Below are 144,179 nucleotides of genomic sequence, written 5' to 3' on the forward strand. Positions count from 1 at the left end.
AACCCACTTTGCTATTAACTCTATGTCAGGCTTCATGAGATTTCCTCCTTTTGTTAGTGAGATTTCCTCCTTTTGTTAGTCGGGCTTGACCAGATGACATCCATTTATGCCACATCCTTTGCACACTGTGTTTAAAAGGCTTATTCAAAGATACAAGTAATAGGATAGCTCTGATTGGTTAGATGTGAGTAAACAAACATTCAAAGCCCTGCAGTGTCAGTGGGGCTTTGAATGAACAGCGGAGAAATGGCAATCACCTGCGAGATAGCGGGTGCTCCTCCAGTTACCTCAGGGGACCCCAGGGAGATTTTACACCTCGCTGGGGTACCACTGACCCATGTATAAGCCAAACCCCAGTTTTTCAGCACATTTTTTGTGCTGAAAAACCTGGCTTATACACAAGTATATATGGTTATTTAAAAGGGAGTTTAAAGTTAGTAGATTTTTATATATTCAAATGAGTAAAGTCAACAATAAACACTTTAAGATCAGGATGGTAGATAAGAGGAGATAATATTGTAAAACAACTAAGCACATATTCTAGATAATAAAACACTGAAGTACTAAAGTTAAATGTAATAAATGTTCTCTGCAAGGGTTGACAGATTGGGTCTTATTGGAGAGTGAATATATTCATTGGGAGATGGCAGCAAACTCATGTGGGCAGAATTAAAAGGCAAAGCAAAGATACATTGGGAAATCTGTGGGACAGAGTCTGGATTTTTTCAAAGAACAAAGAAAACGCAGGGAGTGATTGCAGAGCTAGTCTGCAATTTTTCCTGGAAAAAGGGTCTGATGATTTGAAAAATCTAACAGAACTTCTACAAATACTTCACCAACAATAACTGATGGGGGAATAATTATTTTATAATTATAGATTTTCTTAAATAAATTTCAGAAATTATTTAATGGTCACATATTTGTATAGTAGTCCCTTCCTTACAGGTAGTAATGAAAAGTTAATCTTATATTCTAATAAGAACTAGACTTCCAGGCATAATGAGAATTGATATATTCGTTTAGCTACTGATTTCAAAGGGGTTCTCTAGTATGTCACCAATGGCATTATTTCTTAATATAATTTAACTTTTATTATTTTAAGGTGGTTCAATTCTTAGTTTATATGGAGTTTCTATTTATTAGGAATATGCAGACTTGTATCAAAAACTTTCATGTCTAGTAAGATGATCAGTTTGTTTTCTTCTTTACCTCATTGATAAAATTATTATTGATAGTTACTTATTAGCAGACAGATTTATTATTATTTTGCAATATTGTTCAACAATCTTTAGGGTTACTGACTCTATGCAATTTGATAAGTAAGTTAATTCTACAGATTTCTTGAAAACTGTATATTAACTTGAAAAGTTATTATATCAAATGCACTTATAGCTCAATCAAGGGTGTAGATAGATTTTTTTCATAGGACATGTTATTTTTAGGACTATATTGCGCACAGGGGAAAAAACTCAATAAATATATTACTAATAAATAATGAATCATTGAGTTCAGTTCTAATCCTCTTTAAACTACATTTTTTGCATTCTTCCTTAAGGGAAAGAGTCAAATATATGTTCTCCTGCAGAAATCACACTACCTTCCTAAGTACTGTGCCTTAAGAAAACCCTTGAGGAAGGACCCCCTCAAGGGGTCATGCTATTTTTATAATTATTAAAGGAAATGCAATGTGCAAAATTATTCCTTATACATTTTATTTGCTTTTCCAGTTGTAAAGAACGAGGTATCTAATATTTTATGTATAACATTTTATTCTGAGCCATTGTCTGGATTCCATGAAGCACTTAGAGAGAGTAAGTCAGCATTTTTCTCAGATGATTTGTTAAGTGACAAAAAATGAGATAAGAGATAGAAATAGGCCCTTACATTGGGTTTTCTAATTGTAAAGCGCTGAATGGTAGAAGTAGGTGTACTGACTATTGTACAGCCTATTCCATAGGATCGGGAAGGATATAATTAGACACTAATTCCCTCCCATTTACATGGTTGTGTTTTGCTTTAAAAATTCTCTTTCTTTTGTTCTTTAATTTTTGGTAAAAAGTAATGCATAACTTATAATTTGTAATTATAGCAATTATAGTAATTTTTACCTAGAGTAATTATGAAAATACCATTATTAATTTTTACCACTCTTCTTGTTCTTACTTAGAAATTACCACTGTTGTGCTTCAGCTTCTGTGTGCATAGCAGATGGCTGGTGGATCAGCTGTGTACTTGTCCTTCTGGTGGTGAATTGGCTTTGCAATACGAGGGAGGCCTTTGGCAGCACATTTTCCCAGTGCAATTGACCACTTTATCTTGACTGCTGCTTCCATGGGCCTAGGTTGTGGATCCAAATAAAATGACATGACCTTCTTGACAGCTTCAATCTTTACTCCATATATCATGATGTTGTGTATTGGTTTAGGGTGGATATTATATTATTTTGAGATGTAACCCATTACTAAAGGATGAACGTAAGTGTTTTAGCTCTTCTTCAATTTTAGCACGTTTTCCCCTGAAATAATTACAAGAACTCATAATGTTGTCAGTCATGTATATGATTGCCTATTTATTGTATCTACACTAATATTTAAAGTACCTGATAATTAAAATTTTTATTTTAAAATGAGCAATTTATATATTCCTTGTAACTGTTCTGGCTGAACAAATTTGATGAGTTATTTTGATTTTTTTTTATTTTTCTTTTTTCTATTGACTAATCCGTCTCTTTCTTTTTGGAGTGTATGATTTCTTTGGAGCCTGATGGTGTAGTGGTTACCCGCTAGGCTGTGATGCACACGGTTCAGCAAGGCAAAGACCATGGGTCTCTCTGGGTCGCTTTGTGCGTTCATATACATGGGTCTCTCAGAGCCAGCAGTGACTAAATGGCATTAGACACATCTTTGCGTGAATATGTCAGTGACTATCTGTAGATATACTATAATGTCAATGCTTATTCTTGGTCTGCTGTACTTAATCCTTATCCTTGGTCACATAAAGAGTTATTTTAAATTTCAAGATTTTATTATTTTTTACTTTTTTATTGATATGAAATCTGTCTTTCTGCTTCTATGAATTCAGAATTCCAAAAAACTTTCTTAAGAAGCTCTTTCTTAACATAAGGAAACAGTCATGTATGTTTTATGTTCAAAGTTTTATCTTTCTTAGTATATTGTTCCTTAATCCATTTTAGTAGAGTATTTAAATATGGCTAAATTTGGGTATCTAATTTATCGATTTACCCATGATTCACTAAGGATGTATTGTATGTCTGGCACTGTTCTAAAAGAGTAAGCAACGCTAAATCCTCCCTTTAGCAATGAATATATGCTAGTAGCAAAAAAAGAGACACTAAAGAAATGAAAATGTAAGAAAATATATTTAGAATGTGATGAGAGTTCACTAGTGTATTAAGTACTCCACTGTGATTTGGAGAATAGAGCCTACATATTTTTTGTCAAGGTAGATTTTCTCCAAAGTGATGATAATTATCCATCAAAATATGTAAAATATCCATTCTTTTCCTATTAAATTAAGGAAATAAAATCTCCAATTTCATTTTTATTCAATTGCTACATGTCCTTCTTTTTTATTTTTTTTTACTATATCAGTGGTTTTAATTGCATCTAGTTTTAACTAATTTTTCTTTGTTTTAAGCTTCTTGCTGTACCTATTGGTATTTTTTTAATGTATATCAACTATAGAAGTAGCCAGTTTATATAGATACTAAAAATGCATTAGGATTAGCATATTCATGAATTTGGAAGACATTGATTGCTATATATCTATAATATGGAGTCTTTCTAATGAGAAATAGCTATTAAGGTTATTCATCAAAGTTTTTCTTAGTAATGAAATGTTTTATGTTTTAGAACACCTGTGTAGGTATATAAAAATATGCTTCAAATTGATTGCCACTTTAATTGTGCGATTTTCGTGTTAATTCATTCATTTCTTGTATTAGTTGTGATAAGTCTTGATTGATTGTTTATAATTTTCTATGTAAATGTATTATCAATGAGTGATTGTTTCAGATCTTTTTGTAGTTGTAATGCTCATTTGTTTTCTTAGGTAGCTAAGGGGTTAAGCATGTTGCTGCTAACAAAAGGACTGACTTCTCCCAGCAGGAAGATGGCACAATCTTGTTTCCATAAGAATTACAGTCTTACTGATGTAGCATTGACTGCAGGGATGGTTGTAAGATTCTTAGTACAATTGACCTATTGAGATGTATGCTAAGTGAACTGTCATTGTTGGTAGGTGTCATTGAGTAGGTTTGACCTTGGTTGTAACCATGCACAACAAAATGAAACAGTGCTCAGTCCTGCTCCAGCCTCACACTTGGCCGCATGCTGGAGCCATGGTTACAACCACTGTGTCGATCCATCTCATGGAGGGACTTCCTGCCCATCTCTTTACCAAACATGCTGTCCTTCTCCAGGGATTAGTCTCTCCTGACAACATGTCCAAAGAACTTAAGAAAAATTTTCCTACTGGCTATACTTCTTCCAGGACAAATCTGTTTATCCTTTTACCCATGTCTGGTACTTTCAATGTGCTTCTCCAGCACCACGATTCAAATGTATCAATTCTTCGTTTGCCTTCTTTGGTCAATGTTCAACATTCAAAGGCATAGGAGGCCACTTAAAACACTATGGCTTGCGTCAGGTGCACCTCAGTGTGCAAAATGACATCTTTTTTCTTCAATATTCTAAAGAGAACGTGTGTAGCAGATTTTACTAATGAATTTTCCTTTTGGTCTCTTGATGGCTGATTCCAATAACATAGATTATGGCTCCAGGCAAGACAAAACCCTTGGCAACGTCAACCTTTTTCTCCATTGGCCATGATGTGACCTATTGATCTAGTTGTGAGGGTTTGGTGCTTTACACTGAGTGCAATCTTTATTGAAGGCTGCAAGTTTTGATCTTCAGCTGAAGGTGCTCAAGTGCGTCTCTATATCAGCACACATGGTTGGGTCATCTGCCTATCACAGCTTGTGAATAAGCCTTCCTCCAATCCTAATGCCACATTCTTCTTCATATAATCCAGCTTCTCTGATCATTTACTCAGCATAGAGATTTAATAAGGGGGGCACGACTACACAACCTTGCCACACACTTTTCCTGATTTTAAATCATGTAGTTTCCCCTGTTCCATTCTCACAACTGCCTCTTGAGGCAGGTCCAAGTTCCATATGAGAGCAATGAAGTGTTTCTGGAATTCCCGTTCTTCTCAAGGTGATCTATAGTTTTTTAGGATCCACACTGTCAAATGCCTTGGCATAGTCAATAAAATACAACCGTCTTTCTGGTATTCTCTTTCAGTCAAAAGTCATCTAATATCAGCAGTGATATCCCTTGTCTCATGTCGTCTTCTGAATCCAGCCTGAATCTTCTGAATCCAGTTCCCCCATCTATGTACTATTGGAATCATTTTTGGGTGATCTTCAGTGAAATTTTCTTGCACATGATATCAATGATATTGCTCTATAATTTGAGCATTCTTTGGGGTCACTTTTCTTTAGAATGGATATCAATATGGTTCTCTTCCAGTCAATTGGCCAAATAGCTGTCCTCCAAATTTCTTAGCATAGACTGAGTGCTTCCAGTGCTTCATCTGTTTATAGGAATATTTCAACGGATATTCAACCAATTCCTGGAGTCTTGCTTTGGGGTAACGCTTTCAGTGCAGCTTGAACTTCTTTCTGCACCATTGGTTCTTGCTCACTGTTACCTCCTTTTTCAGACAGGAGGCCTGACTTTTTCATTGATTTCTTTCTCTTTAAGGGACACGGAGTGTGTTCTTCACTTCTGGTTTTCTACTTCTTGGTCCTTGTACATTCCATTAAATCTATTTGGCTTTGGCTTCTTGAAATACCCTTTGATGTTTTCTAGTCGGCTCTGGGACTTCATCATTTCTTCTATTTGCTTTAGCTACTCGACGGTTAAGAGCCCTTTGCAGAATGTCTTCTGTGATCCACTTAGATCTTTTCTTTCCTTAATGTGATTTTAATGGCCTTTTGCTTTCTCCATAAATGATATTGGTGAGGTTCTTGACAGTTTTAGAACCGACTCTACAATATTATGAGAAAGTTCACATAGAACTTTTTCCTCAATCATAATTTGGTGGGAAGTATGCTATAGCATTAAATGCTTATTCAAGCCATCATTTATGAAATAGTAATTTCCTCATTTCATCTTCATAACAACATAGTGATGGTGGCTATTTAATGTATTCATACTTCATATGAAGAAATTAAGGATTGGAGTAAATAAACAACTTGTCAATGGAACATAATTTGCAGATCACAAAATCCAGGATTTGGCGTGCTTGATGCCAGAGTATACTAGCACCTGGAGGAAATTCTTTTCTGATTAAGAAAATGTTCTCCTTTTAGCTGATTTATTGAGAGTGTTATCAAGTATGAATGCTGAGTTTTATCAGAATTCTACTGAGATAATCATATGCTTATTCACCTTTAATCTTTTAATATACTGAATTACATTAATAGATTCCCTGATGTTAAGCCATTCATGCATTACATTTCTGGGATACACCCTACTTGGTAATGACATATTACTTTATTAGCACACTCATACATTTGATGTACTAATATTTTGTCTAAGATAATCATCTAGAGCTTTAAGTTAAACTGACATATTATTTTATTTCATTTTACAAGCCAACATGAATATTAGAATTGTGGTAAACTATTAGAATGAAGCATAGAAATTCCATTGCTCTCTTCTACTAAAAAATTAACTTCATAATGAATGAATACATGGCTGAATTTTTGAGAATAAGTTAAAATATTTGCATGCATAACCCCACTAAATACTCAGAGTAAACGCATGACATAATAATTGTGCATTTATGTACATACGGAAATAAGATCATCATAAATCAAAATTAATTCAATAGCAGTAGGCTGTCTGGCTGCTTGGATGGTGAGAATCTGAGGTAACTGGGAAAGAGTCACTCAGTTGGAATGTGGCATATCAGATTTAGGAAAAAAAAACATTATGCTTAATTTTAGTAAGAGTTCTTTAATAAATAAATTAGTTATATGTTATAAATTAATTGCATCTGATAATATTATGTGAAAAATCAACAACAATTCTTATAGTTGCTCTGTGATTTGTTGTCTGTGAAGTTTTGGTAACTTTTAATCAAAATTTTTAGAATGAAAAATTCAGAAAATTTTACTATTTTCTCTGAATGAACAGTGAAATTTATATAGATTTTCACTTGCATTTTCTTTAGACCTTTTGTTTCCCTGTTATCTTCATTTTAACCCTCTACTTGCAAATTATAGTTAATTTTCATTAAAGAATTTAAACTTGAAAGTTTTTCCCTTAGCACTTTCAAAATAATATTTTTAGGCATTTGTTATTTTTTTAAATTGGGAGTTAATGCATATATCAGATCATTCCATAGTCCAATCATATCAAGCACTATTGTGAAATTGCTTTAGTTTCTAAGCATTCTTTTCTTTCCTGGACTTTTTGACATCGGCTCCTTTTCACTCCCCACCCCACCGCCACCGCTGTACTCCTGCCCCTGAAACCCATATTCTATTTGCTGTTCCATAGGTCTGTCGATCCTGGATTTCATATACTGAAAAACATTAAAAGAAAACCCCAAGCTCAAGAGGGGGACCCCCAATGTCATTATGCATCTGAGATAAACCCTAATCTGAACAAAACAAACAAAAAGCTACAGTAATGTCCAGAACCAGGTAAGGCCAAGTATTCATAACAGGGGTTCAACTGACAAGGTCTTAGCCATTTAAGTCAGGTTTACCCCTTGGGTCTTCTAGAGTCATCTTTAGTAACCACTTTCCTCCATCCATCAATTATGTTTAGAATGACATCACCAAAGGCTTCTTTCCTATAGTTCCCACAAATATATCTTGGGCATCCAGTGTCATCCACAGCCTTCTGCAAATCAAATTCTCACAACTTAGACTCACTCTGATATGATTCCTTCCTTCAATTTCAGACTATCTGATTTGTAGTCCTCCGGTGACAGATGGTGATGTGCTTCTTCCATGTGGACTTTGTTGACATCTCAGATGATTGCTTGTTTGGAGACAAGACCTTCAGGCAATATTGATTTTTGGTAGTATAGCAATTTGCACAATGGACTGCTAACCATGAGTTTGGTGCTTCCAATCCACTAGAATCCCTGAAGAAGAAAGATGAGGCTTTCTGGTCCTGTAGAGATTTCTATCACCGGAGATGCACAAGATGGGTTCTACTGTGTCCTTTTGGATCATCATAAGTTAGAATCAATTAGAAGTAGTAAATTTTTAGTGTTTATGTGTAGCTTAGGAGGGAGAGGTAGATGATTTAATGAGATTTATATAGTTAACTCATTCATTTATTCACCTGAAATATGTTTATTATACACCTGTTATGCTCCAGAGGGGCCTGATGCTTTGTGGTTATGTGGCTCACTGTAAGTAAGGTAAGTAGTTCAAAACCATGACCCACTTCACAGAGAGTAAAATGGTTTTTAATCCCATCAAGATTTTCAGTCTTGAAAACCCACACAGGTACAATTCTACCTGCCCTATAGGGACTCTTATGAATCAGAATCTACTCAGTGGAACTGTGGCAGGGTGTTTGGTTTTGAATTTTGTTTGTTCTGGGTAGTGTTTTAGGAATAGAGTATCTTCCAGTGAATAAAAAAAAGGAAAATTACTATTCTCAAAAAATTTATAGCCTAAAACCAAACAAATAAGCAAATTCTATTGCAGGTTATACAGTGCTCAATCTCTGGAGAAAAATAAAGCAAGGCAAGTTCTATTAAATGCAGGGTTTTAAATGAGAACTTTCGTAAATTCAGGCAGAAAGCATTTACTGGGGAGATACTATTTGAACAAAGGACTGAAGAAGAGAAGAGAGAAAGTACTATACACTTAAAGGAAGAACAAATTCATAAGCAGTGCGGTAGGAGTCTCCCGGACATGTTTGAATAGCAAGGAGTAGTCCTCTAAGATGGTTGAGAATTGACCCAGTAAAATAGAAACACTTAGAGGTACAGTCAGAAAAAGGGTTGGAATGCTAACAAAAAGTTTGGTAGTTTGAACCAATCCAAAAGGACATTGGAAATAAAGCCTGGTCATTTAAGTAACCCTGAAAACTCTAAAGAACTCAGGTCTACTCTGCTCATTTGGGCATCTGGAAGGAGGGATGATTACAACAACAACTAATAACAACACTAGAAATGTTGTGAGGAACTCTAGATTATTGTCTGAGACGACCAACAAAAAAGAGTTCTTAATGGGAATTATTTTTTCACAAGTTGAGCCCTGTAAATTCATTGTAAATAAGCTTAAAAAATGCAAGAGCAGACAGAGGGAGGTGCACCGGAAAGATGTTGAAATGTTTTAAATCAAAGACAATGGTAGAGCCCATGGTTACAGTGGTAAAAAAGTAGTGGTCAGATTCTGAACATATTTTTAAGATAGAATGGAAATATCTAAAATTTTATTAGATGTGGGATATTCCTCCCCCCCAAAAAGACACCCCACTCTCACAGAGGAATTCTTGATACATAACCCTATATAGGGCTTCAGAGATTGTCTTTACCCATTGACTATTCAGTGGATTTAACTGAGAAAGTTGAGGAGACAAGATAGGTGGAAAATCAGAAGAATCTGGTTTATGGGAAATTAACTGAAAATGTTTCAAAATAAGAGTTCAGATGTCAGAAAGCTTGGTGTCATTCTGAGGAGGTCTCATTGCAATTGGTTTAAGAGAGAATAGAAAGGCAGTATTTGGAGATGGTAAAATAGACAGACCCAACTCTTCCAAGCATCTTTCCTGAAAATGAGATAAAATGAAAATAAAGTGATAACTGCAGTTGGGATTGAAGACAATGATGTTTTGTTTCCAGATGTTGTTGCTGTTCGTGTCATCCATGTAGCTCTGACTCTGAGATGCCACATGTACAGCAGACAAAATACTGCCTGATCCTGTGTCATCCTGACACATTTTTTTAAATGTTTGACCCCATTGTTGAAGCGACTCTCCCAATCTGTATCACAGAGGGGCTTCCTCTTTTCCATTTCTCTTCTGCTTCTTAGATCTCCCTTCATCAATGGCAGCTTTTACATGCATACGAGGCAAAGAGAAAAGCCGCTTCTTGGGTTAGGCACGCGAGTCCTCCAGGTGACATCTGTTCGCATCTACCCCTTGCTGGTCTTGTGCAGGAGACTGACTCGATGCAATGCCTTGTTTGATTGCTCTGCCACTGCTTCCATGACTATTGGTTGTAAACACCAGCAAGATGAAAATCTTGACCACTGCAAGCTCTTCTCCATTTATCAGAATGCAACCTATTGGTCCAGCAGTGGATTTTCTTTCTCTTAATTCCTATTGAAGGCCGCAAGTCCTGATCATCAGCAGCAAGTTTGTCAAACACATTATTAGAGAGTTGACATAACATTTTCATCCATGGGGGGCAACAATCCAGCAGATAAAGGAAAACTCTTAAGCTAAAAAAGATAGAAGTAAATTGGGATTATAACATTCTTGATTGGGACAGAGATTGGGAGCTAGCATACAAGACGGAGGTTTGAGTAGAAAAAGTTCATCTGTAGAAACAGGTTAACAGGAGAGAAGACAGAGCGTATGGTTATAGATATTTGTTGATAGGTGAATAATATGGTAAATGTTGACAGAATTATTCAAATAGCTTCAGGTATTTATAAAATCATGAGTAAGAACATTGAGTAAAAGCGAGGATGCCGAAACAGATATTACAGGCTTGAAAAAAAGAGGAACATTTTTAAAGCCATCCACAAGAATTGGAGAGTGAATTACCCAGAGAATGCCTTATTATTGTCATTATTCATGCATAAAGAGCTCTTCCAGATGAAAAAGAAGCAGGTAACAGCAAAAACAAGGAACATCACTCACCCAGGCATGCATACAGCAACAGGCAGAAGCAATCGTTGTTAACCCCATTACCAATCTCCTAAAGGACAACCCCGTAGCTGATATTGCTGGGAGACCATGGATCCTGGCAACCCACGTGTGAGAGACATCTCTAGATTAATAATATGTCCATGTTTTCGTGTACCTGGAAAAGTATTTTCCCCAAAGAACTAACTGACTAAGGTTGAAGCCATTTCATGAAATCTGTTTTTCTCAACTGTTTCTGAACATGAGACAAAAAGTAAATGTTGAAAGAGGACACCAGAAAAATTGCTGTGAAAGGCAATGAAATTATATTTGACTGTTAAAATTTCATTAATTATAGAGTAAATTTATTTTAGCATACTTTGCACATAAATAAATTCAGGATGCTAATTATGGAGATGCTATGTTTATAAGATACCATTTATAGGTTTGATAGATACATATATCATGAACAAATGGAGATTTGCTGTCCATGTTCTTTGATCTCTTTGCATCCCTTAGGTAAAGGGTTCTTCGTTCACTGATTCTTATTCCTCCTTCCTGAGCAATTGAGGCTTCTGAGGGGCAGTGGAATGTGCGGTCTGTTTATGATAGGGCCATCTTTCTGGGCAACTCTGCTCACTGGATGTTTCTTCCCGGAACTGTGAATTGACCTTATTTCCATTTTAGAGTGTTCACATTTACTCTTATCCCCAAAAGGGGGTGATTTGGACAGAGATAAATTTGGAAAGGGAAAGCCAAACAGAACCCCTGTATTGATGAGAGAGGGAAGGGGATGCCAGTGATCTGAACAGTGGAAATAGAGAACAGGGATCAATGTAGAACTTCCAGCGGAGGCACAGGTAGGCAAATCCTCTGTATTCACAGAAGTACACCAGTAACCATCACAGGGAGCCAGTTGCTTTCAAATCTGTGCTGACTCATGGAGATCCCATTGTGTCAGTGAATAATGACATTCCATAAGGAATTTAATCATTGATATACATGTTTATAATGTCAATCATCACCTTCTTCAAAGGTGCCTCTGGGTGGACTCGATCCTCCGACTTTACCATTGGAAGCCAGGCATGTTCATTTTGCCTACCACCACACAACTCTGGTATTCACATGAACACGTACATACACACATACACACACATATACATGCTTGCACAAACAGGCACGCACATCCACATACACACATAAGCACACACATACATACACAGATACACACACATATACAAACACACACATACATACACACACACCAAAAAGAACATTCAGAAATAGAACCAATTCCCCAGCAGCCCCTACCACCACCCCAAATTCCCAACTGTGCTGAGACAGCAGCTTCATCATGACAATTTGAAATTATAGGATTATTTCTGTCCTTAGTCACTTTGCCTGTGTTTAATTATATACCAATCTGATGCTAGGAAAACAGCAGCTATTTTGAGGATACTGTAGCGTTCTGGGCTCTGTAAGCCCTCTCCATGTGACAGTGGGTTAAAAAGGGGATGTGAAACAGAAGAGGCACAGGTGGTTATGTTTATGGGCTTAAGGGAGATATGATTACCTCACATGGCTGATTGCTACGTGAAGGGAGTCAGATTACAATTAAGACTGGCAGGTAAAGCACACAATTAAAGTTTATTGCAAATGGTGTTGACAAACAGTATTAGACGGGCGACGTGCTCTGCCAAGCAGATGTACCCTGGAAAAATAGAAAGGGGATGTTTCCCACTAGAACAAATCGACTTTATCAAATCTGACAACTTCCACTTGAGCCCTGTGTCCTGCGCTAGAAAGCTTCTTATTTGATTTAAAGAATTGGCACATCACACGCAGTTTGAAAATGAGTTGACTCATTAACTTATTTTGCTTAGCGGAGAAGGTAGGGTGGGAGAGAACACCGATTACCTCAACATATTTTTTCGGTTGCTTTCCAGATTTGTTTAAAAGCTAGAAATAATGTGTTCTACTATGTTTTATAAGGGGGAGGAGTGTGGCCCTAGAATTGAAATATTCATATTTTATAATATATATTTTTACAAGGTCATACACCTCTGTTGTTAAAACAGGGTGTTTGGAACTGATCCATTCAGTTCACCTCCCTGGATTTTCAACCCAGGTATACTGAATCAGAATGTATGGTGGAACTGAAGTGGACTGATTTTCAGCCCAACTTAAAATCGCCTTTTAGCCGCTCACATGGTGCGGCTCGATGGCCTGCCTGTGCGCCATCAATCTCTTTACACATTTACTTGTATTTATATGACACTAATAAGAAAGAGTTCCCAGAGACAAACAGCAATTCTGCTGTTTGATTTCACTCCATAAGTAACTGTATATATCATTTCCTCTTAATAAAGTGGCGTATTCCCTCAGCTCAGGCAGATCACAGCCACATTACCGCTAATGGAAGTAATGCATGGGGATTCAGGAGAAAGTACACCTCCTAGTCCCAAGCCTCCACTCTGTGGGTTCCTGTACTAATGATATTTCTCATCCAGTCAGTAATGGAGGCAGCGGTGCTGGGGATGACTGTCACATAAAAATTCCAATCCAAAGGGGGGGGGGATTTTAAAAAAAAAACCACCACATATTTGCTTGTCTCTAATGCGAAAGATAGACAGTCTATAGCAGACTTGTTTCTATAAGAGAAGTTTCTTCTGATCATGATCAGCAGCACAGACAAATGCCCAGGTCAGCAAAATAGAAACTAAGCCCACTGTATCTTCGCCTGTGATAAGGGCTCTTCTCTTTGGTTCCTCACAGTGCGTTAGTCCTTTGGGAAAATTAACCCCCACTGAATACATGTCAGGTGCTCCATCTGTAATGAAGTTCAGATTACATGAGGTGACACCTAGGAAGTAGTTTATAAACCCTTAAATAACGGCAACTCTCTTTGTACCTAAGAATCTTTGATGTCCAAAGTGTATAACCCCGGCCCCATGCCCGCTTGGTGATATTAACTCACTCCCCACACAGTCACCTATCAGTTGATAGTGTTGGTCCCGCAGTAGGACAAGCACTGTTTTCACAACATCCAGGACAGGATCCATGGTGGCACCAGGGCTGGAGCCCCAACCTGCGACCTGATAGACAGCAAGTTTGAATCCAGCAGCTGATCCGCAGAAGAAAGACATGGCCATCTGCTTCCAGGATGCAACAGCTTGGATTTCCCAGCCCATTGCAATACATTGTTGTTTAACCGAGGTTCAGTGACACCAAAAAAAGGTGGTGCAAATTACCAAAAGTTTTAGTGAATGGCTTGATAAACTTTTACTTATGTGAATGTATTTAGAGCATAACAATCACCCCAACAAACATTATTCATTTTTGTTACTCTTAGTTTTACTTAGAGTACCCCGACTTCCCCTTTATTCAGTGTGTGTTACAAAAATTTGCATCCCAGAATGCTCCCTTAAAGGTGTTGTGATGATCATATTTGTGCTTCCTAATCAGGATGTCCCAAGTGATTGGGCCTCTATGGCATACGGAACCTCAGTAACGGAAATGCAACAAACCCCCTTCAGATACTACGTATTTGTTTATCTGTCACCTTCAGAGATGATGGGGATGACGTCATAGTGCAATGGATAGGCAGTAGTCGACAATAGAGTCCTGCAAGGAAACTAACACTTCCCACCCCTGGTGGGCTATTGTTCTGGATCACCTGTAAGGGGTATTCTTTAAACCTTCCAGGCCCAGGCTGTGTAAAGTCACACCTGATATGCTCCAGCTCTCTCTCGTTTCCCACACCCCCTTCTAGACACCTTCGTGTCATTGGCTCCCTCTCACAATTGTTTCTCTGCATTGCCTTGCCTCTCTCTCGCCCCAACGTTTAATCTCCTCAGGGCAAGTCTTCTCTCCGGTCCTTTCCTTCCACCTCTCCCTCCCTTTCCCTAGGACTTAAATTCTTCTGATTATGGAGCATCCTGTCTCCTCTTCCCTGTCTCATTTCTTTCTTCTCGAATACACCCAAATTTATCAAAATTTTCAGCTTAATCAATAGTTGCTAGCCCCAAACTTTAAGTTCTTTAGAGGTTTGCCACCTCATAGATGGTCTGGATTTTTTGTTTCTCACTGGCAAAAGGACACTGAGATTCCAAAAGCCGAGAGCTGGCTTGTGGAGAGAGCACATATTTCTTTAAAAACATGACCACAGTCATTTGCTGAGATAGATAACCTTTATTGTGCCAACCTGGCCAATGAACGCATGTGGGACTAATTGAAGGGTGGTGAGATAAATGGCTTGGCGGGCCTCGCCTTTCTTGTCTCTCCCTCTCTGATCATTGGACCAGTGTGCGGCTGCCTTGCTTGTTCTGTGCTGCAATTTGCAAGCTACACAACCTGGGGGACACCTAACCGATGGACGATGTCACTATAATTTGAGGTTCCTTCAAGACCTGCTTCACCACACTATTGAAATATACATCTCTTGAGCTGGGGACTGTCAGATCCTGTCCTCTGGCTGACTGTTGGTGACCTGCCTTGCCTCTGGCCGGATAGCCTGAGTTTCACTACAGAGGATTACACGGCGACCCTCCAGACTTGAAGGACTACCAGTGTCTCACGGCTGTCTCATGGGAGTGAGTTGCACTGAACCATTTGCACTGCTTTATAGGTTAATTAACTGTTAAATTATTTTGCTTTATATATATAATATATGTATAATTATTAGCATTCTGGTTTTATTTCTCTAGAGAACCCTGTGTAACATATTGGCCAACTCATTTCTCACACTTTTGAATGACCGATTTTTCTACTTAATTCCACAATTCTCCTCTTGAACAGCTGCTGGTGGTTTTTATCATCCAGAGCCAATCACTACCTTCATCTTTCTATGTAAATTATCAAACTTCTATAATACACTGTTCAAAGTAATTTAAAACAGAGGAACATATTATTTGGGGAAAAAGTTATAGATTTTCCTGAACTTTACAATTTGATTCTCACCCTACATTGTGATTTGGGCAAAGAGGCCATTACTATCTTGATGTTTAAGAAAATTGAGGAAAGAGATCCAGTAAAGCAAAATGGCTTGTCACGGGCCACTTATACCTACTAGCATAGATGAGAGATGATAGATAGATAGATAGGTGATAGATGATGATTTGATTTATGTCTTTTCTACTAATAGGATATACACTTTAAGAGAATCAGCACTAATTATATGTGGCTCACTTTTGAAATCTTCAGCTCTAAACACATACCAAAGGGCGGTTTATCATCATGCAATTGGCCTCATCATGGAGACCACATGTGAGTCAGCAGATTGAATCTACACACTAAGGTTTTCAAGGTGTTTTCATGATCTTCTCTGTAAGACTTTGGGATACACATGTCCAGGAAGTCCGTCTGAGGCATCTCTGGGTAGGTAGAAACCAACTCTCTTCACTAACCTGTTTACTTAGTAAGCAAGTGCGCTAACCACTTGCAACACCCAGCCTTGCTTTAGTCACTGCCATCGAGTCAATGCTGACTAGCAGCGACCCTGCAGCTCCAGGTAGAACTGTCCCCGTGGGCTTGGGAGACTGTAACTTGACAGGAGCAGAAAGCCTCCTCTTCCCACCCACCCCCAAAGAGGCCGCTGGAGGATGCTAACTGAGGACCTTGTGTGTTGTAACACAACGCATGACCCATTAAGCCACTGGGCTCAAAATCAAGCCACTGTCCACACTCATTGCCACAGAGTCAGTGGTGGAGCAGAGCTACCCCGTGGGTATCAGAGATTGTTAACGGTTTACCGGAGGAGAAAGCCCAGTCAAGCTACCAGCCATGTGGACCACAGCCGAACGCGTAACCTCTCTACTCCCACACCACCCATCACCAGGGCTCATGCCCATATGAATCAACACTGACATGTAATTTGAACCTGTTACATTACCCTCCTCTGTTCCTGTGCAGCTACCGCTAATCTCTGAAGCCTCTGTCTCGTGACAAAACTTCATTTGGAATGCCAGTTCTCCATGTTGGCATTTCTAACTTTTCTTCAATCATGCTGCCAACTTAACCTGTTGGTCCTTTGCCTGTCTTGGCGCTCGGTGTTTGTAAACACTGTGTCCCTAAAGGAATCCTGGGTGGTGGGGTGGTTATGCCCTGGGCTGTGATCCGCATGGGTTGGCAGTTGGAAACTTCCAGCAGCTCAGCCAGAGGAAGACTGGCGTTTCTGCTCCTCTAAACAGTTACAGTCTTGGAAACCCACGGGTGTCTCTAGGAATCAGCATTGACTTCATGGGAGTGAGTGAGTATTCCTAACATCAGCATGAGACAGGAGAAGCCAACATTGTAGCCTAGATGTGGTCCCTGGGATCCCTCTTCCCTAGTTCCCAGCAGCTTTGACTCCTGGGCTGGCAGAGGCTTCTGAGCACAGTCCCCAGGTCTTCAGAATGCTCCCAGAGAGCTCTGTTTACATCCTTTAATTCATGCTCACCTTGCCACCTCTATGATCCTATTCTGGCAGGATGCATAGGTCGGAATTCTCCAGGGCTGCCAATCCCTTTCCCATAAGTAATCCATGCAGAAACAATACTGGAAACAATGCCCCCAAAGAAATAACAACTTTGACATCATTTATTAAGTTTTCAGATTATAATGTGTGCCAAGAAATAGTCCTGAATCAATTCCTTTCTGAACACGTCTGTAAAGGTGGCTTATTTTGCTCTTATCACCCATTTCCCCAGTCTCTCATTTGTGATGAATCAAATTAATTTGACATCAGATTAAATTTGACTTTGATGTCAGTAGTTTTGTTTTACTCTAGAATTTCCAAAGTCTCTCATTTTCAGGCAATGAATAAAACATTATTTTGAAGAGTCCCACTTTTAAATGGTCTCCTGCTAACAAATAAGCCAAGAATGACCTTTGGCTTCAGGTTAAAGCTCAGTCTTCCCATCAGGGTGGATTTGCAGGGCATTTTACCTCATTCCAAGGAAGCACTGATTCTCGATGCTTTGGGGAATTGTCACCCAGTGAAAGTTAACTTCTCCTGACAGCACATACTCCATAGTCCCCTTGCCCCTGCTCAGGAGTATCCAAAAATCAGGACCCCTGCACAGGGTGGTCAATGGGAATTTTAGGAGGAATGTTGTCTCATGAAGACAGCTGGTGGTAGAGTGAGTTGTGTACCACTGCTAAGCACACATTCAGCAGTTCGAAACTGCTGGCCACTCATAGCAGAAAGATGAGGCTTTCTGCCAGGTACAGAGTTATAAACTAGGAAACCCTGAGTTATTCTCCTCTGTCCTAAAAGGTTACTGTGAGTTGGAATCAACTTAATGATAGGTCATGACCTTGTTAACCAAACTCAGGTAATCACATGGTGGTGAGAAAAACAAACTAGGAAGTCAAAGATTTTAGAAATGTTTTCTTAATACAGTAGCTTTGTGGATTGGAGTGAACATAAAGACACTTCCTAATTCAAGGATGTAAATCATATCCCTGCTTCTCACTTGTCCATCGTTTCTAAAACCAGCCAGTCAGTCACCCACATGGCTCCCTCGCTCTCTTGCCTTCTGCCTCTCTCACTGACTCTAGACACCAGAAGGAAGTTATCCGGAGGCTGTCATGCCACTCTATGGCACTGTGGCCCCCAGGGCTCCGATGAAGCGCGAGCTCAAGATTCAACTCAAACTCCCCGCTATCAAGTTGGTTCCAACTCACAGGGACCCTGCAGGACAGCGTAGACCTGTCCCGATGGGTTTCCACGACTTTAACTCTTTAAAGGAGGAGAGAACCTCGTCTTTTTCCCGATGAAATAGCGTAGGCATGCTTACGTTATAATCCTGCCCTAAAAATTAAGTCCTTGCTCCAACTGAAGAATAATTGGTTCTTACATCATGGCCCTTCTTGATACTGCTCACCCCCAGGAAGGAGACACAGAGGATATGGTTGCTATAGACAAATATGGAATTAGAGGATACCTAGGTATTAGATAAAATTGCACTTGGGCTTTGACAGGCTTGTTTCCAAACAAGCAGCCATCTAAGTGAGATGCCAACTATGTCCACCTGGAAGAAGCACACCAAGGACCGTAAATCATACAAGCTGAAGTCAAAGAAGCAAGTATCACCTGAGCCAAAATGATGAGATTATGGTTTGTAGAAGGCTATGGATGAGAGTGGGAGTCCAAGATACATTTGTGGGAACTACATAGGAAATAAACCTCTGGTGATTTTTCTCTATCCATAATTGAGGGATGAGAGGAAGGTGGTTATGAAACATTGCTCATTGGAGTGATGACTACAGAAAATCGAAAAGGTAAACCTGACTTGAATGGTTACAGCCGTGTCAGTTGATAATCCCGGTGGATACACATTAGGCCAGATCTGGGTTTCAACATTGTCTTTATCTTGGTTGGTTGTTCATATTAGGGCTTTTTTCAGATTTGTTATGTCCTTGGGGGTCACCCTCTTAAATTCTTGTGTTTTTCTGTGTCTTATGTAAGAAACCAAGGATTGATGAACCTGTAGAAACAGCAAGTAGAATAGGGATTTCAGGGCGGACGGTGATGGGGGTAGGGCAGGGGAAAAGAGAACTAAAGTTCAGGGGGAAAATTTACTCTTTTTAATATTGATTGTGGTAGCAGTTGTACCATACTGCTTGATGAGCTTGAACTATGGAATGATATGATTTCTGTATTAACTCCCAGTAAAATTGTTTTGAAAAAAATAAAACTAAATGAAAGAACATATTTGTAGTGTATAACACAAGACTGGACCAGAGCAGCTCACAGTAAATACAATAGTCAATTTCGTTGGTGGTATTACTACTACTGCCGCTTTATTTATTGCTAGGTTCATGCAAAAACGTTTGTTTGCCTAAGTGCTTTTCAAGGGGCTTTGGATTTCAATACAAATAACACCAACTCCTTATTCTAGCAGGAAACATGAATAAGTTAGTCCTGAAAACATAAATTGACTAAGTGTCAGAATACAGGTGGTGAGCAGATAGCTTAACCAGGTAAAGTCTGAACAAGCATTGTAGAAGAACAGCGAAAATCGTGGTGACAACATCTATTACAGCATGCCTATATTTCTGAGTACATGAGGAACAGGAATTGTATTCCACGCACTGTTCTCAGGGTACTCATCCACTTGAACCTGAGCACAACCATGGCTTAGATCACTGTATTTGGTGAACAGATTAACAGGTATGGCAAGTAGTTGTCCGAGATCACACACTAACAAGGGCTGTTGTAAGCAACCTGCCTGATGTTCTTACTATCTTTTGACACTGCACATGCCTCCACATCACTTTCTGATGATTGCTCTAGGCTCAGACTCACCGGGATTATACACAACACAGTGGCTTCAGATAACAGGGCCTGATCACCACTAGATGATATCAAGCTAGGAGGGAATTACACAGAAAGTCAGAACAGGGCTCATAAAGTCAGAGATTATAAAAACTGGTCTTAAAAGCATCATTCATTCTGTCTAAAGTAGGGAAAAGACTAGGAACCTTGATTGGCGATCTGCCTAGACGGTGCTTGCTTTCGCTCCTCTCAAGTAGCCACTCAATGGATATTTGAGTGTATCTTGTGACATAGACATTCAATGTTTCCTCCTAAAGACCTAGGAAATAGACATTGTTTAATGAATACAAATGGAGAAGAACTAATGTATTCTGGAAAATGAATACAGCTGTCTCCTCCAGGATGTATAGGGGGTTTGCGCTCCCAAACACGGGCCATACTGACTTCAGTATCTCTAGCCTGCTTATTGTTTGCTTCTTCCTGCAATACTTATTTTTCTAGAAAATCCACATGCATCCTGAAAGGCCTAACTAAAATGTTCCTAAGTACCATTCCTAACATTTAGGGCAATAATAGTTAGCCATCATCTCTCTATTATCATAGTACTTTCTAGCTACAGATGTTCTATAATTTATTGTGTTGTGTTATAGTAATACAATGACAGCCTCCTTCTACATTCCTAGCTAGAACCATGTGCTGGCATAACTGTAACTCCCATAACCCAAATTGGGCTTAAAAAAATTGAGTGACTGTGTTTTATTCATTTTTTCCTGCCATCTCCTAGCTCTCTCTTATTCTAAGTATTCTATTTTTGCCTCCTTGGTCCCAGCTGAAGGTTTCTTGATGGCTACATCAGTGGATGCACATTCTCATGCTTCCCTGATGACGTGCTGAGTCACGTTCTGAGATTCTCGCTCTCATGATCTATGTATGAGAGGTACGCAGGGATGACATATCTTTTCAAGTTCCCTCTCAGACCCTTGAGTCTTTATAAAGTAATCAGTAATACCATGGGCCATCTTAGTTCATGGCAGTAACTATAATGATTCAATGGCCCATCATTACAAAGAAGGTGCTGAGAAGTATTCTAGACTGCGTTTCTGTAGCTCTTGGATTACCTTCATAGGCCACTTCATTCCTGAAGGTGTACTGACATCTGTTTCACTGAAATCTCTCTAGGTGAGTCTTTGCTAAAATAACCATGCTATATCTCAAGGATGCAAAATTAATCCAATATTTTGATTGCTGTATATGAGATATTTACTGAGTATTTAGGAAGGGGATGGTCCTATCTTGGGGTATTTCAATAAATACATGGACAAATGCAGCAACGAAAAGTATACCACCCATAGAGAGTGTACATTTCAGTGAGGAGAAACAATATCAACAAAATGTATAATAAACACAACATTTATATAAGGTATGTCAGTATATAAAGCATATCAGCAGTAGAGAGAGAAAGAGCTCAGGGTAGCTGGCAAGGAAGGTCTGATGACAATCTTCAATTGAGTGTTCAGGAGAGTTTGGTCTCCTTGTAAGGGGTACATTTGAACCAAGAGCGAAAGAAGTGGGGAGTTAGTCCTGTGGATCTCTGGAGGAAGAATATTCCAGGAGGGGAAATCAGGAAAGGCTCTGAAATCTATGTGTGGGTACACACATCCATACAGGAGGATGCTATACAGCTTATGGGAAATTATTTTGAATTCCATATCCCCATGACTTATTAGATAACCCTTTGTGTATATCTACATGTTTTACACACACACACACACATATATATATACACATTCATATATTTTATCTACTAGCATAGTTACTGTAATTGTGTGCCCTGTCCCATCTCTCCCTCCCCGATTTCCTCGGCACTTTGAAACCTGAGCTAACTGAACAGGGCTGACACAGCGGAGGCTGCCATGATGGATATTAGCACCGACAAGGACGGGCTCTGTAGCCGGTGGCAGTTAAGAGGCTCCGTCCACTTGATGGTCACAGATTTGAACACGGCAGAACTCAGATACTGTCACAGTTACTAACATGCGACAGCCTTTGGGGAAAAGGTGTCTGGGCTGAGAGTTGCTCAGGCCTGCCTACCTCCAATTGTTCCATTCAGAAGCCCTTCAGACCCCAATGCGTAAAGATTCGGGGAAGGTAAATGACAAGTACCTCTAAGAGTGGGTCCCTGAGCCTGATTTATTTCTTTTCACATCCCCGCAGGGAGCCTAATCTTGGTCTGGAGGAAAGAGTTTTACAGTGAGATATGCTGCAGGGGGTTCCCAAGATGATGCATCACCATGTACTGTGTTTGCTTTGTTTCTTTCTATACTGCACACCAAATGCTATGAGCTTTCAGTAATGTGGTTGTAGGTTGGGGCAGGGGGCCTTGGGAATGCAGCAATTAATAGATCGTTTCACAAAGAGATAAGAAACAACCTTAAAAAGTAATCTAACACAATCTTTATAAGCCAATGGTCAAGGACTGAAAGAGCAGAGTCCCCAGAACTTGCAACATCTATAAGGCGGTCTTGAAGAAGAAGGGAGCCTGATAGGAGACTGAGAAGCATGTATCTGGAAGTGGAAAATCCTTCCAGGTTAACTACAGTAACCACTAGGGAAAGCACCTGGATAAAAGTTAAGGTGGTCAAAAGGAGACACTATAAACTCCAAAGTCCCTAATAGGATTTCGGATTCTAACAGGTTTGAAATAGTGGATTCTCTCATGAACATATTAACGCTCTCCAAGGATGGACACTGTAACCTGCGACAGTTATGGGAGCATCCACTTGATCATAAGAGATTGGAACAAACCAGAACTCAGAATGTCACAGCTATTAACAATCTATTAGAATTCCATTCCTGCCATGATTTGGACTGTTGTCAGAAAGCTCATTATCAACAAAAACAGTGTGGTATAATCTGATCGACGAGACTGGGATTTGTATTTGAGAAACTGGTCAGCACCAACAAAACCCAAACCGTCCACTGTAGACTTAAGAAAAACAATAACCACTGAAAACATAGTTGCTATTTTTGCCAATACATCAGATCCAATAAGAAGCAGAATGACATCAATAACAAACAGAATTCGGAGGGAATGTTGAGATAATGGTTTTGAAGTGTCAGAGGCTTCAAGAGGAGCGCCAAATGTACAGACAGGTGTTGCTACCTACGTTTCTGCCGTGGGACTTCATCACCAGCAGGGTGGCTTCCTGGGGCCATCTGGGGCCACAACGGAGGAATGATTTGGACATATCCCAAGGTTAGATGATAACCAAATATCTCTCTGTTGCTTCTTCACAACAGTTAACATGTTGCTGTGCCCATGGTAACATCTGATTATCGTCTCTGCTTGAAAGATCTTGTCAGTTAACATCATTGAATTTTAGGTTTTAATTCTTGTGTGCACAGTGTACTTCCTTGTCATCTAAACTTCCCGTGAATTTACTTTTTTTTTTTAAAGCTGACTGTCCATCCGCTTCATGGGATCATTGTCAAAGATAAGAAAGGAAAGTCCACTTTTACCAATGTACCAGTTTACATAGGATACAGGATTGTATTCTCAATGTGACTTTCAAAGTCCACGTCCTTTTGAAAGACATCCTCATTTATAGATCTAGCTATTTTAATCGTGCATCCGTTATACATTGAGTAAAACCTCTTTTGACACTCCATGCTTTTTTTTGTTTTTTATTCAAAATTCAGAATTATCTGGATTGTGAACCTCTTACAGGCAGAGATCATCTGTAAAATACATCTATACAGCTGTATTCTGCAGTTTTGAAAAGAAATAGATGTTGGTATTCACTTTGGCGGGGGTTGCTTTAATCTCCTTCCTAAAATACTTAGAGAGCTCTTTAGCGAGAAGGAACTGCATTGCTAAATATCACGAGGACCTTTGCGCAGAGCAAGAGATTTTGATATAGAGAGAAATACTTGCCAAAGGTTGATCCTGGTATTGCACTGAAAATGAATAAAAATGCATAAAAGTAGATGGATTTGTTAGGTAGCAGGATAGGGACAGAGGTATCCCTCTCCATGCCTGGAGGACCCCTACAGGAGATTGGTGCTGAGAACTGCGGGAGCCTCAGCCAGCCACAAAGACTACTGGGCATGCGCCAATTCAAGCTGAGCCAGGTGGGCAGTGCACCTAGGTGGCCCAAACTAGGCCCAGGTGGGTTGCATTCAGCCAAAGGGTTCAACCAATACCTTTGGCCACACCTCCCAGAAAAAGGCCTCAACTACCTGACTGAGACTACAGCTCCCTTTCCTTTTTCACCCTTCTGCTTGGCCCTGCTGTGGTCCCTCCGACCCGGGGCTACCTCACGTGGGTGCACAGTCCCGTGAGGTTGTCCGGGTTCAGTGACTGTAAAAACTGAAACTTCTTCTGTCCTTTATAAAACCCACTTGGATCACAAACCAGGTTTCAGTGTGAATTCTTTCTCATGTGAAGCCAAGAACCGAGGTATTTCCCACCTGAAAAACCTAACATATTGTTAGATTTTTATGTTGTAATGCTAAAAGTAGTAGAAAACCCCACTACTTAAAAACTTTGTCTTTCTCCCTCAAAGCAGCTAATGGATTTGAATCATCAATCTTGTGCTTGTATGTGTATATTATATTATGGTCATTTTAATTGCATGGTGATATAAACCAGTCCTCTTTTACCTACTCTCCTCTGGATAGCAGGTGAACCTGAGGATTCTCTATTGTTTGTACGTAGTAAAGTGAATAAAATCTTACCCACATGAAGAGTAATATCTGAAAGCATTATCTCATAGACCCAAAAACAGACTTCTATAATCATATCAATACGTGACTGATTCTCTGATTCATTGTCAAATCATGAACACATCCGTGATTCAGAGAATGGAAGCCACTTGGATGAGGCCGAGAGCTCCAGCGAGTTGGCCCAGCAAGGATGAGGAAAGGCAGGACAGGGGTAGAAGTCATCTCCCCACCCAGGTGTCATCATCATTAGTAGAAAATGATATAATTATAGCCCAACTCACACACAAAAAGTTAGAGATGAGGACTCTCATGCAGGAAATATATAATGATATAATAAACCTATTCCTACAGGAGAGCTAAGTAAATACCCTTTAGCAATCACCTCGGCAAGGCCATGACATGAATACTGAGAGTCAAAACTCATGGTAGAGATCTTGAGTACTTGCTGACTAGGATAAAATGTGTGGAAGTATTTCTATTGTTAATTTCTGGAAATCTCATTATTAAAAGTAACAGGAAAAAAAGGGAAATGATTAGGGCAAAGAATGTACAGATGTGCTTTATACAATTGATGTATGTATATGTATGCATTGTGATGGGAGTTGTATGAGCCCCTAATAAAATGCTTAAAAAAAAAAAGAGTCAACCAAAAATAATCACAGTGTGCCATGGTAAAATGCTAACAATACAACCATACAAAGGCAGAATATAAATTATACTAAAATATTCTTCTAACTACAAAATAGAAAAATGGAAATGTGCATTCTTATAAACATGTATGCTTGTATAGCTAATAAATAAGATAATGTTATAGCTTTGGAAAAAAAAGTAACAGCAATGACTTGATTCATTTTATAAAATGTCATTGTGGTTAACTGAAAGTTTACAAAACAGAAATCATAAGACACGAGGAGTATGTGATTAAAAGATGTATATTAATAATAAAAATAATATGTATTATCATTATATATTCTGATGATAGCCCCTATAATAGATGTCATGGAATCACTTGCATTATCGCCTTTCCTTTCTAAGCCCTCTAGAGTTAAATGAAAGAAATGTACAAATAAGTGTGACACCAGCAAGGCAGCGTGAATGAACGGGAATGCCACACAAGGAGCAATGTTCTGCAGTTTGTTTTGTCAATGATGGAAGGAGGATGGAGCGTGAGACTGACTTAGGAAAAAGGAAAAAGGTTACAGTCTGAGTGCCTGTCCTACTTCAGGAATCTCTGCAGGAAAATGTTTTCCTACAAGATTCTTTTTTGCTTTAAGCCCAGAGTTAAATTATGCATTTCACCCTTTAATTTATTGTTACAACATGCCCCACACTGCCCCTTATTTCCATTAGCACTTTCTTCATCCCATTACTGGCCTCGAGCACATGCATTGAGTGTTCTCTAAAGGAATTTCTTATTATTATTATACCCCCCCCCCCCCAATCTAATGCATCCTAAACTCTCTGTCAGGTTGAGAATCCTTATATTCATGGTACCCATTCACTCAAAAACACTCATTGCCAAAAAGCAAAGTCGAATTCAAAGTGACCTGTTCTTAGAAACGTATACTCTATCCCTACTCCTGCTGTGGGAGAACCTCAGGGACATCATTCATGAAGAGAGCATGAGACCTTTAAGAAGACAAGAAAGGAAAGAATCAAAGTGGATGCCAGAAGAAATTCTGATACTTGCCCTCGACCACGGAGCAGTTAAAAGAAATGGGGAAAATGATGAATCGAAAAGCTGAAAGGAAAATATCACAGGGTAGTTCAGGAAGACAAAGAAAAATATTATAATGAAATGTGAAAAGACCTAAAGTTAGAAAGCCAAAAAGGAAGAACATACACAGAATTTCATAAACTGAAAGAACTCCAGAAAAAATTGAGTTGCAATATTTAAAGATGCAAGAAGCATTGAAAGATGTTAAGAATACACAGTCAAATACAGTCATTGTTTTAAAAAGAATTAGTTGGTATCCCATTATTTTAGGAGGTATCAGATAAGCAAGAACCAATGGTATTCAACACACTCCACTGTTTATGTGGAACTTGTACACGGATTAAGAGTCAGTTGCACAAAAAGAATAAGGGAATATAGTCCATGCTTTAGAATCAGGAAAGGTATGAATCAGGGTTGTATCCTTTCCCCATACTTATTTAATCTGTATGCTGGGCAAATCATCAGAGAAACCGGATATATGAAGAAGAATCTGGCATCAGGATTGGAAGAAGGCATATTAACCACCTTTGCTATGCAGATGACACACATTTGCTTGCTGAAGTGAAGAGGATTTAAGCACTTGCGGATAAAGATCAAGGATTGCATCTTCCATAAGGATTCCAACTCACTGTGAAGAATACCAAAGTCCTCACAAAGGAACCAAGAGACAACATGATAAATGGAGATGACTGAACTTGTCGATAGTTTTTTCTTCTTTGAATCTATAATCAATGCTCACGGAAACAGTAGTCAAAAGATTAAATGATGCATTGTATTGTATTGTATTGAATAAATCTGCTATCTCTTTAGAGTATTGAGAAGTGGGAAGGTTACTTTGAGGACCTAAGTGCACTTGACCCAAGCCATGGTATTTTCAACTGCCTCAGAGGTATTTGAAAGTTGGACATTGAATTAAAAAATAAAACAAAACTGAAGGAAAACCAAGGCTGGAAGGACCTTGGACTTCCCAAAGAACAGCAAGTCTGTCTCAGAAGTACTGACAGGATGTTCCTTAGAAGCAAGCGTGGTGAGACTTCATCTCAGTGACTTTATACATGTATCGGGGGGACCACTCCATGGAGACGGATCTAAGCCTTGGTGAAGTAGCAGAGCAATGACAAAGAGGACGACTCTCAACCAGATGCCTGGACGCAGTGGTTGCAGCAATGGGCTAAGCATGGGAAAGATACTGGGGGCGATGCAGGGCTGGCCAGTGTTACATTGTGTTGTGCTTGGGGTCACTCTAGATCACAGCCAACCGGGTGGCATCTAATCACAACCACAGCTTTGATGTAACAGTGGGCTATACTCTGAGTTACTACGAGATCAGTGATTCAAATATACCACTTGTGTCCAGAGAGAAAGATGAGCCTGAACCCTCTCATGAAGATACAAAGTCTCAGAACCCTACAGAGGCAGATCCGCTCTGTGTTATAGGGTTGCCATGAGTTAGAATCCACCAGGCGGCGTTATTTATTTATTTTCCTTTAAAATAGAAGTTAAGAGATTCCTGGTATGTCTTGAGCAACTGACAACTTCATTCTTCATAGTCACTGCTAATTGACTTTATTTCTCCCCTTCCCTTTCTTTTATTTTCTCTATCTATACCACACATGACCAGTTGTGACAGAGCATCGATAGAATATGCTGATAACTCTACTCCTGAGTTCATGCTGCCAACTCTGGTGGAACCCTTCCTCTCTTTGCCAGTGCTAGGGGAACGTCTTTATCTCTTTTCAGCTTCTGCTCCTCAGCAAGTCCCATGTCACTTGGAATCTATCTTCTTCCCTCTGTGTTTCCTACTTCTATGCCTGGTCTAGTCTTCTAAGATAGCAAAATTGTTTGGCTTAAACCATTCTACTGTAATATGGCCTCTTTAAAATAACAAAAATACTTCCAAATATGGTTATACACACAAACACAAGGTTTACTACACATATTATTGGGGGAGGGGAAACAATTCATCATACTGGAGAATCTGAATTCATGTAATGCCCTCTCAGGTTCTGTCTCTCTCTATTGCTTTCTCTCTCTCTCTCTCTCTCTCTCTCTCTCTCTCTCTCTCTCTCTCTCTCTCTCTCATCTTCTTCTTTCTGTTCACTCACATTGGCAGGACACACAACCCCTATGCCCCCATGCCTATATGTTTTCAGGTTGGCACAAAGGCAGTAAACAGGTGGGTGTGTGAAATAAGATGAGCCCAAAGATTCATCCCTTTATTTTTCTTAACCACTTCAGCCTTCATAAAATCCAGCCATATAGGTTATTGATTTCCACAAAAAGAAGAAAAATGAGTGGGAGTGGAGAATTATGATGTTTTGTCCTAAATGAATTTTTCACTGAAAAAGAAAGAGAAAAAACAAACGAACAACTCTTCTCTGTCTTGGGCATTTGGTCAGAAATTAGGTTTGGGGTATTGATGGGAAAGGCAGGAGTATGTCTGTCCTGGGGACCAGCACGCATCGATCTCTTGGGTGATTGCCCTGACTTCTTCTGGAGCTGAGAATTAGGTTCAATATGTTAGTGCTAACACTTATGTCCTTTTGAATCTACCGTGGCAGGATCTGCTTTCACTTTCTCATTTATGGTGAGGTGAAAACGAACTCAACTTTTTGTTTCTAGTGTTTGCACTGAAAATGGTGCATAAAAACTTAGGCCTCCAAGAATATACAGAAGCTTTGATGAAATGTTTAAGCTATATTTTACAAGCATTCTGTATGGAATGATATGAAGGAAGCCAAGCCTTTTCTCTTATGAGAATTTATTTTATGTCTACTATATTGATAATATACCTATTTTCCACTGGTTATCTCTGAGGAGCACCCATTTCAATAGAATGGAATTGTAAACATTAGACATGAAGTGAGCTACTTAGGGAGATTGTTTTCTTTAATGTGCATTTACAGATGTACCTTCAGACTTGGAATCAGAATCACCTATGGTGGGTCCTGGAGACCTGTATTCCTTTTTAATTTTTTGATAGTTTATATTAATCACCAGATTTATTGTAACATTTCTAATGATAACATAATTAAGTATGATCTACCAAACACCTTGAATCTCCCTCCCCATCCCCAAAAGCAGATTTCTAACAGTTCCTGCAAGTTTTCCCCGAAAGCATGTATAATGAGCTATTGATTAGCAGTATGAAATCTAGGGCAAGAGAAGGGGCAAAGAGGAGAGAGAAAAATGCCACAGGAAAGAATGCCAACATCTCTCTCTCAGTGGCAGCGGAAAGGAAGCCGAAAGGAAAAGCATGCCTTGCAGCAATTCCCCTCATCTAAAATATAGTCCGTTTCATTGAGGAGACAATCTCGTGAGGAAGCAGAAGGAGCACGCGGATTGTGTGGGCAAAGTGACTTGACTTGAGCCACACAGAGCTACTGAATATCAAAAAATGGGGTAACGTGTACTCATGAGGCTAAAGATAAATTAAATTGGGCCTGAGGGATTTTTCAAACATCAAGGTCATGTGAAGGCTGGGAACATGGAAAAACTGCGCATCTCCAGCCTGCTGCACTAGATGTTCCAGCTGCAGCTAAGAGTTTCAAATGGGAAATAGTTGGAATTGTGCCAAAACATTAACTATGAATTAAAAATATCAAACCTCATTTTGTTCAGTTAATAACAGAGAGCAGCTAGTAAAACACATGACTAAAAACAACAAGAAAAAAAAGTTTTAGAATCACAAGGACCTGGTTTCAAAAACACTTTGGAATGTCTAAACCACTTGCCATCTTGACTGAATTTACCTCTTTGTGACAATTCCTTCTCCAAACAACGTGAAATGTGAATGAATAAATTAAAATGTTGTGATGATGGAGAGAAGGAGCATATGCTATTGAATATTATCCGGAATAGAGTTAACAATTTGTAAATATTTGTTGGATGAAAATATGGCAGCATGGAAGATTTTAACAGAGAAGATGAATAACAAACTAGAAATATTTACCCTTAAAAGGGGAATGAAAATATAAAGAAATAATCAAATATATTATTTAATTAAATTTATACATATATGTATGTATAAGTATTTATTTTCTATTGTATTTTATCCCCTTGGGGACTACAATTGTTAAATACCTGGCAACTAATCAAAAGATCAAATTTTCAATTCAATCCAGGGAACCTGAGAAAAACAGTCCGATAATCTATTTTAAAAAATCACAGCTACTCACATGTACATTTATTCTTTCAAGCATATTAGGTTGCTATGGATCCGAATGAAATTGATAAAAACTGGCTTTTGTTTGCAATATATGTGTGCATGTTTTTATGGGTATCTATATGTGATTATCAACTTTCAACCATTTACTGAGGTATTATAGGATCAATAACCATCGGCAGGAAGAACTTCACACTATACTGAAGTCATTGGTGAAAACAAGGCTCCAGGAATTGATTTAGTTAACCAATGAAAGTGTTTCAATAAATCGATGCAGCATGTGGTGTTGGAAGCACTCACTAGTCTGTTACAAGAAATTTGGAAAACAGCAACCTGGCCAGCGGACTGAAGAGATCCATCCATACCTAGGGCCCTTCCAGCTAAAGGCGAAACACAAAGAGTGAAAAAATAAAACTGATCAATATCATTAATATATTCTAGTCAAATTGTGCTAAAGATATTAAAATATAGTTGCAGAATATATTGACAGAAAACGGTTAAAAGATCAGGCTAGATTAAGAAGAGAATGTAGAATGAGGAATATAGTTGCTGATATCCTATTGATCCTTCTTGAAATCAGAAACTAGCAGAAAGAATTTTGCAAGACCATTGATGCTTGAGCTTATGATATCCCTTGCAATACTGGAATGGCAAAGTTCAACCATTTCTCCAGGGTGCAATGGCCTTGTCTATTTCTTCCATCTTTTCTGATGTTTGCTGAATCACTTACTCATTTGCACATAGAATCCTTCAATATTCCACACTGATGCTTGGAATTCTTCTGCAGTTCTTTCAGTTTGAGGTATGCTGAGAATGCTCTGCCTTTGGGCTTTGTGTTTCCAGGTCTTTGCAGCTATTATGGTGCTTCCCTTTGTCTTTGGGAGCTGCCCTCTTAAATGTTCTATTCAGTTCTGCAAACTATCTTCCATTTAACTCTTCTATGTCCAGCAACTCACCCCTTGTGTCTGTCGGTTTGTCATACTCTGCATGATGTTTTGCTCTTTTTCTGGAAGCTATGTCCTTGGTATTTCAAATACCGTCAGGGTCACTCAAATGAGTAAGTTTCATCAGAGCTTCTAGACGAAGCACAGAAGACAACAAAGGGTAAAGCCATATGCTTCTGCGGAATTCACCACTGAAGACATTATGAATGGCGGTGGGACACTCTCACATACGGAAATCCCCATGAACTGCAGTTGAACATTTTTAGAGACTGAAAACCTCTTGAATCACAGTGAAGCATTGTAGATATCGTGCCAGAACATGAGTTTCTCATGTTTGCAAACATTCAAGATAGGACAGAGAATGAGCTGCCTCATGAAAGAAGAATAGCTCATCATGACAGGCATACAAGAAAACCTTTGAGACCTTCATTTACTGGTGGAGCGGGACATAAAGTGAAAAGAAACAGCTACAAACGTCTATGATCAATCTGAACTTGGAACAGATGAAGTATGCATCTAAGAAAATTGGAAGTCCTTACAAATGAAATGGAACACACCACAAGCAATAGCAGCTATCAGCAGCATTAATGAGCTAAAGGCAAGTGGCTTGGGGTCATTTTGGATGCAACACGCATAGGGGTTACTATACTGAGAATAACTAATTTAAGAAGCCTCACACTGGATTCATTAAAAAAAAAGACAATTGAAGATCTATCTTGAAGTACAGTGCTATGTATGATAGGATAATAGCTATATGCATACAAGGAAATCCAACAATATAAGGATTATTCTAAATTTTGCATCAGCCACTAAAGTTAGTGACGAAGAAATTAAAGAATACTACCAACTTCCATCTTCAGCCTGAAAGTAATCTAATGTGGATAATTATTGTTAATTGGAATGTAAAAGTTGGAAACAACGAGGGAGAAACAGCCTTTGGAAAATATGACCTTGGTGATTGAAATGAAAATGGAGATCTGATGATAGAATTTTGCAAAACTCACGACTTCTTGACTGCAGATACATTTCTTTCAGCAACACAAATGACAACTACACTCAAGCACTTCTCTGATGAGACAAACAGGAACCAGCAGATGACGACCTTTGTGAGAAGGTGGTCAGTATCAGCAGTTAGAGTGAGGCCAGGGGCCGACCATGAAACAGTCTATTGCTCGGCCATATGCAATTCCAGGTGGAAGCTGAGGAAAATGAAAACATGTCCACAAAAGCCCAAAGCAACCTGGAGTTTATCCCACCCGAATTTCTAGAGCATCTCAGTAACATTTTTGACATAGTAAACACTGAAGACAGAAGACCTGCTGAGCTATTGAATGACATCAAGATTTTTCTGTTTTATTTGGAAATTGTTGCTTAGTTCTTTATTGTTTTGTATTTTTTAAAATTTGTTTTTCTGTTTGGGAAGTCAGGATAGGTGAAGATCTTAAGAAAATAACTGGATCAATAATTGACCAGGGGCACAGAAAGGGAGCTTGGGGGAAATGGAAACTCAACAACAATAGGTACGCGTAGGAATAAAATGTCCCAAAATTGTTTGTGGTGGTAAATGCACAACCTTTAAAAAATATGATTGATCTATTTAATTGCATGCTATGTTAATTACAGCTCAATAAAACTCTTTTTAAAGAACATTGTACTTGAAGGAAACAAAATGGCATTAATAAAATAATAAAGGTAGAAAATATAAAAATGGATGTTTGAAGGGACTCTTCAAGTCACTCTTAATAAAACAAGAACTCAGGTCAAAGGAAGAAATTAGGCAAAGAGCTGAAGGTTTCCAAATCCAGTTTGAGAAGACAAAGTAAGGTATTATAATGAAATGTGTAAAGACTTAGAGCTTAAAAACTAAAAGGAAAGAAATGGAGGGGGGAAAGGGGAGTCTAGAGTTGTGATATTGAAAGATTCATTGTGCAAACTATTGAAAAATCCACGAGGAATCCAAAGCAGATGGAAAGAATACATTGAGTAGTCACTGTCCCAGGACTGAATGCTGACTAGTTATTTTTCTATAGGGTCAACTCCATGTATCCTTTCCATCTTCTTTGGATTCTGAACCAAACGAAGAAATTCAAGATGTATCAAAGGCATTCGCCCCAAGGACGTCTCCCCGAATTGATAGAATACCACTTGAAGGGTTCAACAAGCTGATGAAGCACTGGAAGCACTCATTTATCTAAACACTTCTCTTCTCTAGAAGACAGCTACTCAGCCAACAATATAAGAGAGAATCATGTTTGTTCCATTCCAAAGGATGGTGACCCAACAGAATACACAGAGTGTAGAACAATATCATCACATGTAAGTAAAATTGTACCGCAGATCATCCAATGATGGTTCCAGCAGTACACTGCCAGGGGGCTGTCAGAAATCCACACTAGATGAAGAAGATATGGAACCAGGTATATCATTGCTGATGTGGCTCTTGGCTGGAAGCAGAGAATAACAAGAATGATGTAGACTTGTATCTTACTAATTATGCAAAGACATTTGACTGTGTGAAAAATATCTTACTCTGGACAGCATTGTAAAGAATGGGAATTTCACCTTTGTTGTGCTGATGGAGAACTTGTCCGTGAGATCTTGAAGTAGTTGTGTGAACAGAACAAGTGAATATGGTTGTTGTTATGTTGTTAGGTGTCATTTAGTCAGCTTTGATACATAGTGACCCTACGTAAAACTTGTAATTATAATTGAGTCCATGTTACAGCTACAGTGTCAATCCACCTTGTCCAGTGTCTTCCTATTTTTCTGACATAGGAAATCATATAATTGTCCAATTCAAAATGCCCTATGTGGATCCATCTAGGTTTATTAATCCCTGTTGTTGCTGTCAGGTATTACCAAGTCAGTTCTGAGTCACACTGACCTTACAACAGAATGAAACATCTCCCAGTCTGACACTGTCATCACTATTGTTCTTATGTTTGAGCCCATTGCAGCAGTTACTGTGTCAATTCATCTCATCGAAGGCCTAGGTTACTGATTATCAGAGACTCCATGTTATTTTTAATGACCATCATTTTTCTAGATCCATACTTAATATCTTTCACATGATAATTGTTTATGAGTACTTTCAATGTTTCTTCTGATTTTGAGTCTTTCCGATCAATAAATGAAGGTCCTGAATGGTTGGCCCAATTCACATAATTATTTTGAGGGTGTAGTTCTTACTCACTACTGTGAATGCCATGCAACTTCAAGGGCACATCTTCTGGCACAGATCAGATAAGGTTCTACCGCTATTCACACAGTTTTCAAAATGGCAAATCTCTCAGAATGGACAGTCTATTCCTTCTTCTTCATCTCTCCTTAGTTTAAAACCTCTGCTGAAACTTGTTCACATCAGCACATCAGCATCACAACAGCCTTCTAGCCACTATAGTACTAGACCCGGACACATGAGTGGTGAACCGGTGGTCATCAAGCCAAAACCTGCAGGTCAATTGGCAGACTAGAGCTTTTCCTGGCTCACTGGCTTGCAGTGGTTGGTGATTCCTAAATGTACATGTCAGATGTCAGCCAGAGACACCTGCAATTTTACAACCAACAAAACAGAGATCAGATGAGAGCAGCAGTCCTTACAAAATGGAAAATGATCACACAGTGCTTGCAAAGCCACTGAGAATCATAACCAACTTGAAATGTAATATTTATCATCACATCATCTCTATTTCATTCATTATGTATCAACTTATTACTTAAATTACAACGTATTGATAGAGTGTTCCCATTTTCTCCAATTATAGGAATGGAGAATACACTTTTATTATACCCAAGACATAATACAGATTATAAGAAACCCTGGAAAGGAAAAAGGAAGGCATAGAAAAGACTAAAGGAGTCACAAACTAAATAAAAGACTTGAATAAATTATCTTTGGTGAGATAATCTCTTCTTGCGCCCTCTGGACTCTACCCTCCTCGTGTGACAGACAGATTTCTGCAACTGAGTCACAGTCCAAAACAGCCCAGGGCTGCCTAAGCAGTATGACAATCCCCAGTCAACAGTCTTTGAGTTTGGGAACTAAAATAAGTCTAAAGACCGGGGCTATAGGCTTGTAAGATATTTTCAATGACATTTTCAGAAGATAGCCCTCACTTCTTGCAAAGAATGAGCCAGTATGTCTTCTTGATGGAAAACACTTTCTGAGTACAATTTTCTGGCTTTTTCCTCACCAATGCAGTTTTAAATTTTCTTAAAATGTCTTCATAAAAAGGACCCCTTTATTATCCTCTGTCCTTCAAATCTATTATCAAGATTACCTCTTTGGTAATAGCTAATCATAATAATCGTGTCTAGGACTTTCTGAGATGATCTCTTTCCCTTGAAGTTAACGGGCACCCCACATGCCATTGGGAAGCCACGTTTTTGCTAGATCCTTTCTTGTTATAAGGCAAAGCAATAAGCCTAATACAGATGTATTACTGAAATAACTGCAGCCGTCCCCTGATTACACAGATTTGTTTTACCATGTTCTGTAAGGAATAAACCCATTGCATGTTTGAACTGGAACTTTAATAATAATACTTTGTGACTTGACTTTAAAAATAAATCCAAAAACTTAGCCACCAAAGGACAGAAAACCTAGCATTTCAAACACAAAGATCGGAGGAAACTCAGAGATTTTACTCAAGAAGTTATCAAATATGGCGCACTCATAAAATGCATGCACCGTCATCATTTCATTCCTCTCCACTGCCACTCAGCCAATTTTGATTCATCACCACCCTTTAGAAGATTTCAAGACTATAAATGTTTATGGGAGAAGAGAGCTAATCTTTCTCCTTCGGACCTGCTGATATTTGAACTCTGGTCATTGTTGCCAGCAGTCTAATGCCCAGGGCAGTTTGCCACAAGTGTCCCTTTGTATTAGCCATTAGGTAAATGCAAATTAAAAGCACAATGAAATGTCACTTTATCCTGATTAAGGTGACTATGATAAAAACAAACATAAAATCACAGATGTTGGTACTAATGTGGAGATATTTTAACCCATATTTCTTGCTGGTTGAACCATAAAACTTTATGACCTCTAATGACAACGGTTTGGCAGTTGGTCCAAAAGTTAAACATAGATATCATATGGCCCAGACATTTCACTTCTCATTATATACCCAAAATATTTGAAATTAAGAATGCAAAGAGATGTGTGTATACCCATGTTCATTGTATTGGCATTCACAAATAGACTAAATGTGAAAATTAATCCATACAATGGGTTTTTACTCATTCAGAAAAATAAACATAGCTCTGATACATGACACAACATAGCGAGTGCTTGAAAACATTATGCTGAGTAGAACAAGTCTACCACAAAAGGAAAACTATGTGTGATGCCACTTACATAAAATATCTAAAGTAGGCAAATGTAGAGAAAACAAAGATTAACAATGGCCACCAGAAATAGGAAGTATGAGGAAAGAGGACTCATTCTTGAAGAGATAGAGTCTACATTAATGGTGAGAAAATAAACTGTAAATTGATCATTCTGATGGCTGATGAACACAATGTATGCAATTAACATCAATGAATGGAGTGTGAGCAAATGCTGCGATGGAAATGTTTAGTTATGTCTAAACTACAATTAAGACACAAGTGAGGGAGGAAGAAATCCCATGATATGATCTCACAAGTAAAATGAGGCTGTGAGGTCCTTGAAGCAAAGAAGCACTTCATTTGTGGCCGATGTTCCACAGTTATACCTTCAAAAAGTGAGTTTTCTCTCAGCTGATTTATTCCTGACTGAGAAAGGTGAAAATAATAATATATCTAACGATGTCATAAGAAGCAGAAAGATGTAATGGAAATGCAAAAGAGGGGAAAAATCTGGGAATCTCAATATCTATCATCTCCAGGCTTTAAAGGTCTTCGGATGTGTGTTTTCATAGCCCCATAAAGAGGCCTCCTGATGGGACAAAGTAAAATTGGCCCTATGGGTTTTGGAGATGGTAAATCTTTATGGGAGTAGGAAGCCAAATGAAAGCCAAGGATCAACTGGAGGTTTCGAATGGCTCACCTTGAGATTTGCAGCCCAACGTGCTGCCAGGTCTCTTCTATGAGTGGGAATCAACTGGATGCTTGTGAGTTTGATTTTGTTGTGGCGGTGAGGGCTGTTTTGCTTCTGAAGAGGCTTAGAAACATAGCGGCTAAGTACTTGATTCTAACTGGATGGTTAGAAGTTGAGTCCACGAATCACCTCTGGGAGAAAGACGCGGCAATTTCCTTTAGTAAAGAATACGGTCAAGGGACCATTCTCTGTCCCATGGCACCACGATGAATTCCAATAGATTAAATGGCAATGGTTTGTGAGGGAGGGAGGGGGAAAATGGGGAGCTGATGCCAAGGTCTCAAGTAGAAAGTAAATGAATGGAGAATGATGATGGCAGCAAATGTACCAATGTGCTTGACACAATGGACAGACGGATGGATTGTGAGAAGAGGTGTATGAGCCCCCAATAAAATGATTTAAAAGAAAAGAAAATGTATGTCCCAGAAGATGGCTCATGACGGTGTCTGTCATTAAAGTAGAAGCTGACTCGCAACTAGTTTCATCCTACACCTTATCTTTTACATAAGCATGTGCTGTTTGTACGATGATGGTGCCTTTCATGGCTATTTCTCTAAACAATGATACACAATAGTATTATTTTTTATTCCCCTCATGTGAAATACATCCTTCTGTCTCCACCTCATACTCCTTAATAATGCAGACAGCTAAGGTCCCAGCTAGGAGCCAACGGAGTTGGCTATTTAAATCTGGAAACCTCTCCGAAGAAAAGCCTGGCCATCTGAACCTGGTGTCCCAGGGCTTATGCATTGGGCTGCTCACTGTAAAGTCAGCAGTTTGAAACCATCAGCCACTCCATGGGAGAAGAATGAAGCTTTCTACTTCCTTTAAGAATGATGATCTCAGAAACCTGTAGGGCGTTTCGATGAGTCAGGGCTGGATCGGGGGCAGTGAGAGGTCACGAGCTATTTTATAGGTACTGACAATCCTAGGGGGTGCGGTTCTCATCCAACATCGAAGGGGCATCCTGAGTTGGCATTGAGTCTAAGGCAACTCTTTGTCTGCTTGCTTGCTTTTTTGTTTTGTTTTGTTTACCTGCGGAGTTTCAGTGATTTGTCAGAGAATATGGAAAACTTGATTATACTTTAGGATACTGTAAATGATCATTATATAGGAAAACTAAATTTATTAGGACTTAATGCATAGTAGGTAAACCATATTTGAGAAGCCAGCATTTGGGGGAAGGTCAAATTTGAATATTTATAAAGTTTTGAGGTCTTAATTGGAGAGGCTTCAAATTGATTTTTTTAAAGATCAGAACTAATTGAGATCAGGTAAAATTTTCAATATAATAAATGAGAATGGCAGATAGAGAGTAGTAAAGTTTGGGAGTTAGTCTTGATGAGTTCTGTTTTGAATAAGTAAGCTGTTTTCTAGGTAGCTTTGATAAATAGATCTGTTGGAATCTTCTGAAGCAAGCTATGAAATTATTTCTGGGGTTATGGTTTATCTTTTTCTGGGCAAAGCTTTCTTGCAGCAAAACCTGAGTCATGTTGTGATAGTCTTCTCTAATCAAACGAACACAGATGGTCTCAATCCTTAATGATCATGAATTAGTTAAGACAAGAGTAGCGCAAAAAGTACTCGAGAGAGCCGTGAGGTTTGGAGTTATCGCACAACTTGAGGAGGAAGCAGTATCTTTCAGAAAAGGACGACAACAAAAACTGGTGAGCGGATGTAGTTTCAGTTCGAATGTAAAGATCATGTGGAAGAACCTGGTGTGTGGGTGAAAATACTTGTGTGGAATTTCAAGGTCATATATATGTCTGTAGTATACATTGGGGAGTTCTTTTCACCCTTTTGAGACCGAATTTCTTTCTGCTTTGAATTTTTGTTGGCATCAAAATCGTGTGTTTTCAGATAGGAAAGTGTTTTGAACGAGAGGAATGCAGTCTTTGAGGTTATATGGCGCTTTCCACACTATGGAGTCAAGCACATAAGTCGCAAAGGGTCTCTGGCACTGGGAGGCAGAACAAGACGGTTTCTTCATGTTCACGCAGTGTGTGAGACTTCATCCAGATGGCAGCCTGCATGGGAAGTGAAATGGCAGCTGCAGGGGTAGAAAACATGAGAAGGTGCTCTATGAGTCTCAAAAGAATTGAATAAGATGGATTCATAAAACATTATCTCATAGAAGACCCAAAATTTTAGATAGGGTTGTTTGAATGGCTAAGATTTCAAATAAGGAATGGGAAATCAGCTGCTTCCTTTTTTCCTAATTTCATGATTTCGAATCATTCAGAGATGCCTGTTGTGGTAAATTCCATTGAGTCGGTTCCCTGTGCATAACAGGAGACTCTGCACAATCCCCCACCATCCTCACAATTGTCCATATTCCTGAGCCCGTTGTTGCAGTCATGTGTCAATCCATCTGGTTGGCCTTATGCGCCTTCTTCTCCTTCACTGCCCCTCTACCTAGCAGGATGCCCTTCTCCTGGACTGGTCTCCCCTCACAACATGTCCAAAATAGGTAAGATCAAGATTTGTCTTGCCTTGCCTCTAAAGAACACTCTGGCCATATTTCTTCCAAGACAGAATGGATTGTCCTTTTAGAAGTTCATGGTATTTTCTTTTTATCTTTTTAATTAAATACTTGCATTGGGGGCTCTTATATCTCCCATCACAATCCATACATTCACCCATTGTGTCAAGCACATTTGCCTGTATGCTGCCATCATCATTTTTAAAGCATTTTCTTTCTACTTGAGCCCTTGGTATCAGTTTCTTATTTCCCCTCTCTCTTTCCCTCCCTCTCTCCCTCATGAACCCTTGATAAGTAATAAATTATTATTCTCATATTTTACATCGTTCTCTGTCATCCTCCACCCACTTTTCCATTGTCCATCCCCCTGGGAGAGGGTTGTATGTTGATTCTTGTGTTCAACACCCCTTTTCTCCCCACACCTTCCCCTAATCCACCTGGTATCTCTATTCTCATTGTTAGGTTACAGGCTCTTACCTGTAGCAGTGTGCATGCTCTGGTCTAATCTGATTTTCAAGATAGAATTGAGGTCATGATAGAGGGAGGAAGGAAGCATTAAAGAACTAGAAGAAAGTTGTGTGCTCATCTGTGTTACACTGCAGTCTGACGGGCTCATCTCATCCTTGGGGTTGTCCAGTTATCAACAGATGGGCTTTGAGTTTCCACTCCATGGCCCCCAACCTCCCATTCACATTGGGTATGATTTGTTCTGGGTCTTAAATGCCTGATACCTGATCCCATTGACACCTCATGATCACACAGGCTGGTGTGCTTCTTCCTGTGGGCTTTGTTGCTTCTTAGCTAGATAGCCACTTATTTATCTTCAAGCCTTTAAGACCCCCCAGTTGCTATATCTTTTGAGAGCTGAGAACTATCAGCTTTCTTCACCACATTTGCTTATGTACCCATTGCGTCTTCAGCGATCATGTCAGGAAGGTGAACATCATAGAATGCTGGATTATTAGAACAAAGTGTTCTTGTGTTGAGAGAGTAATTGAGTCAGGGGCCAATGTCCACTTGCAACCTTAATTTTTAACATGTAGATATGAGTACATAGATCTGTTCCCCTCTCATTGCTCCATATATTTCTCCAGCACCACAATCAATTCTTCTTTGGTCTTTTTTAACTCAATGTCCAACTTTCACATGCATATCTTTGTGGTAGTTACATAATCTGGGGTCAATGGGACTTGAGAGAGTTATTAGTGAAGGGTGGAGTCTAGTCTGTCAATTGGGTCATAGACAATTAGGCCTAGTGTGGTATGGTCTTCTCCTGAGAATTCTGAGAACTCCTGTATTTCTCTGAGCGGCGAGAGTCAGTCTCAGTCTCTCTCTCTCTATATCTCTCTCTCTTACCCACCTCACTCTCTGGGAGACTCTCTATGACAAAGCTTAAGACTTACTCCATGAGGGAATCTCTACTGACACATGGCAATCCACTGGTAGGCCCCTGTGACCTGGGAACTGGAGAAGTCACATGGGGACCCCTGCCAGTGCTGAGATGCTTCTGCTACTAGACCCACAAGACTTTGCACCCACTGACCTGTGATCTTCCTGTATTTGGTGTCATTGGATGTGATTCCTAAATCTGAAGAAGACTTTATAGATTGGTATCAGACATATGGACTTATAGGACTTATGGACTTGTTCTGGACTGGGATGGGATGTTTTCTCAATATTCAACTGCTCTTGTATTTAAATCTCTTTCCTATATATATGAGAGTGTCCATGAATTTGTTTCTCTAGTCTAACCAGGCTAACACAAGCATTGGCTTGGGTTAGGCAGAATATAGTTCTGAAAGTAACGTCCTTGCTTTTCAATACTCTAAAGAGGTCTTCTGCGGCAGATTTCCCTACCGTGGCATGGCTTTTGATCTCTTGATCCCTGCTTCCATGAACATTGATTGTGGATCCAAGCAAGGTGTTTCCTCCACGACCTCAACATGGTCTATATTAATCATGTTACCTATTAGACCAGTTGTGAGGATTTGGGTCTTCCATACATTGAGGTGTAATCTATACTGAAGGTCGTGTCACTTTCAGCAAGCCAGGTCATGTCATTTGCATGTCTCAGGTTGTTAATAAGCCTTATTTCTTCATATACTCTAGCTTCTCTGATTATTTGCTCAGCATACAAATGGAATAAATACGGTACAAGATAATTCCTTGACACATCTCTCCTGATTTTAAACCATACAATAATTTCTTACAACTTTTGTGTCAGCAAAGTTCTGGACTTCCCTTTCTCCTCAACACTATCCATAGCTTGTTATTATCCACATTATCAAACATTATGATCCACACAGTATAAGGATTGAAAAGCAAACAAAACACTCCCAAACTCAACACTACTGAGTCTTTTCCAATTCATAATGACTCAGAGTAGAACTGCTCCTTTAAATCTTACAGAGCAGATATCCTCGTGTTTCTACCGCAGAGCAGCAGGTGAGCTTGAACTCCTCACCTAGTGGTTAGCAGCTGAATCTATTGTCCACTTCACCACCAGGGCCTGACAAATGGCTTGTGAATGACCTCAGCCTTGAAAGTCCTGTGAAGCTGTTTTACTCTTTACACATGGGGTTACCCGGCGAGTTTGTCAACGGTAACTTGCAATAACATGTTTAAATGATTACCTGGCCATATTGGATTATTATGTCATCAAAAGAACTAACGGGAGAGGGAAAAACGATTAGCAAACCATTAAAAAGGGCAGATATGAGACTGTGATCCTTGCCCTAGAATTGCCCACATGAGATATTCTAATTCTTCACCATTCTTGCTTTAAAATATCCACAATTGTGACTTCCAAGTTAGGTTTTATGCTGTTTGTTTATTTTTTCTTTATTTTTTTGTACAGAGTATTTACTATTTATGAATTACCACTCTTGATAGACATAATGGAAACTTCTAATTAAATCTCCCTTTCAGCAGCCTTAATTAAACATAACTGGCATTTCTGAGGTCCCCAAATCATTTCTCCCCAATCACATATCATAATACAACAAAGTCTGCATTTTAAAGTAAACCATCCAAAACAGGCCTAGACATATCACTGCCTGCATTCTCTTTTATGCACAGAGGACTACCAACATTAGCTAGGTCCTATGTAACCACAAGGAGAGATACGAAGAAACATCCTAGGCAGGGTAAATAAGGATTATCAAACTATGACAGTGCAAACTAGCAAAGAAAACATAGACAAAGGTACAGGAAATAACAAAATGTAAACAAGTAAGTACCACAACACGATAAATTATCCAGTCCATATTTTCTTTGTACCCATACAATATCCATTGTTGAACTTTGGGCCTCACTATACTATACAACAGGAAACAAAGCAGTAGTCACGGTTTCATCTGGGATCTTGATAGAAACGAAACACCTCTGATCCACCCCACACATGGTGAATTAAAATATGCATTTAAATCACTTCCCCAGGTGATTTCTATGACTCTGATTAATGAAGGACCTATTTTCAAATGTAAATGTGACCTCCAAAATTATTTTTCCTTATGGGAAGTCGATTTGCTTCAAGTTTTTGAGCTATTAAAGGCATATGTCCCTAACCCTTGATATTTTTTGAAGCAACTTCAAAGATAATCTCACGTCCTCTTCCTTTCTGCTAACAAGAGCATTTAGAAGACTAATTGCAATTCTCCTTTAATATCCTTCAAAATCTAAAGACCCAATACTCATTTACTAATTTCTGATTCATTTTGTGTCATTGAGGATATTTCCCCTATACAAGGTAGTTGTTTATCTAGGCGTTTCTCTCAAAACTCTCTGATAATTTGATAATATATATGAATTATCTTTGATGAAAAATGCATCTAAATATATGGAAGCAATTTTGTTCTCACAAAATACTGTCTGCCTTGAAAGTGTATTCTTTTCATATATATTATTATACAAAACTTAAAATATATATATTTCTCATTTGTCATGCAAATGTAAATGGCATCATTCTGAGAAGGAGAGGATAATTCCAAACTGTACAAAACACAAAAATAAAAACCTTGTTATTGCTCAGAAGAAAATTTCTATAAGATGCCATTTTTGACATCCAGGGATTCTGACATTTGATTTCAAAATTAACAAGAAAATGAAAGCCAGATTCACTAAAGGATGGTTAAGCAATGAGGAGGTGTGTCCTTAGTGGCTAATATTGTCCAAGAAAGTAGACTTTCTATGAGAAACAAGATAATTTTAAAAACCATTTCCAGTTCAACCTGTACCCACGTGTTTGCTTTGTCTTCTAGTCAGGTAGATCATCTATGGCATGGTCTGTATTGTTCAATTTAAACTCGATTTTGAAATCATCTGAGCAGAACTACCCTCCCACAGAAATCCACAGAAATATTTCAGCTTGTTAAAGAATTTTATTTATAAGTATAAATAATATATAAATGTGTGTGAGTGACTGTGTGTATAAGCCTTGCTTTTCTTAGAGAAACAAGACCAGTGACCTCCATATGTGTACATAAATAAATACATTTAGATCAAGACAGTGGATCAGACACCTGTAGAATTAGGTAAACCCAGTCTGGTGCAAATGTGTGGTTCAAATGTTAAACTGGATACTTTCTCCTGAAGCACGTAGCTTCCAGGATTGACAAACCAGGAGGCAGGGAGTCAAACACAGAAGCAAAAGGTCTCAGGCTGGTGGAGAGAGAGGCCTTTGGATTTAAAGTCAGCAAGTCAGGTTTGAGGCTTCAATGTAAAGGATTCCAAGGTCAGCATGCAATAAGACAGTTTGTGGATAGTGTCTTGATTGGCAGGAAACCTGACGGGCTGTTGGGTTGAATCAGGGAAGTGGACATTGATGAGACGGGTGCAGGATCTGGGACAGCAACAATATGGAAGTCTTCCCACATAGTCTCCTTAAAGAGGAGTAAGTTCCATCCCAAGGGGAATTCCTTCCAGTGGAATCAGGGCTGTCACCCAATTTAAGTAGTAGCGCTGCTCTTTCCACAAGTGTTCCCGGCCATTCCTCATGAAGCCGATCACATTGTGTTAGATCACAGCATGGGTGAACCCTCAACTGCAAAGCTATTAATAATCCTGACCCAGCCGAAAAGACAAAACACACACAGAACACACAAACGCACACAACACCCCCCCCACACGCAAACACACACACACATTTGGCTTTAGCTAATAGAAAAGCATTTCCCAAATACTAGATATTTTTATGGAAGTATGTTCTTTCATTGCAGGTGGAAAGATTAACATTCATATAATTTATTGTGGGTTTTTAAAATTTTCTTTAGTGAATATCACTAAAGGACAGTGTGGATTCACAGTCAATACAGTGAAGTTTTGCTTTATTCATATGGTAAAATAAAGGCAGCAACCACATCCATTTATCATGGGTTTCTTCCCTTTCAACGGCCCTGTAGAATGTATTATTCTCTCTCTTTCCATAAAAACAAAATCATACTTGAGGATGGCACAAATGAAGCAAAGTTTTTAATATCTTCATTTGCCTACGTAACTTGACTCAGGATGAAAAGAAACAACTGCAAGAATCCATTAATGATGATAATGTGGAATGCAGGAAGTATAAATATAAGAAAATCGAGATGTCAGAAATAAAACGCAGCACACAATGATCAGTATTTTAAGTATGAGTGTTCTGAAATGGACTGGTATTGGCCATTTTGAATCCAGCAATTACATTCCTATTTCATTTACTTTTTCAGCAATGTCAAATTTAATGGAAATGGTGCCAAATCTGTTGTCCAAGGAGAGCATTTCCAGATCTATTCTGAAGTATGATGCTACCAGAAATAGGATAATATTTTTATGCCTGCAAGAAAAACAGTCATTACAATTATTCTAATTTATACATCAACCACTAGGGCCAAATATGTAGAAATTGGAGAATTCTGTCCAAGTCTGTATTTGATAAACATGTAGGCAACCTGCATTTAAATTTACTGGTAAATGGAATAATAATGCTGAGGAAAAAAAGGATCGGTAATTGAAACAAATGGTCTTGAAGCTGTGATATGCTTTTCCATTTTTAAGTATATGGAATGCAGAATTGATGATTCTATAGGGACCACAAGTAGAATAAGGGGTTTGGGTGGAGGAAGGGGGTCCAGTGGTGTCAGTAGGGTAAAAGGGAGACAATGTCAAGGTGTCCATGTAGAAAAAGATTGTTTGGAAACTGATTTTGGTAGCAATTGAAAATTCTACTTGATGTGGAGTGATAGGAGATATGTACTAAATCCCTACTAATAAAAAAAAAGATCAAGAAAGCTACAGTAGAAATCAAGAAAAACTTTAGAAGAATTTAGAAAATCACTACAAAACAAAAGTAAAAAACAAATGAAAAACCTAAACCATATAAGCACACACATAGACAGCCAGAAGATTAATAGTAAATGTTCAGAAGGATATAATACATTGAAAGAGGGAAGGAACCAAACTGAATTAATTAAGGCCAAATGGTGAAAATGTGAAGACAAATCATACAAAGCTACTAAAGGGATAATATAAATAAAAGAACAAAGCAATCCACACAAATCCTCAAAATTATGTAAGACACCATAAAAAGACATAACTGACATGTGATGGGAATTCTGAAACAGAAATGAACAACAAAAAGAAGATTGTTGAGTTATTGGAAGAAAACTTCACTAACATCAAGAAAGACAAGAAGATAGGCCTTCAAGATGCTGAATAAACAACAAGCAGAATAGACTCCAAAATAAAAGCATTAGAATATATGATATTCAAACTTTTCCAAACTAAACACAAGGAATCCTGAAAGCAGCTTTGGGAAGTATGAAGTTACCAGAGAGGTTGACCAATATGACTAAGAATCTCCAATTTCTAAGCAATTTTAGGAGATGACAATGGATGAATTGAAACAAAATATGTATGAATTATTGATTGCAAAATTGATGATTTGCTCTGTAAACCTTCACCTAATTCACAATAAAAAGTTTAAAGAGTCTCCACCCTAAAGTTACTAAACCACAAAGCACTCATCATTTTATGTCTGAAACCAGGCACCTCCACGTATCTTGAATCCAGGTGATTCCTTGAAAGGTAATCTTTCACAAGACCTTAAAATCTACAAAGGTCACAGACTGAGGGAAGTGCTTATCTGATGGACAGAGGGACTGCTGATTGTTCCTGCATTTTCTTGCACATAATAATATACAGAACTAATCTATCATGATAAGTTGATTATATCTGATGAACAATGGACTAAGGCCCTTGCCTAACTTGTGCCCAATGATGCTTAAATTACCCATTGCCAAAAGAAGATTAATGCAAACTTGGTGTTTCCAGTGAGTATGAATCTAGTGAGTCCCCTTCATGACATCTTCTTTATATGCCTTTTTTAGCCTCTTTCAAATTATTTCATGGTATTTTTCATCTTAGATAATTTTAATACTTTTTAATGTCATGGAAGCAAACGTGTAGCCTATCATGTTGAGAATCGTCTTTATAAGCACACATAGGTCACCAAACTCTGTCTTTTCCTGAGAACAACTACAGCTGTAACTTGCAAGTTAGAGTTTACTCGGTGGCTTCTTTTTTTGATACAAAGTATTTTCATGTGTACAATGATCATCCCTAATGTACAGTGATAGAAGCCTCTGACAGCTTTTCTTTCAGCTGGTTTGAAGACAGCTCATATTATTTAGGTCCCCCAAATCACTTCTCACAAAGAAAACATCATAATGTGGCAAAGTCTACTCTAAGACAGACCAGATCAAAGGCAGTTTTCAAACGTCATGTCGCTTTGCTCTGCTTGCTTGATACGGCAGAAGACAATAACTGATCATTGTATCTGTAGAAGGACCATGCACTGTCTAGTGATTTCAAGACAGCAATTAGGAAAACTAAAACACTCCTACCTTGCATCCTCAATAAAGCAGTGCAGGCTTGATGTGAGCTTCTGCTCCAGAAGACTGGTTACTCAAATAATACCCTATTACTGCTCAACAAGGCAGAAATCAGTTCTTCTGATAATAATTTTAGAGAAATATTCTGCTTGCTCTGACTGAAACTTATCACCTCATCGATAGAATAAATATGTCATTAGGGGACCATGTCTTCTGACAAATTGAAATAATCCGAGAAAATAAATATAGTGGCTACTTCTTTATTTAGGAACAACCTTGCCCAACAAGGAAATTAGAATAGTACAATTTTCCTGGAGCGTACGTTTGAAAAATCTATTTTCTACCCTAATTTGCCAAAACTTGCCTTGATGAAGAAATGATTAATTTTATTCTAGAGCTTTTCCTGTCAAACATGTTTTACCACTTTATAATTTAATTAATTGCTTCAAAAAATCTCTCATGCCCCATAGGGGAAACACAGCTAGGCTTCTTTCCTGAGATCAGAGACTTCAACACAAATGTTCCTTTCTGTCCACAGAAGAAATGACTAACCTTGGACACTTGGAGCTCCATCCAGGCACTAAGCCTATTTACCAAAGACGGTCATTATTATGTTACTATCTCTGCTGATTCCATAGGGGAACAAAGCCGTTTGGCTTCCTAATGCTAATGAGTTTAGGACATTTCTCTTGTTTCAGGGCCAAGAGAGGGATTTTTTCATATTTTCCTTGCCTGTCACCTTCAGGTGAGCTAATCAGCTCTGAGCAGCCATTGCTTCGGGAGCCTGTGAGAGTCCAGCTCCCCTCTCCTGGCTTCCGTCTTTAACCAGGTCTGTTTCTTTCCAAAGTCGCTGTGGCTCATATATCCTTTGTATTTGGCCTCCTGTGAGGATGCCTGATAGCTTTCCTCCTGGAAACTGCTCTGTGGGGATTTCTTTCTACTTTCTGAACCTGATTTTTAATTACACTTGAATTATTTTCCCATCGGTTGCTATGTAAAGCTTGATGTAGTGCCATCTAACCGCATTTGAATGGGAGATGGCTACTGGGCAAGAAGGTGGCCTTTGCGCCGCACCCAGGAATTGGCTGTCTGTGGGAAACAGCAGCTACTGAATTTACTTACACAGCCAATTTCATTACTGCATTTAAGATTCCCATACACCAGATTTGGTAATGCAAGACTTTATGGAACTTAATGTTATTTGATTCTTTCATTATCCCTCAATACACTCATCCTGAGTTTTAAATCTTGTCATGGAAAATATGGCCGATTCTGAATGTGGTTTGAATAGAAATCCCACAGCTCTATGAGCCAGCAGGCCTTGGCATTCCTGGGTTTCTTGGCTGGCCTGTCTCTGTTCTGTGATTCTTGAAGATCCTTTGAGCCAGGTACCTTTGGTCTTCCCACTGTTTTGCCTCTGGTGCCTACCTTACTATTTTGCATGACAAAGTTTACTGGACTAAAACATACCCATTGTTGGTTTTATTAACATAACAAAGAATACCCTAATCCTTAAGGGTATTAGATCCACTGGTGTAAGGGTTAAGTTATGTAATACATGATTTGGAGAAAACAATTTAATCCATATCACTGCCATAGAGTCCATGCAGACTGACACCAACCCTACACGGCAGGGTAGAATAGTCCCTGTGGGTTTCTGAGGCTGTAACCCAGTATGGGAGTAGAAAGCACCATCTAGTTCCCAATGAGCAGTAGGTGGTTTCAAACTGCTGATCCTGCAGATCACAGCCCAATGTGTAACCACTGCGCCACCAGGGCTCCTAGGAGAGGTCAATGACATCACATATTCTTGAGATGTTTTTTGACTAAAGAAGAAACTGCTACACTGTACTCACTGACTACTCTTCACCCTTCATTTAGCATTTCGATACAGCGTGGCTTTATAACAAATCTCCCTCATTGTCTTTGTGATTTTACTGAACATTTGCAATTAGGCCATGTCCCAATCATCTTGGAAGATCCTGTAATTCTTTGGGGGTATTCCTATGAGTTCACAAATAGGAGAATATTGCCTTGTAATACAATGCAATGATATGTATTTATAATATTATACACTTAGAAAATATCGATTGATTAATCAATACAAAAATACTCCCTGGGAAGAAATGAATAAGGAGGGAGGGGTGTAATAAACTCATGTTTGCTGTATAGGGCCACAGTATTCCAGGATTTTCAAAGAACAATATTTTTAGTCTAGCAACATTGAAACTAGCTCGTTTTACTTTGTTACTTGATAAAACGCAAGAGTACTCTTTTCCTTTAGTAAAGAATTACAAAGATAAATGATCAGACCCAAAACCTGCCATTTCAGGATTACATGGAGCTTTGAAAATTATACTCTAAACAGATTTTTATTTGACAAGACATTTTTTTTTCCTTTTGAAATATCCCTCTCCCACTCCAAGGCAAGTCTTAATACCGTGCACGCTCATTTTTTCAAGCTCGCATTAGAGTCCCAAAGGAGCCCTGGAGGGGCTGCCAACTAAGTGTTGGATTGATCATTGACGAATCAGCTTCAAAGCCCCAGAAGATCCATAGGAGGAAGATGAGGCTGTTTTTTTTTTCCCCTACAGATGACAGCTCCAGAACACCTGGGTAGGATTGCTCTGAACCAGATCAACTCAATGACAGGGATATTGGAATACAGCAGCGTTCAAATGGAGGAAATAGATGCAAATGTGGCCGCATTTTTAAAATTTCTAACCTGTGTTGTTTTAAATGCAATATAAGTGCATACTCAGTGAATTGTAGAACATGGAAAGAGATTCTCTCATTATTTCAAAAGATATTGCAGAGCCCCTTAGGAAATCCTTGCTCATCAAACAAGAGCCATGCGGTGTTGCGATCTCAGGATGGAAAGCACAGGTAACAAGGGGAGACAAAGGCAAATGCATTTCTTTGATTTCCCCCTGGACCTTTCTCATCATGGTATTTAAAAAGAAACAATCCAATAGATAACCTTGTTCTTGCAAAAATCAAATATATAATACTAACATTTACCTGGACCTGAATACACCTTTGGAAGTTGTAACTGACTGATCTTATAAACTAGAAGCGTACCAAGCAAGTCCAAGGTCACATCTGCCTATGCACACATTTTCCTTTCTATCTTTCCAGGTAGTCTGTGGGAAAGACCGTTAGCTATATAATACCAAATATCCAGAGAAACTAGGACGGTTGTCTGCCTTTGCACTAGTATTTTGGATGATACAGGAATGAGTTCCTAGATTAAATTGGCAAATGATGTTCTTAATCGCTGGTGATCACAGAGCAGTACACTACAAGTCAGATTAAACTTGTCATCACAACCCTTTCATAGGCTCTGAGTCAGAATGGCCATGTGATTGGTTCATGGCGTAGACTGTCATTGAGTGCCCACCAGTTGATGAGCTGGTGAGGGAGAAGAAAGTAACACGTGCTCTGCTCTCAAGTGTACACTGTCTTCTCGGGTTAACAACAAAATGAATATCTTAGAAAGCTTGTGAAAAACAAATAGGCACGTGAACATCTGATGTATTGTTAGAGAAGATAGGATAGAGAAAAAGCAGTGAAAACAGCGTCCCATGGTGGTCAGGACTGTCATTTTCATGTCAGAGGGTAAGGAGAAGTATGGCAGGTATGCAGGTTCATGGAGTGGTATACAGATAAACCTGCGGGCCTGTCAATAGAAGAGTTAGCAGTTCAAGTTCACCCAGAGGTGCCTTGGGAGAAAGACTGACAGTTACTTCTGAAAAATTATTATTGGAAACCCTGTGAAGCGCAGTTCTGCTTAGACACGTACAATTGCTACGGTGCAAAAGGACGCTCCAGCCACAGGCAAGTGCACATTGCTTACATGCAGGGAAAAGGGTATGATGAAAGAGAGGAAATCATGGGGAAAGGCTTAAAACCTAAAAAACACATCGAGTGCTTACTAAGAAACAGGTTTGACGTATGGGGGATTAAACTATGGCAAGGTAAGTGCGGAGAGGGGATATGAGCTATCTAGCATGAGAGTTTGGTAAACAACCATAAAAGTTACCCTGAAGAGAATCTAGAGTAATAAAGGTCTTCACTGATGGTACAAAGTAATCCTACATGTATATTAGGAATAAGTCTGTAGCTGTGTGATTTGGTTGTTTTTATGGTCAATCCAGTTAGTCCCAACTCATAGTGAACCTGTGTAGAGCAAAATGAACCACTGCCTGGCCCTGCACCATCTTCACAGTGGTCCTTCTGTGGGAGCCATTGTTGCAGCGACTGTATCACTTCATCTCGCTGAGCATCTCCCTCTTTTCCTCTGCCCTTCTTTTTTTTCCTTAGGGGCTCATACAGCTCTTATCACAATCCATACATACATTAATTGTGTAAAGCACATTTGTACAATCATTGCCCTCATCATTCTCAAAACATTTACTCTCCATTTAAGTCCCTGGCATCAGCTACTCATTTTCCCCTCCCTCCCTGCTCCCCTCTCCCTCATGAACCCTTGATAATTTATAAATTATTATTTTGTCATAACTTATACTGTCAAATGTCTCCCTTCACTGACTTTTCTGTTGAATGTCCCCCAGGGAGGAGGTCACATGTAGATCTTTATAATCAGTTCCCTCTTTCCATCCCACCCTCCCTCTACCCTCCCAGTATTGCCACTCACACCACTGTGTTTCCAGTTCCTATCTGTACCAGAGTACATCCACTAGTCTAGCCAGACTTGCAAGGCAGAATTGGGTTCATGATAGTGGGAGGGGGGGCATTTAGGAACTAGATCCTGACTGGCTCTCTTCACCACATTTGCTTATTCACCCACTTTGTCTTTAGCAGTTGTGTCGGGAAGGTGAGCATCATAGAATGCCAATTGAATAGAAGAATTGCATTGAGGGAATTCTTGAGTGGAGGCCCAATGTTCTTCTACTACCTTAATACTAAGCCTATAAATATATGCACATAGATCTATTTCCCCATCCAAATATATAAATATATTTACATATGTACAAGTCCTTCTCTAAGGAATGCTCTCTCCTGACACATCTAAAATATGTAAGTTGAAGTCCCCCCATCCTTGTTGCTAAAGAGCATTCTGGTTGATTTCTCCCAAGACAGATGTGTTTCTTCTTCCGGCAATCCATGGTACTTCCATTATTCAATAACACTATAATTCAAACATATTGTTTTTTAATTTGGTCTTCCTTAGTCAATGACCAACTTTCACATGCATATGGGGAAAAATATAAATTCACTGCCATGGAGTTGATTTTGGCTCATAGCAAACCTGCAGAGCGGGGTAGAAGAACTGCCTCTGTGAGTTTCTGTGATTATAACTCTTTATGGAAGTAGAAAACCCCTTTTTTTCTCTCTCTGAGAAGCTGGTGATTTCATGCATATGTTCCAATGGAAAATACCATGGCTTGGTCCAGGTGCCCCTTAGTCCTCAAAGTAACATCTTTATTTTTCAACATTTTAAAAATTGCCTGTGTAACAGATACACCCAGTACAATGCAGTGGTTAGAAAGAGAGTGTTTTCTCTGGTAAAGCAAGAGCAGACAAGGTGGGATAATGTACGAGGCACATTGCTGAATGTACATATGATGAAATGATGGACTTAAAAGGAGGGTGGGATAGACAGATGAAGAGAGTAAATTAACAGTGGTCAAAGAATATACAACAACATCTGCAACAAAAATCACACACTGATAAAGGAATAGTTAACAAGTCTAGGAAAAAACAGATTTCAATTAATTATGATATGATTGTTTCTATGAATCAATGTATACACGTATGTACACACATTTGTTTATATTTGTATCCATAGCTTTGCTTACTAGATCTTCCTTCTCTTTCCTTTTACTTTTCTCCTCCCCCTCCATCATGCTCGCCCTTCTCCTGGCTCTTAATAATTCCTCTCAGCTAGATTGCTGCTGTGCCATCACCCCCAGGATTTCTATGTCCCACTAATTGTTGATTTTATTTCCCTAGTTGTTCCCCTATTATGGCACTGTTTGCTCACCTCTCCCTTCCTCTGCCTACTCCTCCCACTAAGTCCCTCTGGAACCATCATTCCAGTTGTTTTCTCCTCTACCTTGCTTCAAATACCTATCTTATATAGATAGGCAAAACCAACAATAACAGAGACAAAACAAAAGATTGACTAACTAGAAAAAAATAATTAGCAAAAAACCCCCAAAGCATACATAATTCCAGGTCTGTTCACTGACATTTATGACTATCTCCCCACCAGTCCTGGAGGGTTCTGGGAACTGTACCTCGTAGCCAGAAGTCTACTTCAAGGGCTACTAAGAGGCTTTGTAGCTTTGTTTTGCTCCTGATGCTAATCTATTATGTTTCCTTCTGGGTTCACCACACTGTGGGGGTTCAGATCAGCCTAATTCCCCACCATGGGTTCCCAGTATTGTCCTCCGTAGCGGGATGCTCTAGCAAGGGGGCATTGTGTCTCCCACTGTTGTCAGCCCTACAGTCCTCTTGCTCCATGCAGGGGTGTTGTCTTCAGAGTTTGGTGTGCTGATATGGGGTCTAGTACCTCACTCTCTTGTTCCTTCTTGGTTTGTTTCCGTGTAGGCATGGCAGGCCAGCCCCTCTCCCCAAACTGTAGGTTTACTGTTGGCCTCTGTAGCACATACATCTAGGGAGGGGCTCAGTTTGCATCTGATTGGCGCTGGCTCTGTAGCACACTCATTTCATGAATTGTTCCACGTGGTTACTTTGCCCTCAACGTTTAGTGTGCTGTTATGGGGTCTGAATGCACACTCCCAATTCTGTGAAGACATAACTAATACTCTCCCCTTGGGTGGGTTAGTGCCCTGTTTCCTCAGTGGTACCATTTCCTTCCCCGCCAATTATTTCGCCCTCCCCCCTTCTTTGTGTTGGAATAACATGTATATACTTGGGTTTGATCGGTCCCTACCTTACTGCCTGTATATCAACCTGTATAGTGTGAGATAAGTTGTCTTTCTTCTGTACCTACAGTGCTGATTATACTTACCTCAGGAGACTGATGTTATACCTGTCCTTTTGGGATTGGAGGTATTGGCCTATGTACATGTATTATATGGTGATACACTGAGATAGTGAATGAACTTCGGGCCTCTGCTAAAGCCCTGCCTCCACGCAAGAACACCTTGCTCTAACAACCTTACATTCTGTGATGCTCTCCCTCCCAGCAAGATTGCTGAAGACAAAATGGGTGCTCAAGCAATTATGGTGAAGAAAGCTGATGGTTCCCTGATATCAAAAGATATAGCATCTGAGATCTTAAAGGCTTGAAGTTCAACAAGCAGCTATCTAGCAGAGAAGCAACAAATCTATACGGAAGAATCACACCAGCCTGTGTGACTATGAGGTATCAATGTAATCAGGTAACAGGCATCCGAAAACTCAAAAGAAACAAACAGAAAACATATTGTTGAGAACCAATGGGGATTGAGTTGAGACCCAAAACCCATCTGTAGAGAATGGGACATACCCTCACAGATGGGTCACAAGGAAGGGATGAGTCAAACAGGATACATTATAGCACCAATGGAACACACAATATCCTTCTAGTTATTTTAAGCTTCCTCACCCCCCACTATCACGACCCCAGTTCTGCCTTTCATAGAGGACTAACCTGGAGCATGTAAACACGTGCAGATAAGAGCTCATAACACGTGGAATCCAGGTCAGATAATCCCCTCAGGAACAGAAATGGTGGTATCAATACCAGGAAGGTAGAGAGAGGGTGGGGAGATGTGGGGAGGAAGATGTGGGGAGTTGATCACAGTGATCAACACATAACTCCCCGAAGGGGGGGTGAACAACAGAAACCATGGTGGGAGACAGTGGTTTGTGTAAGATATGAAGATAATAATAATTTATAATTTATTCAAGGGGGCACAAGGGTGGGAGCCTGGGGCGATGCTGATAACAAAGGTTCAAATAGAAAGTAAATATTTAGAAAATAATGGTGACAACATATGGACAAATATACTTGATGAAACTGATCTATAGAATGTTATAAGATCTGTAACAGCCTCCCATAAAATTATCTTTAAAAACAGCAAAAACAAAAAGATGTTTACAGTTAGGTACCTCATATTTATATCTCTGCCTAAATAACTAGAATGTAGTAGAAGAAAGGTTTTATTGATCATTTGTACAATGCCTTTAACGGTGACTGCTGTGTGAACAGTTGGAGAGAAACTACATAGACAAGTGGGCCTAGCTGAAGTGGAGGATCTTACTCATGGTAAGAGAGGACAGGAATGCGGGTGTTGAGTTAAAACAAAAACTTTGCTGCTGAGTTGACCTTAGGTGTGATGGAATAGAACTGCTCAGTAGGCTTTTCTTCTCTGGAATCTTTACAGATTCAAAACCCCAGTCATTTATTTCACTGAACAACGGAGTGAGTTCATCCCACCCTTTTGGATTAGCAGCTGATCACAAGCCTTTTGTACCACACAGTAGCTTTATGTTGAAAAAAAAAGACGATACAAACCTTTATGTTTTATATGTAATGCCATCCATTGCTATTGATTTTCTATTGACTCAGAGTTGCTGATAGGACAGGTGTCCTAGGGCCACTATAATCTTTGTGGAAACTGACTCTTCATACTTTTATCCTGTGGAGTCGCTGATTGGTTGGAATCACCTGAGTTGGAACCGCTACTCTGCATACGCTGCTGCCTGGCAAAGCAGTGCACTAGCAGAGACTTGTAGGGAATACTGCCATTGATTTACTTTTTCATGACTTTCTTTAGAAGCAAGCAGAAGACATTGGAAGTGCAATTTAGAGTGACTACTCTTATACGGTGTCTAAAAGAAGGAAGGTGGGGTAGACCGACAGGGCGGGAGCAGGCAATGGAGACAAGGAATGCCACTAGAAAGTTACTGTCAAACTACGAACATGAGAGGCAATAGGATGTCAAATACCTAAGCCCTACGCAGGTAGGGGGCTTAGCAAAATAAATATTCCAGTGGAGAATGATGGATAGACATATCGAGTCAATTTATCTAGTTCATTGTATATGTAGGCATATGTGTGCAGTCTTTTTCCTGTAAAATCAAACTGTGGTTTAGTAAAGCTGTGACAAGTTGAGTTATTTTATCTTAAGGACCTTGGCTGAAATGTAGGTTTACTGCATTTTTATAGGAATCATGATTTCTAGTAAAGAGAGGAAATCTAAGTTTCCAAAGTTCTTTAAGGATCATTAAAAAGTATGCATTCTTTGGAAGACTCAGAGTTGACTAAGCCTTTTTCTATACCAATATTAAATTTCTATTTTAACTGTTTTACTTCTAAAAATAATAGTGCAATGCCATGTTTACTTTATTTTTAATGTAATTATACCTGCTATTGTACTTAGGGTGAACATTTGCAGGGTAAATTGGCTTTCCATTCAACCAGTCACATCAATGTTGATGCTTGACAATGATTGCAGTCCAAACTATGTAAGAGAACTCTCCTCCCTTCCTCCCTGCCCTTAGCATTCCCGTGTAAGCATCATTCCTAGCCCTGCCTCCTCCTGAGCTTTATCACGTGGGTCACTACTGCCCTTTTGGTCTCAGATGGTTGATTGGTGTTCTAAGGAGTGATGATCTGCCTCCAATTATTGTTCGCTTTTTAGGCGGTGGGTCTTTTGACTCAGAGTTTAACCATGGGGTTGAGTACAGTCCTTTTCCTGAAAGTTTCCTAAGGGGTATAATCAGGGGCTTCCACCACAACCTATCAGACCAGGAAGCCTGTACCTGCTTACAACTGTGAGTTCTATAAACATGTTTGCCTTCTCTATCCAATTCCTCCTATCAGAGCCCTTTGCATGTCAGCAGTGGTAGTTGGGCATTTTCTAGTTCTTCTGGTCGCATAATCCTGGAGGCTGGGGATCACAGGATCCATTAGCCCTTTAGGTTTCTTTGCATGTTTGATTTATTTCACTCCCCTTTGCTACGGACTAGAAGAGACCAATAGTTGTCCTTACAGGAATTGAAGACCCCACTGCTACTCGCCAAAGTAGGGATTATAATACGTTGTTCAAATCCTGAGGATGCTGTGGGCTAAACATTGTCTTCATGAACTATGCTATGCAAATTGACCTTGACTTCCCTGAGACTATGATCCTGAGCCTCCTAGCCCAGCAACTCATTCCCTCAAGGCGTTTTATTTGGCTATTAGTTCTCTGGAATACAGATAATGGTGAGATTGTTAGATCACTTTGCATTACTATTCCCAAAATGCCACGCTGTTTCCCACAGTGGATGCATGATTTCCCAGCAGTATCCAGGGTCCCACTTCTCCATGCACTCTCCAGTATTTGTGGTTGCTGTTGTTGTTTGCAGTTTGACGATTAAAATCTGAATGATAAGATGCCTCACTGTTATTTTGATTTCCATCTCTCTGTAGCCTAATGAGAGGAGTCCTGGTGATACAGTGGGTATGTGTTGAGCTGAGGTCCCCTTGGCGGGCAGTTCAAAACCCCCAGTAGCTCCAAAGGAGAAAGACTGGGCCTTTTACTCCTGTAAATAATTTCAATCTCAGAATCCCACAGGGGTCGCTAGGAGTCAGCATGATTCCATGGCACTGAGTTTGTTTGTTTGGGTTTGTTTGTTTTTTTTATCAGCTACTAAAGGACTCCTGGAGGCATAGTGGGTTACTTGTTTAGCTGATAACCACAAGGGCAGCAGTTCAAAAGCACCCTACTCCTTAAGAAAGGATCATGCTTTCTAATCCCTCAAAGATATACAGTACCAGACACCCACAGGGGGATTCTACTGTGTCCTAGAGCATTGCTGTGTCCTGGAGCATTGCTGTGTCCCGGAGCATTGCCATGTCCCGGATAATTGCCGTGTCCTAGAGCACCGCTGTGTCCTGGATCATTGCCGTGTCCTAGAGCATTGCCATGTCCTGGAGCATTACCATGTCCCGGAGCATTGCTGTGTCCTGGAGCATTGCTGTGTCCTAGGGCATTGCTGTGTCCCGGAGCATTGCCATGTCCCGGAGCATTGCCGTGTCCTAGAGCATTGCTGTGTCCTGGAGCATTGCCGTGTCCTAGAGCATTGCTGTGTCCTGGAGCATTGCCGTGTCCCGGAGCACTGTTGTGTCCCGGAGCATTGCTGTGTCCCAGAGCACTGTTGTGTCCTAGAGCATTGCTGTGTCTGGGAGCATTGCTGTGTCCTAGGGCATTGCTGTGTCCTGGAGCATTGCTGTGTCCTGGAGCATTGCTGTGTCCCGGAGCATTGCTGTGTCCTAGAGCATTGCTGTGAGTCGCATCAACTCAATGTCAGAGAGTTTATTTGCTTCCTGGGGAGCGGAGAGCAATAACATTTTCACAAAGTCAAGTTTTGCTATCAATATCCACATCCATTGAGTTGATTAAAATTCATGTTGATCCTATAGGACAGAACTGCCCCTTACAGTTTTTGTGACTAAATATTTACATGAATACATACTGATCTTTTTTTCTCAGAGGGTCTTTGAATTTGGACCAATAACTTGCGATTCACAGGCCAAAGTTTAGCCCACAGCATCCTCGGGATTTGAACACGGGATATTCCTCCATGTAGTCCACAGGTCTCGTTTGGTATCTTGTAGTAGCATATATATATATATATATATATATGTGTATACATATTTTGTATCTCTCATTAGCTTTTCCTAAGTACTTCATAATTAGGAGGGTTATGGTAAATATATTGTTTACCTGATTTCCTTTTTTATAGTTCTTTTTGTTGGTATAAAGAAATTTGATGGATTTTTGGATGTTGATCTTGAACCTAGACACTTTTTTTAATCCATTAGTTCTGAAAATTTTCTTATTGAGCATCTGAAAATTTCTAAGTATAAAGTCATATCATCTGCAAAAGAGATCATTTGATTTATTCTTTGCATTTTGGCAGCCTTTTATATTTTTTGTCTTATTTCTCTGGCCAGAACTTCCAATTTAATATTGAATAAGGGTGGTAATAAAGGACATGCTTGTCTGTTTTCTTTCTCAAGAGAAATGTTTTCTGTATCTCTCCATCGAGCATAATGTTGGCACTTAGATTTGTGTGTATGGCCTTAATTAAGATGAAGGATTTCTTTTCTATTCCTATTTTGAGTAGCATTTTTACCATGAGTAGATATTGCGTTTTATCAAATCCCCCTTCTGAACCAATTGACAGCCATCAAGGGGTCTTTTTTCCATTGCCTTATTTATGTGATGTTTTTACAGTGATAGTTTTTTCTAATATTTATCCATCCTTGCATACCTAGTCATAATCACACTTTGTGCATAAATATTCTCGTATGTGATTGGAATTTATTGACTAGGATTCTGTTGAGGTTTCGTGTGTCTATGTGTGTGGAGGAGACCCTACTATTAACTCAGAGTGACATCATGTCGAGGGCAACTGCTCTGTAGGGTTTGTGAGACTGTAATCATTCGGGGGAGTAGTCAGCCTTATCTTCTTCTGTGGAGCCACTGGTAGATTTGAACACAGACAATGTGCTATGTGGCCCGCTGCAGCACTGGGACTTCTCCTAGGTTGGGTATTGGTTTATAATTTTCCTCGATGGTGCTGCTTTTGCTTGCTTTGGTGATCAGGATTAATTTGGGTCCGTAGAAGGAGTTTTGGAGTATCCCACTAACTTCTGTGTTCTGAAATAGTTTGGACAGAATTAGTGCCCACACTTCTCTAGGTGTTAGTAAAATTTTCAAGTTATTCATCTTGACCAGGAAATAAATAAATAAATAGATAAATAAATAAATAAATATAATTTTATTATAAAATCAAACAAAACTTCGGGCCAAAGGGTTGATCTGACTCACAGTGACCTTGTAGGACAGACAGAATAGAATTGTTCCTCTGGGTTTCCAAGACTTAGCTACTTCTTTTTTTAATTTCATGTATAAGAAAGAACTTTCCCATGTGCCCCTGAACCACCGGTCCTGAAGTTTTCTCCTTGAGATTATTTGCCCTGCCTGACTTATATAGATAGACATAGGGTGGTGGTGGTGGGGAAACTAAAACATTATAAAATAAACAAAACAGAACAAAAGGCAGGGGGAAAAAAGAAGCAATAGACAGTTTCAGGTCTGTCTGCTCACCCTTATGTATGTTTTCTGATCAAGTCTGATGAGGTGCTAAGTCCCGTCCAAATCAGAAGTCTATTCTCAGGATTCCTTAGGGGCTTGGTTACCTTGCTCCGTTTGCTGTCCAGTTGCACTCCCTTTGCGTTTCACCCTACAGTGCATGGAGCAGATCAAGTGCACTTTCCGTACAATACCTCTAGCACTGCCCCCCTTAGTGCTATCGGTCAGTGAGGGAGCATCCTGTCTCCTGGTGGGGCCTGCCCTAAGGTACTCTCTATGCACTGGGTGCTCTGAGCAAGGATGTTGTCCCTGGGGTTTGGTGGACCATGATGAGGTTCTCGTTCTCTCCCTCCCTCCCTCCCTCCCTCCCTCTTCGTTCTCTCCCTTGTGGTCTGGACAGAACCACATCTCTCCCCAGGTTATGCCTTCAGTGTTGTCTTCTGCATTGCCTTCTTCTGGGAATCTGGGAAGAGAGTCAACATAACTTGGCTAGGGCCAGGCACCATCATCCACTCTGTTATTTCAGTGCTCCATGCCAATGTATTGCCCTCCAGGCTTGGCGCTCTGGGGCAGGGGTCCTGGTCTCTTTCCCCTGTTCCTGTGGAGACATAAACAATACACTCCCCGTAGGTGCATTAATGCCCTGTTTCCCATCACTCTTATTTTGCTTTCTTTCTTCTCCTTCTCTTTTCCCTTCCTTTATAGTTGGCGCCCCTGGCATCTCTGAGTTGGGTCAGAGCCCTGCCGAAGTGCTGGGACCTCGACCTGGGATTTATGCATGCTGTATGCCCATTGTACTTTTTGAGCGTACCTCAGGGGAATCATGTTGTACTTGTCCCTTTGTGCTTGGCTAACCTCACCTAGCATAATTTCCTCCAATTCTCCCCATGAGGCAGTGAACTTCATACATCCATTGAGGCATTTGAAGGCTGCACAGAACTCCATTGCATGCATATACCATAACGTTTTAATCCATTCATAAGTTGATGGAGATTTATATTGTTTCCATGTCTTTGCAAGTGTATACTGTGCAGCCACAGATGCCTCCTCTTGGTCTGTTTCTTACTTCTGTGTATATGCCCAGGAGGAGGATTGCTGGACCATATGATAGGTCGATCGGCTGCACATGTCTATAGGACCACCATCAGTGGATGAGAGTTCCTATCTCACCAGACCCTCTTCACACTTGTTGCTTTCTGATTTTTTGAACTGGGTTATCTTTGAGGGTGGTAGGTCGTATCTCATATTTGTTTTAATTTGCATGTCCCCGTCGCTAGTGATTGGGAACATTTTCTCATGTTTATTGGCCATTTAGATCTTTACCCATGTGAAATTTCTGTTCAGGTATTTTGGGCACTTCCTCAGTGGACTCTTTGTTTTTTATTGATGTAGGCTAGCAGAGTATTATATAATAAACCCTTTTTCTGTTTTGTCATTGCAAAAGATGCTTTCCCAGTCTCTGGACAATCTTATTTCTCTTTGGGTAAGTCTTTCAATGTGCTCAGGTGCATTATCTTAAGTATATCCCACTGATCAATTTGTGCTGCCTCTATGTTTGTGTCCTTCCCTATTTCTGACACCCGGTGTATTCCCTGTGCTAGAGTTATTAGGTTTATCACCATTCCCTTCTTGATGCCCTGATAGTTTTGGGTTTTACTTTGAGGTCCGTGATTTACCGTGACTTTATTCCTGTGCATGGAGTGAGGTGATGTCTTGTTTCATTTTTCTGCAGGTAGATATCGATTTTTCCAGCACTATTTGTTGAAGAGGGCATCTGATTCCTATTTGATATTTTGGGGACCGTTATCAGATATCTGTTGTCTGGATGCTGGTGTTTTTATTTCTGAATTTTCTGTTTTTCTTCCATTGGTCTGTGTTTGTCATCATGCCAGTACCACGTTGTTTTGACAACTGTGGCTGTATAGTAAGTGTTGAAGTCTGGTAAAGCAAGCCCTCCTACTATGTCCTTCTTCTTGAGGAGTTCTCTGTTAGTTCTGGACTTCTTCCCTCTCCATATGAAGTTTGTAGTCAGTTTTGGCTTCATCAAGAACTGAGAGCTGAATGGAGGGTGAGCATTATAGTGGGATAGGAGGAAGATTATAGGAAACAAAAGGGGAAAAAGGAGGCAAAAACTATTTATAGAGGTATAGCTATAAGCATGTATATATGTAAATATATTACTTTATAATGAAAGTGTTAGAGGCCAATGCACATATATTTATATGATAAGTGTTAAGATAGCAGGCAGACTTTGGGCCTCTACTCAAGGCCTCCCAAAACACAAGAACACTTTTCTCTGATAACCTGACACTCTGACACCTTCCCAACATGATCCCTGAAGACAAAATGGGTACATAAGCAAATGGGGTGAAGATAGAAGATGATGCCTGGCTATCAAAAGATATAACTTCTGGGGTCTTAAAGACTTGATGTCAAACAAGTGGCAATCTATCAGGAAAGCAAATAAGCCACCCTAGAAGAAGCAGACCAGCCTGGGTGATCATGACATATCAACAGGATCAGGCATCAGGTATCAACAGATCCAAAACAAATAACGATGTCAATGAGAAAAAGGGGGATTGGAGTGGAGACCCAAAGTCCATCTGCAGATGATTGGATATCCCCTCCCCCTCCACCATAGAAGTGGTATAAAGAAGGGATGATTCAACCAAGGCGTAGTGTAGCACACATAATTCTTCCAGTTCCTGATATTTACTCCACCCACTATCATGACCCAGTTCTAACTTACAAATCCGGCTAGACCAGAGAACACACATTGGGATAGATTAGAACTCTTGACACATGGAATTCAGGAAAGATGAACCCTTCAGGAACATTAGTGGGGGTAGTGAGACCATGAGGGTAGGGACATGGTCATGGAGGGTCAAGGGTGAGAAAGGGAACCATCACAATTTTGGATATATTGCCACCCTTTCCCCCGCCCCCACCGAAGGGAATGAATAACAGAAATTTGGAGGAAGGGAGACAAAGAAGAGTGGAAGATATGAAATAACAATATATAATTGATCAAGGATACACAAATGTGGGAGGGGAGGAAGAAGAAAAAAGAGGAGCTTATAGCAAGGGCTCAAGTAGAAAATGTTTTAGAAATGATGATAGCAACATATGTACAGATATGCTTTATGCAATTGCAATGTTATAAGAGCTGTAAGAGCCCCCAATAAAATGATTTAATAAAAAGAAAGAAAGAAAGAACTTTTTATATCAAGAAGCAATGTTATATCAGGACGGTATTCCAGCCCAAGCCAACTCAACTCAACTCAAGTGCTGAGTTTAAATCTAACCAGGGCCCACTTCAGAGACATACTTCTGCAGGCTAATGATGTAGGAAGGTGAAGAGGGAAGCAGGGAAATAATAGGCTGATTGGTACAGAGTCACATGGATCCAAAGGCCATGGATATGTTGTGGCAGGGCACTGAGAGTTTGCCAGGTCAGCCTCCCAAATGGGGCTAACTCTGGCGGAACAGACAGAGTGGCAGCAAGAAGGACCAAAGGGCAAGAGGGAGAAAAGATCTCACTGTCTCCCTTATAGAAGGCCATGCCCCAAGGAGGCATCTGCAATCTGTGACCTAATTAATACATAGAACTCCAGTCCTACATTTTCAGACAGGTTAAAATAATCCAAACCAAACTCACTGCCATAGACTCAATTCTGACTTATCACAACCCCATAGGACAGGGGAGAGCTATCTCTGTGAGTTTCCAAGACAGTAGCTATTTATAGGACTAGAAAGCCCCATCTTTTTCTCTCAGATGGGTGCAAGTTAACATAAAAGCTAACTGTCAAAGATGCATATTTTCTCATCTTTCAGGATATAAAGAAGCATTTCTTCAATAACTCTTTACTAATTTTCCCAACACTTTGGCAGGGAGGGTGTTCCTGGAATTCTACTCTTTTGCCCTTTCATTTGTTTTAAATCATTTTATTGGGGGCCCATAAATTCTTATCACAACCCATACATCCATGAATTGTATAAAGAAAGCACATTTGTACATTTGTTCCCCTCATCATTCTCAAAACATTTGCTCTCCATGTAAGTCCTTGACTTCAGCTTCTCATTTTCCCCTCCCTCCACACTCCCCCTTCCTTCATCAACCCTTGATAATTTATACATTTTAATTTTGTCATATTATACACTGTCCAACATCTCCCTTCACCCACTTTTCTGTTGTCCATTCCCCAAGGAGGAGATTATATGTAGATACTTGTAATTGGTCTCCCCTTCCAACCCACCTTCCCTCCACCCTCCTGTATCGCCACTGACCTTTCAATTTGTGTAATCTTAGTGTTGATCTTCTGGATTTCTTTTTAAAAGTGTTTTCTTTGTTTAATTTTTAGCAATTTCCTCTGCATATAATTCTGCATATATTTTAATAGCTTAATCACATTCAGAAGATGTGTGAAACCATGACCATAAGGAAATCCAAACCCAAACAAATCAAACCAAAGCCCCAGCCACCAAGTCAATGCAGATTCAAAGTGAACCCCTCTTGGTTTCTGAGACTAACTTTTTACAGGAGTAGAAACCCTGATTGTTCTCTCCCAGAGCTGCTGGTGGTTTTATATTGCTTACCATGTGGCTCCCAGCCCAACACATAGCCACTAACACATCAGGGCTCCTCCAATCAAATCCAGGACATTTCAATCCAAGATACATCTGCTTTCTACTTGTTACCGCCTCATTTCCTGCCAGCCTTCAGTGCCCTGTTGCATTGAATCAGTTAGTGCAGCTGTTGTCTCCATGGATTTACCTAATCTGGGCTTCATGTATAGAAAAGGATACAAAATCAATGCAAAATCCAAACAGCCCAACAAGAATGATGGAAGGAAACAGAAAAATCTCAACTAAAAAACAAGTCAGAAAATATTTAAAACTGGAGAAATTATATATTGGATCAAGAGAAATCAATGACAAGATGTCACATTTTGACCTAACTACATTGACTGTAATCCACCATACAGTGCACTCTGTCTGATAGCCAAGCTTTCCCCATCTCTGTTCCATAGTCAGAAGGGATGCACGAGAAGTCTATTTCACACACAGGACCTTGCTAATGGATTTTTGGCTTTCGCTACCAACCTTAATTTAAACTCTAAAATCATTCTCTCCCCTACATTGGGATTTTATTATTTACATTTATTATTATTATTATTATTTTTACATGCTGGTGCACTTCATACTTGTGGGATTAGCCTATGTCTCACTTAGATATTTGCTTGTTTTAAGAAGAGACTTTCAGACCCCAGCACTACTCTTCCTGATAGCCTTGCACCATCTAGAGCATCTAGTACTCTTCCTGATAGCCTTGCACCATCTAGAGCATTTAATACTCTTCCTGAAAGCCTTGCACTCCTCTCTTTAATGATCACTTTGGGGGGCAACGGTCTTGAGCAGGATCATCTTATAAAAATTAATTTTTAATAGATTATGGATGTGACTATGTACAAATTGAAGGACAGATTTACAACATTGAATGTGAATAACACAAGATTTGAGGAGCTGTGGGAGGATATCAAGAATAGAGTACACGAGAGACTTTCGGGAAGATGGACATGACAGAGAGGTAAATGCATAAAGAGTTTTGTGGGTGATTGCAGGTTTGGGGATAGGGATCTTGATTGAGGGATATGCTGCTTAGGGTCATACAGGATAAGAGGTAATCAACATAGAAAAATGATGAAAAATAGAGAGGATAGAGTCAGCCCATTGAAGGAAAATATGAGAGGTAAGGGAAAACACAGTCTAAGCAAAGCAAACAGTAAAAGGCTTTGCCACCAGACTGCAGGAGGCAGAGAATCGTATCAGTGACTTCAAAGAAAGGCAATCAGAATTCAACAAATGTTAAAAAAAATCACACAAGGTAATCAAAGAAGCTGAAGAAAACCTGAGAACAATATTCAATGCTATTAAGAGAACAATATTAGAATAGATGGGTTGCCAGAGCATGACATATGAAAAAATCAACAGCCAAGATCGTGCGGGAATTCCTATAAGACAATTTCCCAAAACTAATGAAGAAGTAGAATCACACAATTATCCAGGAAACAGAGACTAAAACCCAATTAGACTGTAATCCAAGAAGAACACGCTAAGCCATATAGCAGTCAAACTGTCCAACTTTGAGGAAAACGAGAAAAGGAGAAAATCATAAGAGCAGCTAGAGAAATAAAAGGCAGTCACATATCAGGATAATCAGATAAGAATATGCTCAGACTTGTCAGCAGAAACCATGAAGAAGAGGAGAGAATGGAATAGTATCTTCCAAAAATGGAAGAAAAATAATGCTAACCCCCAAATTCCATTCCCTGCCAAATTGCCCATTAAAATAGATGGAGAGGTAAGGGTTTTCCAAGATCAGGAAAATTTTAGAGCATACATAAAAAAGAGCAAAACACTACAAAGGTACTCTCCAAACTCACTTTGTAAGAAGACCTGCATCCACAGATCACAAACATGAAACCACTGCTTGTGGTTTCTGGATCCAAAGATCAGAGCACTGAAAGCAATGACCAAGATGTTTTTATCCAAATGGTAAAAGAAGGCATGATTGGATTCCACCATGCTTACATAACACAATGCTAAGAAGAGAGGGAGGAAAAGGGTCCATCACAAAAGGTATGAGATGATAGCAAGAATCCACAGATGGATGCAATAACCCTTGACATCACTGGTTTTAATCCCCTCATTAAAAGACAAAGGGTGGCAGACTGGATTAGAAAACAAAACCCAAGGATGTATTGTCTGAAAGAACACATCTCAAGTTCACAGATAATAACAGGTGAGGACCAAAAGTTGGTGGAAGGTATACCAGGCTAATAGCAATCTTAAAAAAGCAGTTGTTATTCTGATCCCAGACAAAATTGATTTCAAGAGTTAAGTATGGGCATTATATAATGCTTAATGGAGGAGTAGACCAATGAGCATAAAAAACACACACACACCCAAGAGAGACCCCTAAAATTTACCATTCAGATCCTCAAGAAGATGAAAAATAAAATCACAATATTGACAATCATAGTAGGAACTTTGATACACTGGGAAGGATAGATCATAGGGAAAGAAGCTCAACAAGGAGCCTACAGAATTAAATTCTATAATTAGTCAACTCGACCTGATAGACATATTCAGAGCTCTCCACCCAACTGTAAAAAAAATAATCACATTCTTTTCAAGATCACATGGCACATATTTAAAAATAGATGACATGCCCCAGCATGTCAAGTTTGACCAAATTCAAGTATATGGAGCTCACTCAGACTTTCTCTCCAGGCTACCAGGTCCTAAATCTGGAAACCAACAAGAGAGAGATAAAAAAAAAAAACACACGGATAATTACTTGGAGGATGAATAACTTATTTCTCCAAAAGGAGAAGATATTAGACTAATAAGACATAAAATCAGGAAGTTTCTAGAAACCAATGCGAATACAAGTCTATGGGATACAGAAAAGGCAATTATCAGAAGATGCTTGTTAGGGATTAATGTGCGTATGAAGAAGGAAGAGAGATGCATGGTTCATACCCTCTCACAAAAGCTTCAGCAATTAGAACAGGGTCAACAGAATAATTCTTCTAATAGCAAAAGAAAATAATTTATAAAAATTAGGGCATAGATAAATGAATGGGAAAACAAAAGAATGATAGAGAAAATTAAGCAGCAAAATGTTGGTTCTTCAAAAGGATTAACAGAATTTACACACCATTTGCAAAACTAAAAAAGATAAGAAGGAGCAGATGCCAATATCTAGGGATGAAATGTGAAATTTCAATGGACCATATTACATTAAAGGACAAATAAGATAGTAATATAAAGGACTGTATCTAAGGAATACAATAACTTGGAAGACATGGACAAATATCTGGATAAACAAACCCTTCCCAGATTTTCCCACATAGACATCAGGAATTTGAACAGACTTATAACCAAGGAAGAAATAGATAAGGTTATCCAGGAAATACCAACTAAAAGGAGCCCTGGCCCAGGTGACTCACAGGAGACTCTACCAAGCATTCAGGAAAGAGTTGACACTAATTCTACACAAGCTCTTCCAGAACATAGACAAGGATGGTAAAGTACCAAGCACATTTTATGAAGCTAGTATAACGCTGATACCCAAACTGGGCAAGATCTGAAAAGAATAGAGAACCACACACCAATATCTCTAATGAGCATAGATGCAAAAAATCCTTAACAAAATCTTGGCCAATAGAATACAGAGGTACATAAAAAAGAATAAACCATCATGACCTAATGTAATTTATACCACAGATACAGGGTTGGTTCAACATTCAAAATTCCATCGACATCAACAACATTCAACACCCATTCTTAATTAAGATACTCAAGAAGACAGTACTGGTAGGAAAATTCCTCAATATAATTAAAGCTATATATGAAAATCTAGCAGCGAGCATTATCATCAATGGAGATAAGTATAAGACATTTCCACTGAAAAAGGGACCCAGACAAGTATGCCCCTTGTCCTACTTTTATTCAACACAGTTCTGGAGTTCCTAGTTGATAATATAAGGCAACAGAAATATATCAAAGGTGTATGTCTGAGGAAAGAAGTGAAATTGTCATTAATTGCAGATGATATGATTGTATATTTTGAGAACCCCAAATGCTCCACAATAAGATTGAACAGAAATCAATTGGATTTCTGTATACAACTGATGGGATTATAGAAAGAGATCAAGAAGGTAGCACCCTTCACAATTGCCAAGCATAAATTGAAAGATCTAGGCATAAATCTAACCAAAGAAACAAATGATCTGTATGATGAAAACTATAAAACATTAGTACAAGAAACCAAAAGGTACCTTCACAGATGGAAAAATATCCCATGCTCATGGATCAGTAGAATCAAAGTGTAAAGATGTCCATCTTTCCTAAGATACTATAGAGGTTCAATGAAATTCTGTACAAATACTAGCATCATTTATCAAAGAAATGGGAAAACTGACTACCAACTTCATATGGAAAGAGAAAAAACACAGAATTGGCCAAAAAAAACCAAAAAACCCAAAACTTCTCAAGAAGAATACAGTGGGCAGGTTTGTATTACCTGACTTTAAAACTTACTATGCTGCCACAGTTGCAAAACAGCATGGTACTTGTATAACTATAGATACTCAAAGCACTAGATAAGAATGGAAAACCCAGAAATAAAAACAGCAGAATACAGACAATGGATCTTTTATAAAAGCCCTCCCTGTCCTCCCCACCCCTAAAAAAATCAAATGGGAAGCAGATGCCCTTTTTAACAAATGATGCTGGAAAAAATGGATGGCAACCTGCAGGAGAATGAACCAGGATACTCACCTCACCCCACATGCAAGGACAAATTTAAGGTGGATCACAGACCTGGAGAAAACCCAAAATTTTCATGCACCTCATCAATGAAAACATAAGGACAAAGCTAAGAACCTTACTGTAGGGAGTATATGGGCTATCGGCAATAATGAAGGATGCTCAAACAAAGGGAGATAACACTGTGAGACATACAAAAGACAAAACCTGTGCATTAAGAGACTGCCTCAAGAGAGTACTGAGAGAGCCCACAGACTGGGAAGAGATATTTAGTAATGGCATATCAGACCAAGGTCTTACTTCTAAAATCTACAGAACCCTGAAACTTTATAACAGAAAAAAAAATGAATAGCTCACTGAAAAGGTGGGCAAATACCTGAACAAAAGATTCACAAAGGAGGAAGCCCAACCTGCCAAGAAACATCTGAAAATATAATTCCTGATCATTAGCCACCAGGAACTGCAAATCAGAACAGCAACGGGATACCCCCTAACACCCACTAGGACAGCCCCAGTCTAGAAAACAGTAAAGGAACAAATGTTGGAGGGAGTGTGGTGAGATAGGAACTGCTGGTGTCTTGTAAATAGGAACAGCCACTCTGGAAAATGATTTGGCGATTCCTAAAACATATGGAAATCAAGTTTCCTTACAACCCAGCAATTCTATAACTGAGCATATGACTCAGAAGGAATAAGATACAGGCCATGGTCAGACATCTGCACTCCAATGTTCATCACTGTTCAGTTTACAATCACAAAGCATTGAAAACAGTCTAAATTTCCACCAGTAGACAAATGGATTAAAATAACTCGTATATGCACACATGGAGTACTGATGAAATACACAGTGACAAAGGGATCACTGTGAGTTGGGATTGACTCAGTGGCAGTGAAATCTGTGTGAAGACACAATGGGGAAGCTCACCAGTCAGACTAGGACAGAAACCAGCTGCAGACCAGACCACACGTTCCTCATATGTAAGTTGAAGTTTAAGCTAAAGAAAACTGAAATAAGTTCATGAGAGGAAAAATATAACCATAGTCATATCCCAAGTGGATTAAGAAATAATCTCAAGAATAAAATTGGTGCATCAAACATTAATGATGAAGAGCATATGAGTTAGTAGATTATTCTAATGTGAAGAAAATGAATGATTTATAAAAATCAAAAGAAAGAAAAGGCAAAACATGTTAGAAGACATTCTGAAATTTGTTTTGCATACAGAATAGTTAAAAGGAAAGGATGAAATGATTACATAAAAGAACTGAGCAGCAGATTACAAAGGGTAAATCAAGAAGACAAAGTAAAGTTATAAATGATGTGGGCAAACCTGAAGTTACAAAATCAGAAGCTATGACCATACTCGGCATTTCTCAAGCAGAGAAAAAGTAAAGCACACGGCAATATTCAAGTTGCAACGTTAAAGGATTCTATGTGCGACTTTGACGGACACAGGAAGTCTCTGAAGAAGATGTAAGCAACATACAAGGTCACTGTATCAAAAATAATTGGTCAATGTTCAAACTTTGCAGGTGGGGGCACATGATAAAGATGCCATGTTATCGAATAAAGGAGCTCTTTACTCATTAAAAGGATCCCTGACTTGACACGATTGATTTAATTCAAGAAATATATTATCACTGGAAATGTTCACTTGTTTCTGCTAAAAAGAAAAAAATCTGAAAGAGACCTTCCTGGTCGAATGCCTGGACTATATCTATATTCAGGACCATTACAAAGATTGTGATCCAACAGAATGCACACATTATCCAGCAATATCATTAATACCACAAGCAAGTAAAATGCAAAAAACAATTGTAGCCATATACTCCATACATGAAATGAATAGTGTTCTCCTTAGAATATGTGTCAACGTGTGTGTGTTAAATTCTAAGCACTAACTTTGATGAAAATTTATAGTTAATAATATGGTTTATAGTTAATAAACCTTATTTAATCCTGATGCCACATTCTTGTTCTTCTTTTTTAAAAAAATCATTATACTGGGGGTTCGTATAACTCTTATCACAGTCCATCCATCCATCCATTGTTATCAAGCACATTTGTACATTTGTTGCCATCATCATTCTCAAAACAGTTTCTTTCTACTGGAGTCCTTGGTATCACCTTCTCATTTTTGCCACCCCTCCACCCTGCCTCATGAACCCTTGATAATTTATAAATCATTATTTTGTCCTGTCTTACACTGACCAATGTCTCCCTTCACCCACTTTTCTGTTATCGATCCCCCTGGAAGGGGTCTATAGAGAGATCATTTTGAATGGTTCTCCCTTTCTCCCCCCACCTTCCACTTACTCTCCTGGTATGGCTACTGTCAATATTGGTCCTGAGGAGTTTTTCTGTCCTAGATTCCCTGTGTTTCCAGCTCATGTCTGTACATGTGTACATGCTCTGCTCTAGACATATTTGTGTGGTTGAATTGGGGTCATGATGGTAGAGGGTGGATTGGGGAAAGCATTAAAGAACTAGAGGAAAGTTTGTTTCATCGGTTCTCTACTGAACCCTGACTGGCCTGTCTCCTCTCTGCGACCCTTCTGTAAGGGGATGTCCAGTTGCCTACAGATGGGCTTTGGGTCTCCATTCCACACTCCCCACTCATTCACAATGATATGATTTTTCGTTCTGGGTTTTGATGCCTGAGACCTGATCCAATGGACACCTCATGATCACACAAACTGGTGTGCTTCTTCCATGTGGATTTTGTTGCTTCTCGGCTAGTTGGCTGCGTGTTTATCTTCAAGCCTTTAAAACCCCAGATGATACATCTTTGAATAGCCAGGCACCATCAGCTTTCTTCACCACATTTGTTTATGCACCTTTTTTATCTTTAGTAATTGTGTTGGGAAGATGAGCATCGTGGAATGCCAGGTAAATAGAACAAAGTGTTCTTGCATTGAAGGAGTATTTGAGTAGAGGCCCAATGTCCATCTGCTATCTTAATACTAAACCTATAATCATGGATCTATTCCCCCATCATTATATAGTTATATAATTTTTCATATAACCCAGATTTTCTGATTATTTTCTTAGCTTACAGATTAATAAATACATGAGAGGACACAATACAGACACACACCTTTCTTGATATTAAACCATGTAATATCCCTTTGTTTTGTTTGCACAATGGTCTTTTGAGCCATGGAAAATTTCCACATGAGCACAATGAAATGGTATAAGACACCCATTCTCCTTAAGACTATCCATAGTTTGTTGGCATCCACACAGTCACATGACTTGACATGGTCAATAAAAAACAAGGAAACATCTTTCTGGCATTCTCTGTGTTTAGCCAATATCTGTCTGACATCAGCAATGATAGCTCTTCTTCTGAGTCCTCTTCTGAATTCAGCATGCATTTCTGGCAGCTCTTTGTCAATGTACCACTGCAACCGTCGTTGGATGATCTTCATCAAAATTTTACTTGCAAGTGATATTGATGATATTGTTCTATAATTTGAGCATTCTTTTGGGTCACCATTTTTTAAATGTATAAAAAATGGATCTCTCCTAGTCCATTGGCCAGTTTTCTGCCCTTGCTTGCTGGGATGTAGAGGAATCAAAGCTGATCAAGATGAAGGATTGCAGTCTTCACTATGGATTACAAGTCACTGTAAAGAAAACCACAATCCTCACAACTGGGCCAGTAGGTGACATCATGATAAATGGAGAGAAACTATGAAGCTGTCATAGATTTTGTCTTGCTTGTTTCCCTAATCAATGATCATGGAAGCAACAGTCAAGGGATCAAAGGACAAGTTGCATTGGGTAAATCTGCTGCACAAAATCTTTTTAGTGTTGAAAAGCAAGGCTGTTACTATGAGGACTAAGGTCTCTCTGACCCAAGCCATGAGATTTTTAATGGCTTCCATGAGGCGACACCTAAAAAACCCTGGAATTGCACTGGGTGGAGCAAAGTTCTCATGGTATGCATTTTTCCCACTAGGTGAGTGTGGAGCAACTTACTGAGTTAGTGGGACCCACTGGCATCACCTGGAAAGGTTCTCTGTGGTCACAGTCAATTTGTTTTTTTTGTAAAAGTAGTTTCCCTCGGTTTTTGTTTTTTTGTTCTTTTGTGATGGATGATTTAAGAGAATAGCATGTGCTGTGAAATTTTGTTTTTGCTTGGGAAAAATGCCACAGAAATTGTTGTGATGTTGAACATAGCTTAAAAGGACAGTACTATGCAAAACTAAAGTTTATGAGTAGTTTTTTTCATTCCAAAAAGGGGGAATGTTGACTGATGACAAACCTCATTCTGGATGTCTGTCAACTTCCTGAATGGAAGAAAATGTCAACTTGTAGTGCATTTGGAGTTCGTTCCCCTGGGTCAGACTGTTAATCAATCTTTCTATAAGGTTCAGAAAAGATTGTATAACATAGTGTGAAAAAAGGCCTGATTTTTGGCAGACTTGGCACTGGTTTTGCCACCAAGACAATGCACTTGCTCACACAGCCATCTCAGTGTGCCAGTTGGGCGCAAAAAACATCAGGCCTCTTTTGCCCCACACATTTATCTCAACCGACCTCACTCCATGAAACTTCCTTTTGTTTCAGGGAATGAAGAGGGACTTGAAATGACCACAATTTAACAACATAGTAGAGGTGAAGAAGGAAAAAAAAGGAAGGTGCTGTCAGCCATCTAAATAGATAAGTTTTGAAAAATATTTCCAAGAATGGAATCACAGATTTGACAAACATATTAAGTGTAATGGAGGATAGTTTGAAGCTGTTAGAGTTGTTTTATAAAAAGAAAAAATTAAATATGTAGCTTTGAAAATGATCTGTTTTTTGGTGTGTTTTCTTTTTTGGGGGGGGGTTGGTTGGGTAACTCTCGTGTACATTAGAAAGATGAACATTGAATTAGGAAGACCAAAGAGGAATTGATGCATTTGAATTTGAGTGCTGGTGAAGAATATGGACAGTGGCATAGCCTGCTGAAAGAACCAACTCTTCTGTCTTTGAAGCGGTTCATCAAGAATATACTCCTCTGAGTCAAGGACGGGGAGGCTTTTGTACTTTGGGGATGTTGTCAAAAAAGACCCGTTTCTGGAGATGAACATCCCTCTTGATAAAGTTGAAGGAGCAGGGGAGAAAAAAGTGGAATGCCCTCAAGGAAATTAATTGACATGGAGCTCAAACATTGAAGAAAAGAAAATTTTGAGGAAGGACCAGGACACAGCAATGTTTCCTTTTGCTGTACATAGTGTCAGAAGTGACTGAATAGCACCTCACAACAAGTACAACATGGTTTACAGTAGAGCCTTAAATCCATTTTGTAATGTCCACATTGATTCTGCCTCCATTGAGTTCTTCTGACCATTGACCGGCGACCTAAAAAGCTTTGTCCTCAGACAGAGTGAGTTTGAAAGCAGGTTCCTTCCAATTCTCTTGCCGACTCAGGTCAGGGGAGCTTCATCCTCAGAAACTTGCTTGGGTGTGCTCTTGATGGAAATTGAGGTACACAGGTTGGATAATCAAGCGTCATAGCCTGACCTTGGTTTGAGGTTCCTGAACTAATCTAAATTATTCTAAGCCCCAATAAGCGTATATATCCCAATGTTGTTCTCTTTCATGTTTCCACCGTCCTCGTGGCATCTGTGATAATTGTTCTATCAAGTCTTTGTCCTATTTCAGACTTAACAAAGGCTCCTCTCTAGATGACAGGAGTCCTGGAGATGCAGTGGGTTACATGTTGGGCTGCTAACCAAAAGCTAAGCAGTTGGAAACCCTCAGGTGCTCCAGGGAGAGAAGTTGGGCTTTCTACTCCTATATAGATTTACATCTGGACTCCGTGGATTGAATCAGTGGCTGCAACAGTGGCCTCAAACATAACAGCAATTGTGAACGCAGCACAGGTTTGGCACCATGGTGGTTCCATTGTACACAGGGTAAATGTGAGTCAGAACCAACTTGCCGGGACCAAACAACAACTAGGTGTGCAGTCTTAGGCAAAGATGAGGGTTCTGCCCCTGTGGAAAATTGCAGTGTTAAAACCTCAAAGAGCAGTTCTAGTTTGTCTTATGTGGTCACTATGGATTAGAATCAACTCTGTGACAGCAGGTTTTGAATTGCAGTGAGTGATGGATTGCAGTTGAATGTGAGCCTCTTTTATCCTAGAACAAGGTTTCTTAAACTGTGGGTCATCATCCCTATCAGGTCATAAAACTGAATGTCGGGGCTGCAAAATCTTTGGCACCGTTAAAGTTTCCCTAGCAAGAAGGGATCAAAGATTAATTCAAATTCACATATTGAATTCAATTCTTGCAATGTTTTTCCGGGTGGCATATTTCTTGAGTAGAAATGATTGGTCAGTGCAAAAGTGTAAGAGGGCCTGCCTTTGTACTATTCACAGGGCGCTGGTACAAGAACTGATTCAACAATATCCAACAACAACAATAGCATAGCAAAAATGTTTTAGATTCCACCTAAGATCCAATTATATTAATATTAAAGGAACATCAAATTATATTTTGTATATGATCTTTAAATGCAAGTATATATCTTATACATTAGTATATATAAGTTCAGACAAGCCAAAGTTTAAGTGCTCAACAACCATGTGTGAATGTGGCTACACTATTGAGCTACATTGTTTTAGCCTACTTCCTGAATAGCAATTCATAGTCATTGGATTATTGTTATAAAGTTATTGAATAATTTTAAAGCTTTTACTATATAGGGTATTTTTCTGATCAAATGCTTGCATCAATTTAAATTTAATGTTTATTTTAATTACCTTATTAATTCAATACGTGTTATGCATTGATCTTGGGTCATATTTTACAGAAAAATCCTATAAAAACTATTTCCATTTAAGACTACTAGGAAATAACACTGAGGGGAATGAAAAGCAGTTGACATATTTCAGAATCAAATATGGCTGGTATTATAATTTTGAATTTTAAAGATAAGCAAATATTTTTAATTTTGACAAATATTTAAAGAAAAGGCAGAAAATATAAATAACTGTCCCTTAATGTATGATTTTTAGTTAATACTTCAATTATCATCATCCTAATGAAAGCAAACTCATCTATCAAATATAGTCGGGGCAAAATTGTTCAATATGACTAATCCAGATTACTCTGGATCACCTCAAACAAATCACATATACCCACTCCCCCACAAATAATTGGTATCTTTAATCCCCTCCCTAGTAAATGTCACTCTGCCTTACATATCTAGATCTGTTCTCCTCCAGAGTGAATTGGGGTGAATTCTCAACACTATCATAGCAGCTTCTTCTGGAATTTTTGGCTGTAATTGTTCACTTTCTTGCAGTACTTATGCTACAAGCAAAACAGCATCGCCAAACAGAAACATTTGCAGTTTTTTTCCACCTACTGGGAAGTTGCCTTCCTAATCAATTCTCCTCAGCAAATGCTTCCGGACAGTGGAAAATTCCTTGGGCGAGAAATAATACCACCCCGGGGAAAATGCATTTATAATTGATGTGGTAAAAAGCTGTCAGACAGGCGTGGGTTTCCTCAACCATTTTAGTAAACATGCTTCTCAGCACTGCCTGCAACAAGAGACGCTTACAATCTCTTTACCTCTGGGTAGAATTCGTTGTAAAACAAGGGAAAATTCACATACCAGATCTTGTTGTGTCTTGTTACATCTCTCCAAAGCTGAATAATCACTATAGGCACCTCTTCATGTGTCTACTTGACCATAAGTTTTTAAGTCTCATTTTTAAAAAAAATAAAGGGTTTGATTTATTCCTGAGAATATTACCAAGGATAAAGAAAGAAGAGAAAATGAATATGTGAAATGCTATCCAAAATTAAGATAGATCTTAGAAAGCATCAAAAAGTTATGATTTCTCAATGTCTTCTAATTATAAACAATCAGAAAGACATGGTTTCTTCATATTCTTTAGTTATAAAATATTTCAAGTATCTGCATACATCTACAATTGGTAGGATTCTTTTTTTTTAAATCATTTTATTGGGGACTAATACAATTCTTATCACAATCCACACACGCATCCATTGTGTCAAGCACATTTGTATATTTTTTGCCATCATCATTCTCAAAACATTTGCTTTCTACTTGAGCCCTTAATATCAGCTCCTCATATTTCCCCCTCCCTCCCTGCTCCTCCTTCCCTCACAAACCCTTGCTAACTTATAAATTATTATTTTGTCATATCTTACACTGTCCAACATCTCACTTCACCCACTTTTCTGTTGTCCATCCCCTAGGGAGGAGGTTATATGTGGATCCTTGTAATCGGTTCCCCTTTCTATCCCACCTTCCCTCCACACTACAGGTATCACCACTCTTACCACTGGTCCTGAAGGGATCATCTGTCCTGGATTTCCTGTGTTTCCAGTTCCTATCTATACCAATTTACATCCTCTGGTCTAGCCAGATTTGTAAGGTAGAATTGGGATCATGATAGTGGGGGAAGGAAGCATTTAAGAACTAGAGGAAAGTTGTATGTTTCAACATTGCTACCCTGCACCCTGACTAGCTTGTCTCCTCCCCACAATCCTTCTATAAGGGGGAGAGGGGTTTGTCCAGTTGCCTACAGATGTGCTTTGAGTCTCCACTCTGCACTCACCTTCATTCACAATAATATGATTTTTTTGTTCTTTGATGCCTGATGGTCCCTTCAATAACTCATGGTCACACAGGCTGGGGTGCTTCTTCCATGTGGGCTTTGATGCTTTTGAGCTAGATAGCTGCTTGTTTACCTGCAAGCCTTTAAGACTCCAGATGTTATATGTTTTGATAGCTGGCCACCATCAGCTTTCTTCACCACATTTGCTTATGCACACACTTGTCTTCAGTGATTGTGTTGGGAAGGTATGCATCATGGAGTGCCAATTTAATAGAATTCTGTTCTTGAATTGAGTAATGCAAGAAATGTGCAAGAATTGTGTTCTTGCATTGAGTAAGTATTTGAGTGGAGGTCCAATGTCCATCTGCTGCCTTAATACTAAATCTATAAATATATGCACATAGATCTATTTCCCCACTATCCTATAGAAATATATTTACGTATGTACATGCCTGTATTTAGACCTCTATAAATACATTTGTTTCCTAGTTTTTTCCTCTATTTCCTTTTGCTTTCCTCTTGTCCAACTATCATGCTCACAAGTGATCCAAAATTAGTGGCAAGGAGGGTGTGTGAGTCCTGGTAGGGGGGATTCAGCAAGGACAATGTAACCGAGAGAAATTAATGAAACTCAAATGTAGGCTGAGAATGATAGGATTCTTTTTAAAATCATTTTATTGGGGTTCATACAACTCATCACAATACATACATACATAAATTGTGCAAAACCTATACATTGGTTGCCCTCATCATTTCCAAAATTCTCCTTCCACCTGGGTTCCTGGAATCAGCTCCTCATTTTCATTTTTTCCCTCCCCATACCTCCCCACTCCCCCCTCCCTCATGAACCCTTAATAACATACAAATTATTATTTTATCTTATCTTACACTGTCTGGTGTCTCCCTTCACCCACGTCACTGTTGCTCATCCCCCAGAGAGGAGGTTATATGTAGATCCCTGTGATTGGTTCCTTCTTTCTACCCCTTCTTCCCTCCCAGTATCACCACTCTCACCGTTGGTCATGAGGGATTCATCTGTCCTAGATTCCCTGTGTTTCCAGATCCCATCTGTACCACTGTGCATCCTCTGGTATAACCAGGTTTGCAAGGTAGAATTGGGATCATAATAGTTGAGGGGAGGAAGCGTTTAAGAACTAGAGGAAGTTTGTGAGTTTCATTATTGCTACACTGACCCCTGAGTGAGTCATCTCCCTACTACCTCTCTGCAAGAGATGTCCAGTTGTCTACAGGTGGGCATTGGGTTCCAATCATGTGCTCCCCTCATTCACGATGATATGATTTCCACCCCCAGCCTTTGGTGCTTGAAACCTGGTCCCTCAACCCTTCGTGATCACACATGTGGGCTTTGTTTCTTCTGGGCTAGATGGCCGCTTGTTTATTTTCAAGCCATTAAGTCCCCAAATGCTATATCTTTCCATAGCGGGGCACCATCAGCCTTCTTCACCACACTTACTTATGTACACAATCATCTTCAGTATTTATGTGGGGAAGGTGATCACACAATGATGGTTTTTGTTCCTTGGTGTCTGCTACCTGGTCCCTTCAACACCTTGCATTCACTTAGGCTGTGTGCTTCTTCTCTGTGTGCTTTGTTGCTTCTGAGCTAGATGACTGCTTGTTTGCCTTCAAGCTTTTAAGACACCAGACGCTATATCTTTTCATAGCCAGGCACCATCAGCTTTCTTCACCACGTTTGCTTACACACACGTCTGTCTTCAGTGATCATGTTGGGAAGGTGGGTACCATGCAATGACCGTTTAGCTGAGCAAGGTGTTCTTGTATTGAGGGAATGCATGCGAGGAGTCCCAATGTCCACCTGCTACCCTTCTACTAAACCTATAAATATATGCACATAGGTCTATTTTCCCCATAATAATAAATATATTTACATATGTACATACAGTATTTAGGCTTCTATGTATGCCGTTTGCCTCCTACTCCTTTCCTCTATTTCCTCATGCTTTCCTCCTGTCCCACTACCATGTTTAGCCTTCATTCTGGTTTCAGTAATTCCTCTCAGTTGCCTTGCCCTTGGTCATTCCCTACCAGTCCTCCCATCCCCTCCCTCCACTGGTTTTGAATCACTCATTGTTCCCTTGTCTCTGGGTTGGCCAACACTTCCTCCCTTCCCTAACCTCCCATGCTCTCATGTCCCTCTGGGACCACTGGTCCCGTTATTTTCTTCTCTTATCGTTTGTCCAGCCTATCTGATCTAGGTGGACCTGCAGATATATTAATATGTGCATAAAATTGGGGATGGGTTTGACAGCACCAAAGTGGCACATAAGAATATGGCAATGATGGCAGCAACACCAGCAAGCTAACAAACAAAAAAAGCCACTGACATATAAAATTTAAAAGAAGAGGGAAAAAAAGACAGAAAAAAGTAAAAGAAAAAAGAAAAGTTTGTAGTAGTTTAAGGTCTGTTTTTTTTACTGTGTTTTCCAGATGAACCTGATGGGGTGCCACAACCTAGCCCCAAAGTCCATCCTTTAAACTCCCTTGGGACCTCCTTGCTCTGCTTCCCCAGCCACTCTATTGCACACCCCCAATGTTTTGCCTCAGTGTGGTGGGGTCAGCTCAGTCTCACACCCCACACTGTGTGTCTGGCGCTGTCCCATGTAGGGCCATGGGTCAGTGAAGGATGCCGCATCCCACCATGAGGCCGGCTATATGGTCCTCTCTGTACATTGGGCCCTTTGAGCCGGGCTATCATCCTCTGAGCTTTGTGTTCCCAGGTGTGCTCCACTCCGTTCTTCCTCCTTCCTTTGCTTCAGCTTCCTTCTGGGTGTGGTGTGGTAGGTCAGTTCCTTTCCCACACCAGACGATCTGTTTTCATTTTCTGTGGTACTCCCTTCGATGGTGGGGGTAGGACTAATTCTGGTTGGGGCCGGTGTATGGTCTAGTCTCTTTGTGGATTCCTCCATTCATTACGTTGCCCTCCTGGTTTGGTGTGTCATGGTGGGGTCTGTATGCATGTTCCAGTTCTGTGGGGATACAACCAATATGGTAGGATACTTAATAGAGTCGTTCAGCCTTTCAGGTGTTAAAGCACCAACTATGTTCATGAAACTATACTTAATTCTCACCTGAGAACGAGTTGCTTTCAGGGAAGTAGGAAAAGAAAACACTCACATATTGTTTTATCTGCATAATCTCAAAAGTCAGGCAAGATGGCTCATTGCTACAGAACTGAAAAAGCGTAAGCAGTATTCAAAATGGCTTTTGCCTTTTTCAGGGCACTGAATTTAAATCATTATATAATTTCACAGCTGAGAACATAATAAGAATTTTTAAAAACACCCAAATTGATCATCACACTTAAGTTTTAATCTTTGCTCTCTACCTTTGTTTTCATTTTGAGAAAGTAAATCAAGCCATCTCAGCTATCATTTCTCACCTGTTAAATGGAACTAATATTATCCACCTTGAAAGAGTATGGAGGAATTCAATGTTGATGTGTAGGTAATGTCTTTTACATATGGTAGGCATTTAATCTACACAAGTCCACGGCCATGGCTTTGGTTGAAATTCAGAGAGGTTTCTGAGGTTGTGAAGACATAAGAGAGTTGATAGCCTCATCTCTCTCCCAAAGAAAGTCTGGTAGTTTTGAACCACAGACATGGTTAGCAGCTCACCATTATCTTTTAAGATGTGGTGACATTATATTGATGATATATTTTCTCACCATGGTAAATTGAAAGATAAACTACTGACTGACCTCTGAGAATCGGAGTGATGTTTTATCAGTCACTGTGTGTAACCTCATGCAGTTTCTGTTTCCAAAATTGTCTTTTATTTGAAATGTATCCCTACTCTTGGTTTTCCTTTGGTGAAAGGAAATAGCTAAACCTCTGAAATGTCACTTACATAATCTTTCTGGGTAAGAACATATAGCTTGGTAATATTAAACAGCCAGTGAACCAGAGAAAGATCCTCTAATATATCTATATATGTCTAGATAGATGATGATAGATAGATATTTGCTCTCTTTTCATTTATGTCTTTAAGTGTATACTATTTTTAGTTTATATTAATTAATTTGTAATATATCTCTAGTACTTAAATGGGAAAAAAGAGGTTGTAGACCAAGAAGTTTATGAGAACACACACAGACACAGAGCAGGGTTAGCTCAGCCCACATTCTTTCTGAAATAGAGTTGATGGTCTTTATCTTTTGGGCAAAGGAAGCAGAGAGAGAAGTCTTTCCAAAGAACTCTAGCTGGTGAAGAGACTGGGGCAGGGCCATGTAGGAGCCAAAAGCCAGTTGTCTGGCAAAAGTTGGAGGCATAGACCTGGAGACTGCCCGGTGCAGTGGTAGGAACACAGATTGTAGAGCCAGACAGCGTGGATATGAATCCTGACTGTGCTGTGTGGTTTTAAACAAGTAATTTACTGTCGTTACTTCTGAGGGTTTGGTTTGTTTGTTTGTTTTTCATTTGTAATGCTTTGAGTTCAGGCAGTAAGATGAAATGCTCAAAAGGGGGCATTTAAGAGAATTTCGGAATAGCTTAAGGAAACTAATAATGTGCTTCACAAAAACAAACCCAAACCTACTCCTTTTAGGACTGAAGAGGCCAGGGATTCAACTGGAGAGTCAACGTGTTGGTGGAGGAAGTCTTCATTCTAAAAACATCAATTGAAAAGAAAGGTCGCTGGCCAAGTACAATGGCTCATCTTTCTTTCTGTCCACATTCTTTACATCGCTGTAAAGCGCTCCCACTCGTTCACTGACATTGAGTGGGGTCTGACACTATAGGACGGAGGGTTTCTGAGACTAGAAGTCATTACAGGAGCAGAGCGTTGCATCATCCTCCTGCAAAGTGGCTGGTGGGTCAAATTGCCCACCTTGTGAAGAGCAGCCCCAAATGTAGCTCCCACCAGCTGGACACAGATACAAGTCAGATGACAAGGACGTTTGGTTGAGAAACCTGGGTCTTATTGCCTAAAGCTCCTTGAAGACTGGTGAGACATGAATCACAAAGGATTAAGCAAGAACGTTCAGCTGAGCGCGGCTACCAACCCCAGAGGGGTCTATGCCAATTAAGTCAGTTAATATTTGCAACGCATTAGAATTGTGCCAGTTATAGGAGCAGTGCATGTGACTCTGTAACACGAAAGGGCCAGCGAATCATAGAAAGACCCTCAATAGATGGACCGAAGCCTTGACATCCACGATTGGCCTAAACGCAACGGTGATCACGAGGGTGGTGACCCACCGACAATACTTCATTCAGTTACACAAAAGGTACATGGGGCCTGGAACCACTCACTAGGACCTACCAAGATGAATTGTGTCTAGTGGTTAGAGAGAATCATAGAGATGTCTCATTTAAAATTAAAATAAAAGTGTTTACTGGAATCATTGCAGCTATGGGCTGGCATTAGGCCCAATTTAGGCCAGGACTCAGAGAATAAAAATATTCCATGTTTATAACAATTTAGGATCTCTAGGAAGAGATTCAAGAACAAGAATCTTGAATCTCTGAGCTACTAGAATCCGTCACAGATGCTAGAAAGGAATACGGTGCACACTACTAGTCTGTCTATACATGTCAGACTTGAATCATTAAACTATTGAGCTGATTTTTCTTTATTGAATAATAAGTATCTCAAAAGCTAAATTAAAGTCAGGATGGATTGAAGAATATGGAAATGCCATATGATTTGGCTTTGTTCCTCAGGATAAATTTAGGGAAGATACCCTAATCGAGGTTGGTCAATGTTGATTATCTTGACATTAACAAGATACATCAATGCAAACTCATATCTGTATTAATAAATCTGCTTTAATTAGGTATCTGTTCATACACGAACAGTGTGCTACATGGGCAAAACATACATTGATACTGCAGACACCATCTCAGACACTATCTGTGATGTCACTATTTTGTGAAATAGTGCACACAGATAGAAAACTAACCGTGACAACCAGGTAAAATAAATGTTGAATTAGTACTAATGGTAATAAATGCTAAGGAATTTCAGAAACCTGGAAGGCTACTCAGAGCAATAGAGTTGAAGAACATCTTTTTTTTTTCTTTCTTGCAAGCAGTAAAGGAATATTTGGGCAGAAGCTTGGTTAGAATATGCTTCTAGTCAAAAAAGAAATGGGAAAGTAAATATTGGCAGTGTTATCATGGAGTTAAGGGGTAGAAGAATACTGCGGGCAAAATCTGGAAGTTAGGAAACAAAGGAGTATATATTTTGTGAAAAGGCAAATTAAAATATACGACATTAGATACGAGGCCAAGAAGTTTGATCATTTCTTATTTGCTATTAGCTAGACATAATTTATTGAAGCTTATTTACTTTGGGGCTTTCAAATATAGATGTAAACACATTATTTCTGAACTACCTATATTTGAATCAATACCTTACACAAAGAAATCCATGCATGCTAACTAGTTTATCTACGCTTTATTTTCTTTTTGGTGCCTGGAGTTTATTGATCCCTCTCAACTTTCTATCTTGTCACTGATAGACAGAGAAGTCAATGGAACTATATTAGAATTGATCTTGTATTCAAAAAGCTGACCTTGAGCCAATACTAATGGATTGGGGAGATAGAAGTAAGGCTGGACATGAGGGCCTGTCAGCCCAACATTGGGAATGACATAGTTTGGAGTGATGAAGTACAAGGCAATGGAAGGCTGCAATCTTGTACTCAATCTGCTCAGGTAATGTGCACGGCACTTAGAGCCCACAGAGTCAATAAGCACGGGTGAGTGACTATGCCTTATTTCTCTCTTTCTGGGGATTGGAACCATCCCAATTAATCACATGAAACAGCAAAGCAAAATCTCCCGGTGTCATTCTTTCTCTAGGAGACCTATTTATTTCAATCACAATAGTTTATTGTGCTAATGATAATGCTACTTAAAACATTCTCACAAAACAAATGATCCCAAAGAAAAATGGACCCAAACCAGTGGACCTTGCAGAATACAAAACATGAGATGTATAAAAATATTAAAAGACGCTTAACTAATAATCGGGCATATGCAAGTTAGATAAGATTGAGTTCTATTTAATACCCACGACAGGGATATGAATTGAAGTCTGACAAGACAAAGTATTGGCAAAGATTTGAAGCAATAAGAGTCACCATTCATTTCTAGATGAGATGTTAATTGACATAATGACTTGAAATGCATCATTACCAAAGGCAGTTGATACTGAGTGAATTTCATAACCCAAAGAGTGTATTCTTGTATGTGTACCAATCCAGGTGCACATACCAATAACTATGCTTATTAAGATGTCCTTGGTAGTACAAATGGTTATCACATCATGGAATTGGGTATATCTGCTCCACAAAACATCTTTAAAATATTGAAAAGCAAGGATGTTACCTTGAGGACTAAGGTGTACCTATACCAACCCATGTTATTTTCATTTGCCACATATGTCTGTAAAAGTTGAACATCGAATAAGGAAGACCTAAGAAGAATCAATGCATTTTATTTATATTGCTGGCAAAAATAAAGAAAGAATCGTGGACCACCAAAAGAACAAACAAAATCTGTCCTGGAAGAATACAACCAGAATGCTCCTCAAGAGCAAAAATGGTGAGACTTCATCTCACAAATTTGGGACATGGTATCAGGAGAGACCAGTGCCTGGAGAAGGACATCATGTTTGGTAAAGTAGAGGGGCAGCAAACAAGAGGAAAACCCTTTATGTGCTGGGTTGTTGCAGTGGCTGTAATGATGAGCTCAAACATAATTAAAATTGTGAGGATGGTGCAGTATTTCATCCTGCTGTACACAATGCTTCTGTGAGTTGAAATGGACTCTCTGGCACCTAACAACAGCTCAAGCAAAGGTTAGAGAGATGGTTTTTCATTTAACCTGATGGCTAACAATTTGATGGAGTATGGATGAAAATGATTTGTCCAATTAGATTTTGGGATCATTTTACTTGAAATGAGCTCTAGTCACATAGTTAAGTCAAGTTCCATTTCTTGCTGACTCTTCCAGAGTCTTTATTCACTTATGAAAAAACTCACCTCACTGTGATGGTGTAATAGCAGTGTCTTCTGACTAATAGCAACCCTATGGAGAAAAACAATGATTCAGCAAAGTTAACTTGTTAACACAATGGTTTTTCTTTTTTAAAAAATCATTTTATTGGGGGCTCGTACAACTGTAATCACAATCCATCCATCCATCCATTGTGTCAAGCACATTTGTATATATGTGGCCATCATCATTATCAAAATATTTGCTTTCTGCTTGAGCTTTTGGTATCAGCTACTCATTTTCTCCCTCCCTCTCCCCTGCCCCCTCCCCCATGAACCCTTGATAATTTATAAATTATTATTATTTTGTCATATCTTACACCATCCAATGTCTCCCTTCACCCACTTCTCCGCTGTCCATCCCCTAGGGAGGAGGTTCCCTGACTCAAAAAACAAAATATCTGTATGAGGAAAACTACAAAACACTATTAAAAGAAAGCAAGGATGACCTCAACAAATGGAAAGACATCCCATGCTCATGGATGAGTAGACTCAATATTGTAAAGATGTCAATTATACCCAAGGCATTATATAATTTCAATGCTTTCCCAATCCAAATTCCAGCATCTTTGTTCAAGGAGTTGGAAAAACAAATTACCAACCTCATATGAAGAGAGAAGAGACTGAGAATTAGCAGGGAACTCCTCAAGAAGAAGGACACAGTTGGAGGGCTTGCTTTACCCCACTTTAGCGCCTACTATATAGCCACAGTGGTCAAAACAGCATGGTACTGGTATACTGATAGATATTCAGACCAATGAAAAAGGATTGAAAAATCATCAGCATACAGATGACTGATCTTTGATAAGGACCCCCAAAATATCGAATGGGAAGCAGATGCCCTCTTCAATTTGTGGTGCTGGAAAGAATGGACACACAGCTGCAGAACAGTGAAGGAAAACCCTTCCCTCACTCCATGCACAACAGTAAACTCAAGGTGGATCACAGACCTTGAGATAAAACCCCAAACTATTAGGGCCATCAATTAGGGAATTGGAACAAACCTGAAAACTCTGGCACAGGGATTACATAGGCTATCAGAAATTGGGAAGGACACAACACTGAGGAGGCACAACTTGACAGGTGGGATATACTAAAGATAAAACACTTATGTACATTGAAAGAATTCACCAAGAGACTAATAAGGGAGACCACAGAATGGGAAAACATCTTTAGCAATGGCACATCAGACATAGACCTTATTACTACAATCTATAATATTCTGTTAACCTACAACAAGAAAAAAGGGACATGGGGGAGGGGCGGGGAGCAGGGCACTAACCCACTCAAGGGGAGGTCATTGTTTATATCTCCACAGAAGAGGGAGAAAGAGACCAGGCTTCAACCCGATGCACCAATACATGAATACAACATACCGGCATGTAGCAGGAAACCAATAGAGAGGTCTGAGAGACTGGCTCCAATCCCAAATATGTGGAATACCCCCCTCCCCCACCCCCGCCAGATGAATGCACTTCAGAGGACAGCACTGGGGCTACAGTCTGGGGACAGGGTCTGATTAGAACACACAAGAGAAACAAAGAGGGCTAGAGAGGGAGGTGAACGCATCATGGCCCACCAAGCCCTGAGGACAATATTCCTGCTCAGAGCAGACAATGTAGAGAGGACCATAGGGCCAGCCCCACCATGAGACATGATGTCCCTCACTGAACCATAGTGCTATAGGGGATAGCACTGGAGACAGTGTGGAAATTATGCCCAATCTGACCCCATCACACTTGGGCGAAACATTAAGGGCATGCAACAGAGCAGCAAGGGTGGCAAAGTGATGAAACCCACAAGGAATACCAAAAATAGACTTTGCTGACAGAGTGTAGCACCCCATCAGACTGGACTGGGAAACACTCATAAAGGCCAACAAACAGACCTTGGGCTATTTATAGGCTTTTCCATTTTTAGTCAGTGGCTTTCTCTTTGTTGTTATTTTGTTTTTATTATTCTTGTTATTATTTTGTTGGTTTTGACTTCCTTTGTTTTTTCATTTGGCTTTGCCTGGCTTTTCACTCGTGGATGTATCTGCATGTGTATCTAGATAAGATAGGCGAGATAAACAATTCAGAGATGAAAAGAACAGAAGGGATGGTTCAGGAGGGACACGTGAGAAGGGGAGGTGCGAGAAGGAAAGGTGGGGTTTGGGGAACCAACCCAGGGGCAAGGGAACTACAAGTGACCTAAAATCAATGGAGAGAATGGCATTGGATACCTAATGGGGCTTAATCTAGGGCAATGTGGCAGTGAGGAATTACTAAACCCAAATAAAGGCCAAACATGATGGTGGGACAAGAAGTGAAAAGAAATAGAGGAAAGAACCAGGAGGCAAAGGACATAAATGTTTTATCACAACTCCCTCCCCTGATTAATCTTACTTTTATTCAGTCCCTGAAGTCAATGATAAAGCTATTGGATACTGTGCTTGGTGATGTATTTTCTCCTGTATCTTTATGGCCCTTCCTTTTATTATGTTAATGAAGATCTTCCACAGTCTCACCAAATGACTTTTTTCAAACTTTAGCCTCTTCTTTACAGCTCTTCTGCCCACTCTTCCCTGATCTCACTGTCTTGATGATGATGAATGTTCAGTCTCATCTTGAAGCATCTCTAATGATATTCCCAGCGGTTCCATTTCTTCCTCCTTCTTTTCCTAGATAGCTAATATAGATAGATGCTAGATTAGATAGATAGATGATAATAGATAGATAGATAGATAGATAGATAGATAGGTAGATAGATAGTGAGCGAGCTTGACTGCATCTCAAGGTCGACCTAACAGGGGCTTCTGCTAGGAGCCTTCCTATTCACCAGCATGAATTTCTCCCTTCTCGGAAATCTCATGTGAGTACCATAAATCTGTCTGTGAGTACCATGTATTTGACAGCTGATCAAACACAGACTTGCTTTGTAAAGTTAATCTCCTCTACAACCATAAAGGTGTTTGTGCTTTTGCGTATGAACTCCAACCCCTTTGAAATTCCGCATTAGATATAACTTGTATTTCCAACTAAATAAACTAAAACAAAGAGCTCCTTTGTGTCCAGGTAGACTTATAGCAATCCTGTAGGACTGGGGAGAATTTCCCTTATGAGTTTCTGAAACCATACCTCTGTATGGGATTGGGAAACTCCATCTTTCTCCCTGGAGCAGCTGGTGACATGGAACTCCAGAGTTAGTGGATGGCAGCCCAGCATGTAACCATTGGGCTACTGGGCTCTAAAAGATTCATACACTTCTCCTTAATAGTTCCTTTGTGTTTTATTTTGACTTTGTAGCTTTGCAGTATGATCATTTGTTTGCATTTAACTTTAATAATAGATATTCTCAGTTTATTAGCCCTTTTTCTTTGTTAAGATCTTGGGGAGGGATGCTGTTCTCTTGCCACGTTGGGTTACTACTAACTTCAGGATAGCACTCTAGCCACTCTGGAAGATTTTTGGACATAGAGTTTGGCTGACATCACACTCACCGTTCCATAAATGTGTGCCAAAATCCTCAAAAGGGTTGAAATAGGAATGGAATTATACATTTGATATTTAGCAATCTTAAGAGAAACAGAAACACAGTAAGTGGGAGGAGTGCTAAGCTTGCTAGAGGCAGACTGGAGCTGATGAATTATCCAACAAATTGAAATCTTTGCCAAGCTTCCAGTCCTGATGAATGCCATGCTCTCATATATAGCTTCCCACACCTCCCCCCCCCCACCTCTTTCAATACTCTAGATTTACAAAGCAGTGTTCCCTTGTCTCAAATCCCCTCGCCGAATCCCAGCGAAGAAGCAATATCCGGCCTTGCTCACATTTTTATATCATCTCTATCAGAGAATATTTCGTGCTTCAAATAGATCTTTTCTCTTTAAATATGGGCCTTTCTCTCCCTTGAGGCCTTTCTTATGAAGTCCTGCAAGCTGGGAGTGCACCCATTGTAGCTCCTGAAAGACTTCAACTGATTGGCTTGCCTCTCGGAGCCTCTCCTGCTGTGTGCTTCTTTTCAGCATCAAATAAGTGTCAGACAATTAGAGATAGGATTGGAGATGTGTAAATTGTACTGTCGCCTCAACAAATTAGTCATTGCGTGAGAATACACTCTCCTTGTAACACTGAGTTACCACAGTTACCTGCTTCTATTTGTGCTGAAAGAAGCCCGGGTAAGATTGATGAAGATCCTGCGCGGTGATTCTTTCTCCTTCTTGACACTTTGCCTCACCCTCCTCTAGGAAGAAATAAGACGTTAGCCAGTGTCTGGAGTGGTAGAAAGCCTTTGCTGCATTCCACACGCACACCAACAACTTCGTTACGGCCACTGCCTGGAAGATGCTGCACAGCCTTTGTCTAGCAAGTACGAGAAGGAAGAATGTGAGACGGTTAAGGAAATACGGTCCTCACACCCTCAAGCTGGCCTCCCCTATTTTCAATGACCAGGCAGTGAATTAAGTCCATTTGGAGTTCTGAAGCCCAAGGTCACTGCTGTACCTTGAAGGTGAACAAATGTGAACTCAAGACTTTTGTCCTTCCTCCACAACCAGATGTGGGAATATTTACTTCCACATGGTGGCTAGTTTCTGGTCTTTACCTCTCCACTGGGGGGAAATGTGTGCATTTGAGAAGGTCCCCACATCCAGGGCTTTTTTTAAGGAGCAAGAGAGCTGAAGTGAATCCCTGGCTCTAGATGGGCCAGTTGAAATGCAAGCAGCCTCCTCTCGCTCCAGTTTCGAGAGAACGGAGTTTTGTGGGCGTGACTGGTCATTGATCCATCACCACTGCACTTGCTCTCTGGGCAGCCTTGCCTTTGTTTCGGTGGGAACGGTTGCCTCCATAATCGTGATTAAACTGCCATGAACTCCACTCACCCCAACGACCACCTGAAAGTAAAGCTGCAGAAGTCATGAAGGGCATTTTCCAAAAGAAGATGGATTCAGTCTTGTCCTTTGAAATATCAAGATGTTATATACCGGTACCAGTTAAACCTATATCTGTCTTACAATGCTCGCTAAAAAGTGGGGTGGTGAGATGTTGCTCCTATACCTTGGAAATGTTATTAGGAGGGACCAGAATCTGGACAAGGACATCATGGTTGGTGAAGCAGAAGGGGTGTAAAAAAGAAAAATAGTGTTCATTAAGTGGATTGACCGGGTTGCTACAGCAATGGGCTCAAATGAATCAGGCCGTTCTGTTTATACCTAAGGTCACTATACGTTACAATGGAGTCAATGATACCTGAAAGCTACATTAAATGTCATTGGAAAAGAAGAAAAAGTCAACAGATTTTCCCAGGCACATGTAAATCACTGGATTGCAGTGGGTGCATTTATACACCTAAGTAGAGAAAAGAAGTTCTGATCAGGATAGATTTTAAAAATGAAGAAGTAACTGCAATTCCTATAGATTTTACACTGTGAGTGTGGAATTCCCTGGATGGACGACCTAAGGGGATAATGCGGACTCCGGCTGAGGTGTCCAGGTGTCTGCTTCCATTTGTGGGAAAGACTGAAGATACGCTCTCTGTTTTCATCTCGTCTTTGCTTGCTGATGGTGTAGGGAGCATTGCCCTTTGACCTTCCAACATGCTTTGAAGGAAAGCCACTGTATCTAGGCTAAGAAAGAAAAAAATGACTCATGTTTACTAAAATGAATGAAATCCCTCATCCCCTTCCACCTGACATGCAAACACAAAATTTGAAACTGACCCCAGCAGTGTATCCACCATTCAGGACTACCATCGAATTCTCAAGCAAGAGATCACCCACCAGAGAGAAAAAGTATAATCATATGAGAAGACCCACTGAGAACAGACATAAAAGATTTTACAAACAGGAGAATTTAGAAGCAGAGATCTAGGGGTAAAATACATGCCAGAGAATATAAAATCCATAAATTTACAATTGTCAGTAAAAAATGTGAAGGAATGAATCTATAAAGAAAAGATTGTCGTTATGAGCATAGAACAGACTTCTTTTTCAAAATAAATTGTAAAAGTCAAAGTTACAAGAAATGGAGTTTTCCAGTTTAAATAAATCTCAACTCAGTATGTTAAACAGAAAAAAAAATGCTAAAGAAAAAGTGAGCAAACTCGATGAGAGTCTGGAGAAAATCATCATGAAATAAAGCAAAATATAAAAGAATGAGAGAAAATAAACTGGAAGTGCCAAAATATTTGTAATAGTTCAAAAAAGAGGTCATTTACAATGAAGGAAAAGCATTATTAGAAGTTATAATGGCAAGAACATTCCAAATTCATGAAAATGCCAATCAATAAGGTAATAATACAATATTCAATAGAAGATTCATTTTGTACAAAATGATCTCACTCCAACCAGTATGTATTCATCATATAAAATTATGGAAGCAACAACACACAACCCGCCTAAATAAGAAGCATTATGATACAATTTTTTTAATTATTAGAATAAGATGTGCTCTTAAAATAAATATTTTGCATTATTTCACAACTAAATGCTAACAATTGTGAGGATAGCTAAGTGCTTTGTTTTATTATCAGGAGGGCCAAGTGACTCCACTGCCTCTAACAGCAGCACATCCTATGTAGGGTATCTATCATCTATCTATCTATCTATCATCCATCTATGTATCTATCATCTATCCATGTATCTATAATCTATCTATCATCTATCTTTCTATATATATATATATATATATATCATCATCATCATCATCATCTAGCTAGCTAGCTTCTATCTACCAGCATGATGGGAACTCAAAACATAATATCAAAGGAAGGAAGAGATGTCTAAAAGCAATTCATGGAAGGCGATACTAATTATGGTGTATATAAATTTTAAGGAGCCTTGTTAAAAACACAACTAAGACTCAGAATAAAATCATACCCAATGTGAATTGGAGGGAAACATCCCCTCACAAAAGGGTCACAAGAAAGAGAAGAGCCAGTCAGGGTGCAGTATAGCACTGATGAAAAACACAACTTTCCTCTAGTTCTTTGGTGCTTCCTTCAACCCCACCCCACCCATTATCATGACCTCAACTCTCCCTTAAAAATCATTTTAGACCAGAACACACACACACTGCTACAGATAAGAGCCTACAACACAGGGAATTCAGGAGAGAGAAACCCCTCAGGGTTAATAATGAAAATAGAGATCCCAGGAGGATAAAGGGAAGGTGGGTAGTGGGGAACAAGGGGGAATCAATCACAAGGATCAACATATAATCCCCTCCCAGGGGGACAAACAACAGAAAGGTGGGTGAGAGGTGACAGATGATATAAGATATGAAAATAATAATCTATAACTTCTCAAGGGTTCATAAGAGAAGATGGGCAGGAGTGGGGTAAAGAGTGAAAAATGAGGAGCTGATATCCAGGGCCCAAGTAGAAAGAATAGCTTTGAAAATGATGATGGCACCATGTGTACAAATGTGCTTGACACATGGATGCTTGTATGGATTGCGATAAGAAGTGTAAGATCCCCTAAAAAATATATTTAATTATTTTTTCAAAGGATAAAAAACACACCACTGTTAGATGCTCCACTGCTAATCTAAAGGTTGGCAATTGGCACACCTGGCAGTCAGCTCCCCTATAGATCACTGCCTAGGAAACCCTGTAGAGCAGTGTCACTATATCACATGCGTTCACTACAAGCTGAACTGATTTCACTGCAGATAACAACACAGGATGCACATTTCAAAACGCATTCCATAGCTGCTCTTCATTTCCCTTATGGTGCTCTTGTGAATAGACGTCAAATGAACAAGGAACATTGTCAAGGGTATGTATGTCATTCACAAGAATGTGCTCTTAGGGGCCTGGACATGGAATGGAACCAAGGACGTTAGAACCAAGGACAATTCTGTTCTCAGAAGTCTGAAGTGAACATGACAAGATGTTCACTGTTTCTTCAGCTTACTCGCTCTTCAGGAAGAACCGAGAGGAAGCCATAGCTATTCTATAAACTTCTGGAAATTCGACTCCGGCTCAGCTATGCTAACTGGTCTAAGGAGGTATAATAGATTTGCATTTGTTTGAGGGGTAAAAACTCAAAAGCCCTTAGATAGAAGTAGTGCAAGTAGTGAGTGTGGGCATGGTGTATGTGGGTGTGAGTGTGTATGTATGTAAGAGAGTGTGCTTAGGAGGGAGCATATGACAGCGGTGGTGATCATGCTGATGGTATTTGTTGATGATGAAATGATAGTGTTTTGGGCAGGTGGGTGTTATTAAGACTTGGTTGAAAAGCAGCAAAATCCTATGGATTTTTCTTTCTGTCTCTTCATCAACTGAAAACATGAACTCCATTCCTAGGTCTAAGCAAAGGCAATAAGTAACACAATGGCCCTCAACTATACACGGGCATCATGGTGGAAAGGAAGCCATGGAGAAAAGTTTGGCGTAAACAAACAGAACTCACTGCCAGGCTTCTTGGTATTTGGCAAACTATCATGGAAACATTAACGGGGTGGATGGTTGTGGTGATCCTTGTGCGGGGGTGTTTTGAGAGTGTGGAAGGCAAATTTATCCTAGGTGGATAGCAGGCAAAATGCCCCGTGCTCTGGAGATTAATTTCACCGATTTTTCTTAACATTAGCAAAACCTTTCATTTCGTTCTTCAATAAGAACCATTGTCATTCTCTAAGTTGCAGAATAATTAACTAACAGGGACAAGGAGCTGTTGAAATGCCGAGTGTCATTACTCCAGGGACTCAATTTTTAGAGTAGCTTTGGAAAATGATTGTCGAAGTTCGTGAGTCACCGTGGGGAAAGTTTCCAGAGTAGTGAAGCCCTAGATCCAAAAGTATACTGAACTCTGGGTACAGAGAGAGAAAAAAATCACAACTTAAGGATGACAAGTTTGAAACGCAATTATTTTCTCTGAAAGCATAAACTGTCAGTGGGGGAGTGCTGGATCTATTATGCTCTCATGCTCCCTCAAATCCTCCTTTCACCCGTCCTAATAAGACAGGAGCCCCGGTGATGCTGGGGGCTGAGCTTTGGATGGCTCGTACAAAGGCAGCAATTCCAAGTCATCAGCCATTCCATGAGGGAAGGGTAAGGCTGTCAGTTCTCAAAACGCTTTACCGTCTTGTACGCCCAGTGGGGGGGTAGGTGGCAATGAACTGACTAGAGGTCTGACTACTCAATTAATGAATTTCCATCGCTTGGCCTCCTTTTCACGGGGCAAGATGTGACTTCTATGGACATAATAAAATCATTTTAAACACTCACTCCTTTAAGATGAAGTGTTCATTACATCTCCATCCAGTGAAGGAAATACTAAAACCTGTTTGTAAAGGAGCATTGATTGATCCTAAACCAGAAAAGAGCAAAAGAAAGCACAATTTAATGAAGGGTTATCTTTTGAGGTGAAGGTAAATGTTTTGCCCCAATTTTGATAGCCACTGGTGAAATCAGGGAAGACTTAATAAAGATGAAAAGTGCTTAAAATGTGGATCTTATCACATTCACTTCCATGCAGCTGATTCTGATGCATAGTGACCCTACAGGACTGAATAGAACTGCCCCTTCAGGGGAACAGAAAGCTTCTCATGTTTCCCAGAGTAGCCTGGGTTCCAACTCTTGACCTTCCGGTTGGCAACAGTTCCTTCAGTTACATAACATCGTGAACGGTGAAAGCTTGCTTGCTTTTTGTTTCTTTATTTTCTGCAGTCATGTGATTTTAGGTTCCACACAGAATATATATAGTGGGATCTTAAGTGCTGTTCAAAGATTGGCTAATGTAGTAATGTAGTGGCTTCAGGGTGACTCGAATTGAGAAGCTGCTGTAAAATACAGCACATTGCAGAGAACTCATACAAAGAAGGGCTTTGAATATATATGATTTGTAGAAGTTCTTGGAGTGGAAGTATTAACAACTTAGAATGATAAAAATTTTTTAAATAAGCATAAGTGTGGGCACTTGGATTAGAGGATTAATGGCCCTCGCGTTGCCTGATCTGTTTCAGTTTCTAATGCTCTTTTCAGACAGCATATTGTCCACAAGGATTTCTGATTATCTTCCCCGTCATGCTTAGCAAGAACTTTGAACAACTATGAAATTGAACTCAGTAGGTGTTGAAAAAGTTTATTAAAAGCTGGTGGGACTCTGTCTAATTCCGGAGATTTTCTAGTTCTAAGGAAATTGCTTTATTTACAGCATCTCCATTCCATTGTTAACGGATTGTATTGGTATCTTAAGTGTATGCCACTTGTTAGAGGAAAAATCAGAAAGACAAGTCATGACAAAGAATTGTCCCGCCCTTTCTCTGTTGCTATAATATTCCTTTGTTTGTGCATAGTCCATTTACTCAAGGACCAGGCTCCTTGATAGGGTTCTGAATTAGTCATGAACACCTTCATGTGGGGGCGAGCTACATGAACCCCCTGTGGGGAGGATAATGAGTTTGGGATTTTATTGCAGGGATTGCATTCCAGCTTCCAATTTTTTCTATAGGTCACTCATATTGCAAGTAATTCTTGAGCAAACCATTCCCCATCTGTTCAGATCTTGTTATAACAAAATCAACCATGACAGATTATGGTACATAAAACAGAATAAACTTTGCCCAGCTGGATGTGCAAAGTAAGGAGAGAAAGGATATACAGGGCCCTCTGGCTACTGAGAGCTGCGATCGAGGAAGAAAATTCCCCATCAAGAATTGTGAAAGGTTATGGGGAGAGAAATATAGAGCTGCATCTTTGGATACCCACTTCTAGGGGGTTCTGATTAATTTAGGAAAATTAGGACATTGTCATGAGAGACAGTTTACTGATCATAGTCCTCTGATGTCTTTTTCTTTTGAAAATGTCTGCATGGGACCTAAATCATTTATGGCATCAAGGCTGATTTAGGACAAACATGCCAGACTATGGGCCTATCATTACTAGAAATGACTAGAGGGAAAAAATCAAATTTTCCTCAGATGAGTAATCTCCCAATAAACCCAATGGAAAGATGATTTTGTTCATGAGAATTCCAGGAATCCAGAGACTGCCTACTTGAAAGAGATTATCTTCAATTTTATGGCATCTATACCTATGTTGACTTTTGGGGGATGATGATGGTAGATTTGAATAACAGTTGTATTGACTGGATGTTCTTGTATGCTGATAGATATTATCTTATCACAGATAGCATTTTACTTTAAGGTAGATCATGAAAAATCCTTTTAAAATGATGGTTACAAAGCCATCTCTCTTGATTTGTCATTCCCATGTAGTAAGCCACATGACTGCTTGATTCAAAGTAGCTAATAACATCCATTTCAGCTCATTGGTGCTGAAGATGCTCTGTTTACTGGCAGTTTGTGACACTGTGGTAGCTTGTGTGTTGTTATGATTGATGAAGCAAACTATCACTGGTGTTTCAGGGGCCGGCAGGGTCCTCCAACGTGAACAGGTTCTAGATGAGGAACAGACTACAAAGCCCAAGTAGGCTGTCCATGTCTGAGGAAATAACCCCACAAAACCTTATGAACAGAACACAAACATTGTCAGATCCTGACAACATGATGGAAAGAAGCAGAAAATTGGCTACAATCAGGTCAGAAGATGGATCCCTCTGGGCAGAAGGCCCTTCAAAATATCACTAAGGGAGGGCTGCTTCCTCAAAAGAAAAGCGGCCACCATGACATAAGTGAAGTCATAGCTGTGGGACTAAAGGCTACAGGACTGTCATTTGCTGATGGGATGTGACTCAGAATGAGTAGAAAGAGTTGAGAGTATCAATTAATCATCTGATATTGGATTTTATGAAGGGTGAATCTAGGAAAATTTGAAGTTGTAAAAAATGAAATTCAACCCATAAAAACTGACATGCACATGAAATGGACTGGTATTGGTCATTTTGAATCTGGAAACCATATGACTTATTATACTGGGAATGAAAAAGTTTGCAGAAATAGTCTGGAATTCTTCATCTAAACTTTTGATTCTAAAGGACATTTCAAGATTTCTTTTGAAGTTCAGTGCTGTCTGTGATTGGATTACATCTCTATCCACATTCATGGAAATCCAGTCAATGGAACTATTATTGTATACATCAGCCACCAAAGTTCATGATGAATAAACAGAAGAATTCCACCAAAGTCTCAGTATGAACTTGCACTCAAGATTCATTAATAATCATTGGTAATTGGCATGCAAAAAAATTAGAAACAAGAGGAAAAAACAGTAGTTGGAAAGGATCGAGTCAGTGATAACGATGAAGCTGGAGATTTCATGGCAGAATTTTGCAAGACCAATTATTTCCTTGCAGCAATTTGTGTTTCAACAACATGTGGACTTCTCAGGATGAAGAACACAGAAATTAATTGTCTGTATCTGCGTGGGAAGAGAAGATGGAGAAACTTATTATCAGCAAGTAAAGCCAGGCCAGGGACTGACGACTGTGGAAAAGATAATCATTTGCTCATATGTAAGGTAATGTTGAAGTTGAAGCATAAGAAAATTAAAACAAGTTCAAATACAACCACAAGACTCAGGCCAACAGATGATCCTAAAAATCTCCACTGGGAATTTGGAGAACGTCTCAAGAACAGATTGCATTGAGCACAAAGGACAGAAGACCAAACGAGCTGTGGAATAATGTCAAGGACATCATACTTGAAGAAAGCAAAGGTGCTATGAAGACAGGAATGCAATCAACGGTCAAAGTGGATGTCAGAGGAGCCTTGAAACTTGCTCTTCGTTATCAAGCAGTTAAGACAAATGGAAGAATTAATGAAGGAAAAGAGCAGAACAGAAAACATCAGGCAGCAGGAAAAGACCAAGTCAAATATTATAATAAACACGCTAAGCTCTAGAATTATAAAATAGAAAAGAAAGATTAGCCTCAGCATATCTTAAACTGAAAGAACTCATGAAACATTTGAGCTTTAACTTGCTATATTGCTCGTTTCTGTGTGCAAAATAATGAATGATGCAAGAAGCAGCCAAAAAGATGGAAAGAATATAGCAAGTCACTATAGTAAAAAGAACTTATCTTACAAACCTAATGGGTTCAAGAAGGTAAGATCTGCAGAAGAAAATTTATATACAAAAGAGATAGACAAAAAGTTGGGGTGCAGGGGTCTCTGAAGCATAGATGCTCCAAACTCAGAACTTTACTAGGGTGAGCTTATGTAGTCCTCAGGTCACTTAGCCAGCACGATCTTGCCAGGATCACATAAAGGGCAATTGATGATTCTTAAGGCATCCAAAGAGACATTAGCTCATTAATTCACACTAGAAAGTGCGTGCATAACTTCTTTGTCATGGAAGGTACACACGTGTCGCTTTCTGTGTGTATGTTATCTGCTTTTATGATCCATCAGCATCCTAAACATTAGCATTGGGAAACATTGATATGGATACCTTTTTAAAAATTCCACCTTTAAAACATATAGATTTCTTAATCAGACATATGGATATACTTGCATTTGGTTTTCTTTTAATGTTTCTACAAACTTTTATTATTTTATGCACAGTTTCTGTAAGTTTTCTTAAAATAGTGTCTATTTAATTTGCTATTGAAAATATTTTCCATTGTCTTTTCCAAACAATTATCCCTAAAATAGAAAATATTTTCTAATTAATTTTGCATCTAGTTACTTTACTTAACACTTTCATTAATATCAATGAATTTTCTTCTAATAAGCCAAAGCTTTTTTGGTCTTCAACTATATGAAACACACACACAAAAAGCTGATATGTTATTAATTTAGTTTAATTTGTCACCCTGTTTTGAGTAAAAATTCTAAGATTATGACAATATTGGTGCGGTGTACAGTTTATTGAGAGGCCCAGGATTATCATTTAGTAAATACCCTGTGCTTATTTATTTATTTTTAACTTTCTACGGAGGGCTGGGTGAAAGTGTACGAAGGAAAGTGCTTTCTCATTAAAGGATGTGCGCAGTGTGTCCTGGGATTTTGGTCCCCATCTCTTCAGTGCCACGCACTCTTCCTCCCTGGTTCCTATTTCCTGTCTCCACTTCCCTTCCTTCCCTTCTAAGTCTTGCTTTTAGGAGCATGCTACCCTTTGCTATTGTTCGGTTCATTGTACTGAGGAGTACTATTCTCCGGGGGCTATTATTCACCTGACAAACCTGTTTATGGTTTGCCTACAGGCTCTTCCCTGGCTAAGGTCAGGCTCAGGCTTGAAATGGGTCTACAGATTTCAGTCTCAGTGTTCCTCCAGTTACTTTCCTATCAGTAAAGCTGGTTGTTTTTACAAATTTGAATTTGGCTCTGTCTTCATTATAAAAATATGAAACATTACATTTTGAGACACATACTTGAGCTATGGCTACATTTTTTTTTAATTTTGTAGAGATGCTTTTTAATTTTTATATTTTCAGAGGTTTCTCCTCACCCCAACCAGAATACTCACTACAGTGTTTTATATTAAATGGCTTTTCAGTATTCTAAAGGTAGAACAATAAACAAAAAGTTCAAAGTCCCTGACATCATGAAGCATACATTCTTATAGAAGAGAAACAGCAAAAGTAAAACATTAAAATATAAGGCATGCCAGACAGATTGAACAGAGAAGGATATCCAACTGAGTAATGCATCCAACCAAAAACAATCCCTAAAACTCACTACTATCAACTGATAGAAATCATGAGGAACAGTCTCCAACTCTCTGAGTCTCTACAATTATGATGCAATATATTTGTTTTATAAAAAACAAAATAAAATTAACAACCATTGAGTCAATGCTGACTCACAGTGACTCTTTAAGACAAGATGGCACTGTCCCCGTGGGTTTCCTAGAATGTGACTTTTAAACGGAGTTAGAAAACCTTATTTTTCTCCCACAGAATGGCTGGCAGTTTTGAATTGCTGACATTTTAGTTAGCAGTTCAACATGTTACCGGGTAAGGGTAATACCATTACCATCAGAATATACATCTAACCCCATATATCTAATCAGCGCTCCAGAGATAAGACTGTGAAGGCAGTCCTCATAACAATGATGATGGCTGAGCAAACTTCAAAAATGCTGAAAGATACCAAAAGAGCCCAAGAAATGTGAGCAGATTAACATGTTTAATGTAGTGCTTGTCTGCTAAAAGTGAAATTTAGATTCTCTACGAATGTGCTTCCATCACCCATCTTTTCTTTTCTTTTTTTCAATTTTATTTTTTCAAACCTGTCTTTTGTACAGATATTCTGGTTCCCCTGCCTCTTCACATGCTGATTTTTTGGTAACTAAAACAAACAAACAAACAAACAGGCTATGTGTAACCATACTTTTCCCAGAAAGTGTCACGTGGTCATGTGTCAGGGAGAGAGCAGTAACAAGTCGTCCCAACCAATCAGGCGGTGGCCTGTTCTAGGCTGGGCGGCAGAATTTTAGACGCTGTCTACCACGAACTCATTCCTATATTTCTAGAATGTTGCTTCCTCGGTGTTTTAATTTAGCCTGGAACTATTTTTTTTCAAGCAATATTTAATGTAGCTATTATTTTGGAGATATGTATCATGGGTATTTCAAAACATAATTTAGTGTACATATCTGAAACATATGCCATTATTTAATATGAAAAGGACAGGATAATATCCATATCTATTGAAAATGCATCTTGTTTGTTACATATGATTTTTTTTTACATTTTATTAGGGGCTCATACAACTCTTATCACAATCCATACATATACTTACATCAATTATATAAAGCACATCTGTACATTCCTTGCCCTAATCATTTTCAAAGCATTTGCTCTCCACTTACGCCGTCTGCATCAGCTCCTCTTTTTTTTCCCCTCCATCTCCGCTCCCCCCTCCCTCGTGAGCCCTTGTTAATTTATAGATTGTTATTTTGTCATATCTTGCCCTATCCGGAGTCTCCCCTCCCCCCTTCTCTGCCGTCCATCTCCCAGGGAGGAGGTGGATCCTTGTAATCAGTTCCCTCTTTCCAACCCACTCACCCTCCACTCTCCCAGCCTCGCTCCTCACACTCCTGGTCCTGAAAGTATCATCCACCCTGGATTCCCTGTGCCTTCAGCTCCCATATGCACCAGTGTATAATCTCTGCCCCATCCAGTCCTGCACGGTAGAATTCGGATCATGGTATTTGGGGGGAAGGAAGCATCCAGGATCTGGGGGAAAGCTGTATTCTTCATCAGCCTGGAACTATTTAGTGAATCAAGTCTGCTCCTGAGATTGTTTAGCACTTTATATCCTGCCCAAAGTTTTCCGAAGGAACTAGCCTGCTAGCCACTGGTTGGAGGTAGACATGCTTCTTTTTGTTGGACTTGATAAACATTAAACGACTATTACTATCTTTTAGGAGTTTCTGACTTAGCTCTATAAACTTCTGCGTCATTTCCTCTCAGAAAACAAAACAGCATATTTTTAAATTTATTGTCTATGTGTTTCTCTGGGACTATGGACTTGGGACCATACGACATTTGTTCCACCAGTCAGTGCAAACATGGAAGGTCTCACTCATTGCTCTTTGCTTCATTAGCGTCCCGCTGCCTAGGCGGGGTATGCTCATAAGCACAGAGCTAGAGAACTCACTGCCTCAAGTTGATTCTACCTCAGAGTGACCCTATAGGACAGCAAAGCTGCCCCAGGGCGTTTCCAAGATTGTACCTCCTTACAGCAGAAGAGCACCTGGTGTTTCTCCTGAGTGGCAGGTTGTGTGGAGTTCGAAACCCTCCTTCCTCACCCGCTATTCCACCAGATGCTACTGAGAACAGATATATACCGTTAATAAGGGGGAAAATGACCTGTAAATTCAAACTCACCAATTCCTCTCTGTTCTCGTGATTTGTTGATCAAGTACTCATTATGTTAACAGCTCTTATATGTAGTTCATTTTAGCAACCCTTTTAAGAGTATGTCTTTTATAATAGACTGTTTGTAATGTACTGTGCTAGTTCAGGTTGACTAGAGAAACAAATCCAGGGATGCTCATGTATGTAAAGGAAAGAGCTTTATATCAAAAAGTAATTATATATTTTTTTAAAAACATCCTGGCCCAGTCAAGATCAAGTTCATACATCTGATATTAGATCTTAGCCCATCATTCTGATATGAGTCCATAAATCCTCCTTCAGACTCAAGCAGCACATGCAATGGTGCCGAAAGCAGGAAGATCACAGGTGAGTGGGTGAAAAGTCTAGTGGAAGCATCGCAGCACTGGTGTCGCTCTCTATGTGACTCCTCCAGCTCCATGGCTCAGGCTGTCATCAGCAGAACTGCATGTGGCTTGTCAACAGAATGGGAAGCAGAGAGAGTGTGTGTCCCGCCTCCAGGGAGGAAGACAGGTGTTTCCAGAAGCCTCAGGAGAAGGCCTTCTCAGTAGGCCATGCCTACACAGAGGCAGCATTGGCTATGACCTGATTGACAGGCTAGAACTTTGCTTAAGTTCACCTTGTAAAAGATGTTATAGACACTTTTTGGGGGGCTTGGTATAATCAACTCCATTTCCCCAAAATGAATTCATTGAAAAGAGGTCACATTGAGGCATAGCATATGGAGATGGCAACCGAGCACGCCTGGGCAAAATGTGGGCAAAGATGGAAACAGGTGTGCGCACTGCCACAGGCTGGTCCTGCAAGCAAAGTGGGACGTTCTAGATGATGGATAACCAATTTGTACCGGGATAGACTAAGTCAAAAAGGAGTTACGGATGAGTATTAACCTAAGGAAAGTTAACCACAGCTAGAGGCTTTAACACATAATAGAAATGTAATCAGAAAATCATTCAAAGAAATGTTTAATAAGGAAGGAGATGCAAATACAAGGAGGAGCCAAAAAGTTCGTGGGAAAGTGAATTAAAAAATAATGCAATGTTCACAAGGTTTCTGAGGTCCCCTTGTAGTTGACTGGGTTCCGGCCTTTGTCACAGTGTGGAGAAGGCTGCCACAGAAAGGCATTCACTGGTGGAAATGGGCTTTTTGCATCTGAATAAAGGAGCCAGGTTTCTGAAACAGGTATTTATCCCACCACTGTTTTACATTCCGCTGGATGGATCTGAGTAGAACCAGACTCTAGCCTGACTTACTTTAAAAGTCAGCGCTGTGGCTGCCATTGCATAAGCAGCCCTTCCCAGTCGTGATCCTCTCAGTACTCCCATTCGGAGTTCGTCTCAGCATTGTAGACATGAAAGGAAATATATGGACCCAGGTTTGTTTTCTTACCTTTGCCTTGATGCATATACCTACAACTTACCCAGGACCTGTCCTCTCTTGACCCTTATCTGTCACTTGCCTTCTGACTCACTTGTATTTTTTAAAGTGCTACAACTTAGAAGTCAGCTGAATAACATTTCCCTCAGCCAAAAACTTTCTCTGCCAAAGTGAAAAGACAGTAAAGATCAAAACAGATGGAAATCAATACTGTGAAGACGCGGAAATTCTGTATCATTTGCCACTGTCATCTTTACAGGGCCCACAGCTGGTAGCAAAGACAAAGCCAGATTTGTTAGAAACCAGATACTCTTTGGACATGAGTGGTCCCTGTAATGGCAGATTGACATTACTCAATGCCTCCCTCTGCTGGGCATTTCATGTCATGCAGGGTACCTCACCAGAATGTACTCAGTCATGGCCACTCAGTTCATTCTCACTAACAGTGTAGAACTGGCCCTGTGGATTTCCAGAGCTTTAAATCTTTAGAGGAGTGGACTCTCTCATTTTCCCCCACAGTCTCTGGTGGGTTTACACTGAATGTTGTGGTTAGCACAATGCCTACGTACCCCAGAAAAACTATTCATCTCTAAAGTGTGTCTTCCTGCCAGCGAGTTGATGCCAACTCAGAGCAACCCGGTAGGAGAGGGAAGAGCTGCCTCTGTGAGTTTCAGAAACTACTATTTACGAGAGCTGCTGGTGGTTTCAAACTGCTGACCTTGAAGATAGCAGCCTAACAAGTAATTAACCTCAATTCTAACGCATCTTTCTTCTCTCTGCTTCCATATGTTGGCCCTGTGCAGATTAAAGTGGCAATGATACAAAATATACATTGCATGTGGGCCACTATGTCACCAGGGTACCAGGTCTTGGGCTCCTTTCAATCCGCAATGCCATTCCATGCTTCTGCAACGACCAGCAAGAAGGGGAAACCCCTCCGCTCGCTCACCAGCACAGAGAAATCATAGCTCTGGGAACCCATCCGTCAAAGAGGCAAAACCCCCAAGATAAAATGATGACAGCATTTAAGAAAGTCTGGATTGGACCAAATGACAGAAACAGCTAAGTGAACATGCATCCAGAGCTAAATGAAAGAAGAGATGACGTAGCTGACAAAACCCCAGAACCTTAACATGAGATAAGGCACAGGTCTTTGGGGATGAGAATGCTCAGGTGAATTTTGGCCCAGAGATAGAAATATCTGATATAATAAAACTTCAAAGACATAATGTAGTAGCCAGGTTAGGTTTTCACCATTTCTGGTATCAAGATATTTCCTAATTTGTGGGTCAATTCCCTGAGTAATCCTGGCTTAATTGCCTATGCTCTTCCTGGTAAATTGCCCCTGTCAAAACAGCAGGACATCAATGACCTTGAAAGTCCACGGAGAGATTGATGTAGAGTAATCACCAGCTAGCCAACCCCAGCAAGCGTCTCCTGTGACAAACCGCCAAAACAGTGTATTTATGTGAGTTAAAGGAGGCCAGGTCTCAAACAACAAAGGCGGGGTCGGGGGTAGGAATCACATCACCGTGAATGAGGGGAGCACGTGATAGGGACCCAATGCCCATCTGTAGACAGCTGGACATCCCTTGCAGAGGGGTAGTGGGGAGGAGGTGAGTCACTCAGGGTTCAGTGTAGCAACAATGAAACTCAAAACGTTCCTCAAAACGCCTCCTCCCTCCCAATTATCATGACCCCAATTCTACCTTGCGGACCTGGTTATACCAGAGGATGTACAGCAGTGCAGTAGGGATCTGGAAACACAGGGAATCTAGGGCGGATGAACCCCTCAACACCAGCGGTATGAGTGGTGACACCGGGAGGGAAGGGGGTGTAGAAAGGGAGAACCGATCTTGGAGATCTATGTGTAACCTCTTCTCTGGGAGATGGGCAATGGGAGGGTGGGTGAGGGGAGACGCCGGGCAGTGTAAGATAAGATATAATAATTATTTATAAACTATTAAGGGATCAGGGGGAAGGGGGGAGCGGGGAGGGAGGGGGAGGGGGAAAAAGGGGAAACCGAGCTGATTCCAGGAACCCAAGGGGAAGGTGAATTTTGAGAATGACGAGTGCAATGAATATATAAGGGTGCTTTGCTCAATTGATGTATGTATGGATTGTGATAAGAATTGTATGAGTCCCAATAAAAAGATTTATTAATTTAAAAAAATTGGGATTCCACCAACCAAATGCTAGCAATAAATGTGTTCTGGTTGTGTGTGTGTTTATCAAAAGATATTCTGTTTTTGCATTATCAATGAACTGAACCCATTGAAACATTCGAATGGTTCGCATCAATTATATATTTTCCGCTGAAAACAAAAAGTAGGGCGCCCTAGAAATACCGGGACGATTGGCCCCTCATTCTGTGTGACAATTGCATGAGGCTGTCCACTTTAGAGAGAGCATGAGCTTACCTTGTTTGCTTGTTTTCTTTGTAAATCCAGCCTATTTCCTGGTGTTTCATTTCTATGCCTGACCCAACTCAGTAGAAGATTTGCTTACAAACCAGGGGTACTGCGGCGGAGTAAACATTTTTCATAAGTTTTCTTTTTGGGACTGTGAGACTGAGTGATAAGCAGGCTTCTTTGTCCACAGAGAGAAAAACCAAGGGACCACATAGCCAAGAGACTGGGCACCAGAGAGAGAACTGGCTGATGGCTGAAGAGTTGTATTGCTGTGGACCTGTGAAGGTATCCTTATTGTTTACTGATCTGGACTTATGGTAAGCTTTTAACTTCCCTAATAAACCCTGAGAAGTTTGAGTGCTGTCTGTGAACTCTGTGTGGCCATGGCCATGAATTTGGGAAGCCAGTAGAGAGGTTGGTATCAGCATAGGTAAGGAAGGAGGGACCATGGAAGCATATGTGGCCCTGGCTTTGGGCAAAATGGAAGGCACAGAAGGTAAGAAACGACCATCATCATGCGATTTACTGCTCTCAAACTCACTCTCACTGAGTCACTACTGCCGCAAAGTGACCCTGTATACACACACACACACACACACACACACACACATACATACATATGTACATGCCTGTATGTAGACCTCTATAAATGCCATTTGACTCCTGGTTCCCTCCTCCATTTCCTTTTACTTTCCTCTTGTACCACCATCATGTTCGGCCTTCATTCAGGTTTAGTAATACCTCGCTGCTATATTGCCCATGATTAAGTCCCACTAGGCATCTTACGTCCTTCTCTCCATTGATTTTAGTTCACTTGTTGTTCCCTTGTCCCTTTGTTGCCTCCCCACACTTACTTTCTCCCACCTCCCCTTCTCCCTTATCCCCACCTAAACATTGGTCCCATTCTTTTCATCTCCGAATTATTTATGCCGCCTAGTTTATCTAGATGGAAATGCAGATACATTAATAAGAACAAAAACTAGGCAAATCCAAATAAAACAACAAAGGAAATCAAGACCAACAAAACAATAACAACAAACACAATAACAAAATAACAACAAAAAGAAAGCCACTGTCAAAAATAGAAAAGCCTATAAATAGTTCAATGTCTGTTTGTTGGCCTTTATGAGTATTTTCCAGGCGAATCTGAGGGGTGCCACCCTTGGTATCCAAAGTCTATTCTTGGTACTCCCCAGGGATTTCATCACCTTGCTCCCCTTCTGCATGCCCTTAGTCTTTCTCCCCAGTGTGATGGGGTCAGATTTGCACTATTTCCACACTGGCCCTAAATTTTACTGCACACACACACAGAAATATCACCTGAAATGGCCCTAAATTTTAACACACACACACACACACACACACACACACGGACATATCACCTGAAATGGCCCTAAATTTTAACACACACACACTCATACACACACACACGCACAGAGACACACATACACACACACACACAGAAATATCACCTGAACTACAAGCCTTTTGTTCTGCAAGGTTTCAACTACTTACTGCACCTCAAAGGAAGAGACATTTCCATTCATTTATTTAGAGGAATGAAACTACTAGGAAAAAGAACAGTAGGGGGCCTTTGTTGAGTAACTGTAAACAACACCGAGTTTTTAATCACTAACAGTCAAGTAAGTGACTCTGAGCATTATCTGGCTCTATTGCATGGCATTTATATTCCATAGATCAGATTTTGAGCAATGTGGAGTTTTATAACTTCCAGAGGGATTGCATTCAGGATAGTGCCTTACTGAAGGTATTAAGAGTCATTTTTCTAAGTCAAATAACTTGGGTTACAGAAAACTTATCCAAACTTGATAGAGTAAAAGCACCATCTATTTAACTAACAGTTATTAGGGTTCTTTGGTTAGTTCTAGTATGAAATGTTTCCCTTGCTATTTGCTCAGCTTATTCATGCTATGTAACCAGCAAGCTAGTTGGTTGTCTGATGAATTGCCTGGTAGCTAATCAATAGATAGCCAATCATGGCCTCGCTGACACCTCTAGCTCTTAAGCGACTGACAGGGCAATGGGGACAGTTACGCATAGCACTTCTCATAACTCAGCCTGCCACCAGACTTCTTCAGGTACTGTGTGAGGTGTCCAAGAGCAACCAAGACTAGCAAGTCTTTCTAGGAAAGCCTTGTCTTCTAGGAAAGCTGAGTCTCTGACAGCATTGTTTGCCACTGACTCAGTGATCAAAGGATTGTATGGAGTCAAACAAAGACTGGGGAAAACTCACTGTTTCTAAGAGACGTTGTGAGATTACTATGCAAAGGGCATCTGTACTGGGATAGAAAGAATTTGATATCATTTTTTGTCTACTTTATTTGGGGGGGGGGTGCAACCTTGTTGGCAAAATGGGTTGTTAATTGGACTGCGAACCACAAGCTCAGCAGTTCAAAACCACCAGTCTCTCTGCAGGTGAAAGATGGAGCTCGCGACTAGTGGGACGCTTCCACTCTGTCCTATCGGGTCAATATGAGTTGGCATCTTTTGAGGTGTTAAGTAATTAGTTAATACAGAGCAGGGGGATTAGAGAGAAAGGGACTGGAAATGAGAAATTGAACCACAAAACAACTCCTCAAAACCCGAGAGAGATAGCATCTAGAAACCAACAGCATAACAACCCCAACGAAGCTGACTCACCCGTTTAGCTAGAGGGTAATGTGTGCAAGAGGACTACTGAAGGGAAGTCCCCTAGGCAGGCAACATGTTCAGGACTTTGTCATGAGACACTGGCTTAAATTTACTGAAATTGTATTTTTTTTCCAATTAAACGCTCCTACACTTTGTTGCATGTTATATGTCTCTTAGCCAAACTCTTTCACCCAATGAGACCAATAACCCAGGATTAGAACCAGCCCGTAAGAGATCTAAACAAAGGGATCTTTGAAATTTGACTGTCTAGTTTTTCAGCCTCCTCATTCTGTCCTGAACCCATATGCATGGCTTGTACTCATTCAGGACAACCCATGAATCTCCAAGTCTGCAAGTCTTTGAAAATTTTGCACCAGTTTTATAGCACCAGCTACCCAATGACTATCTAAGAAATGCCCATGCAGATCTCCAACTTCTACTCATAATTCACCTCTTTCATAAAAGCTATTCTGGCCTCTTTTATTCTGTTTTTTTCCCTCCTTAATAACGTTTCTATTACACTCCATTGAAATCCCTCCGGTCTTCCCTTCCTATGAAATGAGATCACCTGGAAAAGGGTCTACAATCTAGTCAATTCTCACGACATTCATAAGTAATGAAAGCATAAATAACACAATGAAATGTGAACTAAGTGTTCTTCTAGAGACAAATTTGAGTGAAGCACCATATGGATCCTGTAGCACACAAGAGACCCCAGAATGTCGGGGCCATATTTGATTGCCTTGACTTGAGAACCCCCCGCCCACTCTTTAAGGCACCAAATGGGTCTTCTGAGAGAACCAGATTTCCTATCCCTGTCAGTAAGAATAAACCTTTTGTCGAAAGGATGCCCTTTCCCTGCTATGAATTGATAGGAGAGGGTCAAGCGTTATTTTTTTTTATTCTAAAGCAAAATCTTATGCAAAGTGCCTACAGACTGTTAGTCACGTACCTGGAGAAAGGCAGTAGCCAGAAGGTGCCCAAGGACAGCCAGCTCTGAGAGAACAATGTATGATCTGCCAGTTGAGAACCTCTATGGTGCAGGGCTAGCAGACAGTTAGACTATGCGCAAAGCAACACAAAACAAGCTCCAGCTGAATGAGGAGAAATGAGAGAAGGGGTCGCAATGCATGGCCTACTCCATGTGTTTAAATCCTCTCCGTGTTACATCTGTTTGTTTGACTACCTCTGTTTTGAACAGAGTGGCTATTTATGTCCCTGCACAATGAGAAACAATTTCAACGTCTGTCAACATCATAAGAGTTTTGTTTGGAAAATCGTGTTATACTTACAGTTTGTTTTACCATACTTATTTAATCAATATGTGGAGCAAATAGGTGAAGAAGCTGGGCTATCTTGAAGGAGACTATTTGGCGAGGGGGAAGGGTGGCAGCATCAGGATTAAAGGAAGGCCTACAATGAAATATGCAGATGATGCAACTTTGGTTTCTAAAAGTGAAGAGAACTTGAAGTTCTTTCTGTTAAAGATTTTTTTAAAAAGCCTTCGATGTAGATTACACCTCAACATAAATAAAATGAAAATACTTATGACTGGTCCAATGAGCAGCATTGTAAGGTGGAGAGAAAAAAGCAATGGATTTGTCATGGATTTAACTTGAATCTGCAAAGGTAGCATCCAAGAGATAAAATAACATGTTGAATTAGACACATCTGTAAAAGGTATTTCAAAAATTTTTTAATCTTCTTAAAAATATTAAAAAGTAAAGAATTTACTGTGATGAATAGGTGGGCCTGGCCCAAGCCATTGCATTTCTAATTGCCTCATTATGTATATAAGTGGTAGGCAATGAATAAGGAAGATTAAATAATAAATGCCTTTGAAATATAGTGTTAGTGGGAAATATTGAGTACATGACAGACTGCCAGAAGAATGAACCAATTGGCTTTGGACAAGGTACAGCCAGAATGCTTCTTAGAAGGGAGTATGGGGAAACTTTCTCTTATGTACTTTGGACACACTATCAGGTTTGACCAATCCTTGGAGAAGGACATCATTCTTGGTAAATAAGAGGGGCACCAAAATGAAGAACAGCAATGGGATGGTGTGTTAGAATGGCTACAAAATGGGCTTAGGTAGCAATCATTTTTAGAACAAGTGCTGTACATGGGACTGTGCGCAGTTGAAAGGAATTCAGTGGCACCTAACAACATCAACAACAACTATCCAACTCCTTTGGGCATGTATTATACTTGCATTTTAAACAAAATAATTTTTAGGAGAAGTACCGTATGTACTTGAGTATAAGGCAATCAAATATCAGCCAAGGCACCTAATTTTACCACAAAAACTGCATACAAAATGAGCTGAAAAACTCAGCTTGCCCACACGTGTCCATGGTAGATAAATCTAGTGGTCTTGGGTAATAATAGAAGCCTGACTTGTCATTAATATTAATTTTAATTTAACGGATTAAAAACTATTTCCTTAGGAATATGAACTTGAAACATACAGGCTGACATGTCCAATCTGTTTGCACTATTGTCTGTTTAACAAGCCATTGTCCAGTAAAGAATTTCTAGAGTAAAATAAACATCAGGATAGACAATCGCAGAAGTGGCTAAGCTGAACTCAAGTGAGGGAGAACCCTAAAGAGCAGCGGTGGCGAGCCAAGGTAAAAATGATTTATTTAAAGAAGTCCCAACCAGAGTGTTCGCTGGAAAGGAGGATGATCCGACTTTGCCCCCGGTATTTTGGGCAAGTTATTAGGAAAGAAGTACAGCAGGGATGGTAAAGTCCACGGTCAGAAAGAGCGAGAAAGACCCTCGAGGAGATGTATTGACATGGTGGTTGCAGCAGGGACTCACACGGGACCCAGAGAGTGAGGGGCCATGGAGCAGGGCTAGGGGAGCTTGGTTCTGTGGTGCACAGGGCTGGAACTCACCGGACGCATGCACCAACCATGAAACTTATTAAGGATGAGGAAAGTAATTTAAATGGCAGCTCGATTTTCAAGTCTCACAAACATAATTGCAACATAGGACAGAGCTACTCCTGTAAAGTAGGCTAACGTGACTGCTCGCATAAGCTTGCTTTTACTTATTGTCACTGAACATCATGGATTCAACTGGTGGAAAACATAACTGATTCAGTAGAATTTATTTCGCAGCCACTAAAATGTTGAAGGCACCCATTTCAACCAGAGTTCATAATTGAGGCATGTTCCATAGGTATGTAAAAAAAAAAAAAAGGATTGATTGGTTTAGGAAGCAATGAAAAGGAACTTTAATATATATAAATGAGGATTATTTTCACTGACTAGAATGAACACCATTATTAATATTTCTTATATTTTGACATGATTTTTCAGAGTATAAATCTTAAGAGTTATATCTCATAAATAAATGTATCTTTTCAAGCAGCACATACCTGTGGCTTTACATTTAATATTGTGTGCCGGTAATTTGAAATAGTTCAGAATGTCAGTGAAATATGAAGGTGAAGACATTATAAAAACAACTTGATAAATGAAACTTCAACCCAGACTCCTGGTGGAGGGTCTATGGGTGTAAATAACTTCTGGTGCCCACATCATTGTCCCTCCTGTTGCTAGCAGCTTCCACTGCCCAGGTACAAAACGCCTCAAGTCTTCAGAAGAGCGGATCATGGAACTCCATCCATAGAAATATTAGCTGGACACTGATACAAAAATAAAATAAGACATCATAGGGCTTTTATCAAAACATCTTCAGATATTTTGATTTAGTAGGTATAAAAGAGAAAAAGATTGGACATAATCACATTTGACTTTTTTATTTAGCACAGGAACAACTGAAAGTTTGTTTATGAAAACTTTGCCATAGGCTTTCATTTATTTACTTTTTCTGAGCTGAGAAGACATTGGATAATTGGTTAGATATTTATTTTTCTGTACTAGGGTGATTATCAAAGATTGCAGTCTTCAGAATGGATTACAACTCAGGGGAAAGATAACCAGAACCCTCACAACTTGACAAACAGACAAAATCAGAATTGATGGAGAAAAGAGGATTACAGGTGAGGAGTGGATAGGGCACAGAGACAGAAATGAGAGAGAACTTAGAAACATTCTAAGGCAACGTATAATGTAAATGTATAGTGCACGTATGTGATGTATAGTGTATAATAGTAATACAATGCAATTGAAGATCACAGACAGGCAGAAATATTAGGAGAATCCCATAGGTTTGGGAATTTCCGGAAAATAAAAGTACTCAGGGGGGAAGGACATAAAAAGCTCTTTGGGACACTTTTATTTCTCCTGGCACAATTTTGATGCCCTAAAAGGAGCATGGTCAGTGCCAGCAAGAAGCTGGGGACCAAGTTATTAAGGATTTGCTTTCTATGCAGCTAAAATAACTTGATTCTTTTCTGTTTTTGCCTCTGAAAATTCATGGGTAGGCACCTATTATTTTTTATATAACAGAGTCAAAGGGAGTGTCCCCTGACTTCCTGATAATGATTTTCAGTGAGCACAGTCCTGGAGAGAGTTGGAATAAATTAGAGACAGAGCTGTTGTGTATGCATGTGTTTATGAGCTGTGACCCTGAATCTGAAATCTAACTCCAGCTCGATCGCTCAGTAGAAGAAAGATTCTGAGCACAGACTCAACAGGAGAAATATATGTATGTGTTTCTGCTAACTGAGGAAGATTCTTTCTCTAAGTTGTTATCAGTATAAACTTGGGGAAAGCACAGTGTCAGATGCAAAAGGATCTATACTTGTTTTCCAAACATGTTCTCAATAAACCAACACATCTTAGTAAACAAAATTTGGAAAATGTGCAGTAGTAGAAGAAATAAAATAACTTGTAGTCCCATACCAATTGTACTTAGTACATTTTGGCATGTGTCCAGCTATTTGACCAACTCAGTATATTGTTTAGTCATTTATAACAATCATACATAGTATTTGCCTTGTATTATGTCTTATTCATAAAATGTGGAATCATACTGGGGTCTTCATCTTTCCAATTAAACCTATTGTATCCAATTTCACCTATTGTATACTGATGCTTTAATAGTAAGAAAGTCTCCTATTTAGGAGAGTGGAGTGTTTCTTATTATTTTCTCTTACAAATTCTTACTGTGAACTAACTCATTTTTACGAATGAGTATTTCAATTGGTACATCAAGAAAAAGTGTAAGAGAAGATTCATTTTTTTCTGCACTATTGTTCATATGAGTCTGAAGTATAATTTACATAATTTTGCAATTAGCTAAATAAAAAGGAGTGGCTTATTATTTTAATTGGAATCCAATGTGTTTTTAACTAACCAAAGCTGGAAGTGAAAATTTGGTGCCAACGTTTATGATCTGCCTTTCATTCTTGACTTGTAACCCTGCTGGTTGGACCAAAAAGGAGCCTGTCACCATCTTCCTGTGTCTGCCCCATTTCTTGTCCTCGGTCATGCCTGGGTGCAATCACACCGACACCCCTTGATTCCACACATCATCAAGAGGAAATTTAAAACCCCAGGAAAAAGCTTTTCACAGAACAGGAATTGAATTCTCAATCTTTACATGCTAGTAACAGTCTTCCGTTTTCTCCATGGAGATCTGTTTTATGTGTTATTTGGTTTCCTTCTAGCCCTGTTTTCTCCTGCAAAAAGGCAATTTCTATTACTGGACTCTTGATTCGATGTGCAGCTAAGCACTGCATCACAGCTGAATCTTGGTTTTTCACAGTGGATGGGAAGCGTATTAACAAAGTTTGTATTTTCCTCCATATGTAATAACCATTAATTCATAGGAGTCAGGGGTTCGGGTGGCCAGACATGACTTCTACAGCAGCAGACTCTTGACCTCTTTCATAAGGATTTCACCCAAAGATAGCATTTTTCAGAAAACCCTTTGGTTTTCTTATTTGAGAGAATGTCAATTTCTTACTCATTTAACTCAAGCGCTTCAAACTTCTGACAGTCGAAGGCCAGACAATTTAAGGATGGCAGTCAGTCTCTAAAGTCCTTTGTTCTTACAGTGTTCCATACTTCCACCAAACAGCTATGTAGTTATTACCACGTATTCATTCTTTTTTAACCTCTATAATTATTTATTTTATTTTTAATTTATTATTGATATGTATCGTTCCACAGTCCAATCATGATAAGCAGAGTTGTATACCTGCTACTACAGTCGGTTTTAAGATGTTCTTTTACTTCCCGGACTCCTTGACCTCATCTCCCTTTTATCCACCCCGCACCACCCACCACCACCCACCCCACTGTCCCACCCACTCCCGAAAGCCCAATTCTACTTGCTGTCTACTTGCTGTCCCTATAGGTTCATCAAAACACAGAAAAAACATATGAAAACTCAACAGGGTGGCCTTCAATGACATAACACCTCTGAGATATATCCTAAGATATGCAAACAAAAATAAAACATACCAAAAATAAAGAAAATGTTGAAAACCAAATCAGGTAGAACATGCATCCGTGGAGTTAAGCCTTTGATCTGTTGTGTGTAAGATAATAAAGATTCCTTTTGAACCTCCAAATATTATCATTTAGGTTGGCCATGGATCAATCTTTTAATTTTTTTCCAGTTTTAAATTAAATTGGAGCAGAGTCTTTTGATATATCTTTTTGCCTTATTTATTCTTTCAACTACTCAGGCCTTGGTATTTGTAAGATTTGTATGAAACCTGTCATCACAAGAAAGATGATAGGAGGGAGAAAAACAAGTCATATCATTTGGAAAATACAGCCCTTGGCACACAGTAGGCACTAAATAAATACTCTCTGAGGGACTAGACAAATGTGTATACTCCCATCCACTCAGCTCAGTGGAGGAAATTATGTGTTTCAGTCTTGGATCTCAAGTATGGCACAGAGGCAGAATGTAATGATAGACGAGGGCGCATGTTCTCAGATGTGTGCTAGAAGTTTTACTAGTTCCATGCAGAACCCCTGAAGCATCCCCTGTTTGCTCTACTGTGTCATCCTCCTGAAGGGTGACCTTAAGCAGAGGCGTGCCGTTGGATGACACAAATGAAATGATTTAAGTATCAGAAGTCAGAGGGCCTTGGGAGACAGAGATCACGGTGTCCACATATATGATAGGTAAGGGAAAAAGAACTGGTTATAGGAACCTAGAGTCTGACAATGCAGAGTAAAGGTAGGCATGATTTCATAAGGTGGATTTTTCATCAGAATGCCGATTCAATCTGGAAGGGGATATTTCAAGGAGGTAATGTCAGTTCCTGGAGGTAGCTGATGCTGATGAAGAATACTGGTGGAGTTTGTCCACGATTCTAGTAAAGATGCCAAGGCGTTCACTGACTAAGTCAGCTTTCCAAGAGAAGAGAAAACAGGTGCCACCACATGCCCCAGAGATACGTAGGATGTGAGGGAGGGGATTTGAATAATGACAGTGGAGGAGGTGAGAGTGGTGAGCCATGTCAAGCCTCCCACCGTAAACACAATACCTGCTTACTCATGTTCAGGAAGGAAAGGGGATCTATAAAGGCATGTGGGCCTTTGGATATGATGTCTCAAATCTCACTTCTGTCTTTAATAACATAATTCCCTGTTGTTCCAGACATTCCTTCTTAATTCCCTCTGCCTTGGTTCTCACTTCCAACATACCATTAGCAATGTCTCCTTCACAAAGAAGAAACCAAAGGGCACTTGTCAGTCTGGACCATATCCTGTGACATCCTTATTTGACTTTTGTTTTCTCCTCAATATTTTTGTTTGTTTGTTTGTTTGCCAACTCTTCCTACTTGAACAAGCTTTGAAATGTCCACATTTCTCAGTGGCCTATTCTAGGCCAACTCTCAACTCAGACTGTCTCTTTTCTTCTTTGAGGAACTTTTACAAGCCATGAATTCAGGTTTATAGAACTTAACACCAACATATATACGTGTATAAAATTTATATTTGCTACTCAGATTTTTCCTTCCGAATACTTACTTGGAAGCTCTACTCAAATTTAATTCTAATCCAACATGCACCAAATTAATTGCATTTTAACCTTTTCTTTCTTGTTCTTTATTTTTCCCTCCCTTCCTTCTTTCTCTCTTTATGATTGAAGTTCATCCTCTGTTCTGTGGTTATAAAACTCTATTCTGTTTTATAAGTTAGAATCATCTGAGGCATTCGTGACTGTTCAAAATGAGGAAATCACCAGATATTTTGATTCCCCCATCTGGATATTTCTTAAATTAGTGAAGACTCCCCAACGCCCCATCACTCTTTCCATCCAAACCACCATCCGTTGCTAGACTCCAGAAAGTACCTCTTCATCCCTAGCTCTTCATCATTTTGATCCTCTCAAAAATGACCTTATTCAGAGAATTTAAAGTAAAATTTAGACAGTCTTCCTAGCTTAAAATCTGCATTATCTTTGAATTGCATTAGCTTTGTTTCTAGTCCAGCCCCTGACAATGTCCCCATCCTCCTGGCTGTTTCTTGTTAAGCATCGCTTTGTCCCTGGACACACAGTCAGTTCTTTTCTTTGCTTTCGCTTTGATTTTGATAGTTGCTCATACACGTGTTTTTTAAAGCGATTTCCCTAACTACTGCTTTATATTTTTAAATGGCATGCTTATAGCATTCCATTGTATTTTAGTTTAAAAATATTTATTCATGCAATTTGTTCATGCAATTTCATTTCACCTTGGGAGAAAGCTGGAGCCTTGTAATGCCTTAAACAGTTACATCTTGGAAACCCACAGGGGCGGCTCCACTCGTCTTGGACGGTCATGAAGGTCACTTGGAGGGTCAACTTTGAACATGAATGAATTCAAGGGTGGTGAGCTGGAGTTGGAGGGAAGTCAAGATCACTCGACCCACATGTATCTATCCTTTGCATCCCTACATATGTCTATAGCCTGGATGGACTTTATTTACTTTATTATTTACTTCAGAAATATTATTCATTCCTGAGCCATATCTTTTTAGCATTTTTTCCTTTATATATGTTGAAAACGTCAAGTAAAGAAAAAATACATGTATATGCAGCGGCATGATTTAACAACTTTTATTAAAATTATTTTATTTTTTGATTTAACAACTATTTAATAACTTTCTCTTTTCTTTGAGTTTTCAGAGGACTTGATCATTAATTCATCCTTAAACTGTCACCTCTCAACCTATTTAAATGCATCAGGACATTTTCAATTCATATTTTATATTAAATGATGGTCATTTTATATATATTTTGATTTAGAGATTTCTTAACTTTTCTCCTCTGGTCTAAGTTGCCTAGTTATACTTCTCAACTCTTGTCCTGCGCGCTCTTGTTACCATTATCCTTTGTTTCCGTAAGATTCTTTCTTTGGGCTGAATTTATACATATGTCCAAACTCTTGTACTTTTATTTTCTCAGATGTATATTTGCTTCTTTTTGCTATATTTTGTGTTGAAAACATGTATATTTCAAAATATTCCTGAAAAAAAACAAAAATGTATACTATTCACATATTAAAACAAATCTCTAGTCTGTCTCCATCCTTAATAGTCTTTTGTTAGAAATATTCATTGGAAATCATTTTGTCTACAATGTCACTGGAGGGCATCTCTTCTTGGGTTGCTACCAATCATTGTATGTCCTCTTCTTTCCTGAGTCATTTTAACAAGTCTATTATTTCTTCTTCTCTAGTGTGTTTGAAGATCTTATATTTCATATAGATATTTTAACATTCCAAAATGATAAATCTTAAGATGACAAAATATTTAAGCTCTCACATAGAGCTCAAAGGTTGATTTGCACTTAGAGATGTGTTGGGGAAAAAAGACATGACAATCTACCACCTAAAGGTCCTATCCTTTAAAATCCTGTGAAGCACTTCTGCTCTAAGCACAAATGGTTGCTATCAGCTGTAAGTTACTCAGCAATGCATAGCAGTTTACCCTTATGGTCAAATTTCTCTTCATTTTTCAAAAATGTCAAGAGACTCAATCTGAAAACAAGTATTTCAGTAATTGAATGATTTTTAGTTATTTCTTGGATAATTTCTTTGAGTTATACCCTAGACTCAGATGCACATTTGTAAGTGAGCACACTTGGTCTTGTTAATTTATGTCAACGAGGGAGCATGCACACTGTGATGAACCGCAGGCCGTTTCAGAAATAAGGTGCACCCATTTGCTAATTATAGGATTTAATAAAAACTGCCACTGAGTCCATGATAACTCATGGCATGTTTTAGGTGTGCACTGCCTTACAAGGGTTTAAGCGTATTAAATCATTTATTTGGACTAGATGCTTTTGAGTTGGTTCAATCTCAGGGATTTCAATCTCCTAGTTTTTTTTGTGGCCCTTCAGACACTTCTTTTCAGAACATTATAATTTCATTTATAGGCAGAATACCTTATTTAACTTTCGTGATGATAGACAAAGGATGTTTCCAAATTTGTAAGCATGTGTATCACTTTTTTATTGTTGTATTTTTAATGTTTGTGTGGGCTTTGTTCACTTATCACCTTTGCTTTGTTTCTTTCTCTGTTAACAATATTTCTTCTCCTAGATTCTTTTATTCCCCTTTGGAGAATTCCATCTTTCCTCTGATATTTCACAGTGGACTAATTAAAACCATCCATATGCATTGTGAAGTCTTCCCAGATCCAGCACATCCATAGGGCTGCTCTTTGGAAGACCCATACATGATTCCACAGAACACTCGATTTTATTTATTTTATTTGTCGAAATTGAAGGTCTAAACATGCAATGGAGGAGAAGAATGTCAGGTCAGGAAGATTTAGTTTTCAAAAGTCAGTGTGCATTCTTTATTTATTCGATGTTTCCATATTGACCTTCCTCAAGCTGCAAGCAGCGTTACAAATCCCGAGTTACCAGCAGGAAAGGGAAGGAGCAGTTGCCTGGTTGTATTCTTTGTGTGAGGTGGGAGAGATTTCTTAGATAAGGACCAACAAGAATCAGGACCCAAAGTTTATAGCTACTAGAAATAGAAGTTTTCTTTAGAATATTGGATATATTCTAACCTTGTTAGATTATTCTAACAAATATCTACATATTGAAGAACATATCTTAGCAGAAAAGATAATAACTATTACATTTAAAAGTGTATATTAGATATGAATTCACAAATTATCATGATAGGCTAAAGTGATGAAATACATAAAATGAGAACATTAAAATTTGGAAGTATGTTTGTTTTAGAGGACTTGGGTTCAAAGGAGAGAATGGGATGGAATACATCCAAAGACATTAAGAATTAAATCGTGGTTCAACTGCAAGGGCTTTAATAAATATTTTTCAACTTTCTTGGTGTTCTAATGGACCTGTCATCTTTCTTTTTCATGCGCCCTGGATATGTGTCTTCTATAAGCCGGTGACCCCGTACTTCAGAGCTCCTGCATTTCCCTCCGCTCTTATTGCAAAGCCAACCATGTAAGAGATACTTAGGAAGACTCATCCAATTCATTTTCTTAACTCCCTTCTGGGCAGCCCACTTGCCTCCATTAATTATGTCTGACCTAGAGGACATGGCCTCTACTTGCCGCCATGATTGAATTGTACCTTCGGCTTGTAGGTTTTGTGAACAATACATTTCTGTTGAGGTGTAAAGGTAAACTTTTAGAGAGAGAGAGAGCACATGTTCTTTTTACAGAGGAGACTAGAGGCTTTCTTAGCTCGCATGACCCCTTCCCCACCACTTCCTCCCCACGCACATGTATGGACCCTTGACCTCCTCAGATATTCCTCTTAAAATTGTTTCGAGCTGCAAAATAATGGGTTTGGAATGAGAATGGAGATGGGTCTCCGCTTTATTATTTTCAGCTGGTGAGCCACAAATAAAAAGCAGCGTCTTAATGAGTATAATGGAACATACAAAGATGCCATGTCAAACTGTTTTTAAATGATAGATTTTCATTTTTTTAATTACACCAAGTCTTTCTTTGGAGATTTAAGAGATTTTAAGCTTTATGAACATTAATACCTTTGTGATTATGATTTGTTTGCCTCTAATTAAAAGCATCAGGAGCATCATTGGGAAAGAATATTGATGCATCCAGAAAACTTACGAAGAATACAGCTACTTATTGTTTCCTTTTGTTACTTAGATAAAAAAAAATCTAGCACAGGGCAAAATGAGGCAAATCTGTTGTGATGGGATAATTGTCGCTGCAGCTACTGTTTCATCATTCATTAACAACAGGATAAATACGAATCCTGGATTTAGTTAATCTGATGGTCTTGGCTCTGTTTTGGATAAACAGTATAAATTATTTCCAGAAGGACTGCAGAGAAAGAGGTGAGGTATTTTTTGCAGAATGTAGCACCTCATAAAACACTCCCAACATTTGCTATGTAGCCCAGGAGACATGAAAGTACCCAGGAGTACTCCCCGGCCCAGGGGAAGGCGTCACACAGGCTCTCACACTGGATGTCCCATCCCCATGGCTGCTTGCACCTGGATGAAAAGAAACCTGCCAGCCTTTCTTCAGCAGGTTTCTGGCTGTCAAAACAAACTGAAGCCTCCTGGGGATGCTCACACTTGCCCGCTGAGGAGAAAACACTATGTTAAGTGTTTTACATACATTATCCTATTACATCCTTACAAAGCCTTTTGAGTAGGGTCCCCATTAAACAAATGAAGATTCTGAATCTCCAGCTGGGTTAGACTCTTAGTACCATCTATCTTTTAAGTGGAAGCAATAGAATGGGAGCCCCTGTTGCTTGGTTCCAAAATGACAACCTGTTCAACTAGACAAGGAGGCTTCCTTCCCCAGAAGTTTCACAGTCCTTTGGCCTTCTTGATCTCATAGGCCACAGCCCACATTGTTCAGAAAAAAAAAAAAATCAAATAGTTGCTTCTCTATTTGGATGTAATTTTGAGTAGTGAGTTAAGAGTAAGGGGTACACCCCTCTTTAAAGAAGCGCTGAGCATAGGAATACAAGAATTCCAGACTGTTCTGATGGTATGATGATAGAATTCTCACCTTCCACGGTGAAGGCCATTGTTTGATGCCTGGCCCATGCAGCTCATCCCCATCTACTGCCATCTGTCTGGGTGCTGGATAGCTTTCAGAAAGGTTTGGAGACTGACACAGAGTAGTGATCGCCCTACAAAATGTGGATAATACAAATCCTAGAGATCACAGTGAGCCAATGTCCTGATGGGGCAACCATTTGCTCCAATGGGAATGGAGTTGTCCTGAATCAGGTGCTGCCTCAAAGGCACCCAACAAAACCCAGCCAGACTTACTGCCATGGACTGGATCCCAGCGTACAGCAGTCCTGTAGGGAAGAGTAGAATAGCTCCATCTGTATGTGAACAGAACGTCCCCTTTCTCCCTCAGAGCCTCTGGCAGGCTCAAACAATTTACCTTACAATTAGCAGCCCAAAGTGAAAGCCCCTCTCCCACCAGACTCCTGACTCAAAGGCAGCTAACAGCAACACGTTTTCTCGGGTATTTTAACCTGTAGCCTCTTTGTTATTATTCCAGCCTTTCTTTGATGCAGTAGAATTACTGGGGAGTGATAGGAATTCTTCTAAATCAGGCAAAGTCTTTCTAGACCTCTGTGTGCTAAGAATGCTGTTACTTTTGTGATCATATTTACGTCACAATTCTGGGCTTGCATTTAAGTTTAGTTCCCATCTAAGGACAATTCGTTCTTAAAACATGGCCTTGCTTGATGCTCACTCTCCCGAAGGAGACATTGAAGAGAATATGGGTGCTCTAACAAAGTGTGGTGAAGAGACTAGATGATGCCTGGCAATCAGAAGGTATAGCGTTTGGGGTTTTAAAGTCTTGGTTGAACACAAGCAGCCATCTAAGTGAGGCATCAACTACATTCGCATTGAAGTAGAATACCAGTCTATGGGGTACCATGGTCATAAAGGCTATGGAGGACAGTGGAAGCCCAAAATGGCAAAAGTAGTTAGGTTAAAATGTCGTATCTTATCATTTGATCTTCTCTTTGGCCCATTTTAGAGTTGTTTAAGTAAAAAGAAAGAAAGTGAACAGGAATTACATGTGATTAAGCCTCTGGTGAATCCACTCTGACCACAGATGAGGGATATGAATAGCCCCACTTTCCAGACAATCTTGCAGAAAGTGGACGGATACCTATGCAGTTAGGTTACACATGTTATGCCTTATAATCTGATCTGCTTGCTGATCCATTTTAAATTTCTTTTTGTTTTTACCATTTTCTGAATTCTTTTTGGCTGAGCTTTCTGTATGTTTTACGTTGTCGTTGCTATTAGTTTTGTGGTGTTACTGTTTTTCCATTGGTGAAAGCCAGGACAGGTAAATCTGTAGAGTCCGTAACTGGATTAATATTTTCCAGCGGGGGGGGGGGGATGAGGAGCTAAAAACGATAATTGTAAGAATGGAGAAGATGTTCTAAAGCAGATGGTGTAACCCTTCATGATGTGATTGAATTATTGAATTGTATTATATGTGAATTACATGCTAATAAAACTGTTAAAAATATGCTGGCCTCACAACTAGCCAATAGAAAACCTCATGATAAACCGAGCCACGAGAGAAGATGTCAAAGATGTCATTTTACTTGGATCCACAATCGGTGATCATGAATGCAAGCCTATGAGGTGCTTCACATGAGTCACAGCATTTTCAATTGCTTCATCTGTATGGAAAACTGGACAGGGAGAACAGAAAATAGTCGACACATGTGAATTACGGGGCTGGTTAAAAATGTTGAAAATACCACAAACATCCAGAAGAATGAACAAAATGTTCCTTAGAAGATGCAAGACTTTGTACTTCGGACATGTTGTCAGGAGGGACAAGTCCCTAGGAAAGGGCACCAAGCTTGGTGAGCTCGGGGTAAGTGACAAGGAGCAGCACCCTCTATGGGATGCACTGACGGAGTGGCTTCAACAACAGCCTGGGACATCCCATCAAGGTGAGCACCATATGCCAGGCTGGTACCTTCTGCTGGGCTCAGGGTCTCATGAACTGGAATCTGCTCGGTGGTCCTTAACAACGACTGATCTGAACAGTATTAATGCTGGAGTATAAGGTTCATACAGGCATGATTTTTTGTCAATTTTTGTTTATTTCAAGTTTTTAAAAGAGTACCTGGCAAAGAGAGATGTTTGAGAAATAGCTGTAGAATGAATGAAGTTTTCGGGCCCTGAGGACTTCCAATACCGCATTTGGAGTGGCCAACAGTGATTTGGTTTGTCGTTGTCATTGCTGTTGTTTAAGAAGAGAAAGAGTTTGTACTTTGAAGGAATAAATGAACCTTTTAGAATTCACTGAGGGTAAAAATAATAGAAGTCCGTACAAGCTGCAACTTAACAGATATAAACTCTCCAGCTGCTGTTTCAGAGTGGTTCACCGCTGGTTATAAGCTGCAGGCACTTAGGCTTCCTATCCACTAAAAGCACTCATTTTTCTTCAAAATAAGTTTTAGTCCATTAATCAAACCCCCATCAGCAATGGTTAGAACATGCCTGCCTTGGTCTAAACAACCAGAATGCTCAGTCTGCTCCAGGAAACAACTTCATTTCAGTGAGGTTGTGCGCTTCCTCTAATTACTGACTCTACATGTAGGGATGATATTTAGAGAGTGTATCGCGTTGTTAGAGGATTCACGTAGCTAGTTTCTTGTGCATATGTGTTTAAAACTGAAAGTTAGAGAACCATATTAAAAACAATCAAACAAGCAATATATAAGAAAGTGTAAGGGAAGAAACAACCAAACGAAGCAAGAAAAATAGGGAAAAATAAGGAAGATGGGAATGAGAAGAAAATTTCAATTTAAAGAAAATATTCCTTGACTTTGGCTATTCGGATATTATTTGAACATAATGCACTTGGAGAGAGGACATGGGATACATGAGCGTACAGTGAGGGAATTGAAGTGGATGAATGGAACCAATGCATATGAACTGTTGAATGCAAAACTAATGACCAGCTCTGTAAAACATTAACCCACAATGAAGGTTTAAGATTAATAAATAAATACATTAAAAAATACGTGCATCAGAAAAAAAATACTCGTGATAGCTGAAGGCTATGTCATCCCTGGATAATTCAAGTAGTTTACACTCAACTGCTAATCTAAAGGTTGATAGTTCAAAGTCCCCCAGACATAGTGTTGAAGAAAGTCCTGGTGTTTTAACTCTATCGAACACTAGGACGTGGTAACCCATGCGATGGCCTTCAGTAAGACTCCACTCGATGCCAAAGCCTTTTCTTGATTTTTGTCCAATGAGCCACATCTGAGCTGCACCATAATTGACCATCACCTGGGCTCTTTAGGGTCACGTGCAGGCTTAATGACTAGGCAAAAATAGACGAACACAAGTATCAGGGTCGTGAGGGCTTTTGAACTCTCTCCTTAATCTGTAGTTTCCACAGTGCCTTCTATTTATTTGTGTGAGAAAAAGAAAAAAGCAAGAAAGAACATGCACGCGAGAGAGCGAGAGTATTAACAACTTCCTGGTGGGGCTGCTGCAGCAGAGGAGAAATTGTGGAATTTACCTTCTAACTATAGCATCGAGGCTTGGCAATAAAACAGGTAGTGTGATCATTTATATAATCATTGTTTTTAAGGGAGCGATTCAATCCCCCAATTAAAAGCCGATGTACATAAACAGTTATGATACTCCCCTAACACTCTCATTGAGAAGTTACTTTTTAATTGCTTTGCCTATAATTTCAACTTCAAAGCCAGTAATAGCATTAGAATTAATAGCTCGTAGACCATTTGATACACTGATATTTAATTAATGAGTTCATAACTCCAGTAGCACATTGCCTTTCCGACAGCTCCTCCAGGTTGTTAGTTTCCAGATTGCTGACTCTTGTGTACAAAGCAGAGAGGGGTCATTTCACCTATGCAGTTCCTACATGGTGGTTGCTGAGAAAGATTAGGCTCAGTCAGAGAGAAAAAGGTCTCTCATGATTGAATTGTTTCATGGATAGAATTTTGTCGTGAACCTCACACCCCCCCACACACACCCTTTCTCTTCCCAAAAATGTGTCAACTTCACTGGGCCAGGATTCTAAGGGGTTTGTCCACTATATAATGAAGCAATCTGACATTTATGTAATAATGTCATCATCTTCCATAATGTGATTTGATAGGATCAGTCCATCACATTATAACATCTCAAGGTGATTAGGTGTCCTATCAATCACATATCAATGCCAAGATCACAGCCCTGATTGAAGTAAGGTACAGTGCCAAGGGCCAGGGTTGTGACCCGTGTCTCCTTTTGTCTTACAAAAGACAAAAGGAAACAACCAGAGAAGAAGGGACCTCAGTTCCACCAAGAAAGAATGCGGAACAGAGTGTATCTTTCACATCTGTATTCCCTGTGCCGAGCACATCCCAGACCCTGGGGAAACACGATTCCAAGACCCAATAGGAATTTCCAAGCAATGGAAGGCCCAGAGATCTGAAGGAGACAGCGCCCTTCTTGCACAGTGGGCTGACCAAAATGGAAACCCTTGCCCTAGCGCTGGCACCTTGCATGTGGACTTCCCATCTTCCTAAACTCTCAGGGGATCATGTTTTGTTTGCTAAAGCCACACACGTTTGACATGTCTGTGAGAGCAGCACTGGCTATAACAGGAAGTCGTCTTCATTCTATTGTAACTAAGATAACACCCCTTTCCTGCTTCGTAGAACACTGATAGGCCAATGTCGACAGAATTCTGGGCTAGTTGGAATTTCATTTTTTTTTTCATTTTAAATGTCCGAATGTGTCAAGGTTGGTGTTAACTAGCACACAACACAGCATCAGTGCTTCCTGTGTTGAGTTGGGAGAAATGATAGAGAAGGAATAATCACACACTGTGCCTCCTTTTTCCCAGAAGACTTCCTACAGGATCGTTCCACCAGGCATGCCCTGCTCCCCTGTAACCTCCTCCTTCCTCTGCGGGAGCTCCTGGGACTAAGGGAAAAGAATTTTGTTTTGTTTTTTTTTAACTTTTGAAGGGTTGTAAGAAAATAAAAATAAGAGAAGAGAAAATCATGCAACCCATTTGAAAAATATTGGTGATACCTATCTCTTGTCATCTTCTGTAAAAGAAATTTGTTTGATGGTCAGAACTTGGCTCATTTTTCTAACTTCACCCAGTGGGTTTCGGCTAAGTGTCCATATACTATGACAATGCTCTTCCACACTCGGCTCGCCGGCTAACACACTGCTTCTTCGGGAAGCAGGCAGCCTCCCCTAGGGCTACTTGGGATTCATTACACGAATTAAAGTCACTCATACTGTGGCCCCAAATAGGGTTACAACATAAAGTAATGGTCTCTAAGATTGGTCTACCTCTTCAAATAACTTCAAAATGTCCCCAGTTAAAATCCCTGGCATTGCATTCACCATTTGAAAGCAACATTCTTGAGTTTACAACATTGACCTTTCATTGGACTCTTATTAAAGAGTCGTGACTCTGGGAATGATCATGTGGGCAGTTGAATGCTGCTACCATATTGCCCACTAGGGGTTGGCCGGCTGCTAGCTGAAAGTCAGGCTTGGAGAGGCTAGCACAGGACAAATATTGAGAGAGTGGATAAAGGACCACATTCTAGTTTGGAGAATTAATTTATCCATAGCCTTTCTAGGAAGAGGTATTAACAGTCAAAAGGATGTTAAAGGAATAGAGGGAAGGAATCAAACTTGAATCTATCTACTTCAATGTTTAGCTGAGCACTGGCCCTGCCAGACATTATAGATTGCTATGAAACTAAACCTAACTAATGATAATTGAAATAGCCCTGAGTTATTAGTTGGATTTAGATGATTAAGATAAAGATAATGATAATAAAATTGGGTACTACTAATAGTGATTGCATTAATGATTTTAATTTTTTGGTTGCTTTAAAAGTATGCTAGAAATTGATTTCTACAAATGGGCTAATGACAACAACAATAATAATAATAGTTAGCTCTTATTGAGCGTTTACCATGCATCCACTACTCTGCCATGATTTTCATATGTATTATCTGAACTGATTAAACATTCTTTGATTACGTAGATTCATTTATGAAAAGAGATACTTACAGATTTAAGAGGATTATTTGCATAGAAAACTACCAGAGAAACATGCTAGCTGACGATAAAGCATATCAGAATTGCGTGCATGAAGACTTTCCATAGTAAAGAATGAGTTTCTAAGGCACGTCTTTATGAACTCTGAGCACTCTCTACAGATTATTGCTCAAGAAGTTCATTACCACATGCATCAAAAGGCGACTTGAATACCATGTTTGACCTTGAAAGCACAGCAGCGCTTGCTTAGAACTGCCATCAAAACTGCAATAAATATCATCTCTTCTTCGCCCTGAGCCTGGCATATCTGAGTTGATTATCACCCACTGAAACTGTTGGGCTTTTGTTTAAAGAAATAGGAGTAGATGAACATAAACCATTACATATGAAAGTTTCTGATAAGTAAATATGTAAAATTCAGGTGCTGCATTATACAGTGATATCCTTTGAACTTGTTGCTAAAGATGTTACATTACAAAAACAGAATCAGCAAATAGCATTAATAAGTGTTCAGAATGGGCCCGGTACCTGACAAGAACTTTATGCATGCTACAGAATTTGAGTAAGTTGATAATCTCAGCCTCATTTATCATAAAACAAGCTGACAGAGGTGTCTTGACTTTCACATTGTCCACATTGGTGTCGTTGCCGTTCATCCTTGTCGTTAGCTGCTGTGAGTAGGCCTCCAATTCATGGCCACCCCGCGCCCAGCAGAATAAAACACAGCCAGTCCCAGGCCCTACCCTGTTCCTGCGATCACGTTCACATCAGACCAGTGTGGCTTCTCCCTCGTGGGTTTGGGGGAGAGAAGTAAATTTTAGGAAACGGATCACCAGCCATCTCTTTCTACTCACTGTTCGTCTGGTGAAACGTGTTCATCTTCGTAGCAACATGCACTCATCCCCTGGGAGAAGCTCATGGCTGTGCCTGGGGTGCACTAGCCAGGATGGAAACAGAGGGCTCCTCCATTCTACCTCTGAACCACCAGTGTCTCTGGTTAAACCGTAGTGTTTATTTATGAGATTTAGGAATGCAGATATGTATATTGTTTTAACTGTTAAGCTATCATTTTGTATTTTGACATAAACTCTTAACTCATTCCACACACTTCTTTTCAGTTGGCCAACCCCACCGCTGGCTGTTCATACTTCAGTATTGTGAGCACATGAGAATAGGGGCTCCCCTCTCGCTGTAGAGTGATCGTTTATGAACGCAGCTCCGCCGGCACTGGTAACCTGCCCCATTTTCTCACTCCCACCTCTGACCTCAGATTTCCCTTCTTTTCTCATCGTAGGAAAACACACTCTAAGGAAGCAGTTCTCAAACTTCCTGATGCTACAACCCTTTCATACAGTTCCTCCTGTGGTGGTGCCCCCCCAAGCATAAATTGATTTTTATTGCTACTTCATCACTGCATTTCTGCTACTGTGAAGAATCAGGCGACCCCTGTGAAAGGGTCATTCAGCCCCCAAAGGGGTCATGACCCACAGGTTGAGAACCATTGCTCTGAGGTGTGTCTGAAAAGGAAAACCACTGATCACATATCTATCTGTCTCTTTGCTTTGTTTGCTTTCCCTTTGGGATATGTGCCCAATGTAGATGCTGTAGAATCATAAAATTTTCAAAGCGCTTCTATCTATTCTGTTCACCTATTACCCCTCCATTTCATCTTGAGACAACACGATTTCCTAATCCAGTGATTTAAAAAGCCAATGGCCATGATGCGTTTGCCACTGTAGAAGTGACTTCTTCTTTCTGATTCTATGCAGGTTTTGTTCAGTACAACAGGAGTGGGAATAATATAAAATGAGAAATTTTCAAAATCAATTTTGTTCCTTGTTTGGTTTTGCATTCTTGTTTGTTTTCTCTCCACATTTTGCAAACATCCAAGTAGCCTTTGTCACAGGGTCAGGTCAAACGGCCCACTGTGTGGACACGTTGATTTGAAAATAACCACGTTGTGTCATTCCATTAGAGCCACACAGGCAATTCTCGGCTAGCATCAGTAGGAGTTTCCATCCCTTAATGACCTTTGGGAATGTATGAGTAGCTTTTTTTTTTCTTCATGGAAATGGTGAATCGCTGTTGGCAAAGCAAATCAGTGGAACACCCAAAGTTAAATGTGTGAGTAAAATAGAAGAAAAACGTAGTAATGACTAATAAGATGCAAATGCCAAGAAATTTTCTTGTCTTTTAAATTAGACATCTGTGCCCTATTTTTACAGACTCATCTCCATAAGCACTTTAGCATGTTTCCCCCAATCTGTCAGCACCGACATGTTCCGAAGGCCTTGAAGCTTTAACACCTTCCCTGTGACAAATGTCCTGGCAGCCACTCTCAGGGAACATCTGCTGAAAGTCGGGGATGGGTGACATGGACCCCACCCTCAAGTGTCCTTGCTGGGGACTTTGGCTCAGCGCCTCTTCGCTAATGAAAGAACGAAGCAGGTTTCTGGGTCATGTCTGCCGGAGAATCAGCTTGGGGAACAGCGCATCTCTCAGTGAGACCTTCTTGTCACATGGATTCATCAGTTCAGAACTTGGCCTGCAAACGGCACGGGAGGAGGAGAGCAGACGAAGGGCGAGTGCTGAATGGAGCCACCTCAAGCCCACCCATGTTTGCACAGCTTGCAAAGTGGCAAGAGTACAGACCAGTCTTATCTCTAGAGAAACAATTGGTCTGAATAGCTTCCCATCTGACCAGGAAAGCTGTTCATCCAGGCAGAGGTAGGTCTCAGGGCTGCTTTGAAGAAAGGTCATCATTTGGAGCCTGCTTTCCCACTGAAAAAACAAAACAAAACAAAAAACAAACAAAACAGCTGCCATAGAAACAAAGCCACATCGTGCTCTCTATGTTGTCCCCACTCCGGACAGTCTTATTCCAAAATAAAATGTGTTCAGAGGCCCCAGATTCTCTGACATTTCCCAAATCACCAACGAATCCATTTACCTGATGCTTTAGTATCATGACTGGATCCTTCTCCAGAAGTTTGGTCCTAAGCATCAAACCCTCGGTGTGAGGAACCAGATCACAAACAGTAAGTTGAAGTAGACACATTCAATCAAAGCTTTCAATGTAAAGGTTCTGAAAATATTGTGTGATGATGTGTGACAGAAAGAAAAAGGCCTGATTTGTGGCAAATGGGGAACTGGCTTTGCCACCAGGAAAATGCACCTGCTCACACAGCCATCTCAGAGAACAGTTTGGGGCAAAAAACGGCATGCCTCTCTGACCCCATGCACCTGACTCATCTGACCTCCCTGGAGCTTCTACTGACTTCTTTTTGTTTTGGGTAATGAAGAGGGACTTGAAAGGACAGTGATTTGATGACACAGAAGAGGTGACACACAAAAAAAATAAGGGAGGTGCTGTCGGCCATCCAAACAGATGAGTTAGAAAAGTGTTTCCCAGAATGCAATCGCATATTTGACAATTGTATTAGTGTAATGGAGAATACGTTGAAAGTGATCATGTCTTTTTGTAAAAAGTAAATAAATGCATAGCTTTGGGGGTGGGGAGAATTTAGTGAATTATATTTCCAGTTTATATATGTGGAAACTGTAGTTCAGAGATCAACTGACCCAACATTAGCTAAGAGAAGCATGGATTTTAATAAAAAGTGATGCAAATGTTTGTAAAGCCAAAAGGTTGGAAGCTCAAGTCTACACACGTTTTCCTTGGAAGAAGGGACTGGTGATTCATCTTGAATAATCAGATATTGGGGAATCTATGGAGCACAGTTCTACGATGATGCACAAGCAATCAGCGATCATCATCATTTGAGACTGACTCCATAACAATTATTAAGTGAAATTCCGAGTCATAAAGATCTGAAATCTGAACCTTCGTTCCAGAAAAAAAAATTATGTAAAAGTCATTTCTTTGTAGCTCGGATTCTTCATCTGCATTACAGGGATGAAGAGATGCCGTTTCTAGAGTTGTTATGAGAGTAAAAGGTTAAATGACTTATTATACAGATTACACAGCTGGCAGGACCTCCACATATAAAACATACAGTACAATTCTCAATACATGGTAAGCGCTAAATAAATGATCACTATCATTACAAGTGGCAGAGCGGGATTGAAATTCTGTTCTCTCAGGACTACGGTTTTTAAGTTATGTCACCTCGTCTACTTTCATTTTATCAAAGGATGGGTACACAAGTACAGGAACATTTTGTCTTTATGTTTCTCTTGGCATGATGGGAGCCAGCTACTTGTCTGTGAGCCAAGATAGTACAAGGTAGAATTTTTCATATCGCCCATCTCCCTCTGTTCAGATCAGAGCAATTACTGGAAATGACTTGCAACACAGACCAGGAGAATAACGAAGTGAATTCCATACCCCTCAGCTCAAGTCCTACCTAGTTTTTCACGGAGTTCTCCCTCAGTCTACAGCCCATTGGTTTCATAAAAATGAATAACAGTGCACTGGTTTCTGGTGGCTTCCGGAAAAAATTAAAATCCACTTTCTCTTCTGAACATTTGCTCCTGGCTGAACTTCATCAGGCTTGGTATTTCTCGTCCCCCATAGCTGTTTCCATATGTTTGTTTAATATCTTGTACATATCAAAAGGATTGATTCGACACACAATCTATACAGATTTTGTCTGATTAACATAACAAAGAGATAACAAATGTGACTATCACCTCAGATATCAAAAAAATGAACTGACTCTTGGCCACTGTGTCAACTGGGACCCACAATGGGCCAGAGTAGACTTGCCCTGTGGGTTTCTGAGACTAACTGTTTAACAGATAAGAACACCCATCTTTGTCTCTGGGAGCACCTGCTGGTTTTGAACTGTTGATGTCACACATCAAACCCAAAGCATAACCACTGTGACATCAGGTCTCAATCTCTGATATCGAGATTAAGATTTCCAATATAGAGCTTGTATTTTGAAGTGACACAATTCAATCCATGGCATTATGGTTAGTGCTGCCCAGTTGATTTCAACCCATGGTGGAATGGTGTGCAACAGAAAGAAAGACTGCAGCAATCTGAGCCACCCTCACAGGACTTCTTACGTTTGAGCCAATTGTTGTAGCCAATTGTTGTAAATGGCTTTCCACTTTTGTGTTTTGTATACCAAGCATAATGTACATCTCCAGGGACTGCTCTCTCCTGACATCATGTTCAAGTCTGGGAGACCAAATCTCCCCACCCTTGCCTCTAAGGAGCATTCCGGCTGTACTTACAAGTCAGATCTGTTTGTTCTTCTGGCAGTCCTTGGTACTTTTGATATTCTTTGCCAGTGCTATAATTCAAACAGATTGATTTTTCTTCAATCTTTTGTATTCCATGTCCACATTTCACATTCATATGAGACGCTTGAAAATATAAGGGTTGGGTGAGGCGCATCTTAGTGCTCAAAGTAGCATCTTTGCTTTTCAGTAATCTAAAGAGGTCTTGTGTCGCAGATTCACCAAATGCAACTGATCTTTTAAAAAATTTTTTTACAAGTGTGCAATTTTTATTTAGTTATCATCCAATACTTCAATCATGCCAGGCAGAATTACTGCTTCCACGAGCATTGATTGTGGATCAAAGCAAGATAAAATCCTTCAAAACTTTAAACTTTACTCCAGTTATCATGATGTTATCAAGTGGTCTAGTTATAAAGGTGTTTTTCTTCCTCTTTACATTAAATTTTAATCTGTGCGGAATGCTGAAAGCACCATCCAGTGTTCCAGGCCTTCCTCACTTAGCAGTCAAGATTGTCTCATCTGTTGTTAATGAGTCTTCTTTCAATCCCATATCACATTCTTCACATAATCCAGCTTCCCTGATTATTTGCTCAAATTTAATGCATAGCACCCATTAAATAACAAGAGGTTATAAAACTCGAACTTGATTTTTCCCTGAGATTATATATGGGCAGCTTTCAGGTATAGCCCCACAGGTTTTAAACATCTCTACACAAACCAAAAGGGCATCCAGCCAGGAAGAATAGTAGTTCATTTATTTATGCCAACCCAGCAGTATGGAACTATTTCTCAGATCCCTCCCAAGAACTGAAAATGTCTTCGTTGAACATAGAAGCCTGAAGAAGAGCTTAACAGTCCCTGTGGAAAATTAATGAAACTTCATTTAAAAAATTACTTTTAGTAAAGATTACTTGATTATTTTGATGAATTAAACACATTGGATAACATCTTAAATGATCTTTGAACAATATTAAGTAGCTTAGTCCAGGTTGCCACATGTTTACTGTGAAAAATGATTAGGTTGGAACACAGAATTAGGGCAGCTACTAGGATTTCTACTAAAGACAAAAAAACCAAATTAATTAGCTGTATTTTATTTTACAGCAGCACTTCAAAAGTCCACTAGGCAAGCTTTCTTCATTTTACTAAGAAAAGCTATATTTTGTGCTATTGCAGGTAAGAAAAAGTAGACTAAGGAAGGACCATTATTTCTGAGACAAACGTTAGTGGCACTGTGGGAAAATATTGGTCTTTTAGGCACAAGGTCTATGGTTCTAGCCTGCCAGCTGCTCTGAGAGAGAACGATGAAGCTGTCTGCTACAAAGATTGACAATGTCTCAAGAACCTCTACAGGATGATGACTAATGAGAACCCACCCACTGGTAGTAGGTTTGGTCTAAGGTGGCTATTATTTCTGGGAAAAAAAACAAACAAACAGGAAATTGAAACAACTTGTCAGAAAGCATTCTTGGGGATGAACATGCATCCCCTCAACACATGTGTCCATGGGGCTAGGCTATGGCTGCCAGTGTTTGGGTGGATGTGTGTCCAGTAGCTCTAGAGAAACAGCCTTCCTATGGAATGAACATTTCTGTTAATAGGGGACACATTGCTGGTGCAGTTTATATTAATAACTATTAACAGAATATTGAGCAGTTGTCACAAGAAAGTTTTGCGGCCTGAGTGATGAAAGCTGTGAGAGGAGCCAACACTTAAAAGGGGGCTCGTAATAGGAATATATATTATTTTAACATTTTTATCTGGTTCTAAACCAAATAAATTCAGGTTTTAAACCAAAAGTGGTGTCAATGAACTGCAACACAAATATAGTAAAAATACTGAAAGAAACAACCTATGTCGTAGTAATTAGCGAGCCTAGATGGGGGAAGCCATGAATCAGAGTGTGTGAAGACGCCTGGCATTGTTGGTGTTTATGTCAGGATGTGTTCCTCAGTGAAGCAAAGCCAGGGCCTCCTGTATGTTCATATCTCCAGGAGGCGGTTTAAAGGGCTCGCACAGATATAAAAGTGGGTAAGACTAGCTCAGTTCGATTCTGGGAGCCAGATGTAAACTGAGGGCTTCTCCTGACTCCCGTAGCTAGAGGGAAGACGATCAGAAAGCAGGGAGGTGAAGCAGGAAGACCACAGGCTGGTGGATCCCCAGCTGAATGAATGTAGGATCAATGAATGAACTCAAGGTTGGCAATCTGCTGATCGCTGCTGCCAGCAGTAGGCAATTCAACATGAAGTGGATGAACTGGATGCAGGATCCAGATCCAGCAGTAGAAATGACTGTCAGGTTATACTAAGAGTAGGTCACAGCTCAATGAAACCTCAATTGTGTCAAATCTGTTACCATATTAACTGATTGGCTGTTTCACAAAAGTTCTCATCATGGAGTTGATCCCATTCAAGTTGACATAAACATAACCGTCAAAGTCTTTTGCAGTCTTCCATGAATACTTTTCATCCAATTTGGAAAATATAGGACTATGTCTCAAAACACCAATTTCGTTCACTTCTTGTTTATAGGGGTGTTTGAAATTGTCTTATGTATGTTTCACATTGAATAGTTCTCACGACTGTTTGTGTTAGGCAGGGTTCTCTAGAGCAACAAAACCAGGATACTTATGAATATATATGTTTGGATATATTTATACAGCACGGAAGAATATAACAACTAAATAGTCCACACAGCCGTACAGAGGGCTCAGTTCAACTCACTTCTGTGGAACAATTAAGATACTGGAAGTCTTTCAACTCCCAAGGGCTGCTGGGTCCAAGGGTCAGGAAGCAGACAGCTGAATCTTCCCTCTGGCAATGCAGGCAGAGTCCACCCAATGGAAGCGAACAGCAGGACGGGTCACCAACAGTCAGCAGCTCAAGCAATGCAAGATGACAGGACCCACCAGGCTCCAACTCAAGCAATGTATGCACCTCAGCATAGCAATGCAGGCCTCAAATGAACCTCAAGCTCTGAGGACACGATCCACAGGTTGGCTGTCCTACAGGTAGTGCAGCTCATAAATTGAGGCAGACAACCAGCTCAAGCAGCTTCATGCTGGTCCCATCACCAGAGAGCAAGAGAGTGCGGGGCGGGCCTTGCGAGCCAAAAATCTATTTGTCCTCCAATCAAACTGCGACCTGATTAATCCCATATGTTCCTATTAACCAGCATGGCACATTAAACCTACCTATCGTACTATATTTTTAAGTTAACAAACTATTTACTTTGCAATTTCTAATCTGTTGTTATTTTGACTTAATGTGTTTACCCATGCATTCTGGATTTCAACTCCAGAAGTTTGGTTTTAGTCCTTTTAAAAATATGTTTTATGTCTCTTAAATATGCAAAATTTCTCTACCTCCATGATCATAAAAATGAAGTTACAAATATTTTTACTGTCTTTGTAACTAATTCTATTATCTGTGCCCTTTTTGAATCTGTTCTCTTGTGACTGTTTTGATTGGCTGCATTTTCCATCCTTTTTTTTTTTTTGTATTCCGATTAAGACATTTTGAATTTTACATTTTATGGGTCTAGACAGTTTTCCATTCATGAGGATAATCTTGAGCTTGGTTCCAAGATGAATTTCAATTGCTTGAACCTAGTTTGCACCTTTTCATATATATTTGAGTTTTATGATGACATAAACAGAGAAATATTTGCTATAGGACTTATCTTGGCCTGTGATGTAGGTAATAGTCTCTCTCTCTTTTTTAATGTTTTAAATGAACTTATATGTCACTGAAGTATCCAAGTCCACCTCGGTTTTACTTTCTCCTCCTTTTTTAGCCAAGCATACCAATATTTAGATCTGAGGGGTAAGGAATCTTTTGGGTTCTTTTTTTTTCTCATCAAGCACTTTTAATTTAATCAGCTAATTTTTCTTTTAATTTTAGACACTTCATTTCTTTTCTCCACCTCCCCACCCCCAACTACCGTGCCTTTTCTCTCCCTGTTCCCAGCCCCCACCTGGCCTCTTCATAGTATTATTTGAAGTCTAGTCTATTGGTGTATGAACCTCATTTCTTCTTCTTTGTATTTCCTTATAACAATGGTGGTGTTAAATGTTGATACTTGTAAGGTTGACTGGGGTTTGCTAATTATAGTGTTCTCTACTTTTGTCCATGTCTTGCAGTGTTTAAGAGAGATATCATTATTTTTTATTGATGCAGAAATTCTATGGTGTAAATGTACCAGAGCATGTATATCCATTCCTTTATATTTGACACCTTTGATTGTTTCCATGTTTTTACTATTGTATAAACTGTTACATCTGTCTCTTTATATGATATTTTAAATTTCTTTTGGGCACACACTCAGTAGATAGATTGCTGGATCATAAGGTACTCTAATTTGCATTTGTTTAAGGAAATGCCATATTGATTTTTATCATGGTTATGCAATTCTACAGTCCCACCAGCAATATAAAGGACTTCCCAGCTATGCATTCTCCCCAGCATTTATTTTCTGTTTTATTGAAATTTTCCAAAAGCATTTGTGTGAGGTGATAGCTCATTGTTGATTTAATTTGTATTACAAGCTGTATTCATATGGTTGTTAGCCACCTGTGTGTTGTCTTTGGTAAATTTCTTATTCGTATCTTCTGTACCTATTTTGTTGAGTGTTTTTATGAGGAATCTAAGTTGAATGTCATCAATGCCTTTTCTCTGGCAATTGATATAATACTATGGTTCTTTATTTTGTTTACGTGATGCATTACATTGTTTACTTTTAAAATATTAAGCCATCCTTGCATATTTGGTATGAATCCCACTTGAAAAACTGCTCCCCTGGTTTCAGCTTTAGAGTTGCTTCATAAAATGAGTTTGGTAATTTGGGTCCATTTCTATATTGTGGAAGTTTATATGTAATTGGCATTGTCTTCTCTAAATATTTGATAGAGTTTCCCAGTGAGGCCATCTGGACCTATATTCTTGATATTGGGAGATTTTTATTTATTTATTTATTTATTTATTTATTTTGGGAGATTTTTTTATGAGGTTCAAAGTTATGCCTATTCCAAAGGACAGGGACCCAGTAAAATAACACCAATCACAGAACAGTATTAATGTCATATTCAGGTGGACATCAGCATCAGTGATGTTCCCGATACCTATTGACCAAATACTTTCAGTTTTTCTACCTTAGTACATTTGTGCCTTATAAAGTGACATTGTTAATAACTTCTAATCCATTTTAATATAGAAATTTCTGAATCTATACCAATAGTGAGCATTTGAGAAATCTTTTAAGATTTAAGTTTTCTGATCGATAGAACAAAGAAAAGTTAAGTATATGTGAGTTTTTTTTAATATGGTATATTTAGTAGGCTTTGTATGTTAAAATAAATTTAATATTGGATATTGCAAGTTAAGAAAACCTGGTAGTGTTCAACTCAAATTACAGACTTATTAAACAATATAACGATCATTACACTGATTGCAAAAGTTATAGGTGTACCGAAATATCTAATGGTAATATTAAGTTCCATTTTAATGACCAGTAAATTTGAGCATATTTTCAAAAACTAATTTGACCTCTGTGTACCCTCTTCTGTTAATTGTTTGCACACGTCCTTTACCTATTCTTGAATGGAACTGTGTGTTTTGCTTTGTTTCTTAGGAGGCCAGTTCCCAACTAAAAGGGTGATGACTAGATCGAACCCATTTTGACCTTGAACTCAAGCTGAGGGAGACAGCTGTGGCACTTGGCATTTGCCATCTTAGAAACACAACACTATAGGGACGTTCTACCCTGTCCCCTAGAGTGGTCATGATTCAGAATCTACTCAAAGATATTGTGGGTTTATTTTGTATCTATTTCTCTTTAGCTGCTTTTTTGATATCATAAATTTGATTATATGCTTTACAAATATTTATTCCCAGTATACAGCTTCTCTTGTCATTTTCTCCCAGTATTACCTTAATGGGATCTTTTGAATTCAGAACATTTATTATTTTTAATTAAGTCCATTATATCTTTATAAATCTTTTGTGTGTCAGCTCTAAGAAACTTTTACCTATTCTTAAATTTCCCAAATTCCTGTGATATTTTCCCTAAAGTTCTATCCTTAATTTTTAAATCCATGATATTTTTAGTCTTAATTTTTGTATAAAATATATGGAAATCCATTACTTCTGCCCCATTAATTTAAAAAAGTTATTTTCCCTTTATAATTGCTTTTACAACTGTTTGTAGAACTGAGGACTATAGAAAGATGATGACATGCTCAGTATCATCAGTAAGAATAAAGCTAGTGGTGAATTATAGAATACATCATCAACCACTCATATGCAAATTTGATATAATTTGGTCATATACTAATTTAAGTTGAAGCAGATGAAACTGAAAACAAGTTCACAAGCGTTAAAAGTACCGCTTGAGTATATCCTAGCTGAACTTAGAAGCCGTTTCTAAAGCAAATTTTGTGCAAAGATTAGATAAAATGTGAGATGATATCACAAACATCATAAATGATAAAGATAAAGGTGAATAAAAATGCAGGAAAGAAACAAAAGATATGTCATAAAAGATTATGAAACTTGCTTTTGAGCATGGAGTAGCTAAAGTAAATTTTTAAAATAATGAAATAAAATAGCTTAAAAAAATCCAAGGCAGCTCCAAAAGGCAAAGTATTATAATGAACTTTCCAAAACCTGGAGTAAGAAAACCCAAAGGGAAAAACATGCTTAGCACTTCACCAGTTGAAAATATTTGGGAAAAAATATTCAAGCCTTGAGTTGTAATATTGAAGGATTCTGTGGCCAAACTATTAAACAACACAGAAAGCATGCTAGAAAGATGGGGGGAAAGTCCACAGTGTCCCCATACCAAAATGAATTGGACAACAAGGAAAGTTCAGAATATATTTATAAAACCCACACATGGCTTTGATCAAGGCAGTGAACGGTCTTGTCCTCAGACAGGGTGCCTTGAAAGGTGGCTGATTGCAGCTATAGTTAGAATAATTTTCACATCTTGTCATTGGTTTCCCCTTTTGACCCATTTTTAACTGGTTCCACATTTTATATTTTCTGTTTTCTTTTAGTTTAAAGTTTTTTGTGTTTTATTTTGCTGTTAGAATATTTTTGTTCATTTTTTTATGCTGGAAGCTCTCATTATTATTTTCTAATAAATTTTATCTCTCCTCATCCTCGAGAGGAAAGAGTGATGGAATCAAAATAAATATGGAAACGATTAATGCAATGGACTAAGAGACCATGCAAACACCAGTGGGGACAGCACAGGACCAATCGGTATTTCTTTTTCTTCTCCACCACAGCTGACTTGATGGTACCTTTCAACAACAATCAAGTCAGCTGTGATTTCTGGTGGTTTTCTGTGTAGAACAAAATTGCCCAGGCCTGTGCCCTCGTCACAATTGTTAGTTTGAGTTCATGGTTGCAGCCATGTCAATGACTGTCAATCGTAGGTTGTCCTTTTATTTGCTGCAACTCTACTCTGACGAGTCTGATGTCCTTTTCCAGGGAGTGGCCTTCCTTGATAACATGCCCAGAGAAATCAGAAGTCTACCCATCCGCTGTTGTAAGGAATGTTCTGTTTGTATTTCAGAACCAGATCTGCTTGTTCTTTTGGCAGTCCATGATATTTTCAGTATTCTTTACCAACAATGTAATGCAAATGCATTGACTCCTCCTCAGTCTTTCTGATTCATTATTCAAATTCCACATGCTGATAAGGTAGTTGAAAACACCATGGCTTGGCCCAGGCTCACCACACTGCTCAAGGTAACATCCTTGCTCCTCAACGCTTAGAAGTCCCCTACAACAAATTGGCGCAACATAATATATCATTTTACTTCTTGACTGCTACTTCTATCAGCATTCTTTATGAAGCCAAAGAAAATGAAATCCTTGACAACTTCATTATTTTCCCTGCTTATTATGATGCCTATTGATCTATTTCTGAGGAATTTTAATTTTATTTTATTGATCGTAATCCATACTGAAGGCTGCAGTGCTTGATCTTGATCAGCGAGTGCTTCAAGCCCTCTTTGCTTTGCATCAAGCAGGGGTGTGTCGTCTGCATCTCTGTAGTCTTTTCGAGTCTGGAAACTGTTGAATCCTGTTTGCTTTGGGTGAACCAGCTGGCATTTGAAATGCCAGTGCTGTAGCTTCCAGCATCCCAGCAACACATAAGTCACCGCAGAACAACAAAACACACAGAGGAGTAGTAGGGATACAAGCTGGAGGTAGGTATATATATTTTTAGATTTCAATAGGAGTATAAAGGGGTCACTTTCACTGATTATGAGTTATGGTTAGATGTATTTTGCTGGATCCTAAATAACTGCAGCTGGACTTTGTCTCCCCAGTCTCTTCAGTCTGCTCCAGACCTCCTGTCCACCCTAAATCGTCATTTCCGCTGCTTCCTAGATGCTTCCTCTCTCGGCACTTCACCTTGTGCCCTCATTTGCCACACATTATCAAGGTCACCTGAGAGTTCCTCCAGCTCCAGACATGCCGGTTTGTCCTTAAATCGCTGGTTTTGATTTGAGGAGTTGGACGGATATACATTCTTCTTTCTGTGTTCTTCAGAAGAGGGAGGATTGGCTACTCCCTGTAATTCTGAACAGTGAGCGACTTTCCACGATTAAATATATTTCCCTAGTGCCGCAGGGATGTGCAAACGAGGAGGCCACCCGCTCTTCTTTGGACACTGAGGCTCTCCAGAAGCATCTGTTTCTCTTTTCCATTCTTCATCCCAATCCTGTGAAGTGTCAAATCATCGGAAATGCCCTGCACCAAGATTTCTCTATTAGGAAAGAATCTATTTTAAACCACTTAATCACCAAGCAATTTTACATAACGCAAGCGAAAGCAGCGCCTGGCCCAGTTTGCTTAGGAGCCCATCCATGCAGCCTGGTGGCTTCGCGGCCATGCAGGAGAATTGTCGGACTGGCATCAGGAAAAGGCTTATCGAATTTTAATGTTGAACTAATGTTGCTTCTGCAGTCGCTTGCATGAACGGGTGATGGGAAGTCCAGGAAGGAAGTGAAAAATGGTCTTACTCCCTCACTCGTTTTTTTTTTTTCTTCCTTTTGCAAAGAGTTCAAACGTTCAGTCTGTCCTTTCTATGAACCTACTATTTACGGCAACCTCTTTTAACCTATATATAATGCATGAGGAAATCTAGGCAGAATAATATTGCATGTAGGCACTCACATGACTGATTGCTTGAACTCTGAAAGCTTTTGGATGTCAGGTTCATGAGTTGTCAGGTCCCTAGCTAACTCCACCTGCTAAAGTAACTCTTATCAACCTTCAGAAAAATTGCATATAAATTTATAGCTTGAGACATCAAGTGTATATTCTAGAGGACTTGCATGTCTTCCCCACTTCTCTGCATAATTTTTCATAATATAATGCTTCAATAGGGTTTCATTAATGCTTTCTACCAAATGACAGAGTCTATAAATTTGTATGGTGATTTAAAGAGCATCTATGACATCTCAACAGGATAAAATACCATAAGTGAATACCAATGTTCTCATCTTCACTCACAAGATTATAAAAATGGCCAGTTTTTTTTTCCTTTTATTCCATATTTCACATTGCTCAGGCCAAAGTAAAATAAACTATGGCGTAAATAAAGACATTAGATGCTACTTCTAAATTAGTAATTGT

This window comes from Tenrec ecaudatus, chromosome 8 (genome assembly GCF_050624435.1).
Source record: "Tenrec ecaudatus isolate mTenEca1 chromosome 8, mTenEca1.hap1, whole genome shotgun sequence".
NCBI classification, from domain to species: domain Eukaryota; kingdom Metazoa; phylum Chordata; class Mammalia; order Afrosoricida; family Tenrecidae; genus Tenrec; species Tenrec ecaudatus.